This window comes from Somniosus microcephalus, chromosome 10, assembly GCF_052327205.1.
Source record: "Somniosus microcephalus isolate GS21.2 chromosome 10, FLI_Smic_1.0, whole genome shotgun sequence".
NCBI lineage: Eukaryota > Metazoa > Chordata > Chondrichthyes > Squaliformes > Somniosidae > Somniosus > Somniosus microcephalus.
The window spans coordinates 172,360,102-172,504,280 of NC_140996.1; the positions used below are offsets into that span (position 1 = coordinate 172,360,102).

The following is a 144,179-nucleotide window of genomic DNA, read 5'->3' on the forward strand; positions in this document are numbered from 1 at the left end:
CTACCGTCCTCCCTCAGCTGTTGAATCAGTACTCCTCCATATTGAACACTATTTGAAAGAAGCATTGAGGGTAGCAAGAATGTACTCTGGGTGGGGGACTTCAATGCCCATCACCAATAGTGGCTCAGTAGTACCTCCATTGACCAAGCTGGCTGAGTCCTGAAAGACATAGCTGCCAGGCTGGGCTTCCGGCAGGTGGAGAGAGAACAAACACAAGGGAAAAACCTACTTGACCTCGTCCTCACCAATCTACCTGTTGCAGATGCATCTGTCCATGACAGTACTGGTAGGAGTGACCACTGCAAAATCTTTGTGGAGATGAAGTTCCATCTTTGCATTGAGGACACACTCCATCGTGTTGTGTGGCACTACCACTGTGCCAAATGAGATAGTTTCAGAACAGATCTAACAGTTCAAAATTGGGCATCCATGAAGCGCTGTGGGCCATCAGCAGCAGCAGAATTGTATTTCACCACAATCTGTAATCTCATGGCCCGACATATCCCTCACTCTACCATTACCATCAAGCTCGGCAACCCACCCTGGTACAATGAGAAGTGTAGAAGAGCATGCCAGGAGAGCACCTGGTGTACATGAAAATGAGGTGCCAATCTGGGGAAGCTGCAACACAGGACTACATGCATGCTAAACAGAGGAAGCAGAGCTAAGTGATCACACAACCAATGGATCAGAGTCCTGCCACATCCCGTTGTAAATGGTAGTGGACAATTAAACATCTAACGGGAGGTGGAGGCTACCTATACATCCCCATCCTCAATGATGGCGGAGCACACCATGTGAGTACAATAAACAATGCTGAAACATTTGCAACCATCTTCAGCCAGAAGTGCCGAGTGAATGATCCATCTCGGCCTCCTCCTGGGCTCCCCACCATCACAGTTGCCAGTCTTCAGCCAATTCAATTCACTCCACGTGATATCAAGAAACGGCTGAGCACACTGTATACAGCAAAGGCTATGGGCCCCGACAAGATCTCGGCTGTCGTGCTGACGACTTGTGCTCCAGAACTAGCCGTACCTCTGGCCAAGCTGTTCCAGTACAGCTACAACACCTGAGAAAGTGGAAAATTGCCCAGGTATGTCCTGTCCACAAAAAGCAGGACAACTCCAATCCGACCAATTACTGCCCCATCAGCCTCCTCTCAATCATCAGCAAAGTGATGGAAGGTGTCGTTAACAGTGCTATCAAGTAGCACTTACACATTAATAACCTGCTCACCGATGCTCAGTTTGGGTTCTGCTAGGATCACTCGGCTCCAAACCTCATTATAGCCTTGGTCCAAACATGGACAAAAAAGCTGAATTGCAGAGGCGAGCAGAGAGTGACTGCCCTTGAAATCAAGGCAGCATTTGACTGAGTGTGGCACCCAGGAGCCCTAGTAAAATTGAAGTTAATGGGGATCAAGGAGAAGACTCTCCACTGGCTGGAGTCATACCTAGCACAAAGGAAGATGGTTATAGTTATTGGAGGCCAATCATCTCAGCCCCAGGATAAGAACATAAGAAATAGGAGCATGTGTAGGCCATTTGGCCCTTCGAGCCTGCTCCACCATTCCATAAGATCATGGCTGATCTTCTACCTCATCTCCACTTTCCTGCACCATCCCCATATCCCTTGATTCCCTTAATATTCAAAAATCTATCGCTCTCTCTCTTGAATATTCTCAATGACTGAGCCTCCACAGCCCTATGAGGTAGAGAATTCCAAATATTCACCAGCCTCTGAGTGAAGAAATTTCTCCTCATCTCAGTCCAAAATGGCCGACCCCTTATTCTGAGACTGTGACCCCTGGTTCTAGACTCCCCAGCCAGGGGAAACATCCTCCCCTGCATCTACCCTGTCAAGTCCTGTAAGAATTTTGTATGTTTCAATGAGATCATCTCTCATTCTTCCAAACTCTAGAGAACATAGGCCTAGTCTACTCAATCTCTCCTCATAGGACAATCGCCCCATCCCAGGAATCAGTCAGGTGAACCTTCATTGCACTCCCTCTATGCCAAGTATATCCTTCCTTAGGTACAGAGGCCAAAACTGTGCACAATACTCCAGGTGTGGTCTCACCAGGGCCCTATATAATTGCAGTAAGACGTCTTTACTCTTATACTCAAATCCTCTTGTATTAAAGGCCAATATACCATTTGCTTTCCTAATTGATTGCTGTACTTGCATGTTAACTTTCAGTGATTCTTGTACAAAGACACCCAGGTCCCTCTGAACACCAACATTTCCCAATCTCTCACCATTTAAAAAATACTCTGCTTTTCTATTTTTCCTACCAAAGTGAATAGCTTCACATTTCTCCACATTATATTCCATTTGCCATGTTCTTGCCCACTCACTTAGCCTGCCTATATCCCCTTGAAGCCTCCTTGCATCCTCCCCACAACTTACATTCCCACCCAGCTTTGTATTAGGATATTGCTGCAGAAGTTCCTCAGGGCAGTGTCAACCACCTCCAGCTGCTTCATCAATGACCTTTCCTCCATCATATGGTCAGAAGGGGGGATGTTCGCTGATGATTGCACAGTGTTCAGTTCCAGTCATAATTCCTCAGATAATGAAGCAGTCCTTGCCCACATGCAGCAAGACCTGGACAACATCCAGGCTTGGGCTGGTAAGTGGCAAGTAATTGGAGGCAGTATCAGTGGTGGCGGTAGTTAAAACAATGGGAGACCAGGCAGCGCGGACCTAATTGGAGGCGGTATCAGCAGTAGCGATTCTTAAAACAGCGGGAGTTGTACCGATGGGACGGGCTCCGCCTGAACCAGGATGGGACCCATGTCCTAGTGGAAAGGGTAAATGGGGACATGGCAAAGGCTTTAAACTAGTAAGATGGGGGGAGGGATCTACAAGAAATGTAACCAGCCTAATTATAAACAAAACAGGAAAAGAGAGCATAAGAAAGAATAAAGTAAGGGAGGATATTGATGGCAAGGGAATAAATAGATTTATAGAACAGGAGTCTAAAATGATGGTTAAACATAAAGTGAGAGGAAATCCTAATAAAAATGAGTTAAACTGTCTGTACAGCAATGCACACAGTGTCTGTAATAAAACAAGGGAGCAGGAGGCAATCATGTGTTGCGAGGAACCAGACTTAGTAGGGATTACTGAGACGTGGCTACAGAAAAATCAGGACTGGGAATTAAACATTACAGGGTACAACATATTTAGAAAAGATAGAGCGGGAAAAGGGGGAGGTGGAGTAGCTGTACTTATTAGGGATAACATAATGGCAGTAGAAAAAAGTGACACAGCTATCAGCAAGACAAAAATAGAATCCATATGGATAGAGATAAAAGATAATAAAGGATCACTCACACTAATAGATGTAGTCTACAGACCACCTAATAGTGGAAGGGAGTTGGAGGAAGAAATATGCACACAAATTAGGGAAATGAGTAAAAAACATAGAATAATAATCATGGGGGATTTCAACTACCCCAATATTAATTGGACAGAAGAGTTAGGTAAAGGGGATAAGGGAATAGAGTTTCTACAATGTGTATAGGACTCCCTTCTAACCCAATATGTAAAAAGCCCAACAAGGGAGGATTCGCTAGTGGATCTTGCAATGGGGAATTGCAGTTAAGAGAAGTAAAAGTAGGGTAACATCTAGGCAATAGTGACCATAATATAATACGCTTTAAGATGATAAATGAGAAGGACATAAGTATGATGAAAACCAGGGTAATAGATTGGAGAAAAGCTGATTTTGAGGGGCTGAGAATAGAACTTGGGAAAATAAAATGGGCAACAATATTGGCAAATAACGATGTAGAACCGCAATGGGAAACATTTAAAATGATGTTCAACAGAGTGCAGGAACAATATATTCCACTAAAAGGAAAGAACAAACTAAACACTAATGAGACTCCATGGATGAATAAAGCCATAAGGGAACAATTGAGGATAAGGAAAGAGGCATACATTAAGTACATAGACAGCAGGGGAGTGCATGATAAGGGAGAATATGAAGAGATTAGGAGGGAAGTAAAAAAAAACAATTAGGAAGGCAAAGAAGAACTATGAAATTAAATTATCAAGGAACATAAAACAAAATAGTAAAATATTTTACAGGTACATCAATAAAAAAGGAAGGTTGGGTTGGGAATAGGGCCATTAAGGGATGGACAGGCTAATACCACAGGTAACAATAGAGAGATGACAGAAATATTAAATAATTATTTTGCTTCAGTATTTACCAGGGAGGTAGAACAGGTGGATATGACATTGGATGATGAGATTAGTAATGAGATAAATGAATTTAAAATAAAAAGAGGGGATATATTAAATAAGCTAATCAAACGCAAAGAGGATAAAACCCTTGGTCCGGATGGATTACATCCACATATTTTTAAAGAATCTAGGGAAGAGATAGCAGAGGCATTACTACACACATTTAATAATTCATTAGAAAAAGGTGTAGTGCCAGAGGACTGGCGGATAGCTAACATAATACCTATAATTAAGAAGGGGGATAGACATGTCCAGGGAATTATAGACCAGTCAGCTTAACATCAGTGGGAGGAAAAATAATGGAATCCCTACTAAAGGAGAATATAGGAGAACATCTAGAAACCAAAAACATAGTAATGAATAGTAAGCATGGATTTCAAAAGGGAAAGTCTTGCTTGACCAACCTCATTGAATTTTTTGAAGAGGTAACAGAGAGAGTAGACAATGGTAATGCAGTAGATGTAATTTATCTAGATTTTCAAAAGGCCTTTGATAAGGTGCCCCATAATAGACTGATGAACAAGTTCAGAGAATGTGGAGTCAGGGGACAAGTAGCAGAATGGATAGCTGGCTGGCTTCAAGACAGATAGCAGAGAGTAGGGGTAAAAGGTAACTATTCAGAGTGGCAGAAGGTGGGAAGTGGTGTTCCACAAGGATCAGTGCTGGGACCACTGTTGTTCACAGTTTATATTAATGATTTAGACTTCGGAATCAAAAACACAATTTCAAAATTTGCGGATGACACCAAATTGGGGAGGATAGTCACTACTGAGGAGGACTGCAACAAAATGCAGGAGGACATTAATAAACTTGCAGAATGGGCATATAATTGGCAAATGAAGTTCAACACAGATAAATGTGAGGTATTACATTTTGGTAGGAAGAATAGGGAGGTCACTTATTACTTGGAGGGTGCGAGTCTAGGTGGGATAGAGGAACAAAGGGATTTCGGAGTACAAATACACAAATCACTAAAAGTTGCAACACAGGTTAGCAAGGCCATAAAAAAGCAAACCAAGCACTAGGGTTTATTTCTAGAGGCATAGAATTGAAAAGTAGGGAAGTTATGCTAAACCTGTATTGAACCTTGGTTAGACCACATATAGAGTACAGTGTACAGTTCTGGTCACCATATTATAAAAAGGATTTAGGGGCACTGGGGATAGTGCAGAGAAGATTTATAAAGATGATACCAAAAATGCAAGGGTATATATATCAGGAAAGGATGAACAGGCTGGATCTCTTTTCTCTTGAAAAAATAAGACTGAGGGGTGACCTAATAGAGGTCTTTAAAATTATGAAAGGTTTTGATAGAGTACATACAGAGAGAATGTTTCCACTTGTGGGGAAGATCATAATTAGAGGCCATCAATATAAGATAGTCACCAAGAAATCCAATAGAGAATTCAGAAGAAACTTCTTTACCCAAAGAGTGGTGAGAATGTGGAACTCGCTACCACAGGGTGTGGTTGAAGCAAAAGGTATAGATGCATTGAAGGGGAGGCTAGACAAACATATGAGGGAGAAGGGAATAGAGGATTATGCTGATAGATTTAGATGAGGAAAGACGTGAGGAGGCTCGAGTCGAGCATAAACACCGGCATGGACTGGTTGGGCCAAATGGCCTGTTTCTGTGCCGTATATCCTATGTAGCCCTATGCATTCCTATATGTAACATTCATGCCACACAAATGCCAGGCAATGACAATCTCCAACAAAAGAGAGTCTAGCCAACTCCCTTTGTTATTCAATGGCATTACCATCGTCGAATCCCCCACTATCAACATCCTGGGGTTACCATTGACCAGAAACTTAACTGGACCAGCCACAGAAATACTGTGGCTACAAGAGCAGGTCAGAGGCTGGGAATTCTGCAGCGAGTGTCTCACCGTGGCTGCAGTGTGTAGCATCTACAAGATGCATGGGAACACCATCACCTCCAAGTTCCCCTCCAAGTCACACACCATCCTGATTTAGAAGTATATCACCGTTCCTTCATCATCTGAGTCAAAATCCTGGAACTCCCTCCCTAACAGCACTGTGGGAGTACCTTCACCACACGGACAGCAGCAGTTCAAAAAGGCGGCTCACCACCACCTTCTCAAAGGCAATTAGGGATGGGCAATAAATGCTGGCCTTGAATAAATAAAAAATTTTAAATGTCTATCTATCCTGTTACATTTCTTCTGATACCATATGCCTGAATGTTTCTAACAAGCCTTGTGAGACACCTTATCAAAGGCCTTCTGGAAATTTATATATACTAATCCCTTATCTATCCACTTACCTCTTCAAAAAAATCAAAATTGTCAAATTTGACTTCTCTTTAGCAAATGTGCTGGTTGATTTTGATTGAACTATGCCTTTCTAAATGCTCATTAATTTTATATTAGAAACATAGAAACATAGAAGATAGGAGCAGGAGTAGGCCATTCGGCCCCTCAAGCCTGCTCCGCCATTCAATGCGATCATGGCTGATCATCCAAATTCAGTACCCTGTCCCTGCTTTCTCCCCATATCCCTTGATCCCTTTAGCCTTAAGAAATATATCCAACTCTTTCTTGAATATATTTAATTGGCCTCTACTGCCTTCTGTGGTAGAGAATTCCACAGGTTCACCACTCTCTGGGTGAAGAAATTCCTCCTCATTTCTGTCCTAAATGGCTTACCCCTTATCCTTAGACTATGACCCCTGGTTCTGGACTCCCTGACCATCGGGAACATCCTTCCTGCATCTAGTCTGTCCAATCCTGTCAGAATTTTATACGTTTCAATGAGATCCCCTCTCATTCTTCTAAACTCCAGCGAGTGTAAGCCCAATCGACCCAATCTCTCCTCATACGTCATTCCTGCCAACCCAGGTATCAGCCTGGTGAATCTTCGCTGGACTCCTTCCATGGCAAGAACATCCTTCCTCAGATAAGGCGACCAAAACTGCACACAATACTCAAGATGTGGTCTCACCAAGGCCCTATACAACTGCAGCAAGACATCCTTGTTCCTGTACTCAAACCCTCTCGCTATGAAGGCCAACATACCATTTGCCTTCTTAACCGCCTGCTGCACCTGCATGCTTACCTTCAGCGACTGGTGCACAAGGACACCCAGGTCTCATTGCACTTCCCCTTCTCCCAATCTATTGCCATTCAGATAATAATCTGCCTTCCTGTTTTTGCCACCAAAGTGGATAACCTCACATTTATCCACATTATATTGCATCTGCCATGCTTCTGCCCAATCACCCAAACTGTCCAAATCAACCTGGAGTTTCTCGGCATCCTCCTCACAGCACACACGCCCACCCAGCTTTGTGTCGTCTGCAAATTTGGAGATATTACATCTAGTTCCCTTGTCTAGATCATTAACATATATTGTGAATAGCTGGGGTCCAAGGACCGATCCCTGCGGTACCCCACTAGTCACTGCCTGCCACTCGGAAAAAGACCCGTTTATTCCAACTCTTTGCTTTCTGTCTGCCAACCAGTTCTCTATCCAAGTCAATACCTTGCCCCCAATCCCATGTGCCTTAACTTTACACGCTAATCTCTTATGCGGGACCTTATCGAAAGCCTTCTGAAAGTCCAAATACACCACACCCACTGGTTCTCCCTTATCTATTTTACCAGTTACATCCTCAAAAAATTCCAGTAGATTAGTCAAGCACGATTTACCTTTGGTAAATCCATGTTGACTTTGTCCGATCCTGTCACTGTTTTCCAAGTGCTCTGCTATTACATCTTTTATAATGGACTCTAGCATTTTCCCCACTACCGATGTCAGGCTTACCAGTCTGTAATTCCCCGTTTTCTCTCTACCACTTTTTTGAATAGTGGGGTAACATTAGCTACCCTCCAATCCATGGGTACTGTTCCAGATTCCATCGAATGTTGGAAGATGATCAGCAATGCATCTACTATTTCTAGGGCCACTTCCTTAAGTACCCTAGGATGTAGATTATCAGGCCCTGGGGATTTATCAGCCTTCAATCCCATCAATTTCCCTAACACCATTTCCCTACAAATACTGATTTCTTTCAGTTCCTCCCTTTCATCAGACCCTATGTTCCCCGGCATCTCTGGGAGGTTATTTGTGTCCTCCTTTGTGAAGACAGAACTAAAATATGTATTTAATTGGTCTACCATTTCTTTGTTCCCCATTATAAATTCCCCTGATTCTGACTGCAAGGGACCTACGCTTGACTTCACCAGTCTTTTTCTCTTCACATATCTATAAAAGCTTTTACAGTCAGTTTTTATGTTCCCTGCAAGCTTACTCTCATATTCTATTTTCCCCCTCTTAATTAATCCCTTTGTCCTCCTTTGTTGAGAACAGCTTGTAAAAGAAGCTCACGAGGGCATATGTCAAGCACATTGTGGTGCCAGAACAACATTCTGCAAATTGACCCCCTTATATTGGTGGCCAGGCATGCTTAAAGCCTGTAAATCATCACTAATTAAACCACTACCATTGGCTCCTGTGAAAGCTGATGAGCCAATGGGAAAATTCTTTATTGACTTTATTGGACCACTTCCCCCATCTTTGGGATATAGACATGTTCTCGTTTGTGTAGATGGATGCACTTCCTTCTGCTGGCTGGTCCCCACAAAAACTGTTTCGGAGAACACACTTGCCAGGGCTATTTCTGATATAATTACTGTAGCTGGTGCACCCAAAATCTTACACTCCGATAAAGGCAGAGCCTTTGTATCTAAGGTCTTCAAAGACTACTGCGAACAAAGGGGGATTGGCTTAGAGCACAGCACGCCATGTCATCTGCAATCAATGGGGTTGGTGGAATGTAAAAACCAGGAAGTAAAAAAACTATTGGTCAAACTGTTGAGAATCAGGGGGAATAAGTGGACCACCATCATTTCAGAGGTGCAGCTATCACTCAATAATGTGCCCACATCTGCATCAGGGACAGTGTCCCCTAAAACTCCATATTATCTGATGTATGGGGTTGAGTTGCACACACCGCTTACCCATAGTTCTTTTATTGCCTCTACACACTCTGTGTCCTTGACCCGACAGCGGCAGTTAGATTTTTAAAAAAGTAACAGAGGAGATTCATTGAATTGATCAGAGGATAAGGGCAGCAAATAGGCAGAACAAATTGACAAATAAAGCATGGCAACCCATAATAGGAGAATGGGTACAGGAAAAGAAGTTTGAGCAGAAACCTGGTTTAAGACCGAAGTGGAAAAAACCTGTTCAAATACAGTCTGTTATTAACGAAAGAACAGTTCAAATACATATTAACCAACTGGATGGCAAGCATATTCTTAAAACTGTCTCCATAGACAATATCAAAAGATGTCCTGCGGGATACCGAAAAGGAGGAACAATACAAGGTGCAGTCATACACTGTCTTTCAAGACCCAGCTTGGAGCACGACACAGGAAATGGATGCGATCGAATTACTGATGATGGTCAGTCAGACTGTGTCGCCAGCTCTTCCACACGTTGCTTGGCAACGCATCAGGAATTGGATTTGCGAAAAGCAACAACCGAAACAAGGAAAGATCAACGAGTTACTTCAGTGAAGGAGGAAGACACCGCAGATAAAGAAGGAATCAACTGAGTGCCTTTACGACAACACACATCTGTACACACGCCGGATTGAAGGAACAGTGTGTCAAGCTTCAACTAGTTTCAACTGACGTCTCCTTGACTTGTATGAATAACTCACCACTACGGAACGTACATCTGCCGATTGGACATTCTAAGTACATGTTGTTTCGCTAATTGCATGACTATGTACTTATCATCCTTTTAAATTGTGTTCAATTTAAAATAAGGCAAAACATTGTCCTAGGGTGACATCAAAGGAATTTTCATGTAACACATGATTGTGCATCTCGTGAAATTAATATGCTATTGTAACCTCATGAGGAATATTGACCAAACTCTGTCTAGATGTTCCAGCTCATTTTTTGGTCAAGAAGGGGGTGTAAAGGAAAAGCCATATTTCAGAAAGATACACCATGCTATGAATAGAATTCTGACTTTATTAATACATGACATACTGGGCTAGAAATTCAGTAGGCTTTGCGCCCAGTTTTCGCCCAAAGAGGGCTTTTGCGCCACTTGCTGAGCTTTCGCCGATATTCTGCGCTGCGGTAATGGCGGCGTTAGCCAGTAGCACTGCGCCGCCACTGATGACGTCATCGGTGTGCGCAGCGCCCCGCTACCGCCCCGCTACCAGCCCGACCGCCATATTGAGTTGCGGCCGCCTCTTCCGCAGCGGCCGCAAACAGCGATCAGAAAACGGGGCCGTACTGTAGCGTTAGTGGGGCGAGTTAAGGCGGATGTGCGGCCGGTCGCTTTTTTGGCGGCCGCCTGCCCGCACCTCCTTCCCCGGCCTCCTCCACCCCTCCCCCCCCCGCGGCATTGCCGGCTGTTTTCCGGGAGCCCGACACTTCTCCGTGGTGCCGGGCTCATTTGCCGGCACTAGCGAGCGGCGATCTCGCTGTTGCAGGCACCTCCCCCTTGAGAGAGGGAGGAAGGCCTGCAGTACCGCAGCCTGCCGCTCCGCAGCGGGTGGCGCTGCGGCACCTAGCGCGCCGATATTCAGTTTCAGCGCCCCAAGCGGGGGCGCCGAAACCCTTGAATAGCGGCCGGCTTCGACGTGGGGCGCTGAAACTGAATTTCCGGCGGGCGCAAGTGGCTCCGCGCGCAGCGGTAACTTCTGGGCGCAAGCGAGCTGGCGGGCCCAAACTGAATTTCTAGGCCACTGGGTTTAAAAATCTAAAAAGCCTCAACGACACAAGCTGTCAATACAGGCTTTTGAGATAAGATGAAGTGTTAAAACAAAAGTTGTAAACACCACACAATCTTTTGAAATGGGAATTGATTGTTAATACTGAGACAAAGGCCCTATTGAAGAAGCAAAGGCTTGCTTCTGAGGAGTCTGCAGTTTGGAACCAACACAATAGCAATGCCCAAGTAAAGTGTTAAAAACTAACACTTCGAACAGGAACACAGAATATTAAAAAACCATATGCCTTTGTAAAAGTAACATCAAATGAAACAGGAAACACGATTATATATACAACCAATTGAAGTAGCTAAGAAATGCAACAAACACCCTAGTTGAAGTGTTTTTGATTTACATATTGTAAAAAGTACCTACAGAAGACTTTGAAAATATGACTTCAATAGATGACACCAAGCAATCACATGGTTTTTGTATTGAAAATGGAATAGTTAGGAGACACGACGTCTGCTAATAACCAGTTAAGCCAATATTAAGAATTGAATTGAAGTCCTTTGTAAGAATGGCATCAAAGAGATAAATCAGTTGTAGCCATTTTATGATAAGTTTTTGAAACACCTATACAGCAGACAGGATTCTGAGAGTTGGCAGCTGAACTGACAGTAAGATAGAAAGAATTCAACAGAGAATGACTAGAGATAATTAGCTTACATCAGCAGAAAACTTCAAAGGATAAACCACTAAAAAAAAGTGTAAAAATAGAGCTTTTCAGATGGAAAGTCAGAAGTCGCTGGGAAGGGCAAGTGATTCTCAACTTCAGAGGCAGGTTCTGTAAGTTTTTAACTCTTTGAGTCTTGGGGATCAAGAGGTACTCTTATTTGATTTTGGTGGATAGTCTGGATTAGAAATAATAAGAAATGTATAAATGTAATAAAGTTAAGATTTGAGAATAAGGATCTCTGAGAATAAGAAATGTAAGCTATTTGTATTTTGAACTGTTAAAGTTGTGATTGACTCACAAGCTGTTAACTGTATGTCGGCTCTTAAATAAATCTATATATTTTTAGAATTGTTTCAAATAGTATTTCTGTATCAAACTCATGAACTCAATCTCTGTATACTCTTTTGTGAGGAGTTGCAGAATTCTGGGGGGGTGGTGGTTTCCTGACCCTCATAATATCTGGAAGGTTACAGTCTAGTTAAACTTATTAAAAGTGCTATCTGGGAGATGGTAACATCTTCAAGTCGTTCCTTTCCTTTAGAGAGCGATAGCCTGGACCTTTAGACCCAATTAAGCGTCTTATAGAATTCGGCTATCTCTAACTTTAGTTGAAGGTGAACATCTGGGGAATACGCCTGATCTGGGGTAGCCCGAAAAGGGCTAGGACTAGTAATTATCCCTTCAAAAGAACCATCAACATTTAGTCTAATTCTACCCTTATGCAACTTATAAGTGTGACCCCTGGTCCTCCCCAACTTAGCTAATTGAAATAATTTGTCAGCGTGAACACAATCTAGTCCCTTCATTATTTTATGGGCCTTGGTCAAATCACTCCTGAGCCCATGTTTCTCTGAAGTATATAGACACATCTTTTTGAGCCTATCTGGGTCGCTAAATTGTTTTAAGCTGGGAATTGATCTCCTGGTCCTCTTCTGAACTTTTTCCAAATCTTCAATATCACCCAGCATGTGAGGGTCCAAAACTGGACCTAGTATTCTAAATGAGGTCTCACCAATGTCTTGTAGAAGGACAAAATTATATGTTTTGTTTTATACTGAATAATCATGTGGATGCAGTCCAGTACCATCTTGCTTTAGATATAACTTCACTGCATTTGTCATGAACCTTAAGTTTGAAGAGTTATGAACTACAACACCAAGGTCTTTTACTTTCACCACTGACTTCAATTCCCTTCCCTGTAGGGTGTATATATGTTTAGCATTAGTCCTGCCTACGTGCATAACATTACACTGGTCTAAGTTGAATAAAATTTGACAAATAGGCTCATTCCTCCAGCATATCTAGATCTGTTTGACCTCCTGTGCAGTCCTAACATTTACACATATCTTGGTACAATCCACAAACTTGTGGATCATTCCCCTAATACCTTCATCTAGGTCATTAATAAAGATAGTAAACAGCAAAGGCCTTAACACTGATCCCTGTGGGATACCACTGGTAATCGGTTCCCAAACAGATCCATAGCCATTGACAACAATTTTCTGCCTACGGGCATGCAACCAATTGTTAATCCATTGCAGTAGCTTCCCACTAATTCCACGAGGTTCTATCTTGTGTAGAGCATTCTATTGTGAGGTACCTTATCGAAGGCTTTCTGAACGTCCAGGTAGCCAATGTCTACCAGGTTACCAATGAAGTACTTCATTGGCTGTAAAGCGCTTTGAGACATCCGGTGGTCATGAAAGGTGCTATATAAATGCAAGTCTTTCTTTCTTTCTTACCCTCATTCACTAACCTAGAGACTTGTTCAAAAAATGATTAAGATACAACTTTCTTTTTCAGGAGTCGTGTTGAATTTTGCTGATGACTCCTTCTCTTATGATCCATTCAAGCATCTTACCTACTCCTGAAGTCAAACGAATGATTTAATAGTTCCCTGGTTCTGCCTTATCACCCTTTAAAAAAATTGTAACTATATTAGCATCTTTCCAATCCGAGCCCCTGACTCTAGCAAGCTGTTAAGGATATGGGCAAGGGGCTCAGAAATCAAATGTCCAATCTCTTGAAGGACCCTCGGGTGGATGTCATCTGGGCCGGCAACCTGATCTGTTTTGAGGTTCTTTATTCTGTCTAAAACAGTAACATCACCTGCCGCCACCCTGCATTAACCCATATGCTGCTAAAATCTCTTAGCCATGCCTTTGACACCTCCCGACTAGACTATTCCAATACTTGCCTGGCTGGCTTCTCATCCTCCACACTCCAAACTTCAGCTTATCCAGAATGCATGCAGCTCGTATCCTATCCCCACCAAGATCCACTCAGCCATCACTGCTGTCCTTGTTGACCTACATTGTCTCCCGGTTCCCCAGTTTAAAATTCTCAGCCTTATGTTTAAATCCCTTCATGGCCCTACTCCTCCCCTTTTCTGTAACCTCTTCCAGCCCTACAATCCCCCCAGAACTCTACATTCCTCTGACTCTGGACTTTTATGTATCCCTCCTTTGTCCCGCTCTAGGCCCAATGATCTAGAATTCCCTCACTAAACCCCTCTGCTTCACTCTTCTCCTTTAAGCCCCTTCTTAATACCCACCTCTAATACTTAATTCTTTGGCTCAGTATTGATTTTTGTCTGATTACGTCTCTATGAAGCATCTTGAGATGCTTTTCTATGTTAAAAGTGCTATATAAATGTACTTTCAGAAGCATGGTCTCATCTGCCCTGAACTTATATGCCACAGGATTATTCCTGGCTGTCACAGGGGACACCACAAGCATTAGTTAATTAACTATGCAGAGATGCATTAAACAAGTCACAGGTGCATTGTCCAGAAAAAAGACTACAATTCCCAAGAGCCACCTTGCAGCCAGAGCTCCAGTTCAAAGGATTGCTCTTATTTATTGATGCAATCAGTGTGTGCATGAGAGAGCGCCACATCCAGTGAATGAAATCCACAACTTTTTTATTGATTCAAGTGAAGACTGGGAGGAGACAGCCAGATAAGAATGACTGAATAAAAATGTGCTTATTTAATGAGTAAGGAAAAATGATGGATGGACTATAGAGACTCCCAGGAGATTTTGCGCTTTAATTCAATTGCACTCAAGCAATGGATTTGGTAGGGGAGAGTCTGAAAGAGAGGGAGAACATCAGAATTTTAGAGACAGGCAGAGACAATATCATGGGGACATCATCTCCTTCAAGTTACACTCCTTGTCATACTCCATCCTGAGTTGGACATATATCGCTGTTCCTTCATTGACACTGCATCAAAATCCTGGAATTACCTTTTTAAGTACTATCATGAGAGCATTATCACCACAAGGACTGCATTGGTTCAGGAAAAAGGACAAACACCAACATTTGTAATTTGCATAGTTGTGGAGTAGCTCACCAAGCTATGAGAAAAGGTTTAAAGAGCTAATCTTCATTTATCTGAAAAGTAAAGATTAAAGATAAGATCCAAGTGTTTAAAGCTATGCAAGCAATTGACATTGTGGAAATTGAAAAGTAATTTGTGAAGAGCTAGGAGCAAAGAACCAGGGGTCACATGATCATTAGCTTAGGCAATCAAAAGCTCGATGTGATCTGAGTCATACCTTTATTTTGCATAGTTGTAAATTTCTGAAATAAACGATTATAAATTATAGTGAGGGCTGCAGCTGTGTAAAATTTTATGAAGAAAATTGATAAATGACTGATTTTGGAGGGATGGACAGAAGGATAAAGCATTGAGACAGAATATACAGGTCCATAAAATAGCAGTTTGGTTAGTATTTGAAAGATGAAGATAAATTAATATTTCAGATTGGACCCTTCACCATAATGCTCTGAAATGTTAATTTATCTTTCTTTTCCAGATGCTGACGGACATGTTGTATATTTCTAGCATTTAAAAAAAATGTAATCTCAGATTTCTAGCACTTGCAGGTTTTCTTCTTATCTGCAGAAAATAAACTAGTTGCTGGGAGCTGGTTGAGCTGAACTACTTAATTTAATTCCCACCATTTTACTGCTTTTTATTTATGTTGTGTGTTTGACAAAAAAGTAACATTTGCAGTGCCAATTCATACAAAGCCCAAAGTCCTTTTCCTCCAATTTGGAATCTAGATTTGAAAGATCTATCTTAAGACTTAGTTTTATCCATCTGGGAGATGCAGACAGAAGCCAGCTGCTACATAGTGGAAGCCCCATTTTTCTGCAGAATTCCTACCACTCCTGCCTTTCATCACTAGTTCATTCGCCTACCTGACCTACTGGGATTTATTGTTCCACTACCAGCACAGTCAAATGAAAATCAAAGGAAGGATATAAAAGATTCATTTAAAATCAGAACAGTACATGCTGTCAATGTATGCTTTTAAACCTCCAACCTAGCTTTATTGCTGTGCAGCATCCACAGGCAGAAATGAATGGATGCCACTGACTACTATTTTTCTGGCCATGAGCACCATTCACTTGTACAGGCAAGCAGTGTGGATGTTTACACTGATGGCCTGTTCAGACCTTTCCTTGATATCGAAGAAGATCCAGAGGCAGAAACTGAAGACCACAAATGTGACTTTTGAACGACTGCTCTTGCATACTTTGCAGTGCTTTTGGATCAATGTAAATAGAGCAAACCCAGAGCACCAGTGGCCCTTCAAATATTACGGGCCCACAATAAAAACATGACTTTAGTATGCTGAGAGTTAAAGGAGCAGAACCAGGAATTAAGGACAAAACCTTTGTGGAGGAGGACCGCAGTGATGTCAGCATAGGGTGGACCAGAGAATACAAAATTTAATTTGCGCCTGCTTGTTTAGAGAACTGTCAGTGTGTCACTTCCATTAATGGAATGCACCAATTTTGAGTATTGAGTCTGGGTTATGCATCCACGGCTCAACAATAGCTAAGAAATTGAAGATGTAACATTTGTGTCAAGTTTAAATTATTGTATTGCAATCAATTTAATTTGAGGTTGCACCTGCTGAGAATTTGTTTTCTAAATGTAATTTTTAAAATTCATTATAGTGATAGTTTGTTAAGTGAATAACAATTGGTAATGCCATATTAATGTCCAATTTCCAAACTAATGGCCAATTTGCATCTTTGCAAATGCTAATCTATTAATTGTCCGATGCCTCACCTTCAAGAACCACATCGAGAAGACAAAGGCAAAAGTGAGCGCACGAAACAACATCCTGAATAAGCTCACTAACACAAGATGGGGAGCAAGCCCGAAAACATTGCGAACCAGTGCACTTGCTCTTTGCTATTCCACTGCCGAATATGCCTGCCTTGCATGGGAAAGGTCCACTCATGCCAAGAAGATGGATGCCGTTCTGAATGCAAGCTGCCGATTTATCACAGGTTGCTTAAAACCAACAAACACCAATAGCCTATATATCCTGGCGGGTATCGCTCCCCCTGATATAAGAAGAATGGTAGCCAGCAAGAAAGAGCGACTCCGTCAAACATCAGATGAGAGGCACCCTCTGCATTGTCATACACCTACACCCAGCCGCCTAAAGTCAAGGAAGGGCTTCATGAACAGTGTTGTTCCATTACAATCAACCTCATCTGAAGCCCGCATCGTCTTGTGGAAAGACCGGCTCGCCAGTCTTGAACAACCCCCAGCGATGGAAATTTTACCTGATGAAAGCCTTCCCCCAGGAGCTAATTGCAACTGGGCAATCTGGAAGTGCCTTAACAGACTTAGGACCGGTGTAGGTTGCTCAAAGGTGTCACTAAGCAAATGGGGATATTCAACCAGCCCGACAACTTGTGAATGTGGAACTGAGGCACAGACTATGCAACATCTCCTGCAATGCCCATCGTTAGAGGAACCCTGCACTGTTGCAGATCTTGCTGAATCCAACAACAAGGCGCAAAAATGTGCCCAGTTCTGGCTGGGCTATGTATAGACTGTCCGTGGACACAATAAGAAGAAGTACCAAATAACAACAACAACTTGCATTTATATAGTGCCTTTAATGTAGTAAAACGTGTCAAGGCGCTTCACAGGAGCGTTATCAAACAAAATTTGACATTGAGCCACATAAGGAGATATTAGGACAGATTGGTCATAGAGGTAGGTTTTAAGGAGTGTCTTAAAGGAGGAGAGAGAGGTAGAGAGGCAGAGAGGTTTTGGGAGGGAATTCCAGAGTTTAGGGCCCAGGCAGCTGAAAGCACAGCCGCCAATGAGGGAGCGATTAAAATAGGGAATTTTAAATTTCAGGCTTTGCTGGACAGGGAGACAAGAAGTGTATGTATTCTTCTCAGAGATGTACTTTGAAAGAAGTACATATGAAGTCTTCTGTAGTGCAAACACTAATTTATATAACATGATGATGATTTTGAAGGCTAGAACAATTTAAGATTGCTTATAGAATTTAGGGTATAATATTTTCACTAATTGGTCTGTGGATTTTAAAATTTTCATCCTTGTTTTCAAATCCCTACATAGCCTCACCATTCCCTATCTCCATAACCTCCTCCCGCCCTACAACCCTCTGAGATCTCTGCGCTCCTCCAATTCTGGCCTCTTGCGCATCCTGACGACCATTGGCGGCCTTCAGTTTTCTAGGTCCTGAACTCTGGAATTCCCTCCTTAAACCTCTCTGCCTCGCCACCTCTCTCTCCTCCTTTAAGGTGCTCCTTAAAACCTAGCTCACCGATCATAATGTTTCCTTCTTTTTGCCACCACGTCAATTGCTTTGTTTGATTACACTCCTGTGAAGCACCTTGGGACCTTTTACTACAAGAAAGGCTCTATATAAATGCAAGTTGTTGTTGTTAAAAAAAGAATGCAAATGTTGGAAATCTGAAATAAAAAACAGAAGTGGCTGAAAATGCACAATAAATCAATCTGCATCTGTAAAGAGAAAAGACAGGTTAACCTTTCAGGTGCAGACTCTTCAGTTCTGAACATATCTTTAGTGTGATGGTAGCTAAAAAATCACAGCTTGGAGTTTGGAGAAAAATATTGTGGAGGAGGACGACAGTGTTGTCAGGATAGGGCTAGATAGAGAATGCAAGATTTACTTTGCGCCTCCTTGTTCAGGGAACTGTTGGTGTGGCACTTCCATTAATGGGAGGGACCAATTTCGAATGTTGACCTTGGGTTCTGGATCCAGGGCTCAACAATAGCCAAGGGATTAGATAACAGCTTTGAAGAAGGGTCTCCATCAGAAAGGTCGACCTGTCTTTTCTATTTACAGATGCTGTCTGACCTGCTGTGTATTTCTAGCAATTTCTTTTTTTATTTCAGGGTATACAAACTGATGGATTGTATTACTGTTTTGTTTTATTTATTAACACCTGTTGTATCTCATGATTAATGATTAAACGCCCAATAACGAATGAAGTCGTTACTCCATATTTGTTAAGAACGTTCATATTTGCCAATTGTTGAACATTACGATCTCCTGAAGTCTGTTTTAGTTCCTGGAGCTTAATGGTGTTATTGCTATTCTAACCCTCCAATCTAAACGTACAGTGCTCTCCGCCTGTCAAAACGTCTCATCTACAATAATTGGGTGTCAAACCAAACGCACTCGTGTCGGTTCCACAACTTTGTCTCGCAATGACACAGGTTGTGTTACCTGTAATTTTACGTTTTGTAAAAATTCAAGAAAGTAATTCTATACCGAAGTACGTGGCACTGCCTGATGTAAACATGTTGGCAATATAAAACGGGTAATAAGATTTCTCTTAATAGTGACACATTACCCATTCGCAAATTGACAACCTTTAAGATTTAATCAAAGAGTTGTCTTCTTCAAAATAAAAATGGAAACCTAATTTAAGATTGGAAACGCTTTGTCTTGAGCACACCTGCAATAGCCAGTAGATGCTTTAAATAATGTATATATTGGTTTTCAATTCTGTTTAGCATTTAACATAGTTCCACACATGACCACATAAATAACGTGCTCAATATTTGTCCTATTTAATTTCTTCAAATATTTGAGTATACTTTTTTCTATTTTTGGCCTCAAAGAGAAAGCCAAACTACGAGTACAAAAAAACCCGAATGTGACTTGATGAGGTAACCGTGGTCCTGCCCCTTTAAATTACAGTGTGTGGCGATCTAAAAAAAGAGCGCAAGACGGTATAGACGGTTCCGCTCCAATTACTGCTACATTGTAGCAAAGGAATCTCTTCAGGAAATGTTACATTTCCGATTTTCATTTAATGTTTCTCCAGCGATTGAAGAACATCTGTGGCCACACGAGTATACACGTCATTAATAATTGGGATTCAAATAAAACATTTACTCCACAATAAAAACACGAGAGCAGGGTTAAATATTAATGACACCTCTCCCCCCCCCCCCCCAAGACTTGCTTTTATGAAATCGATGATCATTCGGCAATTTTGTACAGAAATACATATTCCCGCTCAATAAAAAAACCTGAAAAATGAAACGTATTAAATTCCCATTGAAGGGAATCGTCTGGAAGACATTGTCCAGACATAGATGGGCAAAGTGAGAGTGTACAGGGGAAAGAAGCGAGCAGAGCAGCGGTGCAAATAAATGCTTTCCAGTAGTTTTTGAATAAAACCCTTCAAGTCCGACTGGTCATTATTAAGCGTAACAATTGTTAGTATACAAATTATATTGAAGGAGATGATCAAGCCTAAAAACAATCCAGACTTGGACAGAAAGCCACTAAAGAAAGTGGATAAATAATAATACAAGCAAACACACACAAAAGAATATTACAGAATGCTCCTAATCCAGTCCGAGCGCCGGCTCTACAGCGACTTCTAGCGAAAGTACCGCAGCCCTTTATCCGAGTCTGCTGCCAGTTCGCATTGCTGCCTTCAGCCGACCCGATTCCCAGACCTAGTTAAGGGCGTGATTGATGGATGGATAGACGTTTTTCAACTCCCGATTTTAATCTTAACACTCCCCACCTCCCCCCCACCCCCCCGGACAATCTTTATTCCCGAAACAGCAAATTATTCTAAAAAAAAAGTCAGGACTGCAAATTAACGCCGAGACCATCCCGGGTCCTAGTGCCCGTCGTTATCTTCCCGCTGACTCGCCAAAGTTACCTCAGTCTCCTCTTTGCATCGTAGATCGATTTGTTTATAATTTGCATATTATAATTTGTGAGGGCGGCAAGACGATCACTATACGTGATTCATTAGCATACTTAATGAGTTATTCAACAACCGTTCTCACCATTTAAAAAGCCCCACCTACTTAAGTTACTGTTGGCCACACGTTCCCCAAGTGAGGAAAAGGTCTGTATTACTTTGACTGTTCGGGCAGGTATCTAAGTAAAACAATATACATCTAGAATTTTACATTATTCAGAAATGTGGCATCCCATTGAACACATCGAACATCTTACTTTCCATCCTGTCTTCATCGCTTCACATACTGTCAAGTATGAATCACCTTCAGTCCAGGCCCATTTTCGGTGTATTTTTATGGGTAATGTGAACATTTGTGGTAAGTAATATAATTCCTAAAATGCATAATATTAAGCAGAATTTGTTCTGGTTGCAGCTTGTCTTATAGACAATGTAGCCAAAGAGATGAAGGTGATATCTTCACGAAGGTGCCTAAATCGACAATGTAGTGTTGCACAGGGTTTTAAACCTAAACAAGTGCAATTTATGCGATAGAACTAACATGTGCCAGCTTTTATCAGAAAGCCGAAGGAACTTCATCTTTGAAGCTTTTCGTAGTCAAGATTATTTTATACAAATGGCTGCCAATTTCAGTGGTACCTTCCTATATAATTCTCACAAAATGAAGGAGTTGAGAGAAGTGAAATGTTTAATGCAGATCTACCCTCTTGGGCAGCTGTATTTCTGAAGATGTACAGCTAAAACAGTTTTCAAGAGTTTAAAAACATTTTCATTGTACATCTGTTTTGCTGGTCAACGGTATAGGTATTCTTCCAATTATTAAGGTTAAACATAATCTCGATCTGAGTGTGATTCTGATTGATTGCTGTTTTGGAGAAGAATCCAGAAGTGATGTCTCAGTGATATGAAAATTAATCTACAATGTTACTGATCCCTGATAAAATCAGTTAAAGACAATCTTAATCCGAAAAGTACTTTCATCAGAGATGAATAGCTGACATCATCTGAAAAGATTAATTTAAAGAGGTATTTAATATATATGTCCGATATAGTTTAAAAGGGCCGCTTCAAGTAGTTACATTTCTCCTCAAGTAACCCATGGGCACTAGGACCAAGAAGGAGCCTATATGTCGTTGGTAAGACTACCTTAAACCCAACCCATGCCTGCTTTTCTGCGCCACTCTGCGTGCTTTATGGAGAGTATAGTTCAGACGCAGATAGTACACACATTTCACAGTGGGGTCTGCGTAAGGAACACCTGTTTCAAGGCAGCCAGCAACCCAGCATTGGACTTGCAGATCTTTCTGCTGATGAAGGCGAGCGCCTGAAGCCCCAGACACTCTCCTGATCTCCCTCAAGTCTTTGGATAATAAAAAGGTGACGTTTGGGAAAAAAATAAGATCAAAGTTTTTGGATTGCCCCAGCGAGCAACGTGCGATCTATATTTTCTCAAGGATTCATGCTGATGTATGCAGTCTTTTATAGAGTAAAAACAGCGCATGCCTTTCTGGAGTCAGAGTCCATAAATTCTGACGTAGCCTTGTTCATCTAAAAAAATCCGATAACGCCGGGTTTTAAGTTGCTATGACCATCGTTATCTTCTTCCAATGGAGAAACTACGAATTTTTATTCTCAATGCAGCTGGATCGCCTGAAGATCAAACAGCCTGCTAGACCTGGGATTATTTAAAAAAAACAATATGTTAATGTGTGAGTATAAAGTGGTGGTTTCGTAGACTACAGTGATTGACCTTGAACCTGCCCCAAACCAAAACAGCATATCACTTTTTATGTATGTTTTAATGGATTGCAGTCAAAACAATTCATTCTAAAAGAAAAAAGAGGAAAACACACACGAGATCAATTCGGGCTGACACCTATATTATTATTATTCTTGTGTTTTTTTGTTGTTATTATCAGAAGCAGAATCGCCGGCGGCGACTGATGGCTCCGTTAGGTGAAGTTGGGAACTATCTTGGTGTCCAGGATGCAATACCTTTTGGGAATGTGCCCGTTTTGCCGGTGGATAACCCGGTTCTCCTGAGTGATCATCTCGGCCAGTCCGAGGGGGGTTTGAGCAGGGGATCAGTCACGGACCTGGCTCACTTAAAGGGGATCCTCAGGCGGAGACAGCTCTACTGCAGGACTGGCTTTCACTTAGAGATTTTTCCTAATGGAACTATCCAGGGAACCAGACAGGATCACAGCCGATTTGGTAAGTAGCAGAGAGACAAAGCACCTAATTGCACTTAAGTAGGTCATAAAAGAAGCGTCTTCTTATGATTTTTTTCTCTTCATGACAATGCCAGATGGAAGAGTTTAATGCAGCGAGGCTCTACCGTGCGAGCGGACAGCAGTCGGAACGTATTTTGATTCCTATAACGTGATCTAAGAATATCAGACATGACTAAATGATAGGATCATCGCATTAATTTAGGTGTATAGCCGCTGGTAATGGCAAATTAATTTTAAACGCATCAGTACATGCGCCTCCGTCTGTACCTACCTGTTTACGCGAGGATCTGACCTAAATTTCGTTTAGATGACAAATAGAGAAATAACTTTCTAAAATGATAGGCTGCGAAAAATGGACAGGTTATATGACATAGGTACATGTATGCATATATAAAAATAGATTCTGGCTAATGGTGCAATGATATAACCACACTGTATCATTAATTTAGGTGCCTAGCTATTGGATGATGACTAAGATGCGTTTGCTTTGGAATATGTGTCTGCGGCCGTCCATCTACCTGTTCCCGCGACCTTTTGCGTGTGATCTTATGTAAATGTCATTTACGAGGACGGCAGACTCGAAACTAACTTAAAATGTATGTTGTTAGAACATGCAGGCATTCAGACAGGGTTGCCCTATTTGTACAATTATAATCGGACAGGTAGACTGTAAAATAATAATCGGCAGCTTTGTGCAGTCAAAGTTGGCTAGGGATTGCAAACGCAGTGGATTGCTGCAATCATATGACTCACTAGTGGAGGTGATTGCTGGGGAGATCACAGCGAAGACTTATTTAACACATCGCCATACATTTTTAATCAGATAGTGTTTCCTCAATATATTTTTGAATGTCGAAATGCAAAAGAGTAAATTGGGCCACGTGTGCGCGATGACCCTGCGATGAAATTGTTTGTCTTTATAGTTGATTAAAGGCGTATTTTTCTAAACATCAAAAGCATCAATTTTGGTCATCAGGGGGTAAATGTATAGTTTTTGCTGAGGGCTTTGGCCAAGCCTCTCGCTCTGGGTTCACGCCTCCAGCAGGTGTCTGTACGGCGGCCGCACTGCTACATTTCCAGAGAGAGGGAGAGGGAGAGATCCCCCGGGTCCTAACGCACGTCGTAACAAACCATTTTGGGGAGAAAGTCAGTGTTGCAGGGGATATCTCTATTTCTTAAATACAATAAGATCTAATCTACTGGGGTAAAGCATATTAGCAAAACAAGAGACTCGAACAGACAAGAGCCCCAAGATGAAAGCGGAGAGAGGGCAGAATTGCTGCAGTGATTATCATCTACACTCAAACGCCTTGTAAAATGTTTTTAATAAAATAAAATACTACATTTGAAAAGAACTTAGTACACGGAGACTAAACATTTTCGAACAAAGTAGAGTTTTAATTGATTTTTTCAGTAAGCAAGTAACATTTGGCACAGGAATCCATTTCACCCATCCTATTTGAGGGGTGGGTGAGACTGAGAGGCGGGGAGTGAGGAGATGGGTTGAAGTAGAAACTGAATGTGGGAAGTTTGATACCTGGGCTGATGCGAGAATATAATCTCCCCACCCCCAGATTCCTGAGGTTAGTCATATCGCTGCAGCAGCCTTCTTTTCCTTTGCGCAGACTTTATGCTTTTCCAAGCCAATGTATTGGCACACCATATTTTACCTCACTCCTGTCAGAATTTCAGGAGATTCTGTCCTTTTCTCTTTTTGGTGAAAGTCTAGATTCTTTGTTCCCCCGTCCTATCTGTCCCCACACCAAGCGCACCCTCCCGTGTATGCAGTTGCCTGGCGCTGCTTGTGTTAAAGCAGCTGGTGTCTCTTTTACTGCAGTGCCTCCTGCCCTCGCCTACCTCTGCGCTGGGTGACACGCACCTGCTACATTTCATAAGTCGTTTGGTTAGATTTAAACCCACACAATTTTTAACTTGACCGATGTATTTTGTTTTACTCTCCAGGGTTGTCTTTTTTGTAACTAGAGACATTAGACATCACAATCGACTTTTACTTTCTCAGTCTTATCCTGAAGGTCATAGTTTTTCAGCAGCCGATGAACAGAGCACTGCAGTGAGTGTTGCGTGACAAGTCGGCCAAGTAACTGTATTTAAATCGATTCCACTTGAATCGACTAGGGATTTATTGCGTGAATGTTGTTGTTAATAAAAAAGTATATATTATATTTGAAAAACAATATTGAAATGTTGAAGGGCACCAGAGAAGGTAGCTAATGTCTTGAACTCTCTGATGGAGGAGGTAGGTGAGAGTGGGATTATTTTGCACTTCTGTTAATTGCTGTTTCATGAAGTACCCCTAAATTCAGTGCAGCACTTCACAACTAAAATGTGTGGCGTGGCCTCCCACCCAAAAAAGATTAACATTTCAAGTAGATGGTCACCAAAGTGGAAGCACTAACCGTATTGCTCAGTTTTACATTATGGTAGATTATTGACTGTTTATATCTTACATTCGTTGCCATCCTATACACTTTGACTAACTTTCCTCCTCAAATTAAACAGTTAACTGTCAGTGCAGAGTCATGTCGGATGCTTATTGCATTTGGTGCTGGTTTAATGTTTAACTGGCAGTACAATCGTGTTCCACAAAAGAATTATTACAATCAGTTTACCTGCAAACTCTAAAATGAACTGCTCTTTTAAGCGTGCAGTGTTGCGGTTTGCTGAATGTACTGCCGAAAAGACATTTGCGGGGGTGGGGGGAGGTGGCTGCTGCGTTTCGGCAATGTGCAGCATTTTTTTTTCTGCAAGGTCTCAACCGCTCGATATGCATCAGTAGCTGCAGCGTATCCGTGGCTGCCTTGTATAATTGTTGCGTTTCTACAGCGAGCTTTGACTGCAAGCTGCACATACGCCTAACGCTGAATGTATAATGCAACATTCTTCGATTGAGGACACTTTCCAGATTGAACTCCGCTGGGAAATTCAGTAACTGGAAAGTGTAGGCGTGTCTTTTGTGTCAGCAAAACTACCGCGTACAAAAGCTGACGAAATATTCAGCAGATGGACGTGTTCTGAATAAATACCACCTTTTAAATTAAAATTAATTCACAATTTCGCAAAATTATTTTGAAGTTCAAACCTCAGCTTTTATTTAGCCTCATTATTGATTCAAATGTACCAAACTTCGGATATATAGCTGATTGAAATTGGATAAAACATTGCATTTCCTTTTCCAATTGCAGTTGCTTATGGAGATTTAGTACTAGAATCAAGGACTAGAGAGCTCTGAACACGCGCAGGGTTGCCGGCGCTAGGACCACGAGGGAGCCATCGGTTTATTATGGGGGCGTTCCAGGTTTAATACCTTTGTACTAATGTGTGTATTGCATATTGTTTTCCTCCATACCCGTTATTCATTCGACCATATGCTTTCAATTAACCAGATTTATTCTCCTATAGATACACTTAATTACATTTTTAGTATATCATTTAGTCTTGCATTGGTATAACAATGGGAACAATAAGACTAGACGCGCCCGTAGTCATTCATCATTTATGCAATAACTGAAGGTAAACGACGCAGGCGTTCAGTGATCTCACTCCATTTTTTGAAGTCGCGCATTCTGTGCTTATACTGTTAATATATTGGGTGTGGCATTGATATTTCCACACAGAGTCTGTGTTATCTGTTCTAAATACACGGTGACAGGGCAGAGATCAGTGGCATGCGGGAGCAGTGTGTGGGGAGAGCTTGGTTTCATTCTAACTTCTGAAGGAACCGAACACCCAATAGCTCAAGGTGTCAGCTGAAAAAATATCACCCAGAAGCGCTCAAAGCCAGGCGCTCCAGTTGGCATGCCAATCACTTCCTGAGCGCCACAAATAATATTTTAAGAAAAAGGAAAGACAGTTATACCCGCGATGCAAGCCCCTCTCACTATTTGGGGAGATGCCTGCTATCTTTGATAAAGCTGAGGACCACCCTTTGTGCTTTCAAGTTTAAAATCTTTGTATTCACTTTTCTATTGTTATGTTATCAAGTTAACTGCTGGAATACAGACAGATACAGAGCAAACAACTGAAAACAGTGCGTTTATTGTCTCAATGACCCGCCATCCAGAACCAACCTCACCCCAAAACCAAACAAAAAAACTAAAGGGTCAGCTTTAATTTTTATAAGAAAAGTATTTTGTGTGGGAGATTGATTAACACTTTGGCTATAATTTTCTTTTGAGTGGTATAAACCCACCCATGAGGCAAGACCATCTCTTTTGGTTCTACACCCCCCCCCCCCCCCCCTCACATCCTCCCTCCCTACCTGAGCAATGCACCTCTTCCACCTGAGAGAGCAGAATAGCTTTCCTGCTCCCCGGCCACAACGAATGCTGCTCTTTACCAGCTGCCAAGAGCTATGGTGAACCCAGAGACATTTCTGTTTTTTCCCCTCACCACTTTAAGGAGAGAGTTGGCCTGCACTTGGTGCCTTTCTGCTTAGGTTGGGAACTCTGAGAACCCCCATTCCATGACATTGTGCTTGATGCTCTGTCATGCTGCACCACTGGACTGATTCCATCTATATAATATACATCACCAATTTTAGTAACCTTTTACAATCTACTTTTGGGAGGAGCGTTTTCCATCCAAGTGCCTGGCTTCAAGTATTTTTAGGTGATGTTTTTTCTCAGTGGACACATTGAATTATTGAGTATTCAGTTCTTTGAGGTTGGAACAAGGCCAAAATTCTTCTCTCAATACAGTACATTGTAGCTTAGGGTGTGCACCAATCAAGGACCAAACCTGGGACATTTTTGGGCTGTATGGCTCAGTACCGTACCACACATTACAATCCCCTATTGAGCCTTTAGGGGAGCTCCACAATTTAAAAAAATATATAATTTGCAGTGTTGTGAGAAAGGTACCCACAAATAATTAGACAGTGTGTTGTGGTCTCAGCTGTCCTGTTGCAAAAGGCAACAAGTGCAGGTCAGGCACTTGCCCATGAGAGGGGTTGAGGGAAGTGGAAAGAGAAAACAAAAGATATAGTCACCCTGGACTCTGGGTTCACCTCAGGCATCTTATAGTAGTCAATTATGGAACTGTTTTGATTGAGACCCTGGAGTAGATTACCTGACTCCAGGCTGAGATGGGAGCATGGCACGAGGAACAACAGAGGGTAAACCTGGGATAAAATAAATATCATACACATTTTTCCTGCTCTAATTTCCTCCGATTCTCTCCCTGAACCAACCCATGCAGCTTCATGTTAACGACAGCCCTCCAGTATCGTGCCAACTGGCCATTCTGCAGGGTATGTCTGGATAGGGAGTTCTGGTGAGGGTTGGGGGGAGGAATTGACTGCTGGGTCCAAATCAGTTGAGCCTGATTCTGTTATTACCCAATGTCAATACATGTGTACCCCCAAAAGGTGTTGCTGAATTGCGATTAGGAACTGGAACCATGGTAGATTTTTTTCTTTCCTTCCTCACCTAGGGATGCTCAGTTTAGTTTAAGTAGCCCCACAGCTGAGGTCAGTTAACTCAGTACAGACCAGGGGTCAAACCTGGAAACTTTATGGGCTGTTTGGCTCAGTACTATACCACACAGTACATTTCTAGGCAGGTTCTAAAAACTTTAGTTTACAGCACATAACAAAATCATAATCACCTCCCAGCACACTGCTGTGCTGCAGCCTCTCAACTTGTTTTTCATACATCGTCATCTAATTGACCTTCACTTGACCTTGAAAACTGAAATTCTGCAGAGGTTTACGTGTCGCCTTTTGCAGAATTCAGATCAGCTGTTTTCAGCTGACAATGCACATGAAGTTCCATGAGACAGCTTCCATGAAACTATGATGTATAGCCTCTTCATTTTATGTTTCATAATTTATTTGGCTTTTCTTAGTTTAGGGTGTAAAAGGCTGTATATTCTGGCAACTGTCTTAGTTAAAGTCAATAATATTTTCCAACATATATAACTTCTGCTTGCATCACAATTTAAATCAATTCAGTTTGAGAGATACTAAAATGGGTCCATTGAACTGATCTTAGTACAATCACCTTTTTTGTGTTGTTGACAGACCATCCTGTCAATCATGATATTCGTACACTGCAAGTCTGAGGTCAGAGCCAATATCCATTATTAAAAAAACAAACAAAAAAAGAAAATTGAGTTCAGCTTTTAAACCTCTAAACATGTATGATTGAGACTAAGTGATCCTGGCAGTACCTTCCTTTTGGGAGGAAATAAAGTGCCGTTGATTAAAAAATATATATTTTAAGAGATTGCTCAGAAGTTAGTAATTGCCTTTTCAGTTTTATTGTTTCAATGATTTTAAAATATTGTATTCAGGGCTGCATTATTTTAATCTAAAGACAATCATTGCTTCATGCTCACGCTAATTTTAACTCCGCTTTAACCATAGTTGATTTCTCCCAAGATCCTTGCTGTAAATTGAAGTTGCTGTTATCGGGATTTCACCTTGCTGGCACTTGCTGCTACTTGATCCAGCACTTTGTACATGGAGTTAAATTACTCCTTAGCCACATGATTTAAAGTAGAGTAACCTCTAAGACCCAGTACAGTAATACAATATAAAACAAATGCAATCTTTGTTTCAGCAGCTGACAGACATTACATTAGGGTAATTCCTCTGGCTATAGCTATGATGGCATGTGCTTTTCAAATAAACTGGCATATGACCAGGCTATTAACACATTTGGAAATTTTATTTTGAAGCGGTGGGCTATTAACTAGTGATTAGTAGCAGAAGCTACAGAAAAAGAAAATAATGCAAGGTCACCTTATAACCCCATGTACTCTTGAAATTGGAAGTCATAGTGGACTGCTTAAATTTCACATTGGTTTGCCAATGTAAACTCATTGAATTTTGAATTGTGCAATAGTGGCAGCATGAAGTAAACCCGCCTCAGTAGGAGGTTGGGTGGAAAGACCAATTCAGAGGCAGTGCAATGGAAATGCCCAACAGATTTGTTGCCATATTCCGTTTCATTGCCATTGCCACTCTGCTTGCTACATCCATTCCATTCCACTAGTTGCCTGTTCTAGTCACCATCTATTTATTGGAATTTTTTCCCTTACATATAAATGCCCGTTTGATGTAACTATAAATACTGCATCTGATTTAGGTATGCAAACTACATTATAAACCAGCACACAAAAATTTCAGCTGAGAGCTGGTAGTGTAAATGGGGCACTTCTGCTCAATTCACTAACATAGACTTGTAGCTAGGACTCAGCGTAAGCATAATAGGGGCACATTACAGTAGAATGAACTTTCTTTTAATGAGGGCAACATTCCCTCTTTTTAAAGTTTATTTCTCCCCTTTACCCAGTTGATGCCATGCCAAAATATTTGTGGTTTAGGGACTGGCATTGACTGCCAGGCTGCAGTCAATGCTGTTTTATAGCTGTCTGACAGGAGTTATGTGAAAGCTGCCTACAGATGACTTCCTGTACAATTTTCCTTCCCTCCATTCCTCCCCACAGTGATGCGGCTTCAATCAGGAGCTCAGTGTGTGGGTGATCAGGGCAAGAACCCATGTTCCCCCCACACTCTGTGCTGCTGTGAATTAGTTTCTCTGCACCACCACCTGATACACTTTGTTATAAGCAGTACAGCTTGTACTTAATAGGAAATTAGTGTCACGGAAACAATTAGGGAACAGAATTGTGCATTGAAAGGTTTTGCTCCTTTCAAAATTTCTCTTGTTAGATTTTTTTTCTTAAATATAAGTAACTGGCTGCATATATTAGATTGTTGTTTAGTTATCCAAGTGCTTAAAACATTGTTTTGATTGTTTAAATGCCACTTAAAATACCAGTGACATGGATTTGACTTGATTAAAGCTGCCATGTTGCAAATTCAAAATGGCAATTTTGACTTGTGTCTGTTCTTAAAACTGGAGCATTTAATTTTCAGGTTGTGTACCAGCAGTCACCACATTTCTGCTCATTTCGACATTTAAACATTTACAACTGTATTTTAAATACATCGGCTCCACTTACTTTGTACCTGTTTTTAATGAATCCCTACCTATTTAAATGTCTCATTATGTCCTAATTTGTATCCAAAAGTGCATATGCTGTCAGTCACATGGAATTATTATGCATTTACCAACACAAATGCAATGTAGCAATGTTTATTGTTGAAGATTCAGTAGGTCTTTATGTTGTTAGGATGTCATACATTTTGTACCAATATTGATAAAAATGTTACTTTTCATGTTTTTCACTGAGCAGGAGTTTTCTAGATTTTTTTTGCTGAAACTCTGATACTGCTAGATTGTAAATATCATTATGACAACCAAAAATGTGACTCAGAAAATTCTATTGCCTGGCTTTCCATGAAGGCAAAATCTATTGAACTGGATTCTCAGTCAATTGGTCTGTTGTCATTAACCAGGCATGCTGTAGGCACCAGAAGTCACCATCATTATGCTGCGCCCTCTGCCAGCTCCTGCAGTTGTGTCCCCAATGTCATTCTTCCATTCAGGCCTTCTTGTACATTGTCCCACCATCTTAGCTGTAGTTTTCCATGTACTCTTTCCCCAGCCAGGATGTCTACCACCTTCTAAAGACATTGATCTTCAACTGTATGGCGCATTTGGCTTGCTCATTGAAATCTATTTACTCTGTTTCTTCACGCAGCCACTTCTCTTTCAGCACTGTCACTCTGCCCTCTCAAATGATACCAATAACCTCCTTACACTGTACATTTCAAGGGCATCCAATCTTCTATAATGAGCCTTCATCAGGATCGAGCTCTCAGCGCCATACAGAAATGTTGCATATGTGCCAACCACAAACTCATGAAAGCTGACAAATGGTTTTTAAAATGCTGATACAGTCCTGAAAAAGCTGACAACTCAAAAGTTGACTTAAATGTAGGCATAAAGGTTTTCCCAAATATCAAGTAATAATCCACAGCTAAATGACATAATAATGTAAGTAGTAGAAGGTTATAAACTATAGAAATAAATAAAAGAAGAGCAACCCATTACAAGTTCATGTTAAGAACATAACGAGTGAATAAGTTGCGACTAAGGGAAATTTTAAACACTTTTGATACAGGTTCTCCACCTTTAATTTCAAAACAGATAAAATAGGTTTGCTTAAAAAAATGTTTGTAGACAAGCTCAAAAATAACAGTCACATAATAAATCAACATTCCCCCATTTAATCAATTTAATTTCTGTGCACAATTCCTGCTTTGCCTCACTTCCCAGAATGATGAAAATAATTAATTCAATCTATTATACCCCATTCCAAGGCTACAGGTCAGTAATCTGTGCCAGTCCCTGGATTGCAGGGCAGTCTGTGCCATTCCTATATTACAGATCAGTCTCAGTCTCCCATCTCCCCAGCCTGATTAGTCTTTTCCTCTATGCCAAACAGTATAGAGAGTTTAGTAGGTCCTTCTGTCGGATTTTCTATGTCTAATTTCTGTGAGTAGATCATCTCTGTCCTATAGGCTATATCCAGAAAATTGCAGGGCATTTGGAGCAACCACAGAAGACTGTCCAGGCAGCACAGAAAGTGTTGATTTTTGTCAGCAAACACTAACATGCTGACACAACACTGCAAATGCTGATGTCAGCCTAAAATGCTGACATTTGGCATATATTGTGTTCATTTGGATACTAACTTTGTACACTTTCTTTTCACATCTCAGCCTATGTCCCTCCTTCTCCAGAGATGTTGCCATAGTCTGTCAAAACATTGGCAGCAAAAACAATGTAACTCTTGATCTCTCTCTTGAATTCTCTTTGCAACATATAAGACAGAAAGACCTGCATTTATATAGCGCCTTTCATGACTTCAGGACGTTCCAAAGCGCTTTACAGCCAATTAAAGACTTTTTGAAGCGTAGTCAGTGTTGTAATAGGAAACTTCTAGATTATATAATTTCTAAATAAGCTTATCCACTATCTTCTCATCATGAGTGCTCCATTTCTTTGTCCTTTTTGCTGTTCCTTGCATTATGGACATAATTGTTGGTTTTGGGAGTATATTTATTCTGCATGCTCAGCATTATACTTTTTAGGTGTTGCATTTGTCTTCTACTGAAGTGTTATTGAACAATCTCCTCCAACCTGTTTGCTTTAATTGTTCTTTAATTTCATTGAATTTAGCCCATTTAAAATTATGTACCTGGCTCCTGGTTTTAGGTATTTATGACTCTCAGGTCATGTTAAACTTTATCATTCTGTGGTCACTGACCCCAGGGGTGCTAGGACTTTCCTTTCCTATACACTATCTGGGTCATTTATAAATACCAGATCAAGGTGAGCATTGCCAATCATTGCTTTCTTGATGCACTGGGTCAAAAAGCAGTCATGGACTACATCAACAACTTAGGTTTTTCTAGTTTATATTTGAAGTCTCCCATTAAAATAACTTCTTTGTTCTCACATATCCTTTCTATCTCTTCATAGAGCAAATTGTCCTCTTTTGTATGCTCACCAGGTGGTCTATTGCATACCCTCAGTGTTAGCTTTGAATTTTTTTAAACAATAGTGCTTTCTAACCTCATAGGATCAACTTCTTTTACCTCCCAGGTTTCCCCTGATATATAGGGCTACACCACCAGCATTTTTTTGTCCACATTGTGTTTTCTAAATATTGTATACCCCTGAATGTTATATTCATTTCCATCATCTGGATTAAGCCATCTTTCTGATATTCCCAACACATCAGAGTTCCCTACTTCCACAACAGCCTCCAGTTCCAGCACTTACTTCTAATGCTTCTAGTGTTCATGTATACACATCTCATCATAGATTTGCCTCCTCTTACACTTCCCCATGTCTGCATATTCCTGGTTTCTGATTCTGGCTGGGTATCTGTGTCCATATCTAACTGTTGACTACCTTGTCCCCTACAATCTGTCTTGTCTGGAATCCTATTTCCACCCTCCCCCCCCCCCCCTCCACCTGTCTAGTGTAAACGATTTTCTAGTGCTGTCTCAATGCTCCTCGCAAGTCTCTTTGTCCTGACTTAGTTTAAGTGTAGTTTGCCTCTCCTGTACCAGTCCTTTTTTATTCTGGAAGATCTCCCTGTTATTTATGAAGGTAGCATTGCTGTTCTCACACCAAGCTGACAGCCATTCATTTATCTCTTTGGTTCTTTCGGTGAATTCCCCTCCATTCCCAAATACTGGAAATTTACCAGAGAAAATTACTTTGCATCCTCCATCTTTGAGTTTGGAGTTAGTCTTCATATATGTGGCTTTTAAGGCCCCTATATTACTTCTCCCTGTGTCATTTACCTCTATGTGTCCACTGGGTCTCTACCTGTCTGCTTCAGTATACCTTCTATCCTTCCCTCAAGATGTACCACTCTAGCTCCAGGTAGATAGCTCACTTTCCTGAAGGTATTGTTCTTACGACAAACATATTTGGCTGACCACTTTCCTGAGAAAAGAATCACCAATGACTACAAGTTCTCTGTGACTTGCAAACTGTGTCTTTGTTCAGGCTGTACTCCCTTATTTTTGAACAATCTTTACTTCTGGGATCTTGTATCCTTCTGCATAATTGGGCAGTGCCTGATATTTGTTCGCTAGAGCGACCTCTTGGGTAACTTCATAGGTTTCCTACATTTTTTGCTTCCTTTATTAACCTTAATCCTTCCAGTATTTCCATTACCTTGGCTTCTTTCAGCAATTGTTCCTTTGCTATGACAACACTGCTCTTAATTATGTTGGTCTCCAGCTCCAATCCCTGAATTTTCACCTTCGAGGCCTGATGTTAGCCGGGCCATATCACTAACCTGAGAATCTAATACGATTCACTCGGCCTCAAAAATCCCCTTGCTTCTGTCTGCACTTGTATGTTCCTGCAACTTGTGTTCTAAGGCCATAACTCTTTCTTTAAGCTTACTGATTAAGAGACAAATTTTACATCTTATCCCTCCACTACTGTATTTGCCTTTCTCATTTGTGAACATTCCACAACACACACACTCTAAGGTCTCCATCTTGATTTTACTTCTTGTGGTTGTTCTCCTTCTAGTTATATTTCTCCCATTGCCCACTTTTTAATCTGAGGTGCTCCCTTTTGAATTTCCTTCTATCTGATGGCCACTTTTAATTTTGACTTCCCTCAGATGTTTTGTTTACTTTTCGTTTCCCTCGTACATGATTTATTTAGCTTATTTCGGCGATACTCTTCGTCATCCATTTCACACAGGTGTTCTCTTTCACCTTAGCTCCTCTCCACTGCACCCTGAATTTCTTCGGGGCTTTCCTTTTAATCTACTTCTGCTGTCACAGAGTACGCAGCCTCTGCCCTGCTCTTATAGCCATGGTGTTGATATGGCTGGTCCAATTAAGCTTCTGGTCATGGTAATTCCCAAGATGCTGATGATGGAGGTGCTGTTGAAGATCAAGGCGAGATGAATGTGCCTTTTCTTATTCAAGGTGGTCATTACCTGACACTTAAGTGACGTGAATGTTCCTTGCGACTTGTCAGCCTAAGCCAGGTCCTACAATGGGTTGTTTGATTATCAGATAAGTTGTGAGTGGAGCTGAATAATGTGGAATCATCAGTAATCAGCCCCGCTCTATGATTTTATGACAGAAGGAAGGTCATTGATGAAGCAAATGAAGATGGTTAGACCAAGGACACTTCCCTGAGGAACTCCTGCAGTGATGTTCTGGGGTTTCTGCAATCATAACCAGCCACTGGAGTGTTTCCCCCTTGAATCCCATTGTTATCAGGGCATTTGGTGCTATACTCAGTTAAATGCTGCTTTAATATTGAGGTCTACTCTCATCTCTCCTTTAGCATTCAGCTCTTATGGCCATGTCTGGATCAAGTCTGTGATGAGGTCTGGAGCAGAAGGGTTCTGGCAGTATTTGGACTGAGCATTAGAGAGCAGCATATTGGAGAGTACGTGCCACTTGATGACACTATTGATGTCTATTTCCATCACCTTACTGATGATTGTGAGGAGGTTGACAGATTAGATTTAACCTATTTTATGTGACTGGACATACTATGATACACTTTTTTAAAAGAATCTTACCCTCCTCTGTTGGGTACTGTTTTCTGTAATTTTTTTAATAGTATTGTTAGATTACAGAATGATGTTGACAAAATTCCCCGAGGAAGTGAATGACAGAAGATCTACACAGATCATAATTTACGGGAATTCATTCTGGAGACAAGTCAAAACTGTATATTTTTTATTTTTATGGGAACATTTGGGCAGATTTTCCTCCTTATTGTTTTGTCTTTTTATCATCGATTCTTCATCTACCTGGTATTACCCGTCAGTGCTAGCTGTGACTCTCCTGTCTGGGTTTCCCCCTCTCCACCCCTGCTGGGAGAACACTGCAGTCTTCACTTGGTGCCTCCCTGCCTGACACAGCTCAGAAACATGTTGTTTTATTTTAATAAATCATAATTTAGATCAGGACATTAGGCATTGTGGACTCATCTGAGGTGTCCAGTGGGACTGAATTGATTAATAAATAAACCTAAAATGTATATCCTTACTGTGAATCTAAAAGCTAGTACTGGCAAATATATCCATCAGTGTGTGTGGACTGGGGGCTGAAACAATCGTTACAGAGCTGTGCATTATTAATGAAGACAAGGAGTACAGCTTGAAAGTAATGGAATACTCAAGCACAGCATAAGAAGTAAAAGATTTGGCTTGCATTAGATATGCAGAAATAGTGAAGCAATATAATTGCTATCTTACAGGCCCCAACAAGAAAAGATTATGGGGGGAATTTTAACCCCCCAAAATTGGTGGAAGTAAAAAATGTAAATATTCCCATACCTGAACCCAACCCACCTCAAACCCACCCACTTCCGGTTTTAACAGAGGCGGGCGAGCAGCCCGCTCCCAGGAGGTGGGTACCTCATTTAAATATTTTAATGGGGCTGCATGCCTCAGATTTATTCTCCATTCCAGCTTTAACACTGGCTGGCCGGGTTTCCCGGGCCTCGGGAAGCCCAGCAACTAAAGGGAGGTGAGGACTGCTGCATGGAACAGGCAAGTGCTTTTCTAGCACTGCTTGTGGTCCAGGAGGAGCAGGAGTGTTCCTCCCCCAGCCCACCAAGGAAACCTGTTAAACTCCCCAGCGATCAGGCCCCAGCCCCCACCCAACAATCCGAAGCCCTCCCGATGTCTGCCCAGCGATTTTCTCCCCTCCTCCCCCGATCTCTCCGGCCCCCCCGCAATCTTCTCTCCTCCTCCCGCGATCTTCTCCCCCTATTTCTCCGGCCCTCCCATCGATATCTCCATCTCCCCCGATCTCTCCGGGCCTCCATCTCCCCCGATCTCTCCGGGCCCCCCCCCCAATCGATGTCCCACTGACCCCCAATCTCTCCTGCACCCCCCTCCCCCCAATCGATGTTCCTCCCAACCCCCAATCTCTCCCTCCCTCCTCTCCACTCCCCGGCTGCGGCCTGGCGCTGCAGGCCTACTCCCCGACAGCCTGCCAGCCTGCCTCTCAATCTGGCTGGCTGCGGCCGGGAAACGGAGTCCAAATATAGTAATCAAGTCCTGTTGTTAAATTCGGCAGGACTTGAGGGAAACCTGTTCTTCCGGGTTACCCGAACTCAAAACTGCCCCCCCGCTGCTCCCTCCCCACAGATATCGGGGCCTATACTTCTCAGGAAGACTTCTCCAGCGTGTTGACAAATGATTTATTTTTTGGGATGCTCACAATTGAGGTTTTTTTTACAAACAGAAATTAACTTGATGATAAATTAAGTGTTTTAATTATGGAGCCTGTATCAGTTGGTGGATGGTATAGAGAGTAGGATGGAATGTCTTGGTTGCTATTCATACATTTCTAAGAAACAAATAATGAGGTGATAACACAAACTGCAGGATATCTGCACCACACACAGTATTGAGAGCAAAATCTTATCAGAATGAGTGACGTGTTGCAACCTTAATGATATCGACATTCTGCTCCGGATTAGTAGAATTTGATCTTCATATGTTAATCGTTCTCATAAGAAAATAAAGGTCTGATTTTAACCCCCTGCAGTCGACAAGAACAGGGTGTGCGGGGTTAAAATATCAACAGCATGGTACTGATCTTGTCCACGGCACACTCGTGTCCCGCGCCATTTTAATAGGCGCGTTTTGGGCAACATCGGAGGCCTCGTCCTAGGCAGACGAGGGCCTCATTGAAATGCAAAAGTCAGGGTCTGATGACACCATTCAGACCTTGACGTTATTTTTACCTCAGGCGCAACTTGCACACAGTGTAGATCACACCTGGGGAAGTGGACATGAGAGGGTTCCCGGGCCAGAAGAAGCCTAGGTAAGTAAAAAAAAAGTTTTTGAAGGTTTCCTTGTGGGTCAGGAGGAGCTGGAATGTTCCTCCGGGCCACACAAGGATTACTTGGGCCTCCTCTGCCCCGGGTGTACCCATTCCCCAGACCCCGATCCTGAGCTGAGCCTCCACCATTTACCTACCTTGACTGCTGGTGACCACCCCAGCATGACTCCGGCTGTGGTCTCCTGCCACGCGTGACCCGCATCCAACCTGCCGGCTTCTCGTCAGTCCTGCCGGGTTCGGGCCTGGGAGTTAAAATGGCCCGGGCCACATGTTTGCAAGTCGGGGTGAGCCCACCACTTGCCCTTACACTGAACTCCCTTAATCTCTCCCTCCATGTAAACTTTCCAACCCATATTCACGGCCACCCCCTCAACCTTGCCATCACTCGTGGCCTCGCTACTCCCATTGTGTCAATTGCAGATAAGGCCATCTCTGACCATTTCCTCATATCGCTCTCCACCCACATCCCCCTTCCACCCACCTTTCCCAACTCTACTTCCTTCTGTGTCCGCCCCTGGAAAAAACTCTCTCTCAACTCTCTTACAACTGTACTTATGAAATCCCAACTGTCCAGCCGCTGGCCTTCCATTCACCATGACATTTCTGCAGCTACCAATCTGTTCAACCACACCCTCACCATTATCTTTGATGCCCTAGTCCCTACTAAAACAATTACCCTCTCTCACCCTGGACATTCCCCCTGATGCGGCTCTCATCTTTGCTCCCTTAAGTCCAAAGGATGGATATGGCGGTCAACTGGTTTAGCCATTCACCGCCAGGTCTGGCTGGACACATAAAGCACTATCGGGCCCTGCTCTCATCTGCCAAAATTGCTCACTATTCCAGAATCATTTGGAATGCAAAGATAAACCCCAGCTCCTATTCTCTACTGCTAACCGTCTTCTTAAACCCCTCTCCCCTGTCTCCTCCACCCTCACCTCCGATAACAAGTGTGAGGAGTTCATGGACTTCTTTGTCTCTAAGATTGAGACTATCCGTTCAGTTGCCTCTGCCACTTCCCTTCCTTCCCCTAGCCCACTGGGCCAAACTTCCTCTAAGGTTCCCCCCTGCCCTAGCCCTGAACTCACATCTTTCTCCAGTTTCTCTCCAATCTCCCCTCCTGATCTCTCTGCGCTCATCTTGTCTATGAGACCCACCTCCTGCTCCCTCGGCCCTATTCCCACCAAACTGCTGACCACCCAATTTCCTTTTCCGGCTCCCATGTTAGCTGATACTGTTAACGGTTCACTCTCCTCAGGTACTGTCCCCTCTCCCTCAAACCTACCATCATCACCCCTCTCCTCAAAAAAACCCCTTGACCCCTCCGTCCTTGCAAACTACCGCCCCATCTCCAACCTCCCTTTCCTCTCCAAAGTCCTTGAACGTGTTGTCGCCTCTCAAATCCGTGCCCATCTTTCCCGCAGTTCCATGTTTGAATCCCTCCAATCAGGTTTCCGCCCTTGCCACAGTACCGAAACGGCTCTCATCAAAGTCACAAATGACATCCTTTGTGACTGTGACAAAGGTAAACTATCCCTCCTCGTCCTTCTTGACTTGTCTGCAGCCTTTGACATGGTTGACCACTCCATCCTTCTCCAATGCCTCGCCACCATCGTCCAGCTGGTTGGGACTGCACTCGCCTGGTTCCATTCTTATCTATCTAATTGTAACCAGAGAATCACCTGCAATGGCTTCTCTTCCCGCTCCCGCATCACTACCCTCTGGTGTCCCCTAAGGATCTATCCTTGGCCCCCTCCTATTTCTCATTTACATGTTCCCCCTTGGTGACATCATCCGAAAACACAGTGTCAGTTTCCACATATACGCTGACGACACCCAACTCTACCTCACGACCTCTTCTCTTTACCCCTCCACGGTCTCAAAATTGTCAGACTGCTTGTCTGACATACAGTTCTGGATGAGCAAAAATTTTCTCCAATTAAATATTGGGAAGACCGAAGCCATTGTTTTTGGTCCTCACCACAAACTCCGTTCCCTAGCCACTGACTCCATCCCTCTCCCTAACATCTGTCTGAGGGTGAACCACACTGTTCGCAACCTTGGTGTCATATTTGACCCTGAAATGAGCTTCCAACCACATATCCGCAACATAACAAAGACCGCCTACTTCCACCTCCGTAACATCGCCCATCTCCGCCCTTGCCTCAGCTCATCCGCTGCTGAAACCCTCATCCATGCCTTTGTTACCTCTAGACTTGACTACTCCAATGCACTCCTGGATGGCCTCCCACATTCTACCCTACGTAAACTTGAGGTCATCCAAATCTCGACTGCCCATGTCCTAACTCGCACCAAGTCCCGTTCGCCCATCACCCCTGTGCTAGTTGACCTACATTGGCTCCCGGTTAAGCAGCGCCTCGATTTCAAAATTCTCATCCTTGTTTTCAAATCCCTCCATGGCCTCGCCCCTCCCTATCTCTGTAATCTCCTTCAACACCACAACCCCCGAGATACCTGCGCTCCTCTAATTCTGCCCTCTTGAGCATCCCTGATTATAATCGCTCAACCATCAGTGGCCGTGCCTTCTGCTGCCTAGGCCCTAAGCTCTGGAATTCCCTGCCTAAACCTGTCTACCTCGCTACCTCTCTTTCCTCCTTTAAGGTGCTTCTTAAAACCTAGCTCTTTGACCAAGCTTTTGGTCACCTGCCCTAATTTATCCTTATGTGGATCGGTGACAAATTTTTTGTCTTAAAATACTCCTGTGCAGCACCTTGGGACGTTTTACTATGTTAAAGGTGCTATATAAATGCTAGTTGTTGTTGTTGTTGAACTCTCGCCCCCGAGTTAAAATCGGGGCTCACATTCTGTCTTAAAAGTTTCACTGGAATAAGAGCTCCTCTTGTGGCTCAGCGGGTAAATGCATTGCATTGTTTACTACTGAAATGGTCCTTTATTTGTGTTGAATTAGCGGATTGCAGTTTGGGTGTATGCAAGGCGTCAGAATCACTGGGCGGAGTAGAGGAAAATCAACCAGAATTCGTGCTCCAAATCAGTATCCAGTGAACCTGTAGTGAGGATAAGATTAGGCTTGACTGTGATGGCTCCCAGTCCCCACAGTTGAACAGCCTGTTGACACATGAAGAATGAATGATCTGAATTTTCTCATCCGACTGCTGTTGCGTGTGATTTTGCAAGTCCAATAAGAATGAAAAAGTTAGTGAAAATATATTAATACCCTGTAATTTGTTTAGCTGGTGTGTCTTTTGACTGTGATTTTCTTTCCGTAACAAGAGTGTCAACTATTCAGGTTACAGAACAGTTGAGTTTCTCCACTCCTAGAGGATCTAACCAATGCTGCTTGATTCGTTATTTGTAAAGCTCTAGGACACTGGAAGCCCGTTGTGATTAGTATGCTACTGATTTTAGTGTTAAAGGATGAAAACAAACATAATGGCAGTACAGATTTGAAACTGATTGATATCATGGCAACCAAATAATTAGGAAATAATCAAATAAGTACTTAAAGTTACACATTAAAGCAAACAAGTGTGGTAAGCACAAGACATCCTATATATAGATATAGTTCAGTAAGAGAAGGGATCTGGGCCAAATTAACAGGGCAGAAGAGTATGGATCAGCAGTGGGAAGTCTTCAATTATGAAATGCAGAAAGTACAAATTAATATATTCCTACAAGGCTAAAGGGTGCATTGAAGAATTGAGTTCTGTAGATAAATAGAGGAATTAAAACTAAACTGAAACTTAAAAGGGAGGCATATCATAAAACAATATTAAGTATAATCATGAGGAATATAGAAAATATAGTAGGGAGGTGAAAAGGGAGATAAGCAGGGCTAAGAGGGAATAAATCTATTTTTATATAATATAAAAGGAAATAGGAAGGGCTTTTATAAGCATATTAAAAATTAAAAAATAGTTAGAGAGTATTCAACTACTCGGAGATGAAGGAGGAAATCTAATTGGGGATATGAAGGTATGGTGGAGATTATATTAAATAAATAGTATCTATTTATACAAATTATGGTGGAAGGGAGAATGTAGGTGTATTAGAGGAGGGTGTGGAACAATTGTTAGAGATTACTGTAGAAAAGGATTGGGTTCCAAAAGAATGAGTAGAACTCAAGATTGCTAAAGCACTAGGCCCTGATTGTATGCACCAACGTTTGTCAAAGAGGAGACAGCACTGACATTGACCACAATTTTTCAATCCTTCTTAGATTGCAAATTGTACTGGAGGACTGCAGGGTAGCCAATGTAACACAATAACAACTAAAACTAGAATGTATATAGTGCCTTTAACGTAGAGAAATATCCCAAGGTGCTTCACAGAGGCACGGGGGTAAAACAATGCTGAGCCAAAGAAGGAGATATTAGCTTTGTCAAGGAGGTGGTTTTTAAGGAGGATCTTAAAGGAGCAGAGGGTGGTGGGGAGATGGAGTGATTTAGGGAGGGAATTCCAGAGATTGAAACCTAGGAGGCTGAACGTATGACTGCCAATGGTGGGGCGAAGGGAGGGGGAATAAAGAAATCAGAGCCAGGGGAACAGAAAGTATGGGGGTGGTTGTAGGGCTGAAGGTGGTTACTTAGGTAGGGGGGGAGTGAGGCTGTGGAATGATTTAAACACAAAGATTAAAATTTTAAATTTGAGATTTGTGGGGTGGGGGGGGGGGGGGGGTGGTGTCCAAGGTCTAATGTAGATTAGTGAGGGCAACGGTAATGGTTGATTGGGAATTGGTGTGGGATAGGATAGGGGCAGCAGAGTTTTGGATGAGCTGAAGTTTAAGGAGGGTGGAGGATGAAAAGCTGGCTAAGAAAGCACTGGATTAACAGTTTGGAGGTGATAACAGCAGACGTGAGGGTTCCAGTGGCTGGTGGGTTGACGTATGGACAGAGGCAAGTGATGTCGTGGAGGTCGAAGTAGCAATTTAGGATGATGGATGGGAAATGGAAGCAGAAGCTTAGCTCAAGGTTGAAAAGGACTCTGAGGTTGCGAACAGGCTGGTTCAGCCTTAGACAGTGGCCAAGGAGGGGAGATGGAGTCAGTGCTGATGGTATGGAAATGTGGTGGTGGCTGAAGATGATGGCTTTGGTTTTTCCAATGTTTAGCTGGAGGAAGTTATGACTCATTCAAGACTGGGTGTCAGACTAGCAGTTTGACACTCCAGAGGCAGTGGTGGGATCAAGAGAGGTGCCAGAGAGGTCGAGCTGGGTGCCTTCGGGATATTTATATATTAGAACCTGACCACATTTGGATGATGTTGCCAAGGGGCAGCACGTAGATGAGGAAGAAGAGGGGGCCAAGAGTGGATACTAATGGGACATGAAAGTGCAGGGGTAGGAAGCGAAGCCATTGGTAGAGATGTTCTGGCTATAATGGGATCGGTAGGAGCGGAAATGAGGAGGGCAGTCCCACAGGGCTAGACAACAGAGATGAGGCATTGGCGGAGAATATTGTGGTCACAGAAAGGCTACAGAAAGGTTAAGGAGGACAAGTAGTGATAATAGACCATAGCCACAATCACAGAGAATGTCATTCAAGACTTTGGTTAAAGCTGTTTTAATCCAGTGGGAGGGGCAGAAACATGTTTGGAGGGATTCAAACAGGGAGTTGTGGAAAAGATGGCTATAGGTCTAGGATTCAAGAACTTTGGAGAGAAAAGAGAGGTTGGCAATGGGGGAAGGGTAGCTAGGAAGGGCAGAACAGTTGAGGGTATGGTTTTTGAGGAGGATTTGATGATGGAAGTTTTAAAAGGGCAGTGCCCGAATAGAGTGGGCCGTTTGTAATATTAGCTAGCATGGGGGCCAGGAAAGGAGGTTGGATCATCATAAATTTAGTGGAAATAGTGCCAAAAGCTGGAGGTCGGTCTTACAGATGAGATGAAACTAGAGAGGGTGGGGTGGAGGATGAATGGGTTGGAAACTGATGGTGGTTTGGGGCTAAAGCGGGAGGGGGACTTGGGGAGGTTTGATCGTGGACAAGGGAAAAGACGGGAGGGAAGCAGCAGAGGAAGCTGAATGAATGATACCTATCTTGGTAACAAACATGAACGTACAAACATACCAAAATAAAGAACTAGAAAAGACCAGCTGGTCCATTGAGCTTGTCTTATACTGTCATGGTGTAAATTCTGCACACCATCACCCCCGTCAGCTCCGACTCCCCTCTCATCAACCACACAATCTCCAGGGAGAGCGAAAAAAAGAGAAAAAAATCTTATGCCAATTTAGGAAAAAATTCTGAGATATTCCCCTCCGACCCCTAACAAGTTCCAGGAAACCACGGTGACCGGGCAACATATACCCCCAAACCCACCTACCTTCTATGTGCAATTATGTTAGCCCAGGTACCCATCCAGTTTTCTTGAGTGCTGGCAGTGAAAGAAAGAAAGAAAGACTTGCATTTATTTTGCACCTTTCACGACCTGAGGACGTCCCAAAGTGCTTTACAGCCAATGAAATACCTTTGAAGTGTAGTCACTGTTGTGATGTAGCAGCCAATTTACACACAGCAAGCTCCCACAAACAGCAATGTGATAATGACCAGATAATCTCTTTTTGTGATTTTGATTGAGGGATAAATATTGGCCAGGGTAACTCCCCTGCTTTTCTTCGAAATAGTGCCATGGGATCTTTAACATCCACTTGGTTTAACGTCTCATCCAAAAGACAGTGCAGCACTCCCTCTGTACTGCACTGGAGTGACAGCCTAGATTTTTGTGCTCAAGTCTTTGGAGTGGGACTTGAACCCACAACCTAGAGGCGAGAGTGCTACCAACTGAGCCACAGCTGTCACAGTGAATCTGTACTCATTGCATATGCTGGCAACTTATTCCAGAGGTCAAAGACTCTCTGTGAAAGGAAATATCTCCTAATATCAAACCTAGCTCTATGCTTAAGTAACTTAAACTCATGTTCACAGTCCTGCCTAGCCTATCTAGTTCAAATAGCCTATTCACACAGACTGAATCCAGGACAAAGCAACCCACTTGATTGGCACCCCATCCACCACCTTAAACATTCACTCCCTCCACCACCGGCGCACCGTGGCTACAGTGTTTCCCATCTACAAGATGCACTGCAGCAACTAGCCAAGGCTTCTTCGGCAGCACTTCCCAAACCCGCGACCTCTACCACCTAGAAGGACAAGGGCAGCAGACGCATGGGAACACCACCACCTCCAAGTTCCCCTCCAAGTCACACACCATCCTGACTTAGAAATATATCGCCGATCCTTCATCGTTGCTGGGTCAAAATCCTCCCTACCTAACAGCACTCTGGGAGTACCTTCACCACACGGACTGCAGCAGTTCAAGAAGGCGGCTCACCACCACCTTCTCGAGGGCAATTAGGGATGGGCGATAAATGCTGGCATTGCCAGTGACGCCCACATCCCATAAACAAATTAAAAAAAATCTAATTGTTTAATTATTTTAAACATCTCAATTGAATCTCTTTGAAGTTTACTTTTTTCTAGAGTGAAAAGCCCCAGCTATCTAAACTAGCTATTTAAGCTAGGTATTAATTTAGTGGCCCTCCTCTGAACGTTTTCATTTGCCTCTATATTACCCATGTGAGGGGATCAAAACTGGACACGATGTTCTAGATGAGGCCTTATATAAAGATAGTATAGTATTTCTTGTTTTATATTGAAACATCCTGACAATACATCCCAACACTTTATTTACTTTTGCACTAGCTCTACAACACTGATCGTGAGCCTTCAAAGGTACATGTATTATAACACCCAGGTCCTCTTCCACTCAGCAGTCTTGAGCATGCAACCTTGCACATACCTTTGTATATTCTGTGAATTTGAGGGCAGTTCTCTCAGCACCTTCATCCAGATCACTTATAAAGATGGTGAAGAGCAAAGACCTTAACACTGACCACTGTGGACTCCACTAGTGACTAGTCCCCACACAGAACCACTACCATTAACAAATACCTTCTATCTACACAAATGCAACTAGTTCCTCATACAACGTAAAACCTGCCCACTAGTCCCACAGGACTCAACCTTATTTAGTAGACAATTGTGTGGCACCTTGTCAAAGGCTTTTTGAAGATCAAGCTATACAATGTTGACTGGGCGACGTACATCCACCAACCTAGTGACTGCCCCAAAAAAATTAAACCAGGTTGGTGAGACAGTACTATCTTTTCTAGAAGCCATGTTGAAATTCTCTAATATCCCCTTCTCTGTCAAGATGGTCATACAATGCATCTCTAAGGATCCTTTCTTGACACCTGCCCACAATTGAAATTAAGGTAATGGGCCTGTAATTTCCAGTTTCTGATTTATTGTCCTTTTTAAATAAAGACAGCACATGGGCTGCTCTCCAGTCCATGGGAACAATCACAGTACAGTGAACTGTTAAATATAAGAGCAAGGGCTTGCAGAGTATAGACCCCATTTCTTTGATTACCCTCGGGTGGATTACATCAGGTGCACCAGCCCAATCTGTTTTGAGATCTTTTATTCTAGCCAGGACTATATCTACTTTCACTTTGACAGTTTCAGTTTTATTATCATCCCTACGATGTGTTAATTGGCAACTCAGCATCATCTTCTGCCGTGAACACCAATGCAAGGTAGGCATTTAGGCTGCGATTTTGCTGGCACTCAGAGGGCGGGTTCAGAGGCGGGTCAGCTGTTAAATTCAAAATGATTGACAGCGGGTTGGGAATCCACCGCGAACCCGCCTCCATGTAAGTTTCCAAAGTGTCGGGTCTGCTATTTCAGAACAGACCTGACACCAAGCGGCGGGGGAGGCATTTAAGATAGTCAACTGCTTGTTAAGTGCTTGTTAACTGCTATTTTGCCAGCCTTTTACTATTTTCTATTTTCCCACATTTTTAACGAGGTTCCTGTCGTTCGGAGATCACATCAGGTGAGTAGGTCGGGTTCTCTATGTCCCCCCATTGCTGTGAATAGGTGACAGCTGCAAAACTGGTATGAAAGCTACCATTTCACAACTGGTCACTTTCCAACATCAGAAGCTTGAGCCTTCAGGACTTGGAAGACACTTTTGAGCTGTATGCAGTTTGGAAGTGTTTGGAGTAAACTCTCTATCCACTGTCACCTCCTTGGAGCAAGCTCTCTCACCACTGACAGATCGCTTTTGTCATCTCAACTTCAGCTGCCATCTATTCCAGCAACATCGATGCCCTTGAAAAAATCTCACCTTAGTCCTCTGAATCCTTCCACAATCATCCCCAACACCAACATTACCAGGCACACCAACATCAGCAATAACAACACCAACCTTCTCCGCATTCAACTGATGCTGCACAGGACACAGGGCATCAGCACCCGACCACATTGCTGCCCGGGAGGCCAGTGATGGCATCACCATGGCCACATTTACTTCACTTGACGCTGTACACCCTGGCTGCCATATGATGCACCAGGTTAACACCACCCCACACCAGCACCATAAAGCATTCCTACAATGTCGTTCCTTTCACACTCATCACCATTGCGGGGATACTGTTATGTCTCACCATTCACTGCAACTCACTAAGACACTTCCAAAGGTGAGCCCAGATCTGTACAATAAGACAAAGTGTTGAAAATAAAGAATTCAGTGTTTGACAACACATTACCCAAAAATTTACATGAACATTGCATAAGACACCCAAGTGCCTACCCTTGTGTGTTGTTAGCTGGAATGATTGGACTAGGATGAGGGTGAGTGTGAGGGGTGGCTAGTGAGATGGGGAAGTGATAATGTAGGTAGAGAGGGATGGGTGGAGGTGCAAGGTAAGTTGATGTGAGTAAGGATGTGCAGGAGTAGGGTAGGGAAGGCAGAGTGATGAGGATGTGATGAGTGGCACAGCAGGATGAGGTTGAGTGTGGCTTTGCAGTAACGTTTCGTGATCTACTGAGATCATTGAAAGGTTTGCGCCACTGCAGCCAGGTACTCTTGGCGACATCCCTGCTTTTGCCCTCCTGTGCAATGTGCAACCAGGTTGCATTGATCTCCTGGGGAGGTCTCTTCTGCCCATGGGAAGGGAGGAGAACCTCCCTCCATATGCATATGGAGGGAGTCCTGGGAGAGCCTGGGTGCAGCCTGCACCTTTGTGCAGTGCTTGTCAGTGTTTGCAGCACCTCAATGCTATAGAATACTGACAGCACAACTGTCAAAATGAATGTGACCATGGTCCCTTTAAAGAAACCGGCTGATGACACGTCATCAAATGATGTCATCAGGCCCACTTCCTTTTAATTGGCCAGGAACACCGCAGGGTGGGCTTAACAAGCCCTATTAATGGAAAATCCTTTTGACAGAGCGGCTGCAGCCGGGAGTGGGACCAGAACCCGCCAACCAGCATTCCCGCCGTGAACCCGCCTCCGCTGGGAAAATCCAGCCCTTAAAATCCATGAGCTCCTTGCACTTGTTGTTAGAGGTGCGAGTGGGGGAGGGGTTTATGTAGATGGTTGGCATTAGGGAAAGGATTCTGGGGTTGTCTTTGCTCCCCAAGATGATTCTACAGTAGGGGACAGTTTTGGCAGAGGAGAGCAAGGATGGTAGAGCTTGATGCGGTCGATCCAAATCTGGCAATGCAAGGCTATACAAGTTGTGTGCTAAGTTTGTGACCTTTGGACTTAAGGGAGCGATGATGGGGCCATACCAGGGGGATGGCAAGGATGGGAGAGAGTAAAGGTTTTGCTGGGATGGAAGGCGTCAAAGGTGGAGGGACTAGTTGAGCAAATCATTTGCTGCAGTTATTATGGTGAATGGAAATCTAAAGGCTAGCCAGGTGGGGGTTTCAGAGTGTAGTTGGAAGTGACTTGGAGCAAAGTGGCAGGGTGACTGCAGAAAGAAATGGGGTTGAAGGTGGTAGGGGGATATGGGTTGTGCTGGATACAAGGAAGCGGTTGGAAATAGCCTTGTTAGTGAATGAAACCGTGGAAATAGAGAGGCCATGAGAAATCACAAGGTCACGGTGGTGGCTATGATTATGGGTAGGAGAGTTTATATAGAGGGAGAGTTTCAGAGAGGACAGGAAGATGGTAAATTCAGAGGAGAGTGCTAGGGCAGCTGAGCTGGAGATTGATATCACTGAGGATGAGGAGCTTCTCAGTGCTGAGGCTGAGGAAAGAAAGGCCGGAAGCTATCTTGGGGAGAAACTCAGGATGGGGATTGGGGAGGTGTAAACCTGAGGATTTTAAAGGTAAGGTTGGAGTGGAACAAGATAAGGTGCTCGATGGAGGAAAAGGTGCCATTGAAATAGGGGGAGAGGCCAAGGTATGACTTGATGATAAGGGCCACACTGCCACCAGTATAGGTTGGGCAGGGCAGGTGGTAGAAGATATAGCCAGGTGGGGAGGGTTTGATAAGGGGGCGAGGTGTCCCCACCCATCTATGATGAAAGCCAGGATGTCAATACCTCTGTCAACATCTCATGCTAGGATGTCAACACCTCTGTTTAAGAAGAGAGAGTAGGATAAATTGAGTAACTGTAGAGCACTTAGTCTAATCCTAATTTTGGGCAAACTCTGAGACACCAAATATGTGAGAATTTAGGGATGCATGTGTTAATCTCAGGACTGTCAGCATGGATTTGTTAAAGGCATGTCATGTTTGACAGATTTAACAGAGTTTTGTTGAAGAAGTGACTGATTGGATATATAAAGAGAATGCAGTAGTTGTAGTGTATATGGATTTTCAAAATGCCTTTGATAAAGTGTCTCCCAGGTGCTAGATGAAAAAATTCAGGCATATGGTATAAAAGGAAATGTAGTAACCTGGATAGAAAGTTGGAAACAAAGTATGAGGTAATGCATTATGGGAGGAAAAACAGGAATACAAATATACATTCAATGGAAAGATGCTGAATAGTTTGGACAAATAGATACGTAGGGGTTCCAATACCTAATTTTTTGAAAGTGTGAGTGCAGGTAGATAAAACCATAAAAAGGCCAATAGAATTTTGGGAACAAAAAGAGCAAGTGAAAAAAGGTAATAATAAATTTGTACAAAACAAGGTTAGTTTGAGTACTGTGTGCAGTTTTAGTCACCCCATATAGAAAGGACATTAAAGCCATAGAGAGTATATAACATAGATTCATGAGGATGATAGCAAGGATGGGAAACTATAATGATGAAGAAAGACTTGAGATACTGGGACTATTTCCACTGGAGTGGAGAAGGCCAAGAGGAGATTCTGTAGAGGTTTTCAAATTATGAAGAGTTTTGATCTGGTAAACAGGGAAAAACTATTTCCCCTGGTTGGGGAGTCATTGACAAGGGCTCATCAGTTTAAAGTTGTCACCAAGAGAGCGAAGGGATAGGTTAGAGCATGGAATGCTTTGCCACAGAGAGTAATCGAGGCAGAGACCATTTAATCTTTTAAGGAAAAATGGATAAATATTTGAAGCAGTGGAAGATATGGGGAGAAAGCATGGCAGTGGAATGAGTTTTGGATTGCTCACAGACATGATGGACTGAGTGGCCCCCTTTGGTGTTGTTAACTCCTATGGTTTCTGTATATATGATGCATTTGTGAGAGGATTGACTGGTGGGTTAACACACTATCCTTTCACTTCTGGGACTTAGGTTTGAAAGTATCCTTTATTAGTGGAATAAAAAAAGTCTCCCTCCTCTGCTGGCTGTAATGGTCCTAAGTGAAATGCGATTGCACAGCCTGAACCAATTCCTGTTGGGTGTGACCCCATGGTACATAAATTGATGACTAAATCCACTTTAAATTTGAAATCTCATTTAGATAGGCAATAGGATGGCTATAATGTGAAAATGAAAAAAAAGGCACAATGATTTTCCAATAGTTTCAAAAATGGGGTTGAGATAGCCCAATGTGCAGGCTTACGTGCAGAGGCAGTTCAGAGAGTGGGTTGCACTAATTTCTTTGATGGGAGTCTCTCTTGCTAATTTAAGTAGGCTACAGGCACATGAATAACTTTCCTAGAGAGCTTGGCCAGTAGCACACTTGGCTGGAGATTGGGAAATCTGACAAGCAGCTCTTAAAGAGCTGCAGGATTCCATTAAAGAGAAAGTTGTGGTGGTGATAGAAAGTTTACTAATTATACACAGTTGTACGGTTAGTCTTGATGCTGAATGATTGAAGATCCTTCTGCAGTAAAAGCATAGCTGAAAGCTGCATTGAGGAAGGCCACCAACTCAGTTAGCGCTGTTAGCTAGCTGGCTCCAAATACAGAAAAAGTTTCCTGATATCAGGGGAAAGGTGAAGGTAACTGTACTCCTTGGCTCAGTGGTTGCACTCTGGTTTCTGACAGAAGGTTGTGGGTTCAAGCCCCACTCCAGTGACTTGAGCACATATTCTAGGCTGACAGTGCAGTACTGAGGGAGTGCTGGACTGTTGGAGGTGCCGTCTTTTGGATAAGACGTTAAACCGAGGCTCCGTCTACCGTCTCAGGTGGACATAAAAGATCTCACAGCACTTTTTGAAGAAGAGCAGAGGAGTTCTCCTGGTGTCCTGAGCAACATGCATACCTCAGTCAAAATCTAAAACAGATGATCTGGTCATTTATTTCATTGCTGTTTGTGGGCACTTGCTGGGCACCAATTGGCTGCCGCGTTTTTCTACATTACAACTACATTTCAAAAAGTACTTAATTGGCTGTAAAACGCTTTGGGATGTGCAAAGCACTGTATGAATGCAATTCTTTCCACTCTTCAATTTTGCTCAGATTTCTTGTGAGGTTTACCAGCCTTGGCCCAAACCTAAATTGGGAACTAGTGCAGCCTCTGGGAGGCGTACGCAACCATTGTGCTTTATTTGCACTCCGCCATTATGCCAAAGCTGCATGGCACACTTTTCTCGAAGGTGGAGATAGCAGCAGCCAAGGAACAGCAAATAGATGCTGAGGCATCCAGTCCAAGGTGCTCCTCTGCTATTAATGGGTTTAAAGTGGGATCAGCAACCATGGATGCAGAGAGGCATACACGTAGTGTTTCTTCTACTTCAAAATATGTGGGCACCACTCACTGCTGTACAATGAAGGCATTGTGGCTGCTTGCTGGATAATGACCACTGACATACATGATGGTTGGATACAACCTGAACAGTAATTGAATGCAAACTCCTTCTGTTCAAGTAGGCTATGGGACTGATAGAGAATTTGGATGCCCCTATGGGTGCTGTCTACAACATTGTGCACTCAAATAACTCTGCCATCCAGTGAAAACTGTGTTGTCCAGCTGATGCTCCTTTCCACAGAAAACAATGATGAACCTTTTTGTGCCTTGCAAACACTGTTCATCATTTGCTGGACCCAGGTGTGCCGTGCAGACTGGCTGAAGTGGCAGACATCACCTGTGATGAATTGAAATGATGTGGTGGCAGTAAAGCTTCATGCCATGGTAACCTCCTCTTCTATGGGAAGTGCTGTCCCTGATCCAGATATTACCTGAAGGTTATCTTGCAGCAGATGGTACAAGTCTATAGTTTAAGAACATAGGAACAGGAGTAGGCCATTTAGCCCCTCGAGCCTGTTCCGCCATTCAATGAGATCATGGCTGATCTGCGACCTAACTCCTTATACCTGCCTTTGCCCCATAATCCCTTAATACCTTTGGTTAACAAAAATCTATCAATCTCAGATTTAAAATTAACAATTGATCTAGCATCAATTGCTGTTTGCGGAAGAGCGTTCCAAACTTCTACCACACTTTGTGTGTAGAAGTGTTTCCTAATTTCACTCCTGAAAGGTCTGGCTCTAATTTTTAGACTATGCCCCCTAGTTGTAGACTCTCCAACCAGCAGAAATAGTTTCTCTCTATCTACCCTATCTGTTCCCCATAATATCTTGAAAACTTCGATCAGGTCACCCTTTAACCTTCTAAATTCTAGGGAATACAACCCTAATTTGTGTAATCTTTCCTTGTAATTTAAACCTTGGAGTCCGGGTATCATTCTGGTAAACCTACGCTGCACTCCCTCCAAGGCTAATACATCCTTCCCAAGGTGTGGTGCCCAGAACTGTTCACTGTACTCCAGGTGTGGTCTAACCAGGGCTTTGTATAGCTGCAGCATAACTTCTACCCCCTTGTATTCAAGTCCTCTAGATATAAAGCCCAGCATTCCATTAACCTTTTTGATTCTTTTCTGTACCTGTTCATGACATTTTAATGATCTATGTACATGGACCCACAAGTCTCTTTGGACTTCCACTGTTTTTAGCTTTTTACCATTTAGAAAGTACCCTGTTCTATGCTTTTTAGGTCCAAAGTGGATGACCTCACATTTGCCTGCATTGAAATCCATTTGCCACAGTTTTGCTCATTCACTTAAACTATCAAATCCCTTTTTAATGTTATGCTTTCACTTACACTGCCTACAGTGCCGCTTATTTTTGTGTCATTGGCAAATTTGGATATGTGGCTTTCTATCCCATCATCTAAGTTGTTAATAAATACAGTGACTATTTGAGGCCTCTACACAGATCCCTGCGGGACACCACTCATCACATCCTGCCAATTAGAGTACCTGCCCATTATCCCTACTCTCTGTCTCAAGCCGCTCAGCCAATTTCCTAACCAGGTCAATAATTTACCTTCAATTCCATTGGCTTCAATTTTAGTTAATAGTCTCTTATGAGGGACTTTATCAAATGCCTTCTCAAAGCAGCTGCTCTTGTGAAGTTGAGGTAACATAAATAGGCCTCCATTTACATGAAGGATTCTATAAATGCCCATCCTGGCTGAGTGACCGGTGTGCATCAAATCTCTCAAGTGTGATTTCACCTGCATTTGTTGGCCCCTTGTGAATGATTCTTATCTAAGTCACAGAATCACAGAATCACAGAAACCCCACAATGCAGATAGAGGCCATTTCGGCCCATCGAGCCTGCACCGACACATATCCCACCCTATCCCCGTAACCCCACGTATTTAATCCCCCTAACACTAAGGGTCAATTTATCATAGCCAATCAACCTAACCCGCACATCTTTGGACTGTGGGAGGAAACCGGAGCACCCGGAGGAAACCCACGCAAACACGGGGAGAACATGCAAACTCCACACAGACAGTCACCCGAGGCCGGATTCGAACCCGGGTCCCTGGCGCTGTGAGGCAACAGTGCTAACCACTATGCCACCGTGCTGCCCTCATACAGTGCATTTGGATCCCCAAAGGATTACCCATCCTCACCACTTTATATGATGCAATTTAAATGTCAGCATCAGCCAAGAATAATGAAGGGCAATATCGGCAAGAAAAACCCAAAAATGATTGACTATCGAGCAAAATCAATTAATGCAGGAGCAAGATATCATTAAAAATGTAATAAAAAAGACTTTACCAGGAACTGAAACAACCAGCCCACTTCAGGAAGCCTGCTTGAACAGGCCCAATTCCCAGAACTCCCATGTGTTCATTTTATATGGGTGAGCCGCACACTGTGGGCGAGCCCATGCTCAAAGTAGGATGGTTTGGTATGGGAGCTGCTTTAAATAATTTACATATTTAAAAGAGCACATGTCTGTAATGCAGCCTCATCAGCAGTTGAAAAATCAGGTGTGATGGGAATTGGATGCACAAGGTAATAAAATAGGCTAGATTTTCCAACTTACACCAGCCACCAACAAGGCTGCAGTCAGAGCCTTGGAAAATCAAGTCCAAGAAATCCTGCTTCTGAGAATAAAAAAATACAATTTGACTTATTCAATCAAGTGAATCAGTGTCTAGAATATATTGTACATTAAATGACAGAAATCATGTGTTCCTATGAACTGTGAGCATCGCCAGGGGCGATCCACTTGTATTATATTAAAATTCTGGAGGATAGTACACACTTCCATCACACTTTTCCATTGCATTTTTCTGTCACTTTTCATTGATTGGCTCAAATCAGAACTGAAGAGGTAGGAAATGCACAAATGAAAAATGAGGTGAGCGGCTACAGAACTACCAATGAATCTTCTTAGGCGGTCCCTCGGAACTGAGGATGACTTGCTTCCACATTAAAAATGAGTTCGCAGGTGACTGATGAGTCCAATGCAGGACCTACAGTCTCTGTCACAGGTAGGGCAGACGGTGGTTGAAGGGGCGGGTGGGTGGGGTGCTTGGGTTGACGTGCGCTCCTTGCGCTGCCTGCGCTTGGCTTCCGCTTGCTCCCGGCGAAGAGACTCGAGGTGTTCGGCGCCTTCCCGGATGCTTCTCCTCCACTTTGTGCGGTCTTGGGCCAGGGATTCCCAGGTGTCGGTGGGGATGTTACACTTTTTCCAGGAGGCTTTGAGGGTGTCCTTGAAGCGTTTCCTCTGCCCACCTGGGGCTCTCTTGCCGTGCCGGAGCTCCGAGTAGAGCGCTTGCTTTGGGAGTCTCGTATCGGGCATGCGGACAATGTGACCCGTCCATCGGAGCTGATTGAGTGTGGTCAGAGCTTCGATGTTGGGGATGTTGGCCTGAGCAAGAACACTGACGTTGGTGCGCCTATCTTGCCAATGGATTTGTAGGATCTTGTGGAGGCAGCGTTGATGGTACCTCTCCAGTGTTTTGAGGTGCCTGCTGTACATGGTCCATAAAGCACTAAGGGTTGAAGAAAACAAACAATCAGAATGACCAATTAGAAGAACATACCAATAAAAAAAAGAACCAATTAAATTACTTTAAACATTATTTGAATTTGTTTTAGCCAATTTTTGGCACTCAGCCTGGTGAGTATGGGTCACAAATAAGGCTTCAAGCATAATCAGAACACAACAAATTATATCAATAATGTGATTAAATAAAAAGAAAGACTTGCATTTATATAGCGCCTTTCACGACCACCAACGTCTCAAAGTGCTTTACAGCCAATGAAGTACTTTTGAAGTGGAGTCACTGTTGTAATATGGGAAATGCGGCAGCCAATTTGCACACAGCAAGGTCCCACAAACAGCAATGTGATAATGACCAGATAATCTGTTTTTGTTGTGTTGGTTGAGGGATAAATATTGGCCAGGACACTGAGGATAACTCCCCTATATGCCTGTAGAGTTGTCTTTTGTGTATTTGAGTAATTTAATTAATGTGAAGGCCTCGGCTCTCAGTTAAGTCTTGGCTTGAAGTTGATGTTTTGATCAACAACTATAATGTACTTTGCTTCAGAAGGTGGCAGTCTGAGCATGGGCAGAATTTCCCCATGTCAATCAAGTAGCATTCTGTCAGGACAAGTGTCAGGGTGACTCATAACCAGAAGGGTATATCTCTTTGTGGTGTGAAAGAAAGATTTGGAAAGAAACTCAAACAATCCAAAGTTTTTCCAAGTTATTTGGAAACAAACTAGGGAGTGAATTTTTCAGTCAGAGATAAAAAAATAAATACACACGTAAAGGAGCATACAATAATAGTTATGGTAAATCATTAATAAAAGTGAACAAGATTATAGAATTTCATTCCTAAAACAGTGATAAAAATCCCAGGATACCATATAATAAAAACAGAATGACATTTCCAATTACATAAATGACTTACTCTGATAACAGGCTGGGGCCGCCAGGCGGGAATGGGGCAGTAGTGCTCTGAAAATAGCAGTGTTGAACTTACCGCCCTATTCCCGATGCCGCTCTGCCCACCACCATTTGTTGGGGGCCTTGAGAAGGGTGGCCAGAGCACCCGCCTGTTTCAGGCAGGCACTTCGTTAAGGCACGTAAATCGGGTCCCATGAAGTACATAGGCCACAGATATAATTTTCAGGTACTAATGGGCGGAGGGTGCACTGTGCTGGCCGCTCACAACTGCCCAGAATAGAAGCTGAGCCATTGATTTTGCCGGGACCAAGGAGTGGGGATGCTCATCCTGGCCCCATAAAAATCTTCTGGCGCAATGGTCCTTTTGTTCCCCCTCCAGTTTAAACCTCCAACTTCCACCGGGGGGCTCTCCAGATTTCAACCCCTCCCGATCAGCGAGCTGCCTGTGAGGTGCTGGTTCAGTGCTCACAGATTGTCAATCAGTTAATGTTGCACCCTTGCCTCTGAGTCAGAAGGTTGTGGGTTCAAGTCACACTCCAGAGTCTTGAGCACAAAAATCTAGGCTGACACTCCAGTGCAGTATTGTTGGAGGTGTCGTCTTTCGGATGAGGCATTAAACCGAGGACCCGTCTGCTCTCTCAGATGGACGTAAAAGATCCTATGGCACTGTTTCGAAGAAGAACAATGGAGTTGTCCCCAGTGTCCTAGCCAATATTTATCCCTCAATCAACATCACTAAAACAGATTATCTGGTCATTATCACATTGCTGTTTGTAGGAACTTGCTATGCGCAAATTGCCTGCCGCATTTGCGACATTGCAATCGTGACTACACTTCAGAAAAGTACTTCATTGGCTATAAAGCATCCAGTGGTCGTGAAAGGCTACATAAATGTAAGTCTTTCTTTCTTTAAATGAGATCTGACCATTAACATGGCTCAGGTCTCTTGTCAAGGATATCTGGAAAATAGTATGCTCGCTCCGCCCAGCCCCGCCCGATGGCTGCCAATAGTTAAAAAAGTTAAAACCATGAGCAACACTATGAGAGATCTGCTAGTATATATAAAACTCATGTGTCTCGTATGTTTGTCTCACACCTCAAAGTATGAAAAGTGGCACCCATCAAAATGTTACACTTGAAAAGCAGCACGCTTGAGAGCATATGCCACATTTGCACCTGATTATTGCAAACATAATTTTCATAAAGTAGCAACAAATTACAACCAAATGGGTACCAAATGGGTGGCAATTGGGAACAAAAATGGTCGATTAAGAATCAATAGTCAGCAATGACTATCATTAAAATAACTAGCAAGAAGGAGAAGGAAAACCAATGAATCACTCAAAATATTTTTTGAAAATTCTGTAGGCTTTCATTTTGTTTTTTCAGTAACCAGAGGACATTGTACTAAAAATAATTGGCCCAAAATTCCTGGAGCCCCACTCCACTGCTGGAAGTGCCTGATTTTGGCCACCAGTCTGCTCCATCTCTGACCTTATCACCAATCCCGGCGATGTGATCATTTGCATGATACAGTGTCCATGTATTTTCACTATTATTGGGGAAGTGGTGGGGGGCTGGGGGGAGAATACAAGAAACAGCTTTGGAATTTTTTATTATTGACAAAAGGCGGTGGGAATCCTGCACAACTGCGTCCTGCACCAAATTCTGATTCCCCCCAACCAGATAATGCTCTTGTTGTGCCCCCTCTGTCCCCCCAGGCCCAGGAGTCTCAAGCTCAAGGTTTCTTACACAACCACAAAATTACATTATTACATTTACTTATAGTTGTCTTTTCTGACCCCTGTTGTAGATATTGGACAGGTAGGCTGGGATCACAAATAAGAAGTTGTGGCTTGCTTTGTGAATGGCCATTCTTGCTCAATTATATAAAAACAATTATGGTGCTTTAAAGACTCAGCCAGTATTCTGAATGGACAAACAAAAGATTTTTGACCCATAAACAGCTTCTGATTGAAAATTAGGTGCAGGGAAAATAATATCAGAAGAGCGCTCATCAAAGTTTGTGGTAATACCAGTTCTATTCAACAGTTATACTTCTGCTTCTCTCAAGATTCCGTAGTTTTTATTTGAAAATTCTTCATCCTGCTCCTCTCCCCTTGCATCCTGCTACGTTCCGCTACCCCTTCCCCCTAGCCGCCCCCATGCTCTGGTCCCCACCCTATTATCCAGATCTTGGACTACCTGTGAGCAATGCCACCGAAGATCATCTGTTATAAAGTTAAAATAATGAGTTAACGAGAATAATTTCAACTTGGCCTCAAGCTTTACTTCCATGGCTGATGAAGGTGAAATTTCATGTATTTACCACCCAGATAGCACCTGAAAAATAGATGCCACACACAGAAAAATTGTGTCCTGACCCTTTGCATCTGTTTAGCACCTGAATAGCATGGTTTCTGAATTTCCTTTATGGTGTTCTGGTGGCTCCACCAGACTGCACCAGACTGCACTTGAAGAGGGAGAAGTAATGTAAATTACATGCAAATGAATGTCAGAGAGCTCTGCACACAGATTTCTTGTAGTGCTACTGATTACTTCCAGAGCTGCTGTTTAGGTGCTGTGTGTGTTAAGAAACAGGTTGGTATTGTCAAGAAAGGTCTTTATTTTTGTATTTGTATGAATAAAAAAATGCAGCTTCAGTACTTATTACAGAATAATGTTTGTTTTTACATTTAGTGATGGCAGTAGTGTTTTAGTACTGTGTTCCCCCGCCCCTTTTTTACCAATACGGCTTACTTGAAGGCAGATGAGGGGAAACAAATAATAACCCCACCCCATGACATTTGCTGAATTCATTTGCCTGGCCCTCTCCTACCACAGAGCAAAGAGACCCCCTTCCCTCTGACCGTACACCTGCTCCGTCTTACCTGAAATAAAAAGAGAAACCTCATAGTCAAACCAGCTCCCTTCTCCTATTCCTCAACCATCATTCTTCATACTCACACTTGCTTTCCCTGTTCTTCCACCTTCTGCTTAGCACCACGGTGTTGTCCTTTCATCATCGCCCTCTAAGGTAGGCTCTGGAACATAGGAACAGGAGTAGGCCATTCAACCCCTCGCGCCTGTTCCGCCATTAAACGAGATCATGGCTGATGTGCGACCTAACTCCATATACTCGCCTTTGGCCCATATCCCTTAATACCATTGGTTATAATAATGTGAGAAGCCAACTGGCAATTTGGACTATTAATGGTGACACAGCAGGGCTTGTCCGGGACCTCTCGCAGATCAATCAGTGAAAATTTCTAACTGAGAACCATACCACTAGACCAATGAGCCACTAGGTGTTACAGCACCTACCACTGACAAGACGACGTTTGATCACTTCCATGTTTCCCTCAACATTAACTTCTTCTTGACCGTATCCAAAATCCTCCACAATTATCTCTGCTAGAGAAAATTACCCCCACCCCCAGCTCCCTCTCCAACACTTTTTCAATCACCCAATTTCCTTTGGCCATTCACCAACTCAACACTGCTGCTGATCTTGGCCTGCTCAATAATTCACTTCCCTCTGCTTTTGATGACTTCATCCCCTGAAGTCCTTCACCCAGCTATTTTTTTTAGTTGACAACTTCACATCCTTAAATCTAATTACTGCAGACTTCAGTAAATCTGGCCTAGTTGTTTATTCCCAAATCTGACTGGATTAATACCACTCCTCCCTCCCCAAGGCTAAATCCTTTTACTCCAGGATTATCCTTGTGGGTAAGGAAAATCTTAAGAGTCCTTCTCTCATTGACAAATCAAATACTTTGACCCCCTTCCTGTGCTCCACCCACGCTCACATTGAAAGTCAAATGTGAGTAGTTCATGGATCTTTTCATTTTGAAAATTGGGACCATCTCCTCGGCCACCTCCTCCTCAGTCTCTTCTTCCTCTTTGCCCTCGACCTTCCATACCCCTTCCCTGACCTTCTGTCTCTCTTCTACATCTCTCCCCTTTCCCCCCAGAGCTGATCTCCTCCATGACACTCACCCGTTGTGACTTTGATCCCCTCCTAACCCAGTCCGCATCACACAATTTCAGAATCTCAGCCCAGGGATGGTAGCACAGTGGTTATGTTACTGGACTAGTAATCCAGAGGCCTGGGTCAGTAATCCAGAGAATGTCATATAATACAGTGCTCAGAACTGCTTGCAATACTCCAACTGTGGCCTAATAATGTCTGGTACAAATGTAACATCCTTGCTTTTGTATGCGATGCCTCTATATATGCCCTACACAGACTCCCATTTGCCTCTTTATTGTCCTTTTCTACCTCTACTACCACCTTTAAAGGTCTACATATCAGCATTCTTAGGTCTCTGTTCTTCGACTCTGTTAAGAATCTTGATGTTTTGGGTATATTTTCTTTCACTCCTATTCCCTCCAATGTTCTATTTCACATTTCTGTGCACCTGCCACATATTTGCCCACTTTGCCTACCTATATCTTTCTATAATCTCTTGCATCCTTCCTCACAATGGCCCTGATTTGGTGTCATCGGCAAAGTTTAATATCATTCCTCTTATGTTTATGTCCAAATCATTTATCTAAATAAAAAACAAAAAAGAGGTTCTAGTATAGATCCCTGAGGCACACCACTACTTGCCAAGCTGAAGAACATCCATTTATCCCTACATTCTGGCCTACATACATCTCCCTATCCACACAGCTACATTCCCTTTAATACCATGTTTTTCAGTCTTTGTAACAAGCCTCTTACAAGGCACATATCAAATGACTTCTGAAAATCCATATATACAACATTTACCCTATTCCCTTATTTCATTAAGTTTTTTTAATACAAGAAGCTATGAACAAATCTCCAGTTAATGGCCATTTCTAGGAGGGTTTCTCCTTTAATGCACATTTTGGGGGCAGTTTTCCTTCCAGCTCTTCCTCTGTATCTTATTTTTAAAGAGTTTGTTCCCCTCTTAGAATCTTGTCCCCAGTAAGTACAAAGAATTGAAGAATTAAAGTTTGTAATTGAATCTTCAGATTTTGGGACATGCACGTCACAGTGCACATCTTGCTTGCACTCTCAGTGCTTTCTTTTGGACACCACCCCTTTTTAAAATTTATTGAGAAATATTGGCCTGGAATTTGCCGTCAGTGGCGAAGCAAAGGCTTTTGCCTCTGGCCCCGAAGAAAGCGCTTGTGATCTCTGTGACGAGAAGTTTGACTTTTTCGACGTGCAAGTGATTTCAGTGCAGTGTAGTGGGGAATCCCTACCACGATTTGTTGTGACGTCAACAAGCTGTCTAAGCAGCCAATCACATTGCAGAATTCTCACAGACAGGGAAGCAGGAATTGAGAACCTGCTTTTATCCTGACTTTTTAAAAATGTTAGAGGGCAAAACAAAGATTGGGGCTCTCACATGGGGATAATGTAGAACCTAAAATAATCATGAACAAATTTAAAAAAAAGATAAAAAATATATATTTTGTAAAAGTTTCTTAAAAATTGTAATTTTTATCATAATGGAGAAATTTGACATTCCACAATATTAAAATTAGATTTTCAGAGCCGTAAGGTTTGCTTAGCAGTCAATAGGCTGTTAAAACCCCAGTTATACCTAATCCAACAAGGCCTAACATTTAATGGGGTATTTAACAGCGATATTACCGCAGAAAAACCCAAGTTTTCACCTGTTTCACTGATTACACTGATTGCTGGCTATGGGGGGGGGGGGGGGGTTCACAGCGCAGCCAGTGTCGGAGCAGTGAATGACTGGCCGCAACTTCAGGACTTCTACGTTTAGATGTGCGTGCGCTACATCCTAAAGTTGCGGTCAGTTTCAAAGGGGTAATAATGGCAAACGCTGTTAGTTTGCTGTTGTTACCCACCGCAAATTCCAGCCCATCTTTCTTTACACTACTATGCCGCAAGATATCCCATGCAGAAATCATAAAGGATATGATGAAATTTTTTGAGGATTTCAAACAATATCTTTTTGATCCTCTAATTTTTATTGTCTTATATGGTATCCAATAAAATCAAAAGGCGGAGTTCCCAATTGATTTTTGGAAGGGTTATTGCACATTTTATACAAAGAAATGATACTGATCATTCTTACAATTCATATTACTTTTTTTTCCAGAGGACTTTAACTTTCATATATATATGTAATATATATAAAGTCAAAATATAAAATGTGTGTTTATGATTATTATTGTTGTCATCATCATCAGGTATACTGGAGTTCATTAGTATAGCAGTGGGCCTGGTCAGCATTCGTGGTGTAGACAGTGGACTCTACCTCGGAATGAATGAGAAGGGGGAGCTGTATGGGTCGGTAAGTCCAAATTTGCGTTTTCAGTGGTTTTAAATACATTTCACTATGGCAACAGGTTAGGGTTGCTTTACACAAAGAGAACTGAATGTATTTATTGCTGCTGTTTATTAATTTTGGTTAGTTGTGCATTTTAAAGAAATTAATAAGTGTTTAATTACGAATAATCGACATGGGAAACACAAAGTGAACAAAAATTAAAGTTCTTTTTACCAAAACCACATGCAATGCAAGCAGTTTCAAGGCTACGCTGTCACATTAAAGACACTGTATCCTTTTTGTGAGCCCATCTAGGCTGTATTTCAAAATGATCCAGAGTGTAGCATGTAACGTATGCCAACCTTTGTGGGCCAACAAAAGCTTTAGTGTCTCATTATGTTGACCTGCAGATTGCGACTTTAAATCAAAAGTACATTAGTTTCTCATTGCTGTTCTTTGCTTTCTTTTGATGTTGATGCATTATTCTGTTACACTTACTTTCATTGTGTTTTTACAGCTTCTACATAGCTCAGCATTTCTTACATTGTTGACAAACTTTAATAAAAGTACAATTTGCTAGTAGAGTATGGAATAAGAAAATGTCACTTGACCAGCTAAGTCCACCCCTTCCCAGGTGCCATAACTAATTTGACCTCTCATGCAATCTTCCTAATTTACTTAATCACAGAATCACAGAATCACAGAAACCCCACAGTGCAGATAGAGGCCATTTCGGCCCATCGAGCCTGCACCGACTCATATCCCACCCGATCCCCGTAACCCCTACACCAACACATATCCCACCCTAGCCCCGTAACCCCACATATTTTAATCCCCCTAACACTAAGGGTCAATTTATCATAGCCAATCAACCTAACCCGCACATCTTTGGACTGTGGGAGGAAACTGGATCACCCGGAGAAAACCCACACAGACACGGGGAGAATGTGCAAACTACACTCTACAGAGGGAGCCAAATAACTAACTTTCAAGATGATAATAATTTGAAATTAATTCGTGACCCCAAAGGCAATCAAGCAATATCTCTATTATGCATTATTCAGCCTTAACTGATTGCATACAATATTCCAAATTCAACCTTATCAATGAATTAGACAAACATGTATTAAACCAACATGAGTTTGCCATATTAACCAAAGGTGCATTGCAATAGCTGATTAGCCCAACAGCCTTCACTTGACTGGATACTTTCAGTGAATGGACAATAATCAGACCTTTCTCTTTTACCTCCTTTGTCCATGGTTATTTATGTAGAGTGTATAATTTTCATGTTTCCAATTTCACTGTGCATTTGTCCACACTAATTCTGTCATTCCTTAGCCCATACGTGCTTGGTCCAAAATCTCTTTTGAACACTGTCAAATAATTCCTAAACCCTAGTCGTCACTGGTTGTCAGATCAAGCTTGGTCCATTTATCATTGCCTTTTGCTTTCTATTGCCAAGCTAATTTTCAATCCAGCTAACTAATTTTCCATTAATTCCATGCACCTTTTATTGTCTTTACAAACCTTAGACACAGGACTTTATCTTTTGAAAATCCAAGTAATTATGTTGTTGGAATAGCCCTTGTCCACCAATTTAGTTACCTCCTCAAAGAATTCCAGTAGATTTGTGAGGCATGACATATTGCTTCTAAAACCACACTGACTGCCCCTTATGGCCCCTGTGTTTTTATAACTTAATGATAACTGTACCATAATTACAAATCCCAAAAGAAAGGAATATCATAGTTGTAAAAAACATTCTGTTACAGTAGAAGCTTTATCAATCAATAAATGTAAAGATTGAGCAGGCGTAACTATCTATCCTCTGTATAGTTAAAAGTTCTGCGTCTGGTGTGGGTCGATAGGGCATGAAGCATGTTGATTGAAATAAAAACACAGTGGGGGTAATTTTCACCTTCGCCACCAGGGCAGTAACCTGGCAGAGCACATCACTCACCAATTTTAGAATCTGCCCAATTTTCATCCCAGTGTAAGTGAAAATTTACCCCTTTCCTCAAATAATTTTATGGTCTTTAAAATTTTACAGTGAACAGCCACAAAATGAACCAATCAAATCCCTCAAAGAATTTCCAAGCTTCTAGTCAGCTGCTAGGACAGATCTCCTTTGCTCGACCTCTCCCTACCTTTTTAATTAGTTCTGCCATGTTAAACTATACTCTTTGACTTCATTTTCTCCCCCTCCCTCTTATTTTCAGATAGTATCTGTTGGTTCTCTGCCCATCATTATAGACTGACTTCTCTCTCAGGGCCTCAAAGTTGAATTTCCTCTGTTCTGGAGTTGGGATGTTTGACCGAGAGTTTCCATGACAAGCTTTGCTGAACTCAGGGTCTTGCAAACAATCTATTTTCCTGTTGTTCACAACGTCTGTGTCCTTTAGTGATGGCTTTTGTGAGGCTAACTCACATGCAAGATATTATGCTTCTCTGTCCTGGTTTTTGGCTCTACATGCATTGGCAATCCAGGCTGATCTTTTTTCCCATTTTTGGTCTATTTCAGCATATTTTACAAATTTCTCTTTACTACTTTGGGAAAAACTCCAAGGTGTTTTAATAATCTTTTTCTATTTTGGGAGACTTGGCTGATGATGTTGGCATTATGTGTGTGCAAACGATTTCTGGTCTGTAGCACCAGCTTTTCCAGTATCTGTGGGTGCATGCAATATTGTGCCTCCAACACAATTTTATTTTTTTCTTGTACGACCAGTCCTCCTGCTACTGCTCCTCATTTACCTGTATGTGTGAAAGAGAGAGAGATTTCTTTAATATTTTTATATGATAAGAGCAATTCAAACACCTCAAACTTGACCATATTTTATCTCTCTACACTTGGTGGCACGACAATGTTATGTGTCCTGGCATCCCCAAAGTGTTTCTAGCCTCCCCCAATGTACTGGTTCCTCTCCGCCTCCCCCCCGCCCCCCGCCCCACTATCCAAATACTCCCAGGCTCCAGCCTCTTTCAAGTGCCCTCAGGCCCCAAGTGCTTTCAGAGGATCCCGACTATTTCAAGAATCCAGCTTTTTGAGTCTTCTCAGACTCACTGCCAAATGTCCACAGACCCCTCATCCCAGCCTCCCCCCTCCTCCAATTGGTCTCAGCCCCATGTACACCTTCCCTCCGAAATGGTCTCAGTTCCTAGCCCCGCCGAGTTCTCCAAAATACCAGATCCAAGTCTCCCAGACCACATGAGTAGTTCCAGGGCCCAGTTACAACTGTTCCATCCCAGGCAACCCCACCCCTCCCCCCCAAATCAACAGCCTCCTGTATGACAACCTAAGGCCACACCTCTTGTTTTTTTCTGGCTCCCCCACTTATTCTCTCTTAGCCTGAATGCCTACCCCTACTCAATTTTTTTCTCTTACCCAGATGTACTGTAGTAGATTCTAGGCAGCCCCTCCCTGCGTGATCTGGTTATCTACCTCAACTTGTTACACAGAGCTGTCAAATTCCTGTGTACTCTAGCATTTGAAAAAGGCAACAGATATAAATTGAGTCGATTGGTTAATGAACAAGTGTGAGAGCTGTACAAAGAGAGGTTGGAAGACATACAGAAGGGAGAGAAGAGAGGAGTTATTTGCAGAAAGAGAGAGAATAGGTTACAGAGACAAGTACAGAGATAGATATAATAATGAGAACAATGCACGAGAGCCTTACAGTGAGATAGAAAAAAATGATAGAAGGGTAAGATAAAGACAGAGCGAGGAACCCAGAAATAATTAGAGAGAATGAAAGGACGTGAGAGTCAGTTACAGAAAGAGACTTTTAAAACATTTTGTGTGTGATCAACATAATGGAGATCATTTGTTTATTTAAAGTGGATGAAAGAATATTTGAACATATTGAACTTGTTTTACTTTAAGCATTGATTTCCAATTTCTGAAAGAAAACTTAATTATTCCCTGATGAGATACAAATACTTTCAATTTTAGCCTGTAGGTTCCAACTGAACAGAATCCTAATAAAATAGCCAAAAGGAAGTAAGGTGTAAGAAAAGTGTATTCAGCCCTTCCAGTTCAATTAAGTCTTGCGTCAGAGTTTGAGTGACAATATCTGTGGATGTAGATGGGCGACAGACTGTTGAATACATTGCAATGCAATAGTTTCTCATTTGTACAATGTACAAATTGGAACAACCCAATTGCTTCACTCAGAACTACCTCATTCATAGCATAGTTTATAATTGGCTACAGGAAGCTAGTTTACATTTTTATTTGCAGTGATTTTTTGACTATTGCAAGACTATAATTTTATTTCAAGATTAGCAGATTAGGAAGAAACTGAAGTGAGATGAATCCCTGTTATCTGTACTTAGATATGATCATGAATGAACACAGTGCCAGTAATAGGATTGCTGCTCCCTCTTCTCAGTTAGAGTGAGCAAATGACGACATAAGAACATAAGAAATAGGAGCAGGAGTAGGCCATTTGGTCCCTCGAGCCAGCTCCGCCATTCAATAAGATTATGGCTGATCTTCTACCTCAACTCCTCTTTCCTGCACTAACCCCATACCCCTTGATTCCCTTAATATCCAAAAATCTATCAATCTCTGTCTTGAATATACTCAACGACTGAGCCTCCACAGCCTTCTGAGGTAGAGAATTCCAAAGATTCACCACCCTCTGAGTGAAGAAATTTCTCCTCATCTCAGTCCTAAATGGCTGACCCCTTATTCTGAGACTGTGACACCTTGTTCTAGACTTCCCAGACAGGGGAAACATCCTCCCTGTATCTACCCTGTCAAGCCCTGTAACAATTGTGTATGTTTCAATGAGATCACCTCTCATTCTTCTAAACGCTAGAGAATATAGGCCTAGTCTACTCAATCTCTCTTCATAGGACAAGCCACCCATTCCTGGAATCAGTCTGGTGAACCTTCGTTGCACTCCCTCTATGGCAGGTATATCCTTCATAAGGAAAAACTTTCTTACGCGACGAGTGGTTAGGATTTGGAATGCACTGCCTGATAGAGTGGTGGAAACAGATTCAGTAGTAGCCTACAAAGAGGAATTTGGTAAATACTTGAAGGCGAAAAAATTGCAGGAATATGCGGAGAGAACGGCGTAGTGGGATTGACTGGATTCCTCTTCGGCGCAGACTTGATGGGCTGAATGGCCTCCTTTTGTGCTGTACTATTCCATGATTCTATGATGACTAATATCCCAGCCTCCATAGAGCAAATGAAAGAGTTCTGTTTGCACTGTGAGTGGGACACAGAAGTGTTACATCCCAGCAGCAGCTTTGAACATGTGGGTGTATTGGAAAGGGAGGCATACAGGAGGTACAAAATGGTGAAACATAGAAGATAGGAGCAGGAGTAGGCCATTCGGCCCCTCGAGCCTGCTCCGCCATTTAATTAGATCATGGCTGATCATCCAAATTCAGTACTCTGTCCCTGCTTTCTCCCCATATACCTTGATCCCTTTAGACTTAAGAAATATATCTAACTCCTTCTTGAATATATTTAATGAATTGGCCTCAACTGCCTTCTGTGGTAGAGAATTCCACAGGTTCACCACTCTCTGGGTGAAGAAATTCCTCGTCATCTCTGTCCTAAATGGCTTACCCCTTATCTTTAGACTGTGACCCCTGGTTTTGGACTCCCCCGCCATCGGGAACATCCTTCCTGCATCTAGTCTGTCTAGTCCTGTTAGAATTTTATAAGTTTCAATGAGATCCCCTCTCATTCTTCTAAACTCCAGTGAATATAAGCCCAATCGACCCAATCTCTCCTCATACGTCATTCCTGCCATCCCAGGTATCAGTCTGGTGAATCTTCGCTGCACTCCCTCCATGGCAAGAACATCCTTCCTCAGATAAGGCGACCAAAATTGCACACAATACTCAAGGTGTGGTCTCACCAAGGCCCTGTACAACTGCAGCAAGACATCCTTGCTCCTGTACTCGAATCCTCTCGCTATGAAGGCCAACACACCATTTACCTTCTTAACCGCCTGCTGCACCTGCATGCTTACCTTCAGCAACTGGTGCACAAGGACACCCAGGTCTCGTTTCACTTCCCCTTCTCCCAATCTATTGCTGTTCAGATAATAACCTGCCTTCCTATTTTTGCCACCAAAATGGATAACCTCGCATTTATCCACATTATACTGCATCGGCCATACATCTGCCCAATCACCCAACCTGTCCAAATCATACTGGAGTTTCTCTGCATCCTCCTCACAGCACACATGCCCACCCAGCTTTGTGTCGTCTGCAAACTTGGAGATATTACATCTAGTTCCCTCGCCAAGATCATTAATATATATTGTGAATAGCTGGGGTCCAAGGACCGATCCCTGCGGTACCCCACTCATCACTGCCTGCCACTCAGAAAAAGACCCATTCATTCCAACTCTTTGCTTCCTGTCTGCCAACCAGTTCTCTATCCAAGTCAGTACCTTACCCCCAATCCCATGTGCTTTAACTTTGCACGCTAATCTCTTATGCGGGACCTTAGCGAAAGCCTTCTGAAAGTCCAAATACACCACATCCACTGGTTCTCCCTTATCTATTCTACCAGTTACATCCTCAAAAAATTCCAGTAGATTAGTCAAGCACAATTTACCTTTTGTAAATCCATGTTGACTTTGTCCGATCCTGTCACTGTTTTCCAAGTGCTCTGCTGTTACATCTTTTGTAATGGACTCTAACATTTTCCCCACTACCGATGTCAGGCTTACCGGTCTATAATTCCCCGTTTTCTCTTTACCACCTTTTAAAAATAATGAGGTTACATTAGCTACCCTCCAATCCATGGGAACTGTGCCCGAGTCTATAGAATTTTGGAAGATGACCAGCAATACATCTACTGTTTCTAGGGCCACTTCCTTAAGTACCCTAGGATGTAGATTATCAGGCCCTGAGGATTTATCGGCCTTCAATCCCGTCAATTTCCCCAACACCATTTCCCTACAAATACTGATTTCATTCAGTTCCTCCCTCTCATTAGACCCTATGTTCCCCGACATCTCTGGGAGGTTATTTGTGTCCTCCTTTGTGAAGACAGAACCAAAGTATGTATTTAATTGGTCAGCAATTTCTTTGTTCCCCATTCTAAATTCCCCTGATTCTGACTGTAAGGGACCTACGCTTGACTTCACCAATCTTTTTCTCTTCACATATCTATAGAAGCTTTTACAGTCAGTTTTTATGTTCCCTGCAATTTTCCCCTTCTTAATTAATCCCTTTGTCCTCCTTTGTTGAATCCTAAACTGCTCCCAATCCTCAGGTTTGCTGCTTTTTCTGGCCAATTTATATGTCCTCTCCTTGGATCTTATGCTATCCCTAATTTCCCTTGTTAGCCACGGTTGAGTCATCTTTTTTGTTTTATTTTTATGTCAGACAGGGATGAACGAATTCTGTAGTTCATCCATGTGATCTTTAAATGTTTGCCATTGCCTATTCACCGTCAACCCTTTAAGTAACGTTCCCCAATCCATCCTAGCCAACTCGCGCCTCATACCATCGTAGTTTCCTTTATTTAAATTCAGGGCCCTAGTCTCTGAGTCAACTATTTCACTCTCCATCTTAATGAAGAATTCTATGATATTATGATCGCTCCTCCCAAAGGGGCCTCGTACAACAAGATTGCTAATTAATCCTTTCTCATTACATAATATCCAGTCTAAGATGGCCTGATCTCTAGTTGGTTCCTCGACATATTGGTCCAGGAAACCATCCCATATACACTCTAGGAATTCCTCCTCCACAGTATTGTTACTAATTTGGTTAGCCCAATCTATATGTAGATTAAAGTCACCCATGATAACTGCTGTGCCCTTATTGCAAGCATCTCTAATTTCCTGTTTAATGCCATCCCCAACCTCAGCATCACTTTTGGGTGTCTGTATACAACTCCCACTAACGTTTTCTGCCCTTTGGTATTTCTCAGCTCTAACCATACAGATTCCACATCATCAGAGCTAATATCCTTCCTTACTATTGTGTTAATCTCCTCTTTAACCAGCAATGCTACCCCACCTCCTTTTCATTTTTGCCTGTCCTTCCTGAATATTGAATACCCCTGGATGTTGAATTCCCAGCCTTGGTCACCCTGGAGCCATGTCTCCGTAATCCCAATTATATCATATCCGTTTACATGTATTTGCGCAGCTAATTCATCCACCTTATTACGAATGCTCCTCGCATTAAGACAGAAGGCCTTCAGGCTTGTTTTTTTAACACTCTTAGTCCTTTTAGAATTATTATTTACTGTGGCCCTGTTTGATTTACACCCTTGATTTCTCTGCCTTCCACCTTTGCTTTTCTCCTTCCTGTCTTTTGCTTGCTTCCCTTTCCTCTGTCTCCCTGCACAGGCTCCCAACCCTCTGCCATTTTAGTTTAAACCCTCCCCAACAGCACTAGCAAACACTCCTCCTAGGACATTGGTCCCGGTCCTGCCCAGGTGCAAACCGTCCCATTTGTACTGGTCCCACCTCCCCCAGAACCGGTTCCAATGTCCCAGGAATTTGAATCCCTCCCCCTTGCACCATTCCTCAAGCCACGTATTCAGCTGAAATATCCTTCTATTTCTACTCTGAGTAGCACGTGGCACTGGTAGCAATCCTGAGATTACTACTTTTGAGGTCCTATTTTTTAATTTACCTCCTAACTCCCTATATTCAGCTTTTAGGACCTCATCCCGTTTTTTATCTATATCGTTGGTACCTATATGCACCACGACAACTGGCTGTTCACCCTCCCCCTCCAGAATGCCCTGCAACCGCTCCAAGACATCCTTGACCCATCCACCAGGGAGGCAACATACCATCCTGGAGTCTCGTTTGCGGCCGCAGAAATGCCTATCTATGCCCCTTACTGTACGATCCCCTATCACTATAGCTCTCCCACTCTTTTTCCTCCCGTCCTGTGCAGCAGAACCACCCATGGTGCCAGGAAGTTAGCTACTGCTGCCTTCTCCTGATAAGCCATCTCCCCCAACAATATCCAAAGCGGTATATCTGTTTGAGAGTGGGATGACCACAGGGGAGCCCTGCACTACCTGCTTGCGCCTACTACTCTGCCTGGTGGTCACCTATTCCCTTCCTGCCTGTGCAGCCTTTACCTGCGGTGTCACCAATCCCTAAACGTGCTATCCACGACATCCTCAGCATCGCGAATGCTCCAGTATGTATCCATTCGCAGCTCCAGCGCCGCAATGCGGTCTGCCAGTAGCTGCAGCTGGATACACTTCCCGCACACATGGTTGTCAGGCACACAGGAAGTGTCCCTGATTTCTTACATAGTGCAGGAGGAGCATACCACGGGGCCGAGCTATGCTGCCATGACTTACTTTTTAATTAATTCAAATTAAATTAAATCAAATCAATACCACCAGTTACACTACAATTAAATGATATACTCAAGGGCCCTTGTTTACTAGCACTCCTCGCTACACAACAGAGAGCTTACAAACTATAAACCACAAAATTAATTTTGGAAAAAAGCAAGAAAGAGAGAAATACTCACCAACCAATCACTTACTTGCTTTCTGGTGATGTCACACTTTGATGACTTTTTACTTCTTTATGCTGGTCTGTTGTCGCCTCGGCTCACCTTTGAAATCTCCCGAGGTTTGATGAGCAGGATGGTGAGCAGTGGCAGACAAATGGAGCAACAGATTGAGAAAAACGTCTATACATCCATTGAGTGGATGATCCAAGTTCTCATTATACCTGCAGACACTCTGTGATTGATAAGGGCATTTGCTAATGCTGAGTCTTTTAATTAATCGAAGACTGGGCTTTATTTGTATTTAGCTACCCAAGCATCTTTTGTCATGAACGCTTCTTATATTTTTCATAAGCAGACAAAGCACAATCAATTTCACCCAAAATATTTAGGTGTTGCCACAGTTACCTCAATGTTTGACGGATCCCGAGATGCCCAGTGGACCTGTATAATATCTATCATCCCCTGAACCTCTATTGTTGGAGCTGGGTTAATAGCTTTTGTTCATGTGCACTTCCAGGACATAGGTTACTTTTTCTCTGGCTCAGTACACATGCTTTTAAATGGGATTTATTTTACGGGAACGATTGGCGAAGACGGTGGTTTGGTCGCCTCAGGGGTGTTGCTATTTAGAGCCTTCTGCTGTGAAATGCTGCATCTAATCTGTGTGCATTACTGTAATGCATGATCTGTTCAAGCATATCACATCCTGAAACCTCACTAAATAAATGCCACCTTCTGGATTCTTAAACACATTACACCAAAAGCACAAATTACAAATAAGATAAAACTGGTCCCTGCTCCTGTTTGCTATGCAGGGCCTTTCATAACAGAATAATAACATTAAGAATAATAAAAAGCCAAATAGATTTCCAATACAGATAGCACTATTAATGCAGAGTGACACCAATTGTGACATTTTACCGATTGAATGCACACCACTACCTTTTATGCTAATACAGTTGGCGTAGCACATAAATAAATAGAAGTAAATTGCTTTTTTAAATGTTTCTTTTTAATATAACAGCATTCAAAATGTAACTTTGCCATGAATTGCATTTTGGAAATAACATACATCATTGTTATTGCAGCATAAATACACAAGCACACAAATAATTAGACAATTACAGCATTTTAGAGCAGCAGACTATTTTGAAACAAAGATAAATTAAAAATAATTAAATAAATAAATCCTGTAGAAGTGTTTCTTTGTGAGTACATCACTGTGTGGTGTGGTGTTGAGCCATACAGACCAGGACGGTCCCAGGATTGGTCCCTCTTTCCTGATATCTGATCTCAGCTGGGATAGCGTTTTGGTGCTGAAATTAACATTGGGATGGGGAATAAAATCAACTGGAGTTCCTAATTGCTGTTCAGTTGCCTCCTACTAGAAGGTATGCATGACTGAATGTTAGGGGAGAACCAAGTTCAGGCTTGACTGTGATACTTTAATGGCTGAATAGCCCATTGAGACACACTTTTGAGTCTGAGCTCACACATGAAGAATAGCTATTTGGGTGAGGTACTGCACAATGGCCAGTACCCTTACAGCGAGTCACAAAATAGACAGAACCTGTACAGTGTCTTAAAACAAAGAATATTGTAAACCTTTTGACATAATTGGCAGTATGGGGTGTTAAAATGTTAAAATCAATCTCGCTACTTTGTCCAGGTATCAGGTTGTGAATTAACTTCTCTGCAGGAAAGCACCACAGAAACTAATTAGGTGACCTTTTACTGTCTGATATCCTGTAGTTTCCCACTTTAGTGATTGTCTTTCAGTTATAATAAGGCAATTAAAACATGCATTTCATTTCCCCATATTCATTTTTTGTGTGTTTTGTTTCCACTAATAAGCAAGAATCGAGGCGCGCTTGTACGTAACAGAATCAAATCTTTCACGCCTACCCAAAGGTTTTCTTCCGATACAGGAATCCAGCAGATTGTATTTCCATAAAAACTGAGATGTATATTTCCAGTGAGAATTTCTTCCATGCCACTTGTCATGTGATTCCGTCCCCTGCAGAGAGTACAGAAACTTGATTTAAATTAGTCTCATGTTTCCTGTAGAGCTACAAGCAAGCACACAGCACTTGACCTCTGTTTTACAATTGAAGTAAAAAAAAAATCAGTTAATCAGGAACAATCCTCTCCAGGGAAATGCTGAGATAGCAAAGAATGAATGAATAAATTGACCAAAAGCTACACATTTCATAACCTGGCTGGGCTAACTGAATTTTTCTCTTCTGTTAAGAAAAAGCAAGTTATAGATTTGAGTGTTTTGAGTATGTGGTGATTTAGATTAATAAATGTGCTGCTACAGTGCTATACAGAAGCATTTCACGTGTCATTTTTAAAATGCCTTGATAGATATATACATACATAGAGGAAGCTCCTTTGCTTCATCTTATCTCACCCATCCACAAAATTCCTACATGGAACCAATATATGACGATCTAGATGGTATCTGGAGCCTGTCAAACTGTACACCTAGAGTGAGTCATTATAGTATCCAACTGTTTCACAAATGATTCCAGGGTTTTCGCCTCCATTATTCAATCCGGAAGTCCATTCCATGTACCAATCACTCTGCGAGGAATAACTCCTTGACATTAATTTGCCTTATTCTAATTTGAACCTTCATTCCCTTGTCCTTCTTTTATGGTTTAATTTAAAGTAGTGTTCTGGATTTATCTTTTCTATACCATTTGCTATTTTTTATACCTCTGTAAGTGATCTCATTTCAAAGTTGAAAATCCCGAGTTTCTTCAGTCTATCCTCCTATCTCGATCCTCTGATGATAGGACTAGTTTTGTGGTTTCCGAATGTTCTTTGTAATTTGTGTTCAACAAAACCCAGGCTGCTCTATTTAACTTATTTTGTTTTGTAGTATTAATCCTATAAGAAGTACTGAATCTGTAAAAGTTAAATTTAAAACCAAACATACCAAAGTAGAACTAGAGGACCACTCCAAAGTGAGGCCCTATAATGAGTATTTTTTGGAAAAATACATGCCATGTAAACTGTTTTTGCCCAATTTTCCTCTCTTCATTCCTTAAGGCATTCTAGGGGTACAGTTCCACAGGCACCAGACACCATCTGGATCTTCATATACTGGTACATCCAGCTGAAGTGACCTTTCTAAATGTGTGAAACTAGACATGGGGAGGCTGAATTTCCAAGCAGGGTTCTCCTGATTGTCTATCGTAACTTCGGCAGAAGAACCAGCAATACCCCGGAAAACGGGCATAAATGTGATTTACACTGTTTGGCTGGATTCCCATGATGGATGAGTGGGAGAACCTCCCTAGAAATTCCCCCCACTCCCTCCCTGGTGTCAGCGGGCTACAGAACCACAAGGAGAACATTGCACTGATGCAAGATCCTGTCCCCGTCCAACGTGCAAAAATGTGAAATTTGCAGGAGTGTGAACCCTAGCCGATTCTGCCCCTTCCCAACCAACGGGCTTCTATGGCCAATTGAGGCACTCTTACAGTATCCTTGGCTGAGACCAACCAACTCCACACAGACTGGGGATTGAATCGGGAAACTTTGTATATCTTAGTTGTACACTGGGCACTGAATGTACCAGCTAAACCTTTGGGGAGCCTCCATAGGCACTTTAACTTAAGATTTTGTTGTACAAATTCCTGATGCAGCAATTGGTCTCTTGATCAGTGATGCTAATTTCCACTGTATCTGTAGGTTGGAAGTGGAAACGTGTCATTCTAACGCTGAGTGGCAGCTTCCAGCACTCCCTGCTGCTGTTTGCTTTTGGGGAATAATGAGGAACGCTGTCATACTTACACATGAACTGCGGAAACACGGCAAAGATGTAATTCCCAACCAAGAGGCCAGCCACAAAGTAATCAGTTTGCAAAAAGTGTTAATGTCTAAAACAAAGCACATGTATATAGTTATATATATTTTTTAAAGATAACTGAAGATGAGACCATTGGAAACCTTATTCAGGAATAGCCTTTTATTTAAAAAAACATAAGATTTAAAAAAGAAAATTTAAAAAAATCACACAGCAGTAAAATATGTTCTGATCCCTATTAATTTCTTTATAGCAAATCAAAAAATCATATATTCATATTTTTATTGTTTAAAAGGCTGAATAGTGCCTTGGCATCTTGGTACAGTTCCATACCTCCTCTGTTGCTTGAGATTTCCTGCACACTGTGTAAAATCCCAGTCCAGGTCTCATCTATAATCAAAGACTAATTGTAACCCATAACTAACAATTCCTTACCATCAATAAATAAATGAATAAAGCCACTTTTACATTGTCAAATGCTCCCAAGTTGCAGCAGTGAAACGGACACCCAGGAGCTCCATGCACCAATGTTCCCTATTTACTGCTCTTGTTACCAGTCCCCTAGAAGCTGATGACCCATGATTTCATTGCTAAAAGTCAGGAAATGGGGCTCCTCACTTTTAAATGTAATGGCAGCTTGTGAGACCTATGAAAATGTGGTCCTCAGGTGCTGACGGGTCTTAGAGGCCAGGTTATTGATATTACATTGTGCCGTCCACTATGGGAGTACTTGCCAATAAAACCGCCTTTGGTAATCCATAATCTAAAAGCTGGTGTCTGAATATAGCATATGATTAAAGTGGTAAATACAGGACCTCCATATATTAAAGCTGGGGACTAGTGTTCATTGGTTTAATCATCTACAGACAAAGTCTACCATTAATATATATATATTATTTTGGTAAAGCATCTATTTTCTTTCCCATATCTCCAGGTATTCCCAGTTCACACACCATACTTGATTGAGAAGATGGCCAGATTACCCGTTCCTAGTCTTCTGCCAGAGTCTCTCTGTATGTGGGTGCTAGGAGGTGTGTAAGAGCAACCAGGAATGACTCTTCTTCTGATATTCCTGCCTTCCCAATGGGGAAATGCCTAGCCTCTACTCAAATGGTGGGACTGAGTAAGATGGCATGACTCAAATCAGGAAATCATTGAATGAGGCAAATCCTGATCCTACCTCTCCATGACATAGCTCTTTGGAACTCCCAACATGCAGTTTCATTACATAGCCACATAGCAGAAAAACAATGAACAAGAATCATGATTAACTTCTACATTTTGGGGGGGTTTCTCTATTTATTTCTGTCAGCTTCTTCAATATTTTTGTTTAAATTGGAGTGTTGATGGTACCATGAAAGGAGGATTTGTCTTGAAGGAGATACTGAGCCCAATTACTGAGCAAATTAAATCTCAGCGGTATCTCAGTTGGTATCAGTTGAGCACCTCACGATTCACCAACAATCTTTTTCCTTGAACCGTGTCTGTTCATTCAGCTCTTTGATTTGGGTTCAGTAACTCCTCCAATCCAGTTTCCCTGATGATGTTGTCAGCACTCCTCATTAAACAAAAAAAAATTTAAAAAATTCAATACAAATAGATGTGTGATTTTTAAAAAATTGGTTATCATTTTTTATTAACTTGATTAATAAAAGCTTCCTGCTACCAAGACTCCATTTTTAAATGATAGAATATTGATAATACATGGAAATCTCCAAATGTTCTGAAAGTAATGCTGATAATGATATTGAATTACAGCACGGTCTGCATCTGATTATTTACATGTTTCCACGTGTCATTTTTGTACATAGTTCAGTGACTTGGTGGTTTATGACCGGCAAGATTCCAATGTTGAGGATAACATGGCTCAGAAACATTTAGCACCCCGAGAACAATTCATACAACCTAAAAGGTTTCAACTTAAAATGTTGATACAACTTAGTAAATATATATATATGATGATATAAATAAATAAAAAGTAGCAATAATTTATGTACAAAGTAACCTAGTTATGATATGGGTCTACAGACCTCTTAGCTGTAAAAGATGTAAAAGATCATAAAATAAGTTTTCTGTAATGGGGCTTTAATCTGTGTTTATTATTTTAGCTGTGATTCTAAACGAGGTATATCAATGTATTAAATTAATAAATGAAAACTGGTATGTCTAGTATGCTCAAACATCATACTCCAACCAAATGCTGCATTTTGTTGCAGATGCAAAATAAACTCAAACTGCTGGCTGTCTCTCATCTGTGGCCTGAAGCAGACAAGCACATTCTGATTTGCAAAGTTCCAAGAGCAAATAATAATTAAACTTTGATTGAGCTGAGCCTGTGTTGATCTAATAATAACTAAAGACTTTGTGGCCTTCGAGGGACATTGATCTACCTTAGCTTCAGAATAATACATTTTGCGTTGCATGATATAACACTCCTTATAAAACAGAATATCATCTGACTTACCATGAGCAATGCCACAGGAGATCCATCAGTGTGTCTTACATATAACACCCACTTTCTGCAAATATCATACTCACACCCTGTAACACTTTTCCAATCACAATTTGTGGGCGACATCCCTTATATTATAATAAAGCAGCATACCCATATATATAATCTTGTGTCTAGCAATCATTCATTACAATTCAGATGCCATATTTCAAAGTGTCAAAAGTATTAAAAAAAGAAAGCCAGTTATACCCTAATGTTTTTCCTGACCTTGCTAAAATTAAAAAATATATTTTTAATTACTGTTTTTACTTACTGTTTTGGTTAGGGCCACTTACTAGACCTCATCCATACCAACAAAAGCTGAGCGGTGTTGGCTCAACTCAGAACTGCCCAATTTCCGTGAGGGGTCCTGAAACAGGCATCAGGCCTCTCATTAGCATAAGCAAAGTGCCTAAAGCCTGTGGCTTGAGAATCGTCTGAGGCCAATATGGCTTTGGACATTTTTGAGGCGTCCTTGGAGCGCAAGGCTGCTCCCGTTTTCTGACCGGAAAATGGGTGCAACAATGACCAATTTCTACCGAAGAGAGTCTGACTCTCAGAATAAGAGTTTGAGTTACAAATTGCATCTTAGATCTGAGAAAGGCAGTTATGTGAGTGTAATAGCTGAGTAAAGTGATGGGCACTTTTAAAGGATATATTTCATTTTGACAATTGAACTTGAAATATAGGTTTTTTTGTTCAGGTGTCCATTCTCCTTTGAGATAAAATGATTATAATTCCTTAATTAGCATAATTGGGAATAAGACTATTGATATTATGATTTTATCACCAGCAATTTAAATATTATACATTGCCTTGTCTTCCATTTTCACTGTGGCCATGCTACACAATTTAACAATTTGCAGTTCCATGTTCTCACTCAGTTTCAGCTTGACCCTATTGCATAGGCTGCCCACACATCAGAGATAGAGACAGACGTAGGCTCACTATGGTATCTGTCACTGCACTTTATATGGACGGAGGCAGGAGCAGCTGGACGCTACCATCAGTAAATAAATAAAACTAAAATAAAGCATAGTGCTTCTTTAGCTTGCTACTGTTGTCTGAAATTATTTGAATGCGCCAGTTTAGGAGAATATATTTTAATGAAAAATGCTATTTGTTTCTTGCAAAAGAATACTTGATGGATTTGTTATATACTTATAGATTATGGGAATCATTTTCAACTGTGCTGGCTGGGTGGTAATCAAGGTTCCTGGCCATGCAGCGCCCTAGGTGTCCCAGTGCAGCCAGTGAGCTGGCTTTTAAATTGATAAAACCGCGCCTGCGTGGAATTTTGAATGGGCCATGCAGCCCCCCCAAAAAAATTACAGGGAACAATGGTGGTAACCTGACAGAACGGATTGCCCAGCCGCTGCAGGACCCATCAGATTTTTATCCCATTTATTTCAATAAGATGAAAATCTGGCGGGTTCTATAACAAGCGGGCAATCTGCTCCACCAGGTCACCATCCTGGGAAGGTAATTCAAAAAACAAAGTTACCTGACACCTTAATCTATCCAGTTAATGAGCACTGATTGTATAGTATGTTCGATGAAATAATTTTTACCCTCAGCTTCAAAAATTATGTTTTGATTCTACTATTTTGCAGGAGAAACTGACTGCAGAGTGCGTTTTCCGGGAGCAGTTTGAGGAAAACTGGTATAATACCTACTCATCGAATCTATATAAGCATGCGGACACTGGAAGACGGTACTTTGTCGCATTAAACAAAGATGGAACCCCAAGGGAAGGGACTAGGACTAAAAGGCATCAAAAATTCACACATTTTTTACCTAGACCAGTGGACCCTGACAAAGTACCAGAATTATACAAGGATGTTTTAAGCCAAAGTTGATGAAGACAATCCTTAAGTTTGGACCACTGAAAAGCAACCACTATAATGGGTTCACGTGGTGGGTTCTAAACGATTAGCTGTGTCATCACATCAGCTCTACTGTTGCCAAACTTTGTCGCATGCATTGTGTATGGAGGCTTGGATGGGACACGCTGATTTTGTTCTGCACTTACAGTTTGTCCTCCCAGAGGTGAGCCTGTGCCCACTTGCTTGGTTGAAAAAAAATGTGTAAGAGGGAGGAATATAATGAAATGCCGAGGAGAAAGCTGGCCTGATGCATGCTCCAAGATGGGACACGCTTTAAATTTTTTTGATCAGTTCTATTTCGTTGTGTATCAGCATAGCTGCCATACTTTGATTCATCAGGAAACTGGCTTGTGACATGCTGAAGCCCACACTGCATTAATAATGGCATGGAGGACGCAATCGTACTTAAAAAAATGATTTAAAAAAAAGAAAAAAAGACAATTCATCTACCAGGTCAATGGTACTACCCCATAGGGCTTTAAGCAAAGACCTCTTAGTAAAAAAACAGAAAAGTTAAATTTATTTATAGAAATTCCAAAGGCAACATTATATTTATTTTATATATTTATTTATTATATAGAGTTTATTTTTAATGAAATATGTACAGGCCAGATAGGCATTTCGGAAGCTTTAGGCTTTGTAAGTGTAAAAATGCCAGTGGCCACTATGAACCTGTGGTAAGTTCATGTGAGTTAATGTAAAGGTGCACGGATATAAAAGGATTCCAGTAACCCCTCTGTTCTGAAAGTGACAATCTCTTTTGTGCCCAAATTATTGTAACACTATGAACACCACTCATTATATTGAGTATCACTCTTCTGACTGCTTGTTTCATGGCTTTCTCCCTCTCCTCCGCCCTTCCCCCCTCGTGGATTAAAGATAAAGTTGGGTCTTCAGATTTTACTTTGTCTCTTTCATATCCAATTCTGGCAAACGCAGTTTCACAGTTCCATGTTAATACTGGGTATCTGGCTTATTCTGCATCTTAAAAATAAGACATCTTTAACTGTTGCTGTCGTATAATTTATTACCAAAATACTGCAGTTTTAAAACGGATTTTGGTAGTAAAATATCTGGGTCTGTATTCATGGTAAAGTGTTATCAGGACCAGCGTTCCTTTTAAGTATTAGTTACCAAGAAATTGGGGAACTCTTAAAAAAAATTGAGTAATGGACATTAAATTAAAAAAACATCCTGTTTCATAATAATTATTACAAAATAATTCTTAACATAGTTTTACTGAAAAATGTTTTCTTTTGGACTGAGAAATGTGTGACTTTTCCATAGCCTTAGAGGGAATGCTGAAGATTCTTGTGGTATTTTAGGTCTTTGTGCAAAAACGTATTTAACAGCCTTTCTGAATATTGGCTCTCAACAGCTACAACTCTGTGGTGCATTAGTTTGAATTCTTCAAGCATCCATTCCTACTGTAGTCACTGTGGTAAAAGTAACATTTAAGGGGCACGGACAATCACATTTTCAGTGACACCTGAAAAGACTCGTTGGAATTACGATGCCCCTGTCCATTTGCCTCTGTATCACTGTGCCCAGAACGGAGGTTGGTAACAAAGAGCCCTGTTACTTCCTCTACCTGCAGGGATGAAATTTGATAGAAAGCTAACATGTCAGTCAAGTTAACTTGGCATTCAATCTAGTGCAGCTCAAATGACAGCAACTAAAAATGAAAACTGTGCTATTGAAAGTATAAGATCCCATACTTTGGGCAGAGCATAGGCACACAGACTGCAGCCCTCACTTTATTTTAAAGCAATATTGTCAACCAGAGTTACAATGCAATGTAAAATCTATCAAACATACTGAAACTGCTTTGGAAATTTGTCAAGAAAAGGCAGTTAGGTTCCTGTTGTAATTGTCTTTGGGTCCTACTGCCTTGAATGCCTGCAGTTCTTTCAAATGATAATTAGTCATAAGGCACATCAAATGTTAAAGCATTCCACGGGGTACAGTCCAGGGAATAAAATAGCGAGCACGATGGACAGTTCATGAGCACAGCTGTCCCAGATGAAACCCATGTCTGGGATGTTGATCTGCCAAATGTCTTTGGTTTGGGCACTGGCACTATCTCATTGATCTTCCACTAGAACAACAAATTGCATTTATATAGCGCCTTTACCATAATAAAACTGCCCAAGGCACTTCATGGGAGCGTTATCAAGCAAAATTTGACACCAAGCCACATAACGAGCTATTAAGACAAGTGACCAAAAGCTTAGTCAAAGAGATGGGTTTTAAGGAGCATCTTAAAGGAGGAGAGAGAGACAGAGAGGTTTTGGAAGGAAATTCCAGAGTTTAGGGCCTAGGCAGCTGAAGAACAGGGATAGAGGTGACATATTTTGTGATGTGCAGTGGTAGCACATTGTACTGAATTATTTTTTCTTACTCATTTCGCTTCACATGTCTAGACACTGTTGAGAATGACATGCTTGCTTTCCATATGCACCACATATGGTTGATACATAATCCATGAGGGCAGAAGGAACTTTTGTGCTGCAGTCTTTGCAGATTGTGCCAGCAACATGTCCTTAGTCTCTAAGGATCTTGCCACTGCATTTGCCAATAAAGACCAGATTCCTCCTCATGTCAGCTTTTAGTTGATGGCAATGCCTAAAAGTATCATGGATTCCAACTCTTTCAGCCATTTCCAATTAAAAACAAGGGGGACAAACAGCAGGCATGTCACACATCCAGCTGACCATCAATTGGGGCTTTCTGGCATTAATGCACTACACTTACAATTTGTATGCTTCAAGTCTGTCTGCAATATGTGAGAACACAGCAGGGTTATGCAAGACTCATTTACAGTCTGACTTAATTCAACCTCTTGAAGGCGGTTAAATGAGTACACTTGTAGAACACCCTTATATACCAGGCTGTGCTGATTAGTGGGAGGTTCACTGAGGAATGCTAATGTTCTTTTACCTTTGGGGCTAAAGTAGTGATACAAGCTTGCTGGACTAAGAGTTGTAAAAGGTAATAGTGATGTATACAAATATATTTTATTCTGATCTTTGTCAATGTATCTGCCATATCTAAGCATTCATTATATAATGCCATGGTTGATTTCCTGAAATGTGATTGGCTGGTAGGTGTGTATTACTGCATAACACAGCACACCTAATTAAATATGTAATTTAATTAATAAATTAATATTGGACCATCAAAGTATTATATCAGAGTAATGAAAATCTTTAAGTATATAGGTGAGGGTGAGTTATTTCAGACAACTTGTTTAGCTTGCCATAAACCCCACTTTTCAAATGCATTTACTTGAAGAGAATGTGCTTTATGGAGGTTTGCTTAGATTCAGTTTTTATCTTTCCATTTCCATCTCTATACAAGTTGCTTGTTTTCACATAACCTACAGGTAAAAGAGTCAAATGTCTTGGATCATGTGCTCCTTTGTGACATGTCTTAACGTTATCGAAGAGTGGCTGACAAGGTGGGATTGAAAGAGGGGCTGCAGGCCTTCCCTTCACTTTTAGCATTGTGCTCCAACTAGTACCTCAACTGAGAACTCGACTGACCAAAGTAGGTGGATTGAAGCCACAGAGACTTTGCAATGTTCAACTGTCTTGTTATGAGACAAGCTTGCTACTACTTCTGGTACTGGGCTGGGTTTTGTCATGCTATGTTTATATAACATTCTTTTTCACCATTGGGACCCTAATTTTAAAAGCAACTTTTAATAAGCTTGGTCAAGAAATGTTAAGGTGTACACAGCACACATTAGAGTCCCTTTTCAGGATTTCATTGTGGTAAAAAATGTACTTGGAGCCTTATTTGCTAGTTATTTTCCATCTGTTCAGGCCTCCCTGTAATAACCTCCAGTTCACAGCCAATTAAATTCTGATCTGTTTGCTTGAAGGTGGGTGAGTGGCCCATCCATTGTCCCTCTCTCCTTGTGGGAAAACTTACTGTACTGCTTGGTGCCTTTTCTCTACTGAGTGCCCACCGCAGAATAATCCAAGTTGAGGCTAGGAACTTGATGTGTAGGAAACCACAAATCCGCATCCTAGTACACAGTGGCAACAGCACATTGTTACACCAATATCTTAAGTCACTAGAATGTTTATTTTTCCTAATCATTTTTTAAAAATCTCACCAACGCATATTCTTGCATTTTTTAAATTTTGTGAATCATGAACATTTCTTGCCATGACATCTCTCCACCTGAGGGAAGGTGGGACTGGTAGTATTTCCCCATGAAGGCCTTGCAAGTGGTAAAATTCGATCCAAGTAACAAGAACAACTTAAGGGGGAATTTTTCAGGGGGGGTTAGTGGGTGTGTTTGGTGGCGGGTCGGGTGGGAAAAATGTTTTTTTGACAGCGGGTCGGGATCCTGCTGTCAACCCGCTGCCGCATGACTATCCCAGATGTCAGGTCTGTTGATGCTGAACAGACCCGACACGCAGCGGCGGGGGAGGCAATTCAGGTCATTATGAGCTTCTTAAAAGCCACTTAAAAAGTATTTTGAGCTAACTGTTAAATTTTACGAGGTCGCCCACGGGGGTCCACGCTGCTCGGGGATCACGTCAGGTAAGGAGGTTGGGAGTTGTGTTACCATGAAATCATCTCTTTACTTGACAGCTGCAAATGTGCTATAAAAGCTCCCATATCACAGCTGTTCACTTTCCAAGCTCAGAAGCTGTTGCTTACTGCATTTGGAAGATAGATTGAGCTTTATGCAGGTCGTAAGTGTTTGGAATAAATTCTCTATCCAGTGTCACCTTATTGGAACAATCTCTCTCACCACTGACAGATTGCTTCTGTCATCTGAACTTCACCTGCCATCTATTACAACAACATCAGTGCCCTTGAAACTATCTCACCTTGGTCCTCAGAATCCCACCACGATCAGCCCCAACACCAGCAGCACCAGACACACCAGCAGCACCAACAACAACACCAACCTTCTCCGCAATCAACTGATGTTGCAAAGGACACAGGGCATCAGCACCAACCACATTGAGGCCAGGGATGGCCTCACCATAGCCATCTTTACTTCACTTGACGCTGTACACCCTGGCTGCCACATGATGTGCCAGGTTGGCACCACCCCACACCAACACAATAAAGTATCCCATCAATGCCCAAGCCATTCCTTTCACACTCATCATCATTGTGGGGGATACCGTTATGTCTCACCATTCACTGCAACTCACTAAGCCACTTCCAAAGGGGGCACAAATCTGTCCAAGAACGCAAAGTGTTGAAAATAAAGATTTCAATGTTTGACAGCTCATTAATAGAAAATTCACATGAACATTGGCACAAACACCCAAGTGCCTACCCTTGTGTGTTAGTTTATGATTGGACTAGGATGAGGGTGAGTATGAGGGGTGGCTAGTGAGAATGTAGATAGAGAGGGATGGGTGGAGGTGCAAGGTAAGTTGGTGTGAGTAAGGATGTGCAGGAGTAGGGTAGGGAAGGCAGAGTGATGGGGATGTGATGAGTGGCACAGCAGGATGAGATTGAGTGTGGCTTTGTAGTAAGGTTTCGTGATCTACTGAGATAATTGAAAGGTTTACGCCACTGTAGCCTGGTCCTCCTGACGACATCCTTGCTTGTGCCCTCCTGTGCAATGTGCAACCAGGCTATGTTGGTCTCCTGAGGAGATCTCTTCCGCCCAAGGGAGGGAGTCATGGGAGAGCGATGGGGAATGTACAAAAGGCCAGATTCAGAGGAAAGGAGCTTTGGGGGAGGAGGTTATAGGGCTAGATAAGGTTGCAGGGATAGGGAGGGGTGAAGCCATGATGGATTTAATCATGAGGCTGAGAATTTTAAATTTGAGGCGTTGGCGGGCCAGGAGCCAATGCAGGTCAGTAAGGACAGGTGACATAGGTGAGTGGGACTTCCTGGAGTGGGCAGCAGAGCTTTGGATGAGCTGAAGTTTACGAAGGGTGGAAGATGGGAGGCCGACCAGGAGTGCATTGGAATATTCAAGTCTGGAGATGGCAAAGGCATGGCTGAGGGTTTCTGCAGCAGCTGGGTGGAGGTAGGTGGTGTTACAGAGCTGGAAGTAGGCAGTCTTTATGATGGAGAGGTTATGGGATTGAAAGCTGAGGTTGTGAACGGTATGGTTTAGCCTGAGACAGTGGCCAGGGAGAGGGGGTGGAATTGGTAGTACATAGTTAGTGGCAGGGGCCAAAGACAATGGTTTTGACTTCCCCAATGTTTAACTGGAGGAAATTGCAGCTCATCCAAGACTGGATGCCAGTCAAGCAGTTTGAGAACATGGAGGCAGTGGACCAAAGTCTATTTTTCTTTTCTTTATTTTCACCTGGGGCTCCATCATCTGATAACCAAGCTGAGGAGTGATGATATTCACCCAGCTCAGGTAGATGGACTCATTGTAGCACTTGAACTGATCGGAAGGTAAACACCTGACATATATTACAAAACCATCCCAAGTCAAACCAATATTTTAAAACAGACTGGTTTATTTATTGCCAGTTTCTCCTCTTTTCCTTTGAGGGTGGTGACTCATGCTCGGGTATGTTTTCAATATGTTTTCATGGGCAACAACAACCTTGTTAAGTACCTGTTCAACATAAGAACATAAGAACATAAGAAACAGGAGCAGGATTAGGCCATTCAGCCCTTCGAGCCTGCGCCGCCATTCAATAAGATCATGGCTGATCTTCTACCTCAACTCCATTCACCGGTCCTATTGCCATATCCCTTGATGCCCTTACTAGTCAGAAATCTATCAACATCTGTTTTGAATATACCCAATGACTGAGCCTCTACAGCCCTCTGGGGTAGAGAATTCCAAAGATTCACCACCCTCTGTGTGAAGAAATTTCTTCTCATCTCAGTTCTGAATGGCCTACCCTTTATCCTGACTCCCCAGCCAAGGGAAACATTCTCCCAGCATCCACCCTATCAAGCCCTGTAATAATTTTGTATGCTTCAATGCAATCCCCTCTCATTCTTCTGAATTCAAGAGAATACAAGCCTAGTTTACTCAATCTCTTCTCATATGACAGTCCCGCCATCCCAGAAATCAATCTCATGAACCTTCGTTGCACTCCCTCTATGGCAAGTATGTCCTTCCTTAGGTAAGAAGACCAAAATTGTACACAGTACTCCAGGTGTGGTCTCACCAAGGCCCTATATAATTGGAGTAAGACTTCTTTACTCCTATACTCAAATCTTCTTATAATGAAAGCCAGCATACCATTTGCCTTCCTAATGGCTTGCTGCACCTGCACATTCACTTTCAGTGACTCATGTACAAGGGCACCCAGGTCCCTTTGAGCATCTGCATTCCCCAATCTTTCACCATTTAGGAAATACTCTGCCTTTCTGTTTTTTCTACCAAAGTGGATAACTTCACATTTATCCACATTATATTCCATCTGCCATGTTCTCGCCCACTCACTGAGCCTGTCGAGATCCCCTTGAAGCCTCTTCACATCCTCTTCACAACTGACACTGCCACCTAGCTTTCTATCATCTGCAAATTTGGAAATGTTACATTTAGTCCCCTCATCCAAATCATTGATATAGATTGTGGGTATTCTTCACACAGGGGCCCAGATGGTGAGTGTTGGCAGGTCATTCAACACTTGGCAGCCCAGACATACTGAGGATAATTATAGTGTCCCCACTCCTGCCTGGCTGAAGTTGTATAATTTATACAGACCAGTGATGAAGCCTGCGATCTTATTGGTATATGTGGCTCAGTACTGGACACATGCATTTATCCATAGAGTCATTAGGAAAGCCCCTAACAATGAACTTTTTTTGAAGGAAGCAGCATTTAAAGAGATAAAGAAAGAAATACTTGCTTTTATAGGACTCCTTATCATGTCTCTCAGAAACATTTTAAACTGCTTCACGTACATTGAAATAAGAAAGTAGCAATATGCATTTGCATAGAGCCTTTCACATGTTTGGAATGTCCCAAAGCGCTTCACAGCCAATAAAGTACCTTTGAAGGGTAGTTACTGTTGTGACATAGGCAGCCAAATTGCACACAGCAAAGTGTTAATGACCAGGTAATCTACTTTGGTGGTGTTGATTTAGGGATAAATGTTGGCCAGGACACGAGGTGAACTCCACTGCCCTTCTTTCATAGAATCATAGAATGGTTACAGCACAGAAGGAGGCCATTCAGCCCGTTGAGCCCGTGCCGGCTCTCTGCAAGAGCACTTCACCTAGTCCCACACCCCCGCCCTTTCCCCATAGCCCTGCAAATTTTTTTCCTTCTGGTACTTTTCCAATTCCCTTTTGAAAGCCATGATTGAATCTGCCTCCACCAGTGCATTCCAGATCCTAACCACTCACTGTGTAATAAAGTTTTTCCTCATGTCGCCTTTGGTTCTTCTGCCAATCACCTTAAATCTGTGTCCTCTGGTTCTCAACCCTTCCGCCAATGGGAACAGTTTCTCTCTATCTACTTTGTCTAGACCCCTCATGATTTTGAACACTTCTATCAAATCTCCTCTCAACCTTCTCTGCTCTAAGGAGAACAACCCCAGCTTCTCCAGTCTATCCACGTAACTGAAGTCCCTCATCCCTGGAACCATTCTTGTAAATCTTTTCTGCACCCTCTCTAAGGCCTTCACATCCTTCCTAAAGTGCGGTGCCCAGAATTGGACACAATACTCCAGTTGTGGGTAGACCAGTGTTTAATAAAGGTTCATCATAACTTCCTTGCTTTTGTCTCTATTTATGAAGCCCGGGATCCGATATGCTTTTTTAACCGCTTTCTCAACCTGCCTTGCCTCCTTCAACCTTCAACGATTTGTGCACATATACCCCAGGTCTCTCTGTTCATGCACCCCCTTTAGAATTGTACCCATTAGTTTATATTGCCTCTCCTCATTCTTCCTACCAAAATGTTGAATAGCATCATAGGATCTTTTTCATCCACCTAAGAGGGACAGATGCGAAAGATGGCACCTCCAACTGTGCGGCACTTAAGTGTCAGCCTAGACTAAGTTTCTGGAGTGGTGTTTTAATACACGACCTTCTGCCTAAGGCTGACAACTACTTTGAATAAAGTAACTGTAGGTAAATGCATCAGCCATTTTGCGCACAGGGCGATTTTGCACACAGCATGATCTCTTAAACAACAATGAGATGAATTACCAATTAATCTATTTTGACTGTTTTAGTAAAACCTTTGCAAGTTTTTTTTCTTATTTGACAAGTAGCATAAACATGTCAACAGGATTACTGTCCCTTTAATGAATACACAAACCAGAGGTCTAGTATTTACAACAGCTTCAAGACCTAGGCCTTAATTGCTTGTGTTCACAGCATGATTAGTATGCTTCTACATTCATATCACAGACGCTGTAAACGATTGCAATGACTGCTAGAAAACAACTGTTTGAAAGTAAAACAATCATCTACTAGGGAAAACAACATTCATATCATAGTTCTGTTTGGACACTGTACCAAAGTCACAAATGAAAATCTTCAGGCCAGAATCTGCAACACACACTTTGATGTAATGTTGCTGGGATCAACTGTACAACATTGCTTCTAACGTGTGGTGTTCAGAAACCACTACACAATATTTAAAGCAACACCGAGATAATGCTGTAACATGCTTGCACCAAAGTCAAAACAGGAACGCTAACTCCATTTTATATTTTTCTTCATTTGAGAGCTGGAGATGGTAAATGATGCAAAATGTCTGAATTGTATTTTGAAAACCACAAAGCACATTTACTGCCTGAAAGCTTTAAGGTCAATGTGTTAGTCTCACAAGCGGAATTGCCATAACAGCAGGCACTAAAGCTGAACTGAGGTTTACATTATATTCTGTAAATGAGCATTAGGGAGGCATTGTATTTCCAAACACTATGAACAAACACTAATGAAGCTTGCATCACAAGAGTTTAAAAATAAAAATAAGGGAATTTCACCAAAATGGCCTTTTGTACATCACAACTGGAGGCTATTCTAAAATGTTTTTGAAGTATCAGTATGTTTACAGATACATACGTTTTATGGTGACACAATAGTCTTAGTGGTCACACAATAATAGCATGAAAAAGCTGGGCTCCTTACAATTTAGAGGCGGTGCCCTGACCAAGCCAATGGTTTGAGAATCAGTTTACGTTCCTAAAACATAACTTGGGAAAAACTGTAATGTATTATTGTTAACCCCTTCAAAGGCCAACATTTCAACATTCTCACCATTCTGATTTCCAACACATGAGCATTTTAAGTTAATTCTGGAGAAATATAAAATATGTGAGCTATTTGGCAGCAAACTGCATTCTCAATGTTTTCTAAGCACTACATGGCTATTTGATCAATTTGTGATTTAAAGTGTCTAAATGCAGACTGATCATTTCTGTGCCATTCTCAGCGCTTAATGTCTGGATAAAAAACATGCAAGTGTTGTTAACACAGAGAAGGATACGCAGTTTCAACAAAAGCACATGATGTTTGTATTAAAATCAATGTGCATGACAAGCAGACAAATAGATGTGAAAATCACTTTAAAACATTAGTCAAATACTGCATTCTTCCTGTAGCATGCACATGTTCTTGAGTTGTGAGTGATTGGGTTCACTGTTTGGTTTCTCACAAGTTAACATCTATGGTGTTCGTCTAACTATGCAGAAATGACATGGTTTAACATTTTCCTCTGAATTTTATGAGCAAAACATCGATAAAAATGGGCTGGAGCTCAGAAGCAGCACTTTTATTTTATGGACAGATGGATAATTTCACAGTCGTCAACCATAATAAGTCACCCCAGCGAAAATAAAGGCAATAATACACACATATGAATCATCACCAAATTGTCTGCGCCACATTGCAGGTCAAGACTCCAACTATCCTATCACATTTGTCTTATGTGTTGTTTCTCAGCTGGGCTGGACAGACAGCTCCCCCACAGAGGGAAGAATTAACGTGAGGCTTCTGGCCAGGGTTGGAAGGTCTGGAGTTGGAGGGTTCAGATGACCTTTAAAGACCTTTGCATTGACACATAATCTGATGAGATGGTTGGCAGAACCGTGAAGCAGTCAGCAGCTCCCCAGGGCTCAGTCCCCCAACTCAACAGCATCAGATGTGAGAGGCTTATGAAAAGAGGGATTCCACAAGGGAGACCTGAAGTGCCAATCCATAGTCCCGACTGGGCTGGGTTTCATTCACATCACTTGCTGACTCAATGGTTCTGCTGTCAAGCTTCTAAAAAAAATGATGAAAAATGAGATCAGGTGCTACTGCTAGTTTCTGTTTGTGACTGATAAAGTGAGGTGAGTTTGCAAACTGTGCGAATGAATAATGCAGCTCTTGTAAAGGAAAGCTATCTATTGACTGAATGCGTACTTCTTAACCTTCAGACTTTTATCACATGGAGAATTCAGCCTGCTGTCAGTCTGCGCCATATATAAAAAAAACTCTTTTACTGTCTGGGACTTGATTTCTGAATCTTTTATCTGATATCACCCCTAAGAGGATTCTCTATATTATATGTGGTGTGGCATTGTCTACCCGATAGCCGCCAATCTTGGTGTTGATGTTACAGTCACAAATAGTAAGATATTCCATTTTCTTTGGAGCCATTCATAGTAAGTTCTTGTTATTCTGATGGCATTTAATTGTCAGAAAAAAATAAAGTTCACGCATTTTTGAGCCTGATGCACATCTAATGGAGACATCAAAAATGATACAATACTGAAGTGGAGCATGAGCCATAATATTTTACAAATGAACTTTGGGTCTGGATATTCTGCTTCTAAAGAGATCAATTAGCATAACATTCTCAGACTGACCTTGCCACCTTCACGTCCTTGTACATTGATCCTATTAATGTGAATGTGTTAATTGTTGAATATGATCCTTCCTGTGGAATTAATCCTTTTTTAACATCACCCCACTAAAAATCTATTTTGACATGCTGCACTGTGTATTGGATTTTTTCCCAGAGAGATTTACTTTTTTTAAATTTAAATTGAACCTAGGAAATTGTCAAATTATTGTCAAATTATGAAATTATTCTAGCTATAAAATTGGACAAGGGAGGAAATCATTAATTAACTGCATATGAATGCTGTACAATTTTATTTGACATAGTTTCTGCTTTGAATTATTTTCATAATTTTCATAAAGTCACCTTTTTCAGGGGGTGCGTTTTGACAAATAATTAAGGAATTAACCATTACAATTTCATAATGAAATGTTCTTTTGTTATTTGGCTAGATCTTTAAAAATAAATGCAACCACTGAGGCACTAGCAAAATAATTGCTATCCACAAATAGGGCCATTGTGTGCAGAGAGAAATGACTTATTAACGAATATAAAAGCTTCATGGTTAGTGAAAATTACCTTGTCATCTACTGTGGATTTACAGAGGCATACATAGCTTTAGAGGGGACCTGATATATAAGATACTTAAAAGGATATAAAAAATAATCTTAACTTGGAACAATACTTTCAGATCCTCCAGGGCAGCAGGACAAGAGGGCACAGGTTCAGACACTGGGAAGTATTTCTTTCATAGAAGGTGATCAACAGCTGCAAATATTGTCTGGGAGAGTGGTTGAGGCCAGGTCGCTGGACTTATTTAAGAGATAATGATATGCTGTACTGGGAAGATGGTAGGTTTGGTATTCTGGAAGCATGAGATCAAATGACCTAAGTAGTCTTCTTCATCTGAACCTAGCTTGTGAAAGAAACGGCATTAAAATATTTTTCAAAGTATTCCTAGATATAGATTTCCTGCTGCATCAAGGGAAAAGCAAACCAGTTTCACACCAGAGTAAATTCTGGCCCGGTGGGGTGTTTCGCTTCCCTTAATAATCACTGTCTTTGGTTAAATTCCCCTCCCCTGTTTGAGGGTACCTTAATCTCCTATGCACCTTGGCACTCTCAGCATTCCTAGGTGGGTGCTCTACTGAAGATGCCCCCAATTTGTAATGAGGGGAATAATGTCTATTGGAATCATAATAGTGGTTTTGATGATAAACTCTTTGCTACCTCCAGAGAGGCTATATATCTGTCTTTATTGCTCCTTGTAAAATATAATTGGTTGCTTGTGTTGATCCTATGCACCATGTTAATATGAAAAAGCTAATAAAAATATTATTACAAAAGAATCACAAATTATGTCGTCGATGTTTAATGCGAATAGATATCCAACCTGCCAGGGCCTTCAAAATGTATTCCACTTGGTGATTCCATTTAGTTGTGTCTGCTGCAAACTAAATATGTAAATTTTCAATTACATTTATCGCTAGCTTGCTTCACTTGCTTCTAGCTTGGTGGCACTGTGCTAATTCCAAAGCATTGAAGAAGCCTGACCACACACACTGATAATGAGTGTTTCCCCAACAGTACTGATAATGTACTTACAATGAAACAAATGGAAAGAGCGTAATTCTGGACTCAAGTTCATTCCTGCATTTTTGTTATTAAATGTGGAAACAATGATGTGGTCCCACCACCATACTACCACAAAGGTGAGCTTATTCCTGCATCAGGCTAAATGCCATCATGCAATGCCATTTTTAGAGAGAATTTCCACACCAGCACTTGTTACAATGTTTGCATGTATAGCTCAAATATACTCAGCTTGTCTCTGCCATCCAAGCATTAATTCATAGCTTTGCTAAAATCTAAATATTGAATAGACGGTTATTTTTCGCAGAACTAGCTAAAATAATTCTGTGCCGTGCATTGTGCTAGAAATCTTTTTGTGCCGTTGCAAAAAGCCATAGAATTCTGCCCAAAATATGTCAACTGGAATTAGATTAACAATGGTAGAAGTGCCGCTCTGAAAAACGCTTAACTGATGGTCTATGATTTGAAAATAATGAAAGTTCCGTCCGATCTCATTACTGCAAATTTGTGGGGAAAGGCAAAATAGATCTTGTTAGTTATTGTTCTGTGGCAGCGAGAGCTTCTCTCCCTTGTTTTGTCTTCCGTCACAGGCCATTGATAAAGAAAATGCATATTTTGCGCTTCGTGTGTTAAACTGCATCTGGGAAATTTTGATGTCACTTGTCATTTCCTGGGAATGGCAAAATAGTTTCAGCTGTGCAGTTTAGTGTAACGGGACAGAATTCCTTTCAAATAATGCAACGGGACTTGCTATTCTGTCTATTATAAAGAGGGTATTTGTTATTCTTTTTATTTTATCAGGGTCAGAACACAAAATTTTAATCCTGGTTGAGTTGGACAAAATAAACAGCTTATTCGTTTTAGATGAAACAAAGGGTCAGTTTTTTAAAACCACATTTGCAATCATTTGGAACAGGCAGTTTCGGTTTATTTCAAAGAAGTGACAGATTTTTGCAATGTATTTTCAGCACTGAGAAATGCATAACTTTTCAAGATGTGTAACAAAAAAATGCGTGCAAGTGGTATTTTAAACCTCTGGGGGCATCTTCATATAAACTCGATGCATCTCAACTTCCCTCAGTGCAATTTTCAAATCACATTTTTTTCCCACAAATTCCAGAGATGTGGTTTTCAAGTGCTTTAAAACTGTCAGACTAGTCGATGAAGTATAGAACTGCTCAGATTTCGATCGTTCCCAGGTTGTAGTGTCTCCTGTGTATAGTAAAAGTCCCCTCTGTAGTGTTATTGTAATATAATTTACCCTGTCCCTCTCATTTTAAGTATGTTTGGCCAATTCCCCCTGCTGTCTCCTAGCACTACCATCTGCTAGCATATGATGGTAGGGGACTGAAACAGTTTCAGTTTGAATTTTGGGTCCTTCTCATACTCATTTGGTGGTGAAATTCATTTTATCTAATCAGGGTCTGAACACTAAATGTTATGGGTAATTTTAACAAAAAAACAAGTTTGAGCACAAAGTGGTATTTTGTGCTAAAATTATCCACAGGAGGAATTTCATCGCCACAGTTTAGAAATAAAACCAATAATATCGAATTACTTCAATGGTGTGCAATGGGACCAAGGGAAAAAATATTGGGCTGGATTTTAATGGGGAAGGCGAGTTGGGGCAAGTGGGAGGCTCCGAGGTGGTCGAGAAACCCGGGAGAACGGGTTTCCCGCAGGCCCTGCCTACTTTAACGGCAGGGCCTGATTTGCATGCGAAGTCTCTGTTTCCTACCTGCAGCCAGCCAGATTGAGAGGCTGGCTGGCTCCGGGCGGGTAGGCCTGCGGCACCAGGCCACACAGAGGAGGGAGGGAGGGTTCGCGTGGGGGCCGGCCCATTAAGAGGATCGGGGGGGGGATCGGGCTGGGGCGTTAAAAGCAACAGGGGGGTTGGGCTGGGCCGTTCAGAGGATCAGGGATCCGGCCTGGTGTTAAGAGGATCGGGGGATTGGGCAGAAGATCGGGGTGGGGGGGGGGGGAGGGGGTCCGAAGAGGATCAGGGACCGGATGTCTGGAGGAGGGGGCGTGATTGGACATCTGGGGGGGTTGGGGGTGAGGGGGTGAGGCCTCGTGGAGTGATCAGAGGCCTGGGGGATGTCTCTGATCACAGGGGTTGGGCTAGGTAGGGATCCTGAATCCAGGTGTTAGGTGTAAAGGCATTTACCTCCTGGATGCAGCAGACCTTGCCTTGCTGTAACTGCTGGGCTTTGCGTGGTGTGTAAAACCCGACCAGCTACAGTTAGCACAAAATGTAGGTTAAAGAAGAGGCTTCCAGCCTCATTGTAATATTTAAATAGAACAGCAGCCTCCTGGCAGCGGGTTGGCTGCCCACTCCCGTCCCACCCCCGCCCCACCCCTGCCCCACCCCCCCATCCCCACCCCTGCCCCACCCCCCGTCCCCCTCCCCGCCCCACCCCCCGTCCCCCTCCCCCCGCCCTGCCCCGCCCCCATCCCACCTCCGTTAAAACTGGAAGTAAGCGGGTTGGGATTCCGATTTTTAACACTTTAACTACCACCCCCTCACTCCTAACCCACCAATTTTTAGGTTAAAATTCCCCCCATTTATTCCCTTCCTCGTACTGATAGGAGTCTTGTGTCACACTACAGCTGTCACACTTTGTTACAGATGTAGCCCAATTACAAAAGGGGAAAAACAGTTATTTAACGCAGGATTCTTCTGACCTGGAGCCAACTGTTTTACGAGCGGGTACAAGCAACTTCTAAGTGACTTCAGGAATGTACATGTGTCTACAATTGTGCAGATTTGCCTGTTTAAACTACTTTCTCATCAGAGCTACTTGGGCAGTTGCCATAGGGAATGGCTAGTTCAAGCATAGCTCCATCTTAGCAGCTAAAGATTACAGCTGTGTTCCAGGCCCCAGATTTCATGTGAGCAATGCCACGGGTGATCATCTTTAGTTTGCCAGCATTTTGGTTGTGTCTGTGATTACTTTAAACACTAAAATAACAACAGCAACACAATAGTGTGAGTTCTATTGGAAAAGGTTAACTCAACTGATTGTTGCTGTTAATATAAATGATACTAAATAGATCCGTCAAGGAATGGAGTTTCTGAACTTCACCACTGTTCCAGTGCAGCCTAAATAGTGGTTTTCCCATCATTGTAATGGAGCAAATTTAACAAAGCAATATATCACATGAATAACATGCAGTGCAAACATTACACACCTTACTGATACAGAAAGATACATGTCTATACCTAATGTAGTTCACGTGCTGCTTTACAGAGCTTGTTTAAGATGCAAGTAACATTGTTCTTCCCTCTTCTAAGCCTCTTATTCTGCTATTTACATTATAACAGCTTTTGGCTCTACTTCCTCACATGCATTTGCAGCAGGAGCTGGAACTCCCTGGCACTCCAGGCCTTGGTGAATTTTCAAGCTGTGTGACTGAAGCAGAACGTAAGCTCCAGGCCTCACACAGAGAGCCAGGGAAAATCCCTTGTAGGCACTTTCAACATAGTATGACTCATTTTATAGGTAAGTGTTGTGATTTTTTTTTCAAACGGTGAACATTTTTTAATGTATTTGTTCTGAAATAACTGTTATTTTTAGGTGCATGAGTGAGGAAGGAAACTGCTGACTGAACAGAGTTTGGAAAAAAAAAACCTGATTTGTGTGATTTGCTTGGTTGGTTTCATGGTAGTTGGTTCTTGAATAGTAGTGGGACAAGCTGGACATTTGAACATCTTGGGATGGTTAACTGATTAGATCATGGTTTTTTGTGCCTATCAGTAAAGTGTGACATACAGATTTAAAATATTACATGTGCTATATACAGAACTTTACCTTTTGTTCATTTATGAGAATATTAAAAATAAAATGTATATGTTTGCAGCTGGCAGCACATTGTGTGAGAAAGCAAAATAGGAAAGGGATATACTGCAAAGAGATCTACTTGTAAAATTTAAGAAATCATACATGCTGATGCTTAAAATAACAAATATAATTGCACATAAAAACAGAAAATGCTGGAGAAACTCAGCAGGTCAGGCAACATCTGTGAAGAGAGAAACAGAGTTAACATTTCAGGTTGATGACCTTTCGTCAGAACAAAGGGTCATCGACCTGAAACGTTAACTCTGTTTCTCTCTTCACAGATGCTGCCTGACCTGCTGAGTTTCTCCAGCATTTTCTGTTTTTATTTCAGATTAGCAGCATCTGCAGTATTTTATTTTTGTATAAATATAATTGCACAATGGATAAATTCTATTTACATAGAATTACATGGAAACAGGCCATTCAGCCCATCCAGTCTGTGTTGTTGTTTATCCTCCATATGAGCAGCAGTACTAATCCCATGTACTCACCCTGTTCCCATATCCCTTTATTCTCCTTTTCTTCAGCCATCTGCCCGACCTAGTCTTAACTGTTGACGCGGTCTCTCTTCAATCACTAACTCTGCCAGTGCATTCCACAGCCTTACAGCCCTCTGTGCAAATATAATTTTGTTATCTACAATAATTATGAGAATGAACAATCCATTACAGAAGCTTAGAATGATTGAAAATATACACAGATTTTGTTTCCATATGCATAACTACTGCACAGAGTGTTTGTGATTAATTTTCTGCATCAAATTATAAAGAGTAACAGATAAGAGCCCAGCAAGTGAGGTTCCAACACAAGCTTTTGAAGACAAGTTGAATGTTAGGCTGACATGTTTTGGTCCTATAGCAAGGGAGGAAGCCTCGATTCATTGCAAGTCTGAGGCAAGTGCACTACCTCAAAGTGACTTTATTAGCTACTGTAAGTAGGTGTGTTGCAACTAAATCATCGTCAACACTATATACTGTGACTCTGAAACAAATGGACTGGGATATAGGTATTTTTTTAAAACCATTTTCCCCCTTCTCTGCTCCTGAAACCAGGAATTCCAGCTGGGGTTTTGTTTCATAGGCATCAGTCACCCTACCATACCTCACTCAAGTAGTTATTCCTCCTCTGTGAGCCAATACAGTAAGTATTGGCAGGTAATTCAACCAGCTGAGGTCACAGCTGAGCCTAGTCCTGACCTCACCTGATGTCCACACATGTACGCTTTCCAACAGGGGTCATTCTATAATGAGGAGAAGTGCAAACCTTGGCTAATATTTCCCTTCCTTCCTGAGTTGGATTTGCTGAGGCCAAATGTAATGGTTGTGTTGCCATCCCAGGTGAGATCAGCTAACTCAGCACAAACTAGGAATTGACCTTGGACACCCTGATCTGTATGGCTCAGTCACAGGCTGCCAGGAGAGCCCTCAGGCTCATGAATCACGCAGTAAAACAAACATCATTTTGGTGCCACAGGTAACTAATGTGGGGTAAATTTTAATATTTAGCACTCCTGGCAAAGAGCTTCATGCAACAGGATTGCACATTGGGAATCCGCGTTCAGAGGCCAGAATATTTGATTCATGGCCTACATGATGTTCTGTGCATTAATTTTAATGGTCGGAAAATCATGTTGGCTGCGATCTGGACGTGGTGACCTCCATGCCTAAATTCCTGATTTGCATTCCCGTCACACAAAGGACTGAGTCAGGAACGCTAAATCATAAAATTCAGGCCTTTTCCTTGGGAGAACCAACAAGCTTAAAACCTGCCACATCTGAGATAATCCTGGGAAACAATAAAGAAACATTATCAAAGAAGAAATCAAACTGTGTCCAAATATTGACAGAAAACAATATGGTTACACTTCAAAAGAACTTGACAACGACAGTGTTACAGATTGTGAAGTTTGGTAAACAGTCATTAGCAAACCAAACCAGAAAAGTCTAAAATTATTTCTACTAAGGAATTTGTTCTGCAGGAACTACATGAGTGAAACAATGAAGAAAAAAAATAACATAATTAAAGTAAAAGAAGCCCCATCTGGAAATTAAGTAAAAACTATAATGTTGAATAGGGAGCAGAAAATATCAATATTATAGGGCTATAAATTCATAATAGCCAAGAAATGGGCAGTATTTAGACTAAAAATGGTTAAGTAGTGCCAGTTGAAAATCGTTTAGGCCGCAAAACTTGTCCTCACTCCTCATTAAAATGATTGCAGTCATGATTCTAGTCTAAAAGCTCAAGCTCATTGGTGTTACACTGAAAAGATGGACAATATCGGGGGCAATCTAAAGGCAAGTAATGATTGCCACAGGTTTTGTTCACTACTTAAAGGGGAGGTTCATTGATGCTGCAGCACCTCATTCTCAGCATTGTTGGGTGTGCAGCTCCCTCAACAACCATAAGAAGAAGAACAAGGAGAAGGAACACTTATTTACAAATCCTGATGGCAAATCTCCACCCCAGTGAGAGAGCCCAGAGGTTTTCCGAGGAAGCTTTGGAGGCATTGGTTTTAGTGGTGGAGAGAAGGCAGGCGATCCTGTACCTCCTCAACTGGCAGGAGGCCCTCACCACAAGTCTGCCAGACTATGTGGAGGGAGGTGGCACATCACGTCACAGGCAACACTGTGCTCCCCAGGACCCACACACAGTGCAGGAGGAAGTTTAACGAGCTCACATGGGTGGTCAGGGTGAGTGAAGGCTTCAACAAATGCTACATACCACCATTTGTACCACAAGCTTCACACACTGCTCAATGCACCACACCCCTAGCACTCACCCACCAACAATTTCTACCTAGCAACACTCACACCCACATCTCACACCTTGCACACAATGACAGCTATTCAACTATGGCAGGCACAAGAGTCATTAGTTATTAGAATTGTGTCATATGTTTATAGATACATTTATTAAGTGTGTTTGGAATATTTTGTGGTCTCTCGCATTTCACCTTTGTGCTCAGGAGGACACTGTGATATGACGTGAGGCAGGGATTATATGATGGGGATGTGGTGAGCTACGGGGATCTGGGGTTTCATTCATGTGAATCAGAGTCTGATGAGCCGGTCACGGACAGCCCGTCCAGGAGGCCGATTGTCTTGCTGCCTTCGCCCTCCCTCCTGTTCCTCCTCCTCCTCCTCGTCCTCTGCCTCCTCTTCATCCTCTTCCTCCTCATCCTCCTCTGCCTCGTCTTCTTCCTCCTCATCCTCCTCTGCCTCATCATCCTCCTGAGGTAATTCCGCAATCCCGCAGCCCCCATGACAGTGAGGAAATGCTGTGAGCAGAAGCCTTTAACAAATAATGAGTGACCTCTGCACTTGAATCAACACTCCCTGTCACCAAAAAAACTTGAAATAACTAAAGAAAGTTGTTTCAGTTGTAGGAAGTAGCAAACAGGCACTGAAACTGCAGAATCAGGTTAGTTGCAGCTGATTGGGGATGGTACCTGACATGAATCAGTCATTTATGAAAGAAAGACTTGTGAAATAATACTGAGCAGCCTACGGGTGGCGCTGTCCAGGGAGTGTATAAATACTCGGGCATGGGCCCAGCTTGCGCAGGACATTCTTAACAGGAACTAGTGAAGGTCACAACTAGACCTCCATGTTGTAAAACAGTTCTCCGTCGTTGTTCTGCGCTGCCGTTAAGGTAAGTGGCTATAATGAAGTTGGGAGATTGGACATCCAGTGAGCGTTGCACTCTCACTGACATCACGATCTCCATGATGGCTCGGTCCCTGGCAATCGAGTTTACCGGCAACACCGATATGCCATATGGCGCTGGAACCGGCATCAGCTGTCGTTACAGCTGTCAATGGGCAAACCACATGAATTTCTCCCCCAAAGAGTTTTAACTTTTTAACTAAATGTCAAAGGTAGGATTTAGGCTTTTTGGGTAGAAATTCATCTCGGACGGCAGTGCAAAATGGGTAGTATTGAATCGGTTGCTGTTAAACGGCCGCCCAATATTTTGTTCCATTGACGTCAATGGAACTGAATATTGAATGGGCCATATAACAAGTGAACGATGTGATACCGCCCATTTTGCACTACTGCCCAAGACAAATCTCTACCCCTTTAGCTGTGAGCCTAGCGTGGGAATGTATCATTATACTTTGCTAAACCATGTGCAGCATTGTGTGACAATTAAATTACCTGCAGAGTAGGATGTTAAGAAAATAGTGTGGTGCAGTGGTGCTCAGTTTCATGAAATAGGGAAAAATCCAGGTCTAAGTCTCAACTCTGTTCCTGATCTGAGCTGTTTTGACCAGGGAAGTACCGAATGGAGAATGTGGCATCTCCCTGGAGTGGGCAGATAAAATTGGAGGATTGTGTCAGGCTTAAGCGATTTCCAGCTGTTCCCAGCAGCTGCTTACAAAGGGCATTGTGAGAAGGTTGTGTACCTGCCCATTTGGCTACAGGCAACACTTAAATAAAAGGGTATGAAATACAAAATATGAGGGGGAAATACTCAAAATACCCCCACAAAAATCAAGTACAAAAATACTGCATTATCTGCTGGATCATGTGACTTTGTTTAATACTAATTAATATTATTATCTCTGGTAGAACAGATAAAAGGATTGAGTATACCTGCTTGGATCCTTGTTGCATGAGAACTAAACAACATACTCTGTCCTCTGTATAACTTGCTAATACTTTATACTTTGTGGATTTTCACTATTGTTTCTCTAGATTTATCAGGATGGGTTCAATAGTCTCAGCTGCATTGAAAGAAGCAAATAAAACAACTGCAAGATAATCTGCTTGGCAATCAGTTAGAGACAGGGAGAGGATTATACCTGCATCTCTGAATTGACTTCTAGAGCTAAAAATATAGTAGAGGAATAAAACCTGAGGATATTGGAACTGATTTCTTCTAGAATCTGACAGGATGTTCAGTGTGGCAATTGGAGTTGCTGCAATGGCTCTAAACATCAGTGGGTGAGTCCATTTTCAGGAAACAAGAAGCATACAAACAGGTGAGACTGAAAAAACACAAATTCTTAAAAAAAGTAGTAGAATGATTTTGTGCACCTCATAATGGCCAACTACAGAGCAACACTGTCATAGGTTTGGGAGCAAGTTCTTGCCCAGCCCCTCAGCTGTGAATGGGAGAGTGTTAAAAGGCATAGCGAATCTCAGGAAGGGGAGCAAAGTAACTTTAATATAATAAATAACAACAGAGGAATATTTCCTCTTTCTGTATGTATATAGAAATCGTAAACCCATGAAAAAAAGAGGTTTATAATTGTTTAACATAAAGGCCTAGAAATTTCAGTAAGCTGGAAACCTGCTGGTAACAGTGCTGGCCAAGGCCAACGGCCACCCGCAGAGAGAGCACAGGCAGCATCGGTATTTTGGTGCTGCCTGCTAATTAACATCAGCGGTGCGGAGAATCTGTGGTGTAACGCGCTCTTTCCAGCGCTAAGCTCAGCAGGAGGCCGACGGTTGCGTCTGTGTCCCGCTTGCAATGAAGGAGAACGAGGAAGAAGCGAGCGAACCTGTAGGCCATGTACGGAACAGTTGCTGTACTTGTTACAACAACATTACCTGCCACCATATTAACTATGCTTGTTGATTTTATAATAGTTCATGAAATGAATGCATCTACGTTCTCTGTACCACTAATCTTTCCTCAATGGTTACTCTTGAAAGTGTTTTAAATGTGTAGTAATCATGCCAGCTTTTAGTGGGTCTTGCATACTCAACATAAAATAATTACTTGATAAATAATTGGTTATGGAATTTTAAATAAATTATTTATAATTCCTTAACATCTTAAGCAGTTGAGTCCAGGTTTGCTAGGGGGTGACGTTCTGGTGACGCTATCATAAAGATAAAAGAGATCTTATCATTGATGATCTTCAAACGTTGCAATGGAGTTCTAGGCAATCTGATATTCTTTAGGAATTATTTTTTTTATTTGCTTGGAATCCACCAAGGGATTTGCAGTTTTGTACAGGTGTTCTGTTCTGAACTAAAAGCTTGTTCCATAAAGTTTCACCCATTGATTTACTGACCCACAAACTCTGTAGCCCTCCCAGAAAGCCGCCAGAAAATGCAACCCCCTCCCCCCCCCCCCCCTTGATGGGCAAAAGATGAAAGTATAAAAGAAGAACTTTGGCAAAGGAGACACTTGAAGTTCCACAATTGATCTGAGTTGTTTTCCACTTGTCGGCCTCCATCTTCGTCTAAAATCAGCCAAGTCCTGCCAATCCTGGCTGTCTTACATTTGTCAGTTGAAGCGTCCTCATGGCTGTTAACGCTGCTGAAGTGCTTTTAGCGGCTGCACGCACGGACGTGCTTTAGAGAGGGCGGCAAGAGGAGCAGCGATATCCAAACTGGCTGAGTGGGTGTCAACTTGGCGTTACACGTTGACTGACGTCACGCTCCAACTAATTATAAAACTTTCGGTGAGCGCAAGCAACGGCAGCGTAACCAACATGCCAAAAATGGCGGTGCCGCAGGACCAGTCAGCAGCAGGCGAAAGTGCGGTGGCTGCCATTTTGTCCCCAAATCGGGCGGTAACGGCCAGCGCTAAATCCCCAAATTTCTAGGCCATAATGCCATTAGTTTCTTGATAAGTGATTGCATCAGAAATCAGGAGTGAAACCAGGACTATACATCTGAAGAGACCTGAAATGTCTCATTTCAGATTATTGTGGGATGCACAGGAATTACTGTTCAGGCAATTTTGCATTTACATTGGCCTGCCCCTTTAAAGAAAGAAAAACTAAGACCTAGATATTGGATTGCGCTGCGCATGTTTTATAGGTGTGAAATGGGCACCTAAGGATAATCAACAAATGAGGCTGGCGGGCCAATTTGCCATTGGCCTCATTGGGCACGTACGCTGCACTGGGATCACACCTCAGTTCGGGCACAATCCAATTTCTAGGGCAAAATGTTCTTATACATATGCACATCATAATTTTCTTTCTCCCACCATATATTTCTTCAATGTCAAACAGGGTCGTAGTTGAACTCCTGCCTTTTGTGTCTGGAGCCACAAAAACTAAAACTAAATATATATTTAATGAATTTATTTTTTGTTGTTATAACTTACTAGGTCTAATGGAGAAGTTCTCATTCCTAAAGGCCGAGATGGCGTGGTCAATCTCTGTCAGCTCAGAATGTGTGCATTTTCCTTGCAGGTCCAATATATGTCTGTTGTTCCTGACAGTGATATGGGACTGATTGGTTTCCGAAGGCAGGATTTTATATTCAATTCCTTGGTGGTGCAGAGGTGGGTATGAGCCAATATCTTCCACCAGTAAAGTGGGGATGAGTCTAATCTCCTTGGTAGTATAGCGATTAGGGTTGATTCCTTGATTTTGCTATGCAAATTCTACCCCGAATCCCAAATAAAATCAAATATTTTCCATCAAATTGCTAATATAATCCCACTAAATTGTTATAACCACAGAAAATGCTGGAAGCGCTCAGCAGGCCAGGCAGCATACGTGGAGAGAGAAACAGAGTTAACGTTTCAGGTCTGGGACCCTTCATCAGGTCCCAGACCTGAAACGTTAACTCTGTTTCTCTCTCCACGGATGCTGCCTGGCCTGCTAAGTGCTTTCAGCATTTTCTGTTATTTCAGATTTCCGGCATCCACAGTATTTTGCTATCCCACTAAATTGTTGTTGTAAATATTATTGAATATAGTGTGAATGTAAGGTAAATGTAATGTGATTGGGAAGCTGTAGTTAGCTGACAAAGATCACAATATAACTGTCGATGAAGGAGGCCATTTGGCCCATCTAGCTCACCCTTCCAAACATGCGCAAATAGTTGGGGGGGGGGGGTTTAGTAAAGTACAATTGGAAGGGCAGTGTGTCACATTTGAGTATCATCCATGCTCAGAAAGGGTAACGTAGTAGGAAAGGTAGCTTAAAACAATTAGAGAGGGCAGCAACAAATGTTAGATCTTGTTGTGAAATGGGAATGGAGCAGGATATAGGTAAGTGTCTTGGCTCTTTTCCTTGTTATGAATGGGAGAGCATTGAACAGTCATTGAACTATCACCGTCATCCATAGCTCTTTGTGGGCAGCAGTTATATATTTGCACTGAAATTAAAATGACGTACAGTGGAATAAAATTCTGACTGTTTAAATTCAGGAACTATGAGTAATGACAAGTATATATTTTGGGCATTTTTATTTCCATCTTCTATTGTTTAGCATTGTAATGCTTAGAGTAAAGCTTTTAACAGATGCTATATATGAAATGTGCATACAGTATATTTTGAAACAAAACCCCCAAAAGATTTCGGTCTCAAATGATTCATTGTATGCTGATCCCTGGTCAGATCTGATTAACAGTTTCCAGTGTTCCAATTTCTTCAAGAGACTTTCATAGAGGAAAGTTTGTCTCATATTCTCTCGCTGTGTGACAGAATGCCTGCAAGAGAACTTTCTTTTTCTGGGATATATACAACAGAAAGGCATGTATGACTGAACTCCAGTAAAAGCAGAATCATAAGGGCAAAGTCAAAGGGATAAACTGTTCTAATCCCTCCATTTTGGTTATGTGATGCTACATTAGAACTTGTTCATGAGGTCTTAGTTGTGTGGCTGCAGAGATTTTCAGCACCAAAAGTCAATTAATAGTCGTTTGTATTGTCAACAAATGTACCAAAAGGCATTCAGAAACTGGCCTCAATAACATATGTTAATTCATTTTTTTGTACATTTGTTTAACATATACATAGAGGCTAGAAAACCCCAGAAAGATATCAAATGGAACTTGAGACACAACGCGCTAGAAATTGGGCTCCTTTGCACCTCCCGTTAGCCCCCCCCGGAGGCAAAATGGGTTTGCGACCGAGTGCGGCGATATCAACGTCTCCCGCTAAATTTGGCGGGAGTTTTGCGGCGGCAGGAAGACGTTGCGCCCCGATCTCCTGTGCCCAGAGATCGTGACATCATTGCCGTGTGCAGTACCCTGGTAGCGCCCTGGATGAAAAATTCCCTCTTGCCCCCTGCTTGTGCGCCTGCCATTAACAACGACAGGTAGAGGAGGCGGTTTTCAGTCGGATGTCCCTGGTGGAGCGCTATTTAAAGGTGTCCACATTTGGTTTAGTTTTTGTCGACCAACAATGCTGTGTTGTTAGTTTTACATTGGCAAAGAGGCATTTTGACCGATTTCAATGTTTTGCATTTTAACGAGTGCTGTGGCATATAAAAATTCTTCAGTTTCATGGAGGGGAGATTTGAAAGTGCAATATTTGTATCCTTTCATGGGGACTGTATTGGCACTGGACCTCGCCCTCCAATGTCAATGTCAGAGGCAACTGAGGCACAGAGAAAGAGTGCAAAATGTGGCCAGAGGTAGGAGGGCCAACAGGGCTCTCAACAGGAGGCCTTACCCACCCAGGGTATTCCAGCAGCAGTTCTCCTACATGAATTTCACTGAGGACCAGTGTGTTAGAAGGCTTCGCTTCAGCAAGGATGTGGTCACAGAGCTCTGCCACCTCCTGCAGCCTGACCTCGAGCCTCAGATCAGGACCACCGCAGCTCTCAGTGGCAGTCAAGGTCACCATTGCCTTCAATTTCTGTGCCAGCGGATCATTCCAGTGTGTGGCAGGCGACATCTCCAACGTCTCCCAGTTTGCCGTCTATTGTTACATCTGGGAGGCCACAGATGCTCTGTACAGAAGGAGAAGGGACTACATTTCCTTCCCCATGACCAGAGAGAAGCAGCGCGAGCGTGCATGTGGCTTTGCCAGGATAGTGGGCTTCCCACGGTGCAGGGCGCCACTCTCTGCACCCACGTTGCTTTGCAGGCACCTCATAACAATCCTGAGGTATTCCGTAACCGCAAAGGCTACCACTCACTTAATGTGCAGTTGGTGTGCGACCACACATGGCGAATCCTGACCATCAATGCCCACTATCCTGGCAGCAGCCACGATGCCTTCATCCTGCAACATTTTGCCACATTTTGCACTCTTTCTCTGTGCCTCAGTTGCCTCCAACGTTGACATTGGAGGGCGAGGTCCAGTGCCAGCACAGTCCCTATGAAAGGATCCAAATATTGTACTCTCAAATCTCCCCTCAATGAAACTGAAGAATTTTTATATGCCACAACACTCGTTAAAATGCAAAACACTGCCAGAGGTAGGAGGGCCAACAGAGCTCTCAACAGGAGATCTTACCCACCCAAATCTATTCCAGCCACCACATCAAACTTGCGGCCGGCTGCTGGGAGTCAAGGGCTATCCGCTCTCCACCCGGCTCATGACTCCTCTCCGCAACCCCAACACTCCTGCCCAGCACTCATATAATGAGAGCCATGCTGCCACCAGGAACATCATTGAACAGACAACAGAAAATGATGGAAAATCTCAACAGGTCAGGCAACATCCGTGGAGAGAAATTTGAGTTGACGTTTCGGGTCGAACAGACCATCGGAGTGCTCAAGCAACGGTTCCGCTGCCTTGGCCACTCGGGAGGAGTTCTCCAGTACTCGGCTGAGTGGGTGTCACTTTTTGTTGTCGTCTGCTGCATGCTGCACAACTTGGCCATTATGTGGGCGCAGCCATTGCCACCAGGCATAGCCACACCACCTCAGGAGCAGGAGGAGGAGGACAAGGACGAGGAGGAGGAGGAGGAGGAGGAGGAGCAGGAGGAACAGGAGGACGAACAGCAGCGACGGAGGAGGCAGCCACTCAATCACCGTTCTGCAAGGTCGGTCCGTGACGGCCTCATCAGACTTCGTTTCCAGTGACTACGAGTCCTCTTTCCGGTTGCTGAGCACGTCGCCATAATTTCATCACTTTGTGATTCCAAACCACACCCCAGAACTGAAATGAGACACAGCACCAAGTCTGCAAAACTCCAGTAATAAATTGATCAAAAACCATTAATAATTACATATATACAAGAACAATATTGACTAATCACCCTTGCTTTCCCTCTTTACAGTCCCCTTTCCTAATCTAGTGCTCCTACGTAGTGCCTCCTCAGTGGCTGCAGCAGGGCTGGTGGAAGGCAGTGTCCATGCGGGAGACTACAGATGGCCTTGCAGGACGCCCTTGACCAGCTCTGAGCCTGGAAGGCCCGGCTGTAAACTGCACCACCTCAGGCTGGGCGGCAGCAGTCTGGGCTGGCTGGATGACTGGCAGCAACAAGGACAATGGTGGCGTGCCAGTGGTGGGAGCAGGAATGCTGTCATCCTGAGAGAGGACAGCAGATTCCTGCTCCACTGACCCACTGCCACTCCCTCAGGGCAGCACCTCAGCATCCCTATAAATCTGCTGGAGCACAGATTGCTGGTCTGCCGCGACACCGTGAGATCCCCGGTGGACTGTGGTGGACCTAGCGATGATGGCAGCAGTCAGAGCTCACGTGGCATCAAGCTGAGACTGCATGAGAGCAGTCTGAGACTCGATGGCAGCAACAATTAACTGCATTACAGCACTAAGACATTGCGTCGCTTCCAACTGTGCTGCAATGGATGCTGCCACATTGCCCATGACATGCGGCATGAGGTCTGGGTCCGCACGGTCTCTCTGGGTGTCCACCATCCTCTGTACAGTGGAAATGATGGGCTCCATGGTGTGCGCAGAGCTCTGTGCAATGTTGGAGGCGGACTCCTCCACGATCCTTACCATTGCCGAGAGGCTCTCGGGCACCCTTGTCATTGCACCTATCATCTCGGTGTGCATGGCCATCACCTTTCTTGTGAATGCCTCCCCATCGAGGTCCTCATCTGAGTCTTGTGCAGCAGAACCCGCACGCGAATTCGCCCTCTGGGAGCTGGCTCCTGAGCTACCCTTTCCCCCTGGCCTTGCTGCAGCCCGCTCATCCTTGATGCATCACCCAGTGCAGACCCCTCTACTAAAGTTGCCTATAAAGATCTGAGGTGTTGCCTGCGGATGAGAGAAACAGTGACGCAGTGCCTTGCTCCTCCTCCTCTTCTCCTTCCTCACTCTCAGTGGGAGGCTCAGGGATAGGCTGGTCATCTGATTGCTGATTATCTAACAGCATAAAGGCACAAGAGTCACGTTAAGGTGAGGGCAGGGGGTAGGAATGGAGCAAGGAATGCAGACATTCTCAATAGGTGGAAAGTGAGAAAGGTTTGCGTTGTGAGAGGGAAGTGGGATGAGAGAAGGAGAGGGGCTGAAGATACCGTTTTTGCCCCCAACAGGGTCGACGTCGTCAATGGCCACGCCGCCCACCACCTGCTGCCCAATGAGTTGCAACACTCGCTCCTCCAGATCTGAGAGCTGCTGGAGCTGCGCATCAACCCCGCCTATTGTCTGCTGCTCCCTCCTATTGTGGGCCATCTTGGCCTGCAAGAAAAACAAATGTGTTTGAGTCAGAGTCCAGCTATGTGTTTGGGAGATATGCCTGCCGCCGCTGAATAGCTGTGATTGTAGGCAAGGCCTGAGATGTGGATGTGAGTTTGAGTGGGTGAAGATGTTTGGTGGGTGAGTGGTGGCGGTGTGGTTCTTTGCGCAGTGTGCAAAGACTGAGGTTCAGATGCTGGTATGTAGGAGCTGTTGAAGCATGTGCTCACCTTGACCACCCGACTGAGGTCGTTGAATTTCTTGCGACACTGTGCTAGGCTGCGTTCCACCACACTACTGGCCGAGACCGCCTGGGCCACTTCCCTCCACATTGCCCTGAACATCTGAGGCGATTGCCTCCCTCCAGTGGCCGGGAACAGCATTGCCCTTCTTCGCTCCACTCCACTCCAGCCACCAATGCCTCCGTGAACCGACGAGCTCTCTCCCTGGGAGTGGGAACAGCCACAGCCATCAGGGGAGTCACTTGCTCGCAGGTCACCTCAAAGCCAGCAATGATGAAAATGAGCATCTGCACAATGATGCAACCTCCCCTTTAAGAACTGGAAGGAACCAGTGTGAAGGATCATTGCTGAATGCGTTGCACCTGAAATTCATTAGCACTCTGCTAATAGCGCCCCTGTAGCGCCCCACTGAGGTCATTAGCACTTGATTTAGTGCCCCACTTCCTTCCTGGGGAGCTAACACCCAATTTACTAGAAGCTCAGAATCCTTAGCGCCTGGCGCTAAATTTTCAAAATTTCAAAAGTTAGCACCCCAGATGGGGCAATACCCAATTTCACCCCCAACATGTCCATCATGGAAGAAACACTAGAAATGGGCATTAAGGGGCCCATTTGGGGTTTTGGTTAGGTTTGGTAATATGATATTACCATAGAGTGTCTATGATCTGTAAGGGGGACAGACAAATTGCCGAAATTGAATCCATTATGAATCCTGTGAGCCTCTCACTGAGTCAGCCGGAGGGTACATTTCTCTTCCTTGAATATAGATAATAACCATAAAAATGTGGAAAGTTGGAGTTGTGCCATCTGCACCATGGTGGCCTACTCTCTGATCCGGTGATGGAAGATCTTTGGGGCTTGTTTCTCCCACAGGAAGCCAGAATAGTTTCCGAGTGGTCAGGAAACCTCCCTGTTTCCTTGTCACCTTGAGATCCTTTAATATGTTTAGATTTTTCATTGGATCAATTTTTATTTCAAAGAACCCCTTGCCAGCAGACATTTATAACATATTACATAATGGATATGAAATAACCTATAAGTTAAGAACCCCTCCATTTCATTCAGGAGTGAGTCAGAGACACAACATCTCATACACTTTAAATACATAGTTCTAATATGAGAAACCATGCAAAATATTTTGACCTAATAGTTTTTTCAGCTGTCAGTAGACGAGGATTGTTTTCTCAGTGAACTGGACAAATGATCTATAATGCAGAACTAATTTTCACATTGAGATTAAAACTACTAATTTCATTAGAAAAATGGGCAAAAGATATCCAAAACATTTATCTCTATCTTCTTCAGGTGTGTATACTTTGCTATGTCCATAAATAAACACATACATTATAAAGACTTAGGAATGAGTCCCAAAATGAACTGAAAAGCTGAAATGCTCTTAATGGCATATTCTGGATTCCTTCATAGGTGTCTGAAATTTGGCTAGTTCAGACCATTTCAGATTTGGTGAACCCTGTCCTTTAAAAAGAAAGATGTAACATGTGCAGAGGCATAGAGTGATCCTGTGCACTGTGTGCTATCAATTTGTATAACATGTCGTAAGCTTCCTTGCCTTTGGGAAGTTGGTGAAGAACCGTCATCTGTTGCCAAAATCATAACAACAAAGGTACGAAGATACAGCAAAAGTGAAAAATCACATGAGAATGCACAAGCTCATTTATCACCAAACAACTGCTCTTACTCATCTTTTACATGTAACTAAAATGCAGGAAAACAATAGACCCTCATGTATTTGGCTTCTAAAGTTCTATGCTAACAGTCAAATCCAAATGCAAATTCTGAAGATGATCAAATTCTCACTACTCCTTCATCCACTAAGGCTTCACATTGCTTGTGCTGAGTAATGATGAGACCATGCATGCAACCAATTTAATGCAATTACAAATACCTCAGAACTCAATGGCCACATTTTGGGTTTCAGATCTATGGGTCACTGGCAATTGCACTTTTTCACGTAATTCAAGACAGTGCTTTCATTACTTGATACATGAGGGTCTATTGTTTTCCTGCATTTTAGTTACATGTAAAAGATGGGTAAGAGCAGTTGTTTGGTGATAAATGAGCTTGTGCATTCTCATGTGATTTTTAACTTTTGCTGTATCAATTTATCCACAAGTGGACATATACCATCCAATAAAAATCCTTCTTTTGTTACCAATAACTCTGTCCAACCATTACCTTACACATGAAAATTTAAACCCATAACTACGCAAAGTATGATCAGATCTGAATGGTTCAAGAAGCATTGAAATAGGTTCAATGTAAGAAATTGAAATAATATACAAACAAATTATTTGGGAATGTCAATGGATGGGATAATCTGTGCAACAGGGGGTGCATGGGATGATGTATGAATTATTCTTGATAAGAAGTTATCACTGTGCAGCTCCTGAGCAAAGACCCACTGACGCAGCAGTCAAGCTCCAAGTTGCGCTCTAACCCTTTCAATAAACATGTGTTTTCCTCAGCTCCATACTAATCATAGGACTTGGCTAAATAAAAGCTCCCGGGATTGTTTGTATACTTAAGTAAAGAATGGATGAGGGAGGGGAAGGGAATTCAGCTACTTTCATTAATTTAGGAAGTTTGAGACATTGGAGAGATCTCATTAGTTTTTCCATGCCATGTGAACAATTGCATTTTATTTTGGATAAATTTTCATTATGGCAGAGTTCAGCACAATAAAAAAGAAAATAAATACATGAATTCCATTTCCATTTAATTAGAAGTCACTGTCTGGAGATGGTTCCCCAATTGTGCTGCAACTTCTTGTACTTCTAGTAATTCATTATATAAATAACTTAACAACAACAACTTGCATTTGCATAGTGCCTTTAACACAGTAAAATGTCCCAAGGTGCTTCACGGGAGCATTATCGAACAAAAAATTGACACCTAGCCACATAAGGAGATATTAGGACAGATGACCAAAAGCTTGGTCAAAGATGAGCATTTAAGGAGTGTCTTAAAAGAGGAGAGAGTTGGAGAGGCGGAGAGGTTTAGGGAGGGAATTCCAGAATTAGGGCCTGGACAGCCGAAGGCATGGCCATCAATGGTGGGGTGAAGGAAATCGGGATGCACTAGACACCAGAATTGGAGGAACGCACAATTCTTGGAGGGTTGTAGGGCTGGAGGAGGTTACAGAGATAGGGAGGGGCGAGGCCATGAAGGGAATTGACCACAAGGATGAGAATTTTAAATCTGAGGTGTTGGTGGACCGGGAGCCAATGTAGGTCAGTGATCACAGGGGTGATGGATGAACAGGACTGGTGCGAGTTAAGGAAACTTTTGAGAGTGAAGGTAGGATTATATACCCTTTTCATGCCCTACTGTTATGGTGATACAAGAGTCCACTTGAGTACATAAGAACATAAGAAGTAGGAGCAGGAGTAGGCCATATGGCCCCTCGGGCCTGCTCCGCCATTCAATAAGATCATGGCTGATCCAAACCTAGACTCACGTCCACTTCCCTGCCCTCTCCCCATAACCCCTAATTCCCTTATCTGCTAGGAAACTGTCTATCTCCGTTTTAAATTTATTTAATGTTCCAGCTTCCACAGCTCTCTGGGGTAGCAAATTCCATAGATTTACTACCCTCTGAGTGAAGAAGTTTCTCCTCATCTCAGTTTTGAAAGGGCAGCCCCTTATTCTAAGATTATGCCCCCTAGTTCTAGTCTCACCCATCAGTGGAAACATCCTCACCGCATCCACCCGATCAAGCCCTCTCACAATCTTATATGTTTCGATAAGATCGCCTCTCATTCTTCTGAACTTCAATGAGTAGAGGCCCAACCTACTCAACCTTTCCTCATAAGTCAACCCCCTCATCTCTGGAATCAACCGAGTGAACCTTCTCTGAACTGCCTCGAGAGCAAGTATATCTTTTCTTAAATATGGAAACCAAAACTGCACGCAGTATTCCAGGTGTGGCCTCACCAATACCCTGTATAACTGCAGCAAGTGAACATATTTACTTGAAAACCAAAATACACAATGAGTGTGATAAGCAAACACTCCTGTTTCAACATGAAACATGTTTTCATTTTCACAAATGAGGCTGGTGGTGGAGGGTAAGTGCCTGCTACATCAGGCTATGCCCTTGAAACACTCAGGGCTGGATTTTGTCAGCCCCGAGGAGGCGGGTATGGAGGTGGGACTGCTGGAAAAATTGCAGAATTTGGGGGTGGGTGGCAAACCCGCCCCCATCCCTCCTCTGTGTCCTCTTGCCAGGAGGTGGGAAGCCGTCCTGCCCCAGGTCCCATCTCCTCGAGGCGGGAAAGGGGTTAAAGCCTATTAACTGCCTGTTAACAGGTAGTTAACAGGCAGAAAATAGGATTATCCTTATTTTTCGTTTCGATGTGCAGGCTTCCCGACCTCGGGGAACCTCACCAGGGTGGAGGAGCCGTGTAGGAGGTCTGCGGGGGTCGGAGGGGTCTGAAAGTGCGATGTAGAGTTGAGTGATGGGTGCAAGTGTGGAGTGGTAAGTATGTAACGTGAGTGAAAAGTGTTAGAAAATGTTCACTTACCTTTGTTTCTGCTTACAACCTTCAGCTGCTGTGGAGCTGGAGTCTCAACATCTCCATTATAGAGATCACAGACTGGCTGTTGGATCATCCGAACCAACAGCCAGGTGATTTCTGCAAAGTTGAAAGGTTTGATGAATCCTGAACACAAGGGCTCATCAAACTACACAGAATATCAGTGTTTTACAGCTTCACAGAGCTGTCAAACGCTGACTTTTTCTCTTTCAAAAAATTTTGACAGATGGCACGTCAGACGTTGACATGCTCTGTCACTGACTTCCCCCTAATTGGCCTGCTGAGCCCACTGGGTGGGCTTAACAAGGTCAGTCAGGGGAAAATCCCGCTGGTTGGCCAGAAGCTGATGGAGGCGGGATTGAAAGCCGTCAAGCAGCAGTCCGGCTTCCAAAAGCTTCCCATTGACAAAATCCAGCCCTCAGATGCACACTGACATGGTTCACTTGCATTACATTACGCAATTGAGCTGGATACAGTCGGTGGAGCAAATGAGCCAATCTAGTCACTACACTGAAAGTCACCAGCATCCCTCCTCCACTCTGCTATGGATGGTTTGATTTATAAATTTGGTTTGCAATGTTTGTTTTCTGGTGGCTTTTTTTTGTAGCATTATGGCCAAGAGTACACTGTGATGGTCAGTAACAGAGGGTAGGCAAGGTGCGGGACCGTTGGTGAATGAGAAATTTGGGTTGAGTTCACTGGCACCGCAGTCGGATGAGCCGATCACGGATAGCCCAGCCAGAAAGGGGCTGTGTTGGTTGCCTCCTCCCTTCCTCCTCCTCCTCCCTCTTCGAGCAGTTTGCCCTCCTCTGTGTCACCTCTGCTCATTCTCTCTGGCATGCTGCAGGCCACGGGGGATACAAAGTACAGCACCCATGTCTGGGAGCAACTGGTCTGAGCAGAAGCCTTGAAGTGACCTGCCACACCACTCCCTGGAGACTTCAGCAACTTCAAATAAGATAACAAACCACCAAACACTTCTACAAACTCACCAAGAGCCAGTAGTAGTTAATCAACCTTGAAATAGCGCTGGTGGGGGGGTCCTTCCTGCTGCTGAACGCATGTTCAGCTGTGCATCTTTAAGAAAGGGCATTAGCTGAGGTGTTGAGGACGAAAATGGCAGCGCTGGCTTCAAATCAGCATTACATGCTGACTGACGTCAGGATCTGCCTACTCTGCATACTTACGGCACACACATCCTAGATCCCGCACTGATGACCTCACCAAAATGGCATTGGGTGCAGCCCGCACTAGAAGTGTGTGCGCACGCGCAGTGCGGATGCCATTTTGGACACAAAACGACACCCGTAGCACTGAAAAACCGGGTGCTACAGAGCCGAATTTCATGGCCAAGGTCTATACAAGGCCAGTGGCAGGAACAGGCTACATGAGGTGAAGGGACATTTCTCATTCTATGCGATGTCATATTGTTATGATGCAAAACACTCTATTGCTTATATTACAATGCACTCTGAATGATGTCAAACTACTAGTGCATATAGCCTCCACGTACAGCAACAGTGTATGTATATTCATTTTAACTGACACACTGTGAACAACTTAAAATAGCGTTCTTCTGCCATATTGACTTTAATCTGGCGATCCAGAGATCATTTTCACCTTTACGGCTTGTGCTGTAAAATGGCGGAGTGGACCACCTGCCTGCTGTAGTACCTGCCTGGTTTTCATTTCCATTAATTTAAAAAGTGTTACTGAAGGTAATTGGATCAGCAGTTAACTAAATCGATGCTGTTAGTCCACTGAAGTAAAAGACTTACCAGGGTGTTAAATTTGTGTACTTGCATTAATGGTGAGCAAGTACAATTTAAAGCCTGAACTTCTCTTTTTCCTAATTTGTGTCAGCCTTGCCTCAGTGGTAGCACTCTTGTCTCTGCACCAGAGGGTTGTGGGTGCAAGCCCCACCCCAGAGACTTTGAGCACCTAATCCAGGCTGACACTTCAGAGCTATACTGAGAGAGTGCTGCACTGTCAGAGGTGCCGTCTTTTGGATGAAATGTTAAACAATGGCCCTGTCTGCCCTCTTGGGTGGGCATGAAAGATCCCATGCCACTATTTGAAGAAGAGCAGGGGAGTTCTTCACGTGCCCTGGCTAACATTTATTTCTCAATCAAAATAGATTATCTCGCCTGTGATAAATCCATGTAGTGAGACAAGGAACTCGAAGAGGCGAGGTATGAGGATTAAGACGAGTACTTTATTGAATGACTGCGAGACAACCAGGAAGGCCTGCTTCCAGGCATTGCACCTTTGCTGACCTTAGCAGGAAGCTAACCCCTGACCTTAACAGGAAGCAACCCCTGACCTTAGCAGCAGCATTGGCTACAGCACCACCTGGTGGATAACCTTAATCATAACATCCCAGATTACTATATCCCTCCCCCCTTAAGATTTCAGTATGAATTTCTTAACAAACAACCATTCCTAAGGGTCACATAAGAAGTCTCCATTCACCATGTTCCATACTTGACGAATCTAACAGGTCAGTATCAATCTCTCTGGTGGCTTGCGAGTCCTTTGTGAACGTTTGACAGTAAAGTCCCTGCTTGTTTCTGGTGAAGCTACCAGCTGCTCCTGAGCAGTGCTCGGAGTATCTGACTCTGCAACAATGGTTTCCTCTTGATGAATGGGTTCCTGTGGAATTGTCTCTGTCCCTGGTGGTGGCACCACAGATGCACTTGGATAACTGGGGGCAACCCTGTCCTCAGCCATTGCATCTGGAGCCTTCATTTCAATTTCCCCTTGTCTGGTAAGTATCTGATCTACATGTCTGTGTACTACCCTACCATCACCCAACATGACCTTGTATGATACGGGACCGGTCATTGAGTCTATGAAGCCAGGAATCCACTTGGGTCCATAACTGAAATTCCTGGTAAGGACCGCATCTCCTTCTCCAAAACTTCAGCTCTTTGTTCTTTTGTCATAGTTCTCTTTTTGTTTGTTTTGTCTGTTTTCCATTTTCCTTTTTAGGTCTGGGTGGACAAGGTCAAGAGTGGAGCATAGTCTATGACCTAATAACATCTCAGCAGGAGAGAGTCCTGTGGTGGATTGAGGTGTTATTCTGTAGCTGAACAGAACCCGTGACACTTTGGCTGCTAAACTCCCTTCTGCACTTTTTTTCATCATCTCTTTAAATGTTTGTACAGCTCTCTCCGCAAGTCCATTTGAGGACGGATGATATGGGGCCGAGGTCACCTGCACTATGCCATTTTTTCTCAAGAACTCTTTTGTCTCTGTACTCACAAAACAAGTGGCATTGTCACTTACCACGATCTCCGGTAGCCCTTGATTACTGAAGCTCCGACGCAGGCAGTCTATAGTAGTAGTGGCGGAAGCAGAATTTACAGGATAAACATCCATCCATTTGGAATGTGCATCAATGATTATGAGGAACATCTTCCCCATGAATGGACCCGCATAATCTAAGTGCAATCTTCTCCATGGTTTATCCGGCCACTCCCAGGGGTGGAGAGGAGCCACTGATGGTGCCTTCCGGTGTTCCTGACAAGTGCTGCATGTCTTGACTAGATTTTCTATCTCCTCATCTAGCTTTGGCCACCACAAGTAACTCCTAGCCAAGGCTTTCATACGCGAGACCCCAGGATGACACTGATGTAGTTGCTCTAGGATAGGCTGTCGTGCTGGCTGTGGAATAATCACTCATGCTCCCCACTACACGCAACCATCCTGCACACTCAGCTCTGTTTTCCTGACACTGTAGGGTGTGAAGTCAGTCCCTTCCGGATGCTGTGGCCATCCCCTCACCACATATTCTCGAACTCTAGACAGTACTGGATCTTTACCTGTCCATGTTCTTACTTGCTCTGCAGTCATAAGTGCTGTGTCAGTGTCCTCCAACATCAACACTCTGTCCTCTGGAGCTGCACGGATAGGTGTGCCTGGCAGTGGAAGACGGCTCAAGGCATCTGCGTTCCCATGGTACTTGCCCGCCTTGTAGACGATGACATACTCATATGCCCTCAACGTCACGGCCCACCTCTGGATCCGGGGTGACACCATCTGTGGAACTGCTTTCATTTCATTGAAAAGAGAGATAAGAGGTTTATGATCGGTGCATATGGTGAACTTTCTGCCATATATGTACTTGTGGAACCTCTGTAACCCAAACATTACCGCTAACCCCTCTTTGTCTAACTGGGAATAGTTTTTTTCCGCTGGTGTTAGAGTTCGGGACATAAACCCTATTGGTCTTTCAGTTCCATCTTCCATGCAGTGTGAAAGAACTGCCCCCACCCCGTAAGGTGAAGCGTCACAAGAGAGAATGATGTCTTTCTCTGCATTGTACTGAACCAGCACATCCGACGACAGCATCAGTTTCTTGGACTGTTCAAATGAAACCCCCTACTCCTCTCCCCACTGCCACTGTGTCTCCTTGTGCAGTAGTTTGTGAAGAGGTGCTAACACAGTTGACAAGTTTGGTAAAAACCTGTTATAATAGCTCAGCAGTCCCAGGTAAGCTTTTAACTCAGCCACATTTGTAGGAGCAGGGGCGTCCTGCAGTGCTTGTACCTTCTCCTTGAGTGGATGGAGCCCGGTGGCATCCACTCTGTGTCCCAGGAACACTGCCTCATTCCCCAGGAAAGTGCACTTACTCCTCTTGAGCTGGAACCCTGCCCTCTCCAATCTTTGTAGTACCTCTCTCAGAGTGCTCAGATGCTCCTGGTCGGTTCTTCCCATCACCAGAATGTCATCCAGATAGATGGAAACATGTGAAACTTGAACCGCTGTACAATCTCACTAGGCTTAGGGTTGAAATGTTCTTTTAGCACAGCCACTAATTCAACAAATGATTTGTCTCCAGGTTTTTCAGGACTGAGCAGGTTCTTCATCAAACTGTAGGTTTGGCTTCCCACTGAACTAAGCAGAATGGCTTTCCTTTTTCCGGCATCATTTATTTCATTTGCTTCGAAAAAATAACCCAATACTTCACAGTATTCCTCCCAAGTTTGTGCTTGAATATCAAAAGCGGAGACCGTTCCAACTGGTGGCTAACTGCAGCTCGTGATTTTGTAGTTTAAACGTCCTGGCAGACTTCTCTTATTCAGGGTCCTGTTTTACCTCGTCGCCAAATGTGATAAATCCATGTAGTGAGACAAGGAACTCGAAGAGGCGAGGTATGAGGATTAAGATGAGTACTTTATTGAACGACTGCGAGACAAGCAGGCAGGCCTGCTTCCAGGCATTGCACCTTTGCTGGCCTTAGCAGGAAGCAACCCCTGACCTTAGCAGCAACATTGGCTACAGCACCACCTGGTGGATAACCTTAATCATAACATCCCAGATTACTATATCGCCATTTTTCTTATTGGTGTCTGTGGGACCTTTGCTGTGTGCAAATTGGTTGATGTGTTTGTGTACATTACAGCAGTGACTACACTTGAAAAGTAATGTATTCCCTGTAAAGTGCTTTGGGACATTCTGATGACACAAAAGGTACTATATAGAAACATAGAAACATAGAAGATAGGAGCAGGAGTAGGCCATTCGGCCCTTCGAGCCTGCTCCGCCATTCAATGTGATCATGGCTGATCATCCAAATTCAGTACCCTGTCCCTGCCTTCTCCCCATATCCCTTGATCCTTTTAGCCTTAAGAAATATATCCAACTCTTTTTTGAATATATTTAATGAACTGGCCTCCACCGCCCTCTGTGGCAGAGAATTCCACAGGTTCACCACTCTCTGGGTGAAGAAATTCCTCCTCATTTCAGTCCTAAATGGCTTACCCCTTATCCTTAGACTATGACCCCTGGTTCTGGACTCCCCGGCCATCAGAAACATCCTTCCTGCATCTAGTCTGTCCAGGCCTGACAGAATTTTATAGGTTTCGATGAGATCCCCTCTCAATCTTCTAAACTCCAGTGAGTATAAGCCCAATCGACACAATCTCTCCTCATACGTCATTCCTGCCATCCCAGGTATCAGCCTGGTGAATCTTCGCTGCACTCCTTCCATGGCAAGAACGTCCTTCCTCAGGTAAGGCGACCAAAACTGCACACAATACTCAAGGTGCGGTCTCATATAAATGCAAGTTCTTTATTTCTTTCACATGGCGGTACGTCAGTGTAAAAATTGCTAACAGTTGCGAATTCAACCATTCGTGTTATCTGTGAACTTTGAAGGCATTTTTATGCTGAGAAGCCAAGTCTATTTGGAACTGGTCAAGGCAGTGCAACTCATTTCTTGTGCCACCTTAAAAAGCCATATGAAGGAGAAGGCTTTCATCGCATCTGTCTGTCCTGGATTCGAACTCATGTCCCAGAGGTGACTACACACATAGTCCCTTTAAATTACATTTTTCTGATGGTGTGTATAGTACAATAGTATTAACTTAAATTACACTGCAGTTATAATAATTTGTTTTTGACAGATTGTAATAGGTGGATTTTCCCTCTAGAACTATTATTTATTGTGCAAAAGGTAAATTACATATAATCTCGAAAATGGGTAAAGAACAATAAGGGTCTAATCACACAGACAGGTATTGTACCACTGAAAACATATCTTTAATAATCTCTTTTTTGAAAAATGGGGCCCAGGGTAGGGAGCCTAAATTATTCCTTCCAGCACAATTTGTGTCGGGGTAATTATAGGCTAGAACTTACTTATTTCCGCAAGGTTGACATCATTACAGGAGACATCTGGAAGCATTCCATAATTTCCACCAAAACATATGATGACACTTTTCTAAATAAGGTCCGTGGCTGCTTGTTTGCAAATGTGTGTGTGCCTTTTCCCTCATATTATCACAATGTTCACCATTTAGCTCTCCTTTGTAATAACATTGCGAATGCCAAACTGATTTAAATTTCTGCAAACTAATATTATTCTAATTACTGTAAAAGTAACAGCAATTACAGTGGGCTCACACAGTATGACAAATAAATATTATATTGTAATGATATTTGTAACTATCATAACCTCTGTGTCTATTTGAGTTGGCCACCCATGTAGGTGTATCTTAAGTTTTGTTTTTTATACAGTTTAGCTGACCTTTATGAAAGCTTATGATCTGATTGGATCCATGCCAAATTTTCCCTGCTTGATGCTATTTCTATTCTGTGAGAGGTAAATCATACAAATCCCAATATAACTTAACATGAAGGATAAATAATTACAGCAAAATGATGGACAGGAAATGCATGTGTGTGCAGCCATCGACAGAATTTGATTTGTGCTATTGCGCAGTAAAGATTTTACAAAGTAAAACGGCAAACTCTTAGCGGAGGGTTGAGCCAAAACTTTTGAGTCTGAGCAGGTTGGGTTCTTGGGTTAAAGTCCACTCTACTGATGTGTGACCTGTTCCAGTGCCTAGTTCTTAAAAAGCCAAACCAGCCTTTTAATCACTTCTGTGGAAATGGGATCTGATTCAGGTATTATAATAAAAATGATGCTCCTTTAAGCTTGCTGTTTGTGACCCATTCTTAAAGTTCACGTATGCAGATCAATGCCTGCATTTCTCACTTTTGTACATATTACTTTTCAGGGAAAAACTGGGCCTCGATTTTAACCGCATGCCCCTGACTGGCAGGAAATGGTCAGGCGAGAGGTTAAAATTTTGAAAATCGGGATCCCAGCCTCCAACCTGCCTTGTTCCCTGCTGCTGTAACATTAACTGTGGTGATTCAGGCCATTGACGTGGCTCCCGTTAAAGGCAGGCGGGGGCCTACTTAACATGCAGAAGTTGCGGCAACGTTATATTAACCTCAAGGCAGGGGGAGCTCCCCCCTGTCTGCAGCCCGGCAGTAGAACCAGGGCAGGAGGAGCCGACTGACCAGAAGAGGCCAAGGTAAGTTTAAGAAATTTGCTACTGTTTGAACTCCTTGTGGGCCAGGAGGAGCAGAGGTGTTCTTCTGAGGTCCCTCATAGAGTCCTTAGGTCTCCCCAGCCCCGACCTCCGCCCAATCTCGAGGGAACACCCCCCGATCCCCAATCTCGAGGCAACACCCCCTGATCCGTAATCTTGAGGCAACACTCCCCGATTCCCAAACTCGAGGAAACGCCCCTCCAATTTCCAATCCCAAAGCAACACACCCGAATCCCCAATCTCAAGGCAACATCCCCCTGACCTCCAATCTCGAGGGAATGCCCCCGCTCCCCAATCTCGAGGGAACTCCCCTCCATCTCTGATTTTGAGGGAAACCCACACTGTAATGGTCAATAACATATCATTCTATAGTGGACACTAGGTGGAGCTGTAGAGCTGTGTAGAGCTGTATATAGCTGTATGTATATGAGACTACACTACCCAGCTGTATGTATATTAAGACTATATTACCCATGAGGCAATAGGCTACCCACAAGGCAGCAGTCAAGATGGATGCCTCTACAGATACTGTACCTAGTCCACATGTGCTCAATAAAAGTGTCTAGCAAAAGCTAGCTGTGTTCATAATAAGAATGTCTATTTATTAATGAACATAAGATGGTACCAGGATGGTGAAGATCTGCTGAAAATTGTGAAAAGCGACATGGAGAATTTGAAGCCACCAGATTTGAAACTCACAGGAAATATCGACTACAATTGGCAGACTCTTAAACAACAATTCGAACTCTACATTGCAGCCATCGGATTCGGTACGAAGCCAGGCGCAAGGAAGATAGCGTTGCTGCTTACGGTTGCAGGCCCACAGGCGATAGAGGTATTTAATACATTTGTATTTAATCCAGAGGAGAACAGAGAAAAATTAGAAGATGTGCTAAAAAAATTTGATGCACATTGCTCTCCCAAAAAGAATGAGACCTATGAAAGATACATCTTCCGTTCTCGGTCACAGCAACAAAATGAGACTTTTGATAGCTTTATAACTGATCTGAAACTGAAAGCACAGACATGTAATTTCTCTGAGCTGAAATCATCCATGATTCGTGACCAGATTGTGTTTGGTATTCGTGATAAAAAAGTCAGGGAACGTCTGTTGAGAGAAACGGAACTAAATTTGGAAAATGCAGTGAAAATATGCCAAGCCAGCGAGCTAGCTCGAAAGCACGCGAAGACTTTCAGTGAAATCAATAATGATGCAATTGTAATGAGTGATAATGCTGCTGTCGGTGCTGTGTCCTACAAGGGGAAGGAACGTGGGCAGAACAGAAATGAAAAGCAATCGGAGGATGACATTTTTAATTGTAAACGCCGTGGTTACAAACACCAGTTAAGACAATGCCCAGCATTTGGAAAAATGTGCACAAAGTGTAATGGAAAGAATCACTTTGCCAAACAATGCTTTTCAAAAGTAAAAACTAAGAAAGGGCAACGAGTTAATGTAATTGAGGACACTGATTTAAGTGAGACATTTTTTGTAGGAATGGTGTCATGTGACGATATCAAAAAAGATACAGAAAATGTGCAGCCCTCAGAAATGGACAATGCTGAACATAAAGTCAATGCAGTAAAAGTGGACAAATGGATGATCCCACTGCAGATAAATGGAGCATTAGTTACATTGAAACTGGACACTGGGGCAAAAGCAAACTTAATCAGTATGAGTGACATAAAAAATATGAAAGAAAAGCCCAAAATACAGAAAAAGTCAGTACTACTGAAGAGCTATAATGGACAGAAAATAGATAGCTTAGGTGTATGCAGACTTAAAGTGACAGTCAAAGACAAAGTGCATCATCTCATGTTTTCTGTTGTGGCTGAAAGACTTGATTCGATACTAGGTGACAAAGCTTGTGAAGACTTAGAACTGGTCAAGAGAGTCTACCGTATAAACTGTGCCATAAGCAGACCAGATGACTCAGGTGATGAAGCAGAGAGCCCATCAAGGATGAAAAGGCCAAAGGGTATCCATGTCTTCAAAAAGCCTAGTTTCTCCAAGAAGAAAGAAAAAGACTTTAAGGTCAAAGAGAAGCCAAAGGAAGAAAAGCACAAAGAGGAAAAACACAAGGAGAAAAAGTCCAAAGATATAACCGCAGCAGGTGTTGTTAAGCAGTGGAAAGAGAAAAAGAAAAAGAAAAAGCCTGCACCAGAGCAGGAAGCAGTTCCGGTGGATACTCCTTCTTCCCTCAGGCCAATCTTTGGTGTTCCACTAGCCGAGGCTGCTGAGAGGACTATGCTGTATGATGGGATCCAGCTGCCAGCAGTTTTTCAAGAGTGCATTGACTACATTGAGAGTTATGGCATGAAGGGTGAAGGAAACACTGAAACCCTCTCCAAGCAAAGATCGCAAGGAGACCTCGATCTATACAAGAGCAGATCGATGACAATGCCGCAACTGCATCTTGTCATTCACCGCCAGAACAATCTCATGAAGACACATCAGACTTACCCGTGTTGAGAAGATCCACACGTGAAGTAAAAGAGCCTGATAGACTTAATCTTTGAGTACAATGTAAAGCTTTGAAAATGTGTTGACTGTTTTGAAAATGTTTATGTTTATAGAGCACTAACAAAAATCTTTATTGTTTTCTTGAAAGTTGATTGATATTGATTTTGTTAAACCTCAAAGAAAGGGGGATGTAATGATCAATAACATGTCATTCTATAGTGGACACTAGGTGGAGCCGTAGAGCTGTGTAGAGCTGTATATAGCTGTATGTATATGAGACTACACTACCCAGCTGTATGTATATTAAGACTACATTACCCATGAGGCAATAGGCTACCCACAAGGCAGCAGTCAAGATGGATGCCTCTACAGATACTGTACCTAGTCCACATGTGCTCAATAAAAGTGTCTAGCAAAAGCTAGCTGTGTTCATAATAAGAATGTCTATTTATTAATGAACATAAGACACACAACTGGAAGGAACTCTCCTCCATCCTCGATCTTGAGGGAATCCCCCAATCCCTGATCTCAAGGGAACCTCCCCCATCCTCGATCTTGAGGGAATCCCCCATCCGATTTCCTATCTCAAGGGAATCTCCCTCCCGATCTTGAAGGAACTCCTCCCATCCCCAATCTTGAGGGAACCCTCCCAATCCCCGATCCTGAGGGAACCCCTGATCTTGAGGGAACCCCTCGATCCCCAAACTCGGGGGAACACCCCTCCCGATCTCGAGGGAAGCCCACACATCTCAAAGGAACTCTTCCCCCATCCCTGATCTTGAGGGAATCCCCTCGATTCACTAGTTAGGCCGCAGTTAGAGTACTGCATGCAGTTCTGGTCAGCACATTACAGGAAAGATGTGATTGCACTAGAGGGGGTACAGAGGAGATTTACAAGGATGTTACCTGGGCTGGGGAATTTTAGCTATGAGGAAAGACTGGATAGGCTGTGGTTGTTTTCTTTGGAACAGAGGAGGCTGAGGGGAGACCTAATTGTGGTGTATAAAATTATGAGGGGCATAGATAGAGTGAATAGGAAGGACCTATTTCCCTTAGCAGAGAGGTCAATAACCAGGGGGCATAGATTTAAAATAATTGATCGAAGGTTTAGAGGGGATTTGAGGAGAAATGTTTTCACCCAGAGGGTGGTGGGGGTCTGGAACTCACTGCCTGAAAGAGTGCCAGAGGCAGAAACCCTCATCGCATTTACAAAGTACTTGGATATGCACCTGACCAATGCTACAGACCAAGTACTGAAAAGTGGGATTAGGCTGGATAGCTCTTTGTCGGCCGGCACGGACAAGATGGGTCGAATGGCCTCCTTCTGTGCTGTAAATTTCTATGATTCTATGATCCCCGATCTCAAGTGAACCCCTGATCTCAAGGGAACGCCGTGTCTGATTCTCAATCTCGAGGGAATCTTCCTCCCAATCTCGAGGGAACTCTCCTGATCATGAGGGAACCTCTCTGATCCTCAATCTGAAGGGAACCCCCCTGATCTCGAGGGCACCTCTCCGATCCCCAATCTGAAGGGAACCCCCCTGATCTCGAGGGCACCTCTCCGATCCCCAATCTGAAGGGAACCCCCCTGATCTCGAGAGCACCTCCCTGATCCCCAATCTGAAGGGAACCCCCCTGATCTCGAGGGCACCTCTCCAATCCCCAATCTGAAGGGGATCTCGAGGGCACCACTCCGATCCCCAATCTGAAGGGAACCCCCCGATCTCGAAAGAACTCCCTACCCTCCCAGTCTTGAGGGAACCTCCCCCCGATCATGCAGGAACCCCCAGAATGCCGACTTTCAAAAGCCTTGGAACCCCTCCACCCACTGACTGCCAGGGACCGTTCCCACGGGTATCTGGCTGAGTGTTGGTCGGGACTTCCGCAACTTTTATTGAAATGAGGACCTACCTTTAAGGTTGAGAAGGGGGCGAGCGGTGGCCCGCAGCACTCCTGGCTCCACATTAAGGTAAGCGCGTTTTTAAAAACTTTTTGGTGGCAGCCTCCAGCAGTCCCTTTAAGGACTGTTGATTATGCTGCATGTAGACCGGATAATTTTGAGTGCAGTAGGCCCGGTACCTGCTCCATTCAGGGCAAATCAATTTCCATTTGTGTTGTAAAACAGGCCCCTTATTAGCATATTTGAAGGGACTAACGGTTGTTTCAGGCAGCCGCTAGTATCGCCTCTGCAGCGCTCGAACCAATATGGTGTCAGACGTCTTTTCGATGCTCTTTGTGCGTAGGAGGTTGGTCTCCTAAATTGGACCACTTAGTGACCATTTTCCACCTGGAAAATAGGTGCAACGAGGACCAGTTTAAACCCTTTTGTTTCAGCAAATACATAAAAAAACAAAGTGGTGCTGTCAGTGACATGGTGACTGTATCACCCTACGTCACACCAGTGCTTACACAATTGATTCTAAATCACACCAGTGCTTACACAATTGATCCTACATCACACCTTTGCTTACATTGCAGCCTTTGTGATATTGAATAATTGAACATAAAACTCCAAACAACAAGGCCGGAATTTTCTGGGGTCCGTGCGGGCGCGATCGGTGGCGGGTTGGGTGGGAAATTTGAAATAAGTTAGAGCAGGTCAGGAACCCTTTGCCATCCCGCCCACACGCGCCTTTCCCTCGGGCGCGTTTGCTGGTGCGGCAGCGACCCGAGCGGCAGAGGTGGGTGCCCTAATTCAAATCATTATCACCTTGTTGTCAGACCCTTAAGCGCCTTTTTAACCCTACCTTTCAAATTTCCCTGGCTGCCCACGGGATTCACGGAACCACGTCTGTCAACCTGAGGTGGAAGTTGAGTAGCCATTGTTCCAGCTGATTAGATGACAGCATGAAATGTATTGTCTCCATTGGTTGGAATCATACCTAGCACAAAGGAAGTTGGCTGTGGTTGTTGGAGGACATTCATCTCAATCACATGACATCACTGCAGGAGTTCCTCAGGGCAGTGTCCTAGGCCCAACCATCTTCAGCTGTTTCATCAATGACCTTCCCTCCATCATAAGGTCAGAAGTGGGGATGTTTGCTGATGATTGCACACTGTTCAGCACCATTCGAGACTCGTCAGATACTGACGCAGTCCGTGTCCATATGCAGCAAGACCTGGACAACATTCAGACTTGGGCTGACAAGTGGCAAGTAGCATTCGCACCATACAAGTGCCAGGCAATGACCATCTCCAACAAGCGAGACTCTAACCATCTCCCCTTGACATTCAATGACATTGCCATCGCTGAATCCCCCACTATCAACATCCTGGGGGTTACCATTGATCAGAAACTGAACTGGACCAGCCATATAAATACTGTGGCTACAAGAGCAGGCCTGAGGCTGGGAATTCTGTGGCGAGTGTCTCACCTCCTGACTCCCCAAAGCCTTTCCATCATCTACAAGGCACAAGTCAGGAGTGTGATGGAATACTCTCCACTTGCTTGGATGAGTGCAGCTCCAACAACACTCAAGAAGCTCGACATCATTCAGGATAAAGCAGCCCGCTTGATTGGCACTCCATCCACCACCTTCAACATTCACTCCCTCCACCACCGGCGCACTGTGGCTGCAGTGTGTACCATCTACAGGATGCACTGCAGCAACTCGCCAAAGCTCCTTCAACAGCACCTTCCAAACCCGCGACCTCTACCACTTAGAAGGACAAGGGCAGCAGATGCATGGGAACATCATCACCTACAAGTTCCCCTCCAAGCCACACACCATCCTGACTTGGACCTGTATCGCCGTTCCTTCACTGTCGCTGGGCCAAAATCCTGGAACTCCCTCCCTAACAGCATTGTGGGTGCAGCGGTTCAAGAAGGCGGCTCAACACCATCTTCTCAAGGGCAATTAGGGATGGGCACTAAATGCAGGCCTAGCCAGCGACGCCCACATCCCATCAATGAATAAAAAAATAAAATAAATAAAAGCTCCCACCTCACAGCTGATCATTTTCCTCAGGCAGAAGCTGTCGCTGCCTGCATTCCCAGCACACAGTTAGCATTTTACAGGCTGCAAGTGTTTTCAGAAAAGTCATCATCCTGTCTCACCTCATTGGTAGAACCTATCACACCATTGACAAATTGCTTCTGTCATCTCTACTTGACCTGCCATCTATTCCATCAGCATGGGTGCCGTTTATACTGTCTCACCTTGGTCCTCAGAATCGGACCACGATGAGCCCCAATGCCAGCAGCACCAAGCACACCAGCAGCACCAAGAACAACACCACCAACCTTCTCCTCAACCAACTGATGCTGCACAGGACAGAGGGCATCAGTGCAGGGCTGTACTGCACCGGAGGTGATAACCCCAATACAGGCAGCGGATGACCTTCCTCAACATGACTGAGCAGCAGTGCCAAAGGAGGTTCAAGCTATTGCAGACATTTGCACATTGCTGGAGCGAGACCTGCAGCCCAGAGGAGCAGGTGGACATGCCTTACCAGTGGCTGTCAAAATCACCAGCGCCCTCAACTTCTTTGCCTCAGGCTCCTTCCAGGGATCTACAGCAGACATTTGTGGCATCTCGCAGTCGGCTGCCCACAGATGCATCACACAGGTCACCAATGTCCTCTTTGATAAGTCAGCAAATTGTAACAACTTTGCCACTGATGAAGCCAGTGTTACTGAGCAGACGCTCAGCTTTGCCACTCTGGCTGGCTTCCCACGGGTGCAGGGCGTCATCGACTGCACACATGTGGCCATCAGGGCACCCCATCATAACTCAGGAGTGCTTGTCAACAGCAAGGGCTTCCACTCCCTCAATGTGCAGCTCACCTCCAACCATAGGAAGATCATCATGCATGTTTGTGCCAAATTCCCTGGCAGCTGCCATGCCTCTTTCGTCGTTCACCAGTCCACCCTCCCTCAGCTCTTTGCTCCTCCAAACAGACTTTCCAGCTGACTGCTTGGATTCAAGGGTTATCCACTGAAGACGTGGCTCATGACACCCTTGAGGAGGCCAAGTACTGAGGCCCAGGAGAGATATAATGAAACATTTCCACCAGATATGTCATAGAGCAGACAATAGGCATGCTCAAAATGCACTTCAGGTGCCTTGACAGATCTGGAGGAGCCCTTCAGTATGCACCAACCAGTGTCTCCAGAATCATCGTGTTCTGTTGTGCCTCATCATGGGCAGATTTACCCAGATTTACTTAACTTTACACCCATATGGCTGCCACATGCTGCTGTAAGGGGTTTTCCTTGAGAGATTTCCCTGAGGTTTCTCTCTCTAGAGGCCTCTCTCTCTTGCACAGTAAAACCTTGAGTGGTTCGACCCACTCGCCCCTTAGATTCTATACTCTGGACTTAGGGGCAGGAACTACAATGTAGAGAAAACTCTTGTAGACCAAGTTTGATGAAACAAAATGAAATTTTATTGCATAAGGAAAAAAAATATCAAATCAAATGCAAGCAGATAAGAGAGTACATGGGAGGGAAAAACACAAAACCAATCATAAGGACACGGTACTAACTAAGGCAAATACAGGCATCTTATACTCTACAAAGATCATCATGAAATAAGGAAACACACGGAACATCGAGGGACAACAACTCATGTTAATTGTACCCTTAAATCCACTCCCTTATTAAACCTATCTAGATCTGGTTGTGAAGGGCCAGAAACATGCTCACCAATCCCACTAGGAAGTGCAAAGTTTTGAAATCGAGTCTGTGTTTGGTCCTTTCAGGCGCTCCGTCTCCTCGTGGATCGTGGAGCCCCTGCGAGCTGCGCCACACCTCTCTCCTGAGGTGGGGGTCGGGGGCGGCTGGACACCGGCGGGCCTGGATGTCGGCGGGGTCAAGGATCATCGGCTCGACTCTGGTTAGAGGAGCCTTGGGCTGGCTCCCATCGCTTCTTCAGTTTATTTTTATCTTTTCTCCTTCCAACCGGGTTGGCTGGAAGGTTTCTTCTCTTGGGGTTTTTATTTTTTTTGTTTCTTCTCCCAAGTTGGGTCGATGGCCTCTCGTTCTGGCAGCAGCCCGGGGATGGTCGATGATCTCCCGATGTGTTTCCCCGGGGCGGGACGCCGGCTTTGAGACGGCCTTCTTGATGTTGGCTTGGTTCTTCTTCCTCCTCCGAGTGCCTGCTTCTTCTTCTGAGTGTCCGGATTCAAAACTGCACACCCAACTGCTGAAGTCTCCCAGATATACCTTTCTTCCAGGAACTTCTGTCTCCTGCCCAAAATCAGGTTAGTCTTTGTTTAACTTTTGGCAGGCTGGGAGCACAGCGGGGTAGTTATTATATTTTAAAATGTTTTAAACGGCCGGTAAAGGCCCATCTCTGGTCTGGAATTACCTTCATTGTTTTTAATGTCCTGCTGATCTCGTTATCTAGTCCTGGGTGCTGTTCTCATGAATATGAAATTGTCCCCTTTTGTCTGGGTCAACATTTAGATGGCCTCTGTCTCCAGGCCGATCTTGACTGGATCTGCATCAACCCATATGTATACATGTGGGTCTGGTTTCGTTCTCTCAGAAACGGCTTCCAGAACTTGCTGTAGGTTGAATCCACAAAGCTGTCTGAGGTTGCGCAGGAACCATTTTAAAGTGTCCTAATAAACTGGTCACATGGTATGGTGGCCATTTTGTATGCCCCTTTTTCTGGGCTTCTTTTAAAACAGTCTTTAAAATCATGGCCTCTTCTGCCATTTGACCCTTATTAATACAAAGTCCAATTTTGCGAATCCTACACTCCCCCCTGATGATACTGTAACTTGCTTGAAGTATCATAATTCTGGGTGAGCAAAATTTTCTGACTTTCCACAATCAAACCATCCCCAGTATTTACCTATCTATGACCCCACGACACATGCATTTCCCATTTCAGAAAACTCTAGTGTACATTAAGCATCTATAGATGGCAATACCTTGGAGTTAAAAATCTAACAATTTACTTCCAGGCGTGGATGGGGTTCTTATACCCCTACATTACCTAGTGCATACACATTACCTTCTAATAATAACATCACATTTAATAAAACTTCAATAATAAAATAAAGTACACACACGAAAAATTCAAAATGCACATGAATACATGTCAAAAATAATACAGAGGAGGGAGGGAAAATTTTAACTTTATACAAAGCAGCAAAATCTAAACGGGTGTCTCTTCTTCTACCCGCACATAATGCTCCCTCCATTCCCCTCTATTCTCATACTTTTGCGAATGTTTGACCTTTTTACAGTGTACAAACAGCAAATAAACTACAATGATAACCTGGCACACTACAAGAATGTGGGAGGCTATCCTAATCCAGGAAGTGACTTCTATATTAGTGAACAGGTCCCACCACGGTGGGGTCACTATGTCCAATATGTCTGCCCCTATCTCTAAAGTCTTCTGCTCCAGTGTGTAGAAGTGTTTCTGTGAAACAACAACGGCTTTTAATATCTTGGTGAGGTGGTCAGGGAGAGGGGGAATGATATATCCAAAATGTGCAACGAATCGCTACAGATCGGTGAAATTTTCTTCAACAGTGATGTGAACAGTGGAAGGTTCAGGAATGGGGACAATTCACTCTTGGGCCACTTGAACTTCTGCCCTGGGCTTGAAACAGAAGCTGCTGTCACTAACCGGACACCAACCGTGCTGTCCATGCTGGTAGTGGGGCCCTGCAGTGGTGACACAGTATGTCCCACCTCCTATATATGCCACCTGTGGGGGCACATGGCCTTGTGCCATTGCTTCCATGGTGCAATTTATAGGCTTCGCGCCAGCAGTTCTGAACCCGCACTGTGGTTTTGAATGGGCATTCAGGATGATGTGTTCTCCCCGGCTCCAGCCCCCCGAGAGGTTGGTACCCGTCATTGCATGCTCCCATCGAATGACGTAAGGTGGGACCCCTGTATAGCGAATGTGCGCACCCCCCTGAATGACTCCAATGTTCTCCACCCTGTATACCGGGGCGGGTTTAGCTGTCTTTCCCATCACCGGCATTCTTACCACTATACCCATAATGGTGTGATTAGACCGTCCACAGTCCACTGGGACTGGGTAGGCCTCTGAGGCTAGTCTGAGCTGGCACGGACTCAATGTATTCTCAAAAGGGTGGAGGGCTGCGAGGTGCTTGTTGCTGATCCAGGAGGGGACTAAACCTTGCTTTAAATCCTCCAGATTACTGCGGCCCTCACCCAGTAACCACGCCCCGTATAGCACACAAGCTTCGTTCTGCGCAGCCTGATCGGACGCATTCCGAGCCTCCCTGATGAGAGCATTTACCATTCTGGCGTGTTTCTCCAGCTCAGCTATTATCTCTTTTAAGTGTAGTGTCATGGCCTGGTCCTCATGTAACTCAGAACCCACTACCTTATTCTCATCAGTCAGTATCTTTCTTAACTGTGTTTTCAAACCATTGATCTGGGTTTGCAGCTCCACATCATCCAGTGTGTTGATAACAGAAGTTCCTGTATTAAAAGCTGTGAAAATATCATTTACTGCACCCCTTCTTTGCCTCCCTATTTTGTCCAAGACCTCATGTGGTGTGGTGTACAATTCGGCTCTGTTGACATCGGCAAAGTCGAATTTGTAAAACTGTTTAAACATGATTGTTAACAGGACCTGGTATAATTGCTCCATTTCCCTGGGGCACCACTCTGGCAATCGTACCTCGATGAGGTTTAAAATCACCGAAGCCACCGCATAGTGGACCCCTTGGTACAGTACCTGACCTGTGGGTACCAATACCAATCTGTTCCCGGGTCCCTTTGTCATGGTGGGGCACCCTTCCTTGAGGGCTTTAGCTACTGGAATTGTGGGCAGGGGCTTGCGGGGTCGGGTGATGAGCTCAGTGGCATTTACTGGGATCTGAGAGTATGGGACGCCGCATGCCTGTGTGCTGACGTCCCACCTCATTCCTTGTCCAGCATTTTGCCACTGTCTTTGGAAAAAGATGGAGACACCTGTGGGGGAAGCGCGTTCTGAACCCCACATACAGATGTAGATCCCCTCATCTGGTTCCCACCATTTGTCCCAACAGACACTCAACCCCCCGTGAGTTCCCGTTATTGTCCGATGGGTGTTATTACCCAATCTCTCCCATTCCACAGTGGAATTCTTCATGGTGCTGCTCAGCCTGCGCAGCCACCACCAACAGTCCAAAGGTACATGTCCATGGCAAACAAGGCAAATCTTCTTGCCCACAGTGACGCTGATCCTGGGTGCAATGATCCACACCCTGGGGCACATCAGAGACGTTTCTCTGTATGCAAACCCCGTCTGGTTGGAGTATTCAGTAGAGTTCGACCCCAGCCAGCCTGGCCATCTCCCTTCATGGAAGTAGGCAGCAGTCTCTTCAGCGTCCCGTGAGCCAGTTCCGTCAGTCGCGATGGGGCCTCTATTTCCAGAGCACCCATAGATGGTAGAGTCCTTAGTGCGGCCCCGATAGGCCCAGCTCCATCCGATTATTACGAACGCGACGAGGATCCCTCTCATCTTTCTCCTGGTCCCTGCAATAAATCAAACAATATAGCCAGGCTCCCGAGAGATTCTGGCTTAGGTGACGGCATGATCGGATCTTTCGACCTCGATCCAAAACAACACGCATACTGGGCAGATTTAAAACTACTTAAACTCTAATCATTTTAATATTTACACACCTTAAACTTAAACCTAAACTTATGTACAGCGCCACCCGTCCCCGGGCGGCTTGCCTAATCCCTGATTGGACTGCAGCTCGCCGCTCCCTGTGGCGGGGCTGCAGTGACCTGTGGCTCGGGTTCCCCGCAGCCTTTTGCTGTTAATCGGGGACTGTGTTTTTTCATGGATTTCTGAAGTCGGCGTCTACTGGGAGGGGGGAATTGGGCCAAGGTTTTACTGGCTGAGGCGTATGAGTCGACCTGCGAAAAAGTGCTTTGGGCGTGGCTCCCTTAGCGAGTGGACCTTCGGGTGGGACCTTAGCTCTCACAGCCCGTGGCTCTTCCACGACTGTGGGCTTCAGCTCCCTTCCCTCAGGCTCCGCCCCTTTGGGATTTGGGCAGGCTCCCTTGGCGAGTGGACCTTCGGGTGGTGTAGTGTATGTACCTTTAAGAGGAGAACTACTTTTACAGCTCCTGTATACTGTAGTACCGGCAGTGACCATACCTGTATATAAACCCTGAGTAGGGATCTGTACTGTTATTTTTAGAATACCCTCATCCAGTAAACACCTGTTGATTGTTCATCTGCAGTCTCCGTCTATTTATTGAAGAACACCATACCTTAAGATTCACGGATTTAACAGGTGGGACTTCAGCTCTCACAGCCCGTGGCTCTTCCACGACTGTGGGCTTCGGCTCCCTCCCCTCAGGCTCCGCCCCTTCGGGAATTGGGCCTGTGGCAGATGGCTCCTCCTCACCTGTCCCTACAGGTGGAGAATCTCTGCCCCCAATTTCCACCTCCCCCACGCTCGAGTCGAGGGCGGGATCTCCGTCCTCCGACTCCACCTCCTCCAGAATCGTGTCGAGGGCGGGACCTTGTTGTTCGGGCCCCTCCTCGTCTGAGTCCCAGGCCATCGGAGAAGGCTCCCCCCAGGTGGGCGGGACCTCTTCTCCTTCCAAGCAGGCTACAACGCCAGCTTGTGTGGTCTGTGACTCATTGCGCGCCTCAGGCTGAGGATCTTTACCCTCAGACCTGGCTCCGGTTGCTGATGCTGTTGCACCCGGTTTAAACAGTTTGCACCGCTTCATGCGAAACCACTTGTTGCGTCGGGACACCTCCACTGTGCGAGTGGCATAGACCGGTGGATTTTCCACCGATTCCGGTCTATCCTCCTGGTCTACGACTCTCTCGCCAGCGCATAGGGTTAGACCCAAGAATTTTACTTCTCGCCGGCCAACCCGCGCCTTCGTAGGGTTTTCCTTAACACTCTCTATCTCCTTCACACTCGTACCCGCTCCTCAGAGACAATGATTTCTCAGGTCCACGTGGATCCCGTGGCCCACCAAGAAATCAGACCCCAAGACTCCCGTTCCACCTCCCACTTCATCAGGGTACACTTCCACGTGGTGCGGAGTGGTCATAAACGAATGGAGAGGGGAAGGGAATGTGCGCCAGCCTGTTCTTCGTCCGTGAAGCCCGACAGAAGATATGGGACCCCGGTGGACAGAGGCGAGGCGGTGGGGTTATCTGCGTGGATTACGGTGCACGATGCTCCCGTATCCAGCAGATAGGTTCCCTTCACCTCCTCCACCTCCATCTCCACGAGGGGTCGTCTCCATACATCATATCACAGTGCACACAGGTAGATGGGCTGTGCCAACTCTAGTCATTTGGGCACAGTGATTGGAGTCTCGGGAGCGACAAGGCCAGTGGTGACGGCTATCTTCCCCTGCGAAATCATCAGAGACCGCATTGTCTCTATGATTGATTCAATCGCAGCGGGATCCATAACTGCACCAGCTCCTTGTGCTGGGGCAGGAGCTACGGCTTGGGTTTGGGCTGGTGCTGGGGCAGCGGTCTGGGCTTGGGTTTGGGCTGCGGGAAATCTCCCTTTATTATCCTTCCATGGATTTCTACAGTCCTTGCGCCAATGTCCATCCTTCCCACACCCGTAGCAATTGAGCTTGGCTTGGACAGGGCGATTCCCCTCCTGACGCCACTCCTTCTGACTTGGGGCTGCGGGTTTTGCCTCATGCACCTTGCCTTTCTGGGGAGGTGTTTCCTGACCCCTACAATTCTTGTACGCTACATTGAGCTGATGGAGTACCGTCTCCTCCGTGACGCCGAGACCTTGGGGATCAAACCAAGATCTGGCTAGGGCCCGTATCTCTGGCAAGCTGTTGGTAACCAAACAACGGAGCCAATGAACCCGCTGTTCGTTGCTCATTATAGCCTGTTCAGGCATACCCGGAGAGCTGCGTCGATACACTGGCCACAGCCTTTCTGCGAAAACCCGTGGGGGTTCTCCAGATAGCTGCACGGTCCCTTCTACACGGTTGAACGGACTACCGTCGTCCACTCCCATTACTTCTAAAACTTCCTCCCTGAGATACGCACACCCTTTCCGTCCCCTCTTACCATCCTCTGAGAGGCACTGAAGGATTGTGGAATCCAGGGAGAAAAGCAACAATTTCACCTGTTCCTGATCATCACAGTCATTAATGGCTGCTGTTTCCTCTATCTCCCTGAAATGAATCGAGGGATCTCCCTTTACTGTGAGTCGTGCGAGGTGGCTCACCATGGACCTTAATTGCGGGCCAGCGTAGGGCACCACGAGCTGGTTCTGGTGGGGTCCGATACTGCCATCGGCAGCATTGGGACCGAACCTCTGGTGCCAAGCGGGACACATTGGTGCCGGTCCCGGCTTTGCTACCAGTGGTTCTTCCTCACACTCCACCTTGGCTACCTCCTCTTTCACTACCCCCTCCTTTTCCGGCCAAGTCTCACTATAGCTCGGCAGTGCTGAGGGCTCGGTGGCTGGTACCACAATTACCTCAGCTGGAATCGGCTGTTTTGATTCCTTTAAAAAGTCCATGTGACTAGCTTTCGGGCTGACGAGACACACCATACCTTTTGCCTTTACCAGGGCCATTCTTAGGTCCACTATGGTCTTTTGGCAGGGGCCGTGGTCTGTGCTCTCAAACCCATGCTCGAGGGCTAGCTTGTAAGCTGCCTTAACCTCCACTACTCTCTCCTCCTGTGCTCTTAGCTTTTGTGCGAGCGGGCGTTTCTCTCCCGTATCCTCGTTTCATTAATCTTTGCCTCAGTAACCTGGCACTCCAGGTACTCTATCCTAGCCTGATGTTGACTAGCTACCACTTGGCATTCCTGATTCAGCGCGTGAAGCGCTGTGATGAGTTTTTCCCCACCCATGGCCTTTTCCTCTATCTCTGCTGCCTGGGTTGTGATCTTGGCTGCCTGTGCTGCAACGACCCGGTCCAAGATCTGGACCTGCTTCTTGTAACACATCAGCCACACTGCCTTCTCCACTGACTTTTTGTGCTCTTTGCTCTCTGTCCACCTGATGGCTGCGTCCACCGGACGCCCATCCAGCAAGAGATCGGAAATCTACTGTTTAGTGAGATTTACCTTGCCAAAGACATAATCCGCTATCCTCTCATCCATTGCATTTCGACCATTCAAACTTGGATCTACTACATTGCAATCCTGCTGCCAGAGTCCTGTCGCGGTCGCCATTTTCTGTAAGGGGTTTTCCTTGAGAGATTTCCCTGAGGTTTCTCTCTCTAGAGGCCTCTCTCTCTTGCACAGTAAAACCTTGAGTGGTTCGACCCACTCGCCCCTTAGATTCTATACTCTCGACTTAGGGGCAGGAACTACAATGTAGAGAAAACTCTTGTAGACCAAGTTTGATGAAACAAAATGAAATTTCATTGCATAAGGAAAAAATATCAAATCAAATGCAAGCAGATAAGAGAGTACATGGGAGGGAAAAACACAAAACCAATCATAAGGACACGGTACTAACTAAGGCAAATACAGGCATCTTATACTCCAGGAAGATCATCATGAAATAAGGAAACACACGGAACATCGAGGGACAACAACTCATGTTAATTGTACCCTTAAATCCACCTCCTTATTAAACCTATCTAGATCTGATTGTGAAGGGCCAGAAACATGCTCACCAATCCCACTAGGAAGTGCAAAGTTTTGAAATCGAGTCTGTGTTTGGTCCTTTCAGGCGTTTCGTCTCCACGTGGATCGTGGAGCCCCTGCGAGCTGCGCCACACCTCTCTCCTGAGGTGGGGGTCGGGGGCGGCTGGACACCGGCGGGCCTGGATGTCGGCGGGGTCAAGGATCATCGGCTCGACCCTGGTTAGAGGAGCCTTGGGCTGGCTCCCATCGCTTCTTCAGTTTATTTTTATCTCTTCTCCTTCCAACCGGGATGGCTGGAAGGTTTCTTCTCTTGGGGTTTTTATTTTTTTTGTTTCTTCTCCCAAGTTGGGTCGATGGCCTCTCATTCCGGCAACGGCCCGGGGATGGTCGATGATCTCCCGATGTGTTTCCCCAGGGCGGGACGCCGGCTTCGAGACGACCTTCTTGATGTTGGCTTGGTTCTTCTTCCTCCTCCGAATGCCTGCTTCTTCTTCTGAGTGTCTGGATTCAAAACTGCACACCCAACTGCCGAAAAGTCTTCCAGATATACCTTTCTTCCAGAAACTTCTGTCTCCCGCCCAAAATCAGGTTAGTCTTTGTTTAACTTTTGGCAGGCTGGGAGCACAGTGGGGTAGTTATTATATTTTTTAATGTTTTAAACGGCCGGTAAAGGCCCATCTCTGGTCTGGAATTACCTTCATTGTTTTTAATATCCTGCTGATCTCGTTATCTAGTCCTGGGTGCTGTTCTCATGAATATGAAATTGTCCCCTTTTGTCTGGGTCAACATTTAGATGGCCTCCGTCTCCAGGCCGATCTTGACTGGATCTGCATCTAATCCATATGTATACGTGTGGGTCTGGTTTCGTTCTCTCAGAAACGGCTTCCAGAACTTGCTGTAGGTTGAATCCACAAAGCTGTCTGAGGTTGCGCAGGAACCATTTTAAAGTGTCCCAATAAACTGGTCACATGGTATGGTGGCCATTTTGTATGCCCCTTTTTCTGGGCTTCTTTTAAAACAGTCTTTAAAATCATGGCCTCTTCTGCCATTTGACCCTTATTAATACAAAGTCCAATTTTGCGAATCCTACACTGCGCCAGGTTGTCACCACCCCACAGCAACAACATAAAGGATCCCTACAATGACCAAGCCATTCATTTCACACTGACCACCATTGCGGGGGGTACCCTTATGTCTCACCATTCACTGCAACTCACTAAGCCACTTCCAAAGGTGCACACAAATTTGTCCAAGAGCAGAAAGTGGTGAAAATAAAGATTTTTATGGTTGACATCACATTAACGGAAACTTCACATTAACATTGACTAAAACACCCAAGTGGCTACCCTTGTGAATCTATTTGTGTGCCATCTTTCCCTTACGCATACTTCTACGAAGTGCTACCCCTGTGGCTTCAGCAGAGGTAGAGGCAACCTGCTCACTTCCCTGCTGCGACTGCTTAGACCCTCTTGGTGGACATCCTTGTGGTTTTGGAGCATCTGATGGCCCCGTCAAATTCTGCTCCTCCTGCGACTGTGCAGGGGCAGACTCAGCCATTGCATCAGGAGGCATCTGGGGCTCTGACTAAGTGGGTGGCAATGGGGGAGAAGTGTGAGCTCTTTGAGAGGAGCCCCTACTTCCATGTCCCCTCTCACCATCATCCCTCTAATGGGCACTCGCACCTCCCTGCTAGCAAGGAGCTGGAGAGCACCTTGCTGCACATCAGTGGGGCCATGAGAACCCATGTCTACACTGACATCCCTCCTAGACAAGAGGCCTACGAGTCTCTGCCATCTATTCTCCATAGATAGTGTTCTATTCTCCATAGAGACCATGTGCTCCTGTGACTGGTGCATTCGCTGCTCCATGCAGGTGGCCATCCTAGCCATGGAAGAGCCTACAGTCGCCATCGCCTGCAACACAGTGGTGCTTATGTTGGAGATGGACTCCTCCACTCTCTGAACATTTGCAGACATCGCGGTCGCAAAACCTGTCAGAGCCCCCTGCACTTCTTCCTGCACCTCCAGGATCGCCCTCTTTCTGGATGGCCCCCATGGCTCATTATCTGCATGTAGCTGAGCAGAGCTGGGAGCGCCCTGCGCCCTCTGGCGAGGAGTCTCCACTACTGTCCCTGTTTCCACTATCTGCTCTTGCTCACTCGTGAGTTGTGAGACACCAGGTGACAACACTACTCTATCTCGCATGGGACCCACCGAGATGTGCGTATCTGCGCTGGTGCTGGGTGCGCTTATGTCTGGTGACGGTGCACTCTCAGAGGCTGCAGGCTCCTCTGAGGAGTCGTCTTCCTCTTCCCCCTGGACAGTGGGGGGCGGCGCGGGCTCTTGGTGGACCTGTGGGAGAGTAAAGAGATGAGTTAGATATGTCATATGAAGAATAGTATGTTGGCCTTCATAGCAAGAGGATTCGAGTACAGGAGCAAGGATGTCTCGCTGCAGTTGTACAGGGCTTTGGTGAGACCACACCTTGAGTATTGTGTGCAGTTTTGGTCGCCTTATCTGAGGAAGGATGTTCTTGCCATGGAGGGAGTGCAGCGAAGATTCACCAGACTGATACCTGGGATGGCAGGAATGACGTATGAGGAGAGATTGGGTCGATTGGACTTATATTCGCTAGAGTTTAGAAGAATGAGAGGGGATCTCATTGAAACGTATAAAATTCTAACAGGACTAGACAGACTAGATGTAGGAAGGATGTTCCCGATGGCGGGGGAGTCCAGAACCAGGGGTCACAGTCTAAGGATAAGGGGTAGGCCTTTTAGGACAGAAATGAGGAGGAATTTCTTCACCCAGAGAGTGGTGAACCTGTGGAATTCTCTACCACAAAAGGCAGTTGAGGCCATTTCATTAAATATATTCAAGAAGGAGTTAGATATATTTCTTAAGGCTAAAGGGATCAAGGGATATGGGGAGAAAGCAGGGACAGGGTACTGAATTTGGATGATCAGCCATGATCTAATTAAATGGTGGCGCATGCTCGAGGGGCCGAATGGCCTACTCCTGCTCCTATCTTCTATGTTTCTATGTTTCTATGAATGGGTACAGATACCATTATGCACATGATGACCATTCAGTGGCTGCTGACATCAGTCCCCATATGAGTGACTGATATATGCCATGTAGCTGTATGATATATAATTCTGTCACCAGGATGCTGAGATGTCCCCCTCTCTCCGTCTCCCACCTCCAGCTGCTCGGCCACTCCCGATACTTCTAACGCAGCCTCCTCTGTTGTGAGGGTGGCAAATGATGGAGGCCCACTTCCAGTTCTCTCCCTCTCCCTCCTATTGTGGGCTCTTTTTTCCTGCAAGGAGAGAAAGAAGAGAAGGTTGGGTGATAGTGATTGAATGAGTGTAAGGAATGGATGGGTTACATCTTTAGAGGACGACGATGATGGAGTGGGGGTGCAATGCCAAGTGGCCTCCTTGCATGTTGTTAATTGGTATGATTGCATTAGGATGAGGGTGAGTGTGAAGGGTGGCTAGTAAGATGGGGATGTGATAACGTAAATAGAGAGAGAGGGATGGGTGGACGTGCAAGGTATGTTGGTGTGAGTAAGGATGTGCAGGAGTAGGGTTGGGAAGGCAGGGTGATGGGGATGTGATGAGAGGCACAGCAGGATGAAGTTGAGTGTGGCTTTATAGAATCATAGAATCATAGAATGGTTACAGCACAGAAGGAGGCCATTTGGCCTGTCGAGCCCGTGCTGGTTCTCTGCAAGATCACTTCAACTAGTCTCACTCCCCCGCCCTTTCTCCATAGCCCTGCAAATTTTTTTCCTTCAGGTACTTATCCAATTTCCTTTTGAAAGCCATGATTGAATCTGCCTCCACCACACTTTCAGGCGGTGCATTCCAGATCATAACTACTTGCTGCGTAAAAACGTTTTCCCACATGTCACCTTTGGTTCTTCTGCCAATCACCTTAAATCTATGTCCTCTGGTTCTCGATCCTTCCACCAATGGGAACAGTTTCTCTCTATCTACTCTGTCTAGACCCCTCATGATTTTGAACACCTATCAAACCTCCTCTCAACCTTCTCTGCTCTGAGGAGAACAACCCCAGCTTCTCCAGTCTATCCACGTAACTGAAGTCCCTCATCCCTGGAATCATTCTTGTAAATCTTTTCTGCACCCTTTCTGAGGCCTTCACATCCTTCCTAAAGTGCGGTGCCCAGAATTGGGCACAATACTCCAGTTGAAGCCGAACCAATGTTTTATAAAGATTCATCATAACTTCGTTGCTTTTGTACTCTATACCTCTATTCATGAAGCCCAGGATCCCGTATGCTTTTTTAACTGCTTTCTCGACCTGCCCTGTGTCTCTCTGCAGTCATCTCTGGAAATGTTTGCATAACTCCAATGGTCCAGTGCAGTGCCTGCACACTCCTAGATGAAACTTCAAATGCAATGTGGCCATTGCTCCTTTAACTATCCCAGCTGAAAACGAGTCATCGATGACGTCATCAGACCCACACCATTTAATAGGGCCGGGTAACATGCAGGGCGGGCTTAATAGGCCCCATTAGTGCAAAGTTGATTTCTGCAGTGGGACGGAAGCAAGAACGGGGTTACGACCCGCCACGCTGACCGCACGCACCCTTTCCGTCCAGGTAAAGAAAAGTCCGGCCCAATATATTCAAAAGTAAAACGTTTGTGAAAAATGTAAATTCGCAAAAGTGGTTTATGATTTACTCTATATTGGAAAGTACTTGCGCACATAGTCACCGTCTGCTTTGAGTTGAGTACTGTGCACTAAAGTGTAGATCAGTAGTTAACATACAGAAAGCTTTTTTTTAAATCAGTACTAAAACCCTTTTCCCTCTGAGTTTTTTTTTCACCTCTCCTCTTGGATGCGTTGACTCTTCTGGAGTGCAGTTCCACTGATACCACCAACTCTCCAGTCCAGCACACAAGAGATCGTTCTTCATGTCAGGGCCTAGATAGTGAATTCCAATGGGCTATTTGACCACAGAGGGCATTACAGTTGATTCCGATTCTGTCCTGATCAACAACTTGCATTTATATTGCGTCTTTAACGTAGTAAAATGTCCCAAGGCGCTTCACAGGAGCGTTATCAAACAAAATTTTTATCACATGCAAGAGGTCCAGCAGGGGTCAATGAATCAGAAGTGAGAACCCCTGGTTTATTGTTGCTCTCCTTAGCTCATTAGCTGGAGTTCCTAAGGCCCGTTTTTTAGCCCTTGCTGCTGCCATGCCCGAGATGAGCTAACCGAGCACACACCAAGGATTCAACCTGGCACAATGCAATTCTGTGCTTTTTTATATAAACAAGTTTAATTTTAACAAGTCCCCCTATGTTGCAATCTATGATGCAGTTACGTCATTGGAGCAAGTGGTGTTATGCTCTCATCT

General features: G+C 43.5%; 1 protein-coding gene across 2 annotated transcripts; it reads left to right on the top strand.

Moving 5' to 3' along the window:
• The first annotated feature begins 21,936 nt into the window (after positions 1 to 21,936).
• LOC147111863 (fibroblast growth factor 9) lies at positions 21,937 to 81,545 on the top strand. Of its 2 annotated transcripts, none has more exons than XM_085999184.1 (4): positions 21,937 to 22,457; positions 22,668 to 22,962; positions 62,896 to 62,999; positions 80,377 to 81,545. In XM_085999184.1, the coding sequence occupies exons 2-4, from the start codon at positions 22,692 to 22,694 to the stop codon at positions 80,620 to 80,622; spliced, it is 621 nt and encodes a 206-aa protein (XP_085855310.1). In that variant the 5' UTR covers positions 21,937 to 22,457; positions 22,668 to 22,691; the 3' UTR covers positions 80,623 to 81,545. The 2 variants fall into 2 exon arrangements, with proteins under 2 accessions (XP_085855310.1, XP_085855311.1); XM_085999185.1 differs by having other exon boundaries at positions 21,937 to 22,125.
• Positions 81,546 to 144,179: the final 62,634 nt, after the last annotated feature.

Excerpts from the sequence above, each read along its gene's own strand:
- LOC147111863 (XM_085999184.1), top strand. The coding sequence starts at position 22,692 with ATGGCTCCGTTAGGTGAAGTTGGGAACTATCTTGGTGTCCAGGATGCA. Across the intron at positions 22,963-62,895 it reads ACAGGATCACAGCCGATTTG|GTATACTGGAGTTCATTAGT; the intron begins GTAAGTAGCAGA and ends CATCATCATCAG. Across the intron at positions 63,000-80,376 it reads AGGGGGAGCTGTATGGGTCG|GAGAAACTGACTGCAGAGTG; the intron begins GTAAGTCCAAAT and ends ACTATTTTGCAG.